This window comes from Panicum virgatum, chromosome 5K (assembly GCF_016808335.1).
Source record: "Panicum virgatum strain AP13 chromosome 5K, P.virgatum_v5, whole genome shotgun sequence".
In the NCBI taxonomy this organism is placed as follows: Eukaryota; Viridiplantae; Streptophyta; class Magnoliopsida; order Poales; family Poaceae; genus Panicum; species Panicum virgatum.
In genome coordinates this window covers 2,235,975-2,366,738 of record NC_053140.1, presented here as the reverse complement: position 1 = coordinate 2,366,738, position 130,764 = coordinate 2,235,975, and the positions used below count along the sequence as shown (strand labels likewise).

General features: G+C 49.3%; 9 protein-coding genes and 1 pseudogene across 9 annotated transcripts; 4 read left to right on the top strand and 6 right to left on the bottom strand.

The window, feature by feature from the left end:
• Positions 1-6,856: 6,856 nt before the first annotated feature.
• On the bottom strand, positions 6,857-9,126 carry LOC120705622 (cationic amino acid transporter 5-like). Its single transcript, XM_039990065.1, has one exon. The coding sequence runs from the start codon at positions 8,946-8,948 to the stop codon at positions 7,098-7,100; it is 1,851 nt and encodes a 616-aa protein (XP_039845999.1). The 5' UTR covers positions 8,949-9,126; the 3' UTR covers positions 6,857-7,097.
• A 23,351-nt stretch (positions 9,127-32,477) lies between these two features.
• Positions 32,478-33,475, top strand: LOC120710416 (zinc finger A20 and AN1 domain-containing stress-associated protein 3-like). Its single transcript, XM_039996106.1, has one exon. The coding sequence runs from the start codon at positions 32,807-32,809 to the stop codon at positions 33,272-33,274; it is 468 nt and encodes a 155-aa protein (XP_039852040.1). The 5' UTR covers positions 32,478-32,806; the 3' UTR covers positions 33,275-33,475.
• A 3,321-nt stretch (positions 33,476-36,796) lies between these two features.
• LOC120705621 lies at positions 36,797-42,865 on the top strand. Its single transcript, XM_039990064.1, has 4 exons — positions 36,797-37,331; positions 37,425-37,541; positions 42,363-42,443; positions 42,525-42,865. The coding sequence occupies exons 1-4, from the start codon at positions 37,167-37,169 to the stop codon at positions 42,681-42,683; spliced, it is 522 nt and encodes a 173-aa protein (XP_039845998.1). The 5' UTR covers positions 36,797-37,166; the 3' UTR covers positions 42,684-42,865.
• A 2-nt stretch (positions 42,866-42,867) lies between these two features.
• LOC120705620 (probable hexosyltransferase MUCI70) lies at positions 42,868-45,553 on the bottom strand. The gene is made up of 4 exons (XM_039990063.1): positions 44,993-45,553; positions 44,433-44,645; positions 43,577-44,164; positions 42,868-43,328 (listed from the first exon to the last, which is right to left on the bottom strand). Exons 1-4 carry the CDS (start codon positions 45,255-45,257, stop codon positions 43,000-43,002), a joined length of 1,395 nt encoding a protein of 464 aa, XP_039845997.1. The 5' UTR covers positions 45,258-45,553; the 3' UTR covers positions 42,868-42,999.
• A 704-nt stretch (positions 45,554-46,257) lies between these two features.
• On the bottom strand, positions 46,258-47,401 carry LOC120705617 (heme-binding protein 2-like). Its single transcript, XM_039990059.1, has 2 exons — positions 47,051-47,401; positions 46,258-46,903 (listed from the first exon to the last, which is right to left on the bottom strand). Exons 1-2 carry the CDS (start codon positions 47,284-47,286, stop codon positions 46,462-46,464), a joined length of 678 nt encoding a protein of 225 aa, XP_039845993.1. The 5' UTR covers positions 47,287-47,401; the 3' UTR covers positions 46,258-46,461.
• Positions 47,402-48,356: 955 nt separating this feature from the next.
• LOC120705618 lies at positions 48,357-49,198 on the bottom strand. The gene has a single exon (XM_039990061.1). It carries the CDS (start codon positions 49,028-49,030, stop codon positions 48,524-48,526), a length of 507 nt encoding a protein of 168 aa, XP_039845995.1. The 5' UTR covers positions 49,031-49,198; the 3' UTR covers positions 48,357-48,523.
• Positions 49,199-51,068: 1,870 nt separating this feature from the next.
• On the bottom strand, positions 51,069-74,065 carry LOC120705619 (potassium channel KAT2-like). The gene is given in 14 exon segments (XM_039990062.1): positions 51,069-51,453; positions 52,245-52,737; positions 52,739-52,903; positions 52,998-53,183; positions 53,265-53,297; positions 70,287-70,385; positions 70,490-70,729; positions 71,285-71,383; positions 71,710-71,949; positions 72,042-72,099; positions 72,170-72,325; positions 72,421-72,488; positions 72,490-72,637; positions 73,922-74,065. Coding segments are annotated over 14 exon segments (2,214 nt in total). The 5' UTR covers positions 74,038-74,065; the 3' UTR covers positions 51,069-51,340.
• Positions 74,066-78,443: 4,378 nt separating this feature from the next.
• On the top strand, positions 78,444-82,388 carry LOC120705616 (annotated as a pseudogene).
• A 142-nt stretch (positions 82,389-82,530) lies between these two features.
• Positions 82,531-96,721, top strand: LOC120709415 (homeobox protein Hox-D9-like). Its single transcript, XM_039995047.1, has 6 exons — positions 82,531-82,542; positions 82,875-83,067; positions 84,041-84,579; positions 86,560-86,684; positions 93,393-93,958; positions 96,501-96,721. The coding sequence occupies exons 1-4, from the start codon at positions 82,531-82,533 to the stop codon at positions 86,638-86,640; spliced, it is 825 nt and encodes a 274-aa protein (XP_039850981.1). The 3' UTR covers positions 86,641-86,684; positions 93,393-93,958; positions 96,501-96,721.
• Positions 96,722-120,600: 23,879 nt separating this feature from the next.
• LOC120705614 (cytochrome P450 710A1-like) lies at positions 120,601-122,912 on the bottom strand. The gene has a single exon (XM_039990057.1). It carries the CDS (start codon positions 122,571-122,573, stop codon positions 121,041-121,043), a length of 1,533 nt encoding a protein of 510 aa, XP_039845991.1. The 5' UTR covers positions 122,574-122,912; the 3' UTR covers positions 120,601-121,040.
• Between the last annotated feature and the right edge of the window lie 7,852 nt (positions 122,913-130,764).

Here is a 130,764-nt window from a genome sequence, read left to right as displayed (position 1 = left end):
GATGGCAGCCGAGGCTCGCTTGCAGGGGCCCCGCCGGACGAGGGCCAACACGAACCGTCGAGGCAGGTGAGGGAGGCGAGCGGCGGCCGGGGGACGGCGGGGGGGGGGGGGGGGGGGACGAGGCAGGGAAGGACGACGGCTCCATCGGCTCCTTCCCACGACGCGAGACCACGTGGAGATCCACGGATCTAGGGTAGACCGTGGTCGGGGGCGTGTTGCCCGCGTCCCCAGTCGTAGCCTCAGCCCAGTCCCCAGCAACTGGGCAGCGCGAAAGAGAAGTGCCAGCCCGGAGCGTCTCGACCGCGTTTGCCAGGCCGCGTGGCAGCTCGAAGTCCGGCTCATCGGAGCTGGAGGAGGCGATCATCCCCAGGGGATTGAAAGCGATGGTGGCAACACAGGAGTGGGCAGGAGTGGGCGGCGGCGGAGCGGTGGGAGGTGGCGGAGCGGCGGAGGTGGGGCGGGGCGAGAAGGGCACGGCATGGACAGGCGCGCGTTTGCCAGGGTTGCGGATGGTTGGCGCAGGATTGCGGCGGCGGGGGAACGGCGTCAGAACCCTGGCGAGCGGCATCTTGCACTCGCGGGCGCGGTGGCCACAACCGCGGCAGTGGCGGCAGCGAACGGGGTCGCGGCAGGCGCTCACCAGATGGTCCGCCGCAAGACAGCAGAAGCAGGTCGCGGTGGAGGTGATGGGGATGGGGCATTTGGTTAGGGTTTTCGGAGTCTTTGATGAGGTGAGGAATGCTGGGATGTGACTATGGCAGCTGGCCACCACCCCAGGGGCGCGTTCCACCATGTCGCCATGGGCCGGGCACGTTTCCCGCCGGGGGGACAAGACCTCACGGCAGGGGGGGTACCAGGAGGATCCATGGAGATCGCCGGGAGTGAATGCAAAGGCATAGGAGTTAGCACAGCAGAGCCTCGAGCCACGGGCCGCAGAAAGGAACCGTTCCTCACAGTGTCATTAACAGCACTCTTGCCCCCTGTTTAGTTGCCTCCCGTAAAGTTTTTGAAAGAGCATCTTTCTACATTTAAAGTACTAAACATAGACTAATCACAAAATTAATTACAGAACTCGTCTGTAAATCGCGAGACGAATCTAATGAGCCTAATTAATCCATCATTAGAGGTTGTTTACTGTACCATTACTGTAGCAAATTAGCGTCTAATTACGGCCTAATTAGGTTCATTAGATTCGTCTCGCGATTTACAGGCAAACTGTGCAATGTGTTTTTTATTTTGTTTAGATTTAAGTCTCCATGCAGGTGCCGGAATTTTTTTTTGGAATTTTGAATTTGAGAACTAAACACGGCGGGTTGTTGAGAATTCAAGTCAAGCCCTTCATCGGGAGCCACCCCGTCGGCTCCAACCCGCTTAGCAGCTTGAGCAGCAGCGGCAATGGAGGCGTGGAGATGAAGAACCGAGGAGCCAAGACACAACGTACCCCGGACAACAAGGACGTTAGCGATGTTTAGGAAAGAGACCGAGAACTGGAACACCCTAGGACGTAAACGAACCACACGCAGGCGACCTGGACTAGCCGTGAGCAAGTAGTTAAGCATGTTCGTGACAAAGGCAAGGTTATAGCCAGCATCCCTCGAGCCCGGAGTGGCCCAGAGAGGGACGAGGGGTGAGGAAAGCGAGGGGGCAATGGCACCTGGGATGACAGTGGCATGGAAGTCGCGGAGTAGGCGATCCTGAAAGATGCTCCCAGGATGGCTCGAAGCTCCAACCTTCAGCGGCGCGCTGTTGCAGTGCCGGCCATCAAGACGAGACCGAGCTCGCGGTGCTGGCTGCGGGTTGGGGGGGGGGGGGGTTGGGTGAGCTGGTGGTGGTGGTGGCGGTGGCGGGGGTTTGGCCGGTGTCGGCGGCGAGCCGGCCGCGGGGTGCGGCCGCGTCGCCCCGGTCGCCAGCAGAGCGCTCGCCAGGAACGAGCGTCATTGCTTTTTCGACACTGGAGTTGTGGTCTATGTCGAATTCTGTGTGTTGAAGTTGTGTCAAATTCATCCTCTGTTTTGAGGCGCAGCGCTCCGGGCGGCTGTCGCCTGGCGCGCCGACTCCGGCCTGCTCGACGGCAAGGCCAACGGGGTACAATCAAACTTGATCGACATTCCCAATCCCGACCTGCTCCTCTTTCTTGGGAATGGAATGGAATGGGATCCATTCCTACTGCCATGTTTGCTGCATGAACGCTGCTAGCTCCGCATCTGTTGGGATTGGAAATCAAATCTTTGCATTGATTCAGAGCGAGCGAGCGAGCAGCATTTACGTTACGCCTTGCATATGCAGGTGGACCTGGTGGGCGGGCACTACGACGCCGGCGACAACGTCAAGTTCGGCCTGCCGATGGCGTTCACGGTGACCATGATGTCGTGGAGTGTGTCGAGTACGGCGAGCAGATGGCGGCGGCCGGCGAGCTGGGCCACGCCCTCGAGGCCCTCAGGTGGGGCACCGACTACTTCGTCAAGGCGCACCCAGAGGGAGGCCGACGTGCTCTACGGAGAGGTGGGTTGAGGACACTCCCAACAGGAGTTTCATAAGGGTTTCATGCATATTAATTAGCATGTCATATAGGATTATATGATGATATAATATAGAATTTAAGAAGAAAGATAAGAAACCAGTTTCATCTAGATGAAACTCTCTCTACACAAATATCAACACTCTATGAGTCTTGAAATTAAATGCAATATAGATTCTAGAAACAACAACATAAAATTATGCATTGAGAGATGTAGTTTCAACTATTGTTTTATAGTCTTTTTCTCATGTGTCTATCTTGGAAACATCAATATGAAACTCTCCACTGAAATTGGGCTGATAGAACATGTTCGTTGTTCAAAGTTTGTTCGCTTACAATAACAATAATCAAGCCACTACATTCACTCCACTTGCACTCTCATGCTTGAAAAACGAGCGCGGCCGCGACCAAATAGAGCTTTCTTGAGCTTCAACAGGAGCCGCCTCAATAGGATCAACTTCCTGTTAACTGGCAGGATTTTTGGGTTGCCATGTGTTTTGCATGGATGACAGTGACACGTGCACTTTGTTTGATTAGGAGTACTCTGATCAGCAGAGGTCGTTTAATAGAAATAATTTCATGTTTTTGTTGCATTTTCATTTTTTCTTGTGTCAGTTTTTACATAGATGCTAAATATAGTCAGAATAGAGAAACAAGTTTGTTGTATTCACGATGACTCTTGGGATTTTAGAGTTTTATTTTCTTCGAATACAGAAAATATTGGAATAAAGGACAAATAGACTAACTCGAATACAGTGTACTATTGCCCCAATGCTCACCGTAGTTTGGAATTTGGTGTGGGAGATCATCGAACTTGCTGCTTAGAAGCTAATAGTATACTTGATAAAATTAGAAACCGTAGCTTTCCTATGTGCAGCATAGCTGAAATGTTCAGAGAGACTTGTGTATTCTGAATATATTTAATATCCTCTTCTTGGGTTTTGGGTTCTTAATTTACTGTGTTGTGTAGTTATGAATATGGTAAAATTGTTTGGTGGGAACTAATCAGAAACAAGCTACATAAAAGCAAGAGGAGAAGGTTCAACACCCAGCGTCTTCTCCAGTACGGCGCCACGACTCTTCAGCTTCTGATACTCTTGTCAGCACCGGCAAGCTTCTCCTCAGAAATCCTTTTGTTCTCATTGGTTTACATTTGCTTTATATTTGCACGACATGGAGGGCACCTGGAAAGACCATGCGCAGAATATGAAAAGTCTTGACCTCGAATAAATTAATGATACATTCTTCAACAATACTACGGTGAGTATGAGATCAGACAGCACAAGAGATCGTACTTGGAAAGACCAACACTAGACAACCGAAGATGCCAAACAATATGTAGATAAGTGGAGTTGACACTTCCAGCGTTGCTTTTAGAAGGGTGAAGTCCTTCCATAGTGTGGCTAGCTATCGGGATTTGGTGCAAGTCCACGCAGGTCAACTTGATACAATACTTATATATGGGACTCAGCTTTATACAACAGTTTTATAGAGAAAAAGACATGGTACAACACAATAACTCTTAGGATAAATATATTGCTACACGTGAGCGGTCTTATAGATCATCTCATGCAAGTCCACATAAAATTTTTTATTAGGTGGCGGAGAAAGAGTGGGGAGAGAGAACAAGGTGGTTGTTTCGCTAGGCAACCGCCTCATAGACTAAAATTCAGGGGTATGAGACTACTTTGTCATCATTGTACGAGTTGTTGTTGCCATCAAATCACAATATTTCTATTTTCTATACATAAATTATGGAATTATATATTTAATTTATAAGACAACCTATTGTATGTATTGTCTTTTACATCGTCTTAAAATGATGTGGCAACGCATGAGACCGCTTATTAGACTAGATTAATATACTTATTCTTACACTTTTTATATAGTTACTCTACCATGACACTACGATTTTTTTTATTTTAACCCATTTTTTGTTAATATTTTAAAAATAACTCCTCCTAAACTTTATTTGCATCATGTAAACCCTTTTGTCGCGCCTGCCCGCGTGTGGCATGACGGTACCACGTTGTCGCGCCGACGCGTTCGGCCCGACAAAGTGCCATGTTAGCGCGGGCAGATGACGTGGAGGCGGGTCCTGTCGCACCGGCGCCCACGGCGCGACGGCGCTGTCGCGCCAAACAGAGCGGCGCCACGGGGGCGACTTCAATTCCCAGGGCAACCTCTTCCTCTCATCCTTTCTTCTCTATTCCCCCTCGTGCTCAAATCTATCCATGGGTGAGGAGGTGCGGTCGTGCGCGGCAACAGCAGTGAGCGGAGGGAGCCGTGCGAGGCCGGGGCGGCGCTGGTCGGCTAGCTACTCGTGCTCTCCCGTGAGGTCTTCGCGCGGAGGCTGAAGCCGTCGGCGCGAGCGCAGCGAGCTCTGCGGTGGAGCAGACCCAGCGGGCAACGCGTTGCATCTCGCCAGCCGCGCGGCGGCATCGTTCCAATCACGCCGCAATCTGCAAGGGAATCGCGTGAATCGATCTCAATCTGCTGAAGCTACCTTGTCGATTGCTTGAGCCGTGATGGATTTGGAGGATTTTGCTTTCTTTCCCAACGTTTAGTACCTGAAAGTTTCTCGGAAGCTTACCAAGCTGATGCTGAGCTCGACCGATGAAGCGGAGGTGCATGCGCAGTCCGCACAGCACGATAGAAACAAGGAGTCGAGGAGGCCGCGCCGGCAACCGGGATCCGTCGCATCGCGGCCTTAGGATGCGTCTGCTGCCCCGCCTGGCGCGGTGGCGCCCACGCCCCGTCGAGGTGCCGCACCGGCGAGGTACCCGCTCCACCCCATTGCCCGGGCACCACCGGCGGAAGGCACCGCGGCTCGTCGTCGACGAGAGCCGCCCCAGCCTCACGCGACATCACTCTGCTTGCTGGCTCGCCGCTGCCACGCCCCGCCGACGCATAGACCTGGAAAAGGAAAGAGAAGAAAGGATGAGAGGAAGAGGGTGCCGAGGACGTCGCCCAGCCGGCGCGACAGGACCCGCCTCCACATCATCTGCCCGTGCCAGCGTGGCACTTTGTCGCGCCCCACGCGTTGGCGCGACAACATGGTCCCGTCGCGCCGAGCCGGCGCGACCAAAAAAGCTACATCATGCAAATAAATTTTCGGAGGAGTTATTTTTAAAATATTAACAAAAAATGGGTTAAAAATAAAAAAAATCTGACACTACTACGCTATATCGCAACTTAATATCTCCTACTCGAGACTTCTCATACCATGGTATGGCAAGAGGAGGGAGGATCACCCCTATCTATAGGTTGCTCATTGGTGTTATGATGTTGCTATATGACAATTTCCACACTTTTCTTTGTAAAATATCTATCTCCAGTATTTTTTCTTCATTCTTATCTAACTATGCAAACTATCTAATTCTACAGAATTATTATCTTATCATAAAGTATGGCAATTTCTCTCTCTTACAATTTCCAAATTATTCTAGAACATTCTCAAATATGCATTGTTATTTTTAACCGTAGATCTTTATCCGATCGATAACAACCTAAACCTATGCATGCAGAGATGGGCAGCACCCAAAGCCAAAGTAAGATCAATAATTCTACTGAGGATATAGACGGTAATATTTTGCACTTATGAATTTTTTAATCAGATACAGCGAGTAAACATGTGAACTTGTTCTGGGTCACATGTATAACCACGGTCACAGTTACAATCTTGCGATAGTGAAATCCATCACCGGTCCCTAAACTTATTGGGTCGTGTCATCCAGGTCTCTAAACTTGCAAATCAACCGTTTAGATCTTCAAACTTGTTCAGCTGTGTCATCCGGTCCTAAACTTAGAAATCATCAGTCTAGATTCTCAAACTTGTTCGGTTGTGTCATCATAGTCCCTAAACTTATTTTTGAGTCTCATCTAAGTCAAAACAGGGCGATCTAAAAAATCTATATTAAAAAATAATTTATAACTTTTTTATATAAATTTGAATGAAGATAAAATTTGTATCAAAATTGTAGCTCTCAACGCGATCTATAACTTTGTAGTTGAAAAGTTTTTGAATTAAAACTATTTGGGGTCCAAAAATATTATTGTAAGTCTATAGATTTTGAAATTTAACACTAAACTACTTTAAATAAAAAAAATTCAACTATAAAGTTGTAGACCGTGTCGAGAGCTATAATTTTGGCATAAGTTTATTTTCATTCAAGTTCATATGAAAAAATTATGAATTATTTTTTAATATAAAATTTTTAGATCACCTTGTTTTGATCTAGATGAGAATCAAAATCAAGTTTATTAACCGGGATGACACAACTGAACAAGTTTGATGATCTAAACGGATAATTTCTATGTTTAGGGACCAGGATGACATAGCCAAACAAGTTTGAGGATCTAAATGGTCGATTTGCAAGTTTAGTTACCGGGACGATACAACCCAACAAATTTAGAGACCGGTGATGAACTTTACTCATCTCACGAAGATCCCTCATATGCGTGGTTGGTGCAAAACACATCTTGTTCAGGTAGCACGTATCCGCTGCCACGATCTTACAACTACACCACACATCACGAAGCTCCCAGCCATGGGCATGGTAATTCTTCATCCGATCGACTACCGGCCACCGTCTGCCGCATCCGCCTTCTCCACGTCGGCCGCGGCCACCACCTTGCCATCATCGGCGGCTGCCAACTCGTCGTCGTCCTCCCCGGGGCACGCGCCATGCGCGACGTCGTAGGTGGCGTGCAGGCCGACGAGCACGTAGTAGACGAGCATGATGGCAGTGCAGACGCCGAATCGGATGAAGGCGTCCTTGCCGAGCGAGCCCATGAGGAAGAGGTTGGTGGCGATGGACAGCGAGGGCAGCCACGGCACGAGCGGCACGCCCCACACCTTGGGCGCCCTCGCCGCGGGCACCAGCACCTGGATGCCCAGCGTGGCGGCCGCCCACGCCGGCACCAGCACGACGTACCCCTGCCACCGCTCCGGCGCGGTGCCCCAGTACGCCGCGATGCCGATCGACGACGCGATCACCAGCAGCAGCAGCGCCACGAACCGCCGCGCGTGCGCCCGGGTCGTCACGCCCCTGACGTAGTAGCGGCGGACGAGGAGCGCGGTGGCCATCATCATGAAGATGAAGAGCGTGCTGACGGAGAGCAGGCTGGAGAGCACGTCGAGGCTGGAGAAGAGCGCGATGCAGGCGCTCGCGACGGCGATGAGCGCGGTGGCGTGCACGGGCGTGCCGGTCCTGGGGTGCACGAGCGCGAACACCGGCGGGATGATGTGGCTCCGCGCGATGTGGGTGGTGTACCGCGCCTGCCCGAGCGCCCCGACCAGGAGCACCGTGGTCATCCCCTTGAGCGCGCCCAGCGCCACGACGTACTGCGCCCAGTGCATGCCCACGCTGGTGAACGCCACCGAGTAGGCGGCGCTCCGGTCGATGGCCGTGTACGGCTGCATCATGCTCAGCACCAGCGCCATGACGCAGTAGATGGCCGTGATGACGGACATGGAGCCCAGCAGCCCCAGCGGGATGTCGCGGGACGGGTTCTTGGTCTCCTCCGCCATGGTCGCGATGCTGTCGAACCCGCCGTAGGCGAAGTAGACGATCGCCGCCGCGCGGAACACGCCCGGCACGCCGTGCGGCATGAAGGGCCTCAGGTTGCTCGGGTTCGCGTGGATGAACCCGGCCACGATGACGAAGCCGATGATGAGCACGTGCACGGCGGACGCGACCCAGTTGACGCGGGAGGTGCCCTTGGCGCTCAGCATGGCCAGCGCCGCGGTGACCGCGATCACGGCCACCGCGATGGGGTCCAGCTCGTTGTACCCGTCGACGAGCGACGGCGCATGGATGCGCAGCGCGCTCGCCGGCCTGTTGATGAGCGAGGCGAGGTACGAGGTCCAGGAGCGCGCCACCGCCGCGGTGCCGATGATGCTCTCGAGGATGAGGTTCGCGGCGGCGATGAAGGCCGCGACGTCGCCGAGCTCGACGCGGAGGTACGCGAAGGACCCGCCGGCGACGGGGATCTCCACGGCGAACTCCGTATAGCAGAAGACGGAGAGCATGGCGGAGAGCCCCGACGCCACGTAGGAGAGCACGATGGCGGGGCCGGCGTGGTCGTGCGCTTCCTGCCCCGTGAGCACGAAGATCCCGGCGCCGATGACGGAGCCGAACCCGAACCACGTCAGGTCCCACCACGTGAGGCACCGGCGCATCTCGTTCTCGCTGCGCCGGCGCAGCGCGCCGAGCTCGGCGGCGTCGGTGGAGCGGCCGGCGATGCGGTCGCGGAGGCGGGCGGGCGTGGCGCCCAGCGCCCGGCGGTAGGCGCCCCAGCTCGCGAACGACGGCTCCGGGAAGAAGTCGTCCTTGTGCCACCGCCAGTAGCTCCGCGTCGCCCCCGCCGCCGCAGCCTTGCCCGAATCCTGGTGCTGCTCCGGCGAGGACGTCTCCACGGACGCCATGCCTGGCCGCGGAGAGCTTCACACCACTCGCGCGGCCGCGCCTTCGTGTGGAGGTGGAGTGGCTAGGGAGTGCGGCGGGCAGCAGCGTCGCCGGCGGCCTCCTGGAGATATGGTAGGGCGGATTGCTTGGTCACTTGATCGGTCAGCGAGGGAGACGTATTACTTGTTTTGAAAGATCGAGACGGCTTGGCATGGAGCTACCTCTTCAAACGCACCGGCGGCCCACCGTTGGTTGTGATTGGACGCATCGCGTTGTCTCCTTACCAATACATGACGTGCCTCTTAGGCTATGGCTATGTTTGTGTTGCCACTAATTTGCGCCAACACATTCGAATGCGCTAGAACGCGCGTTGATCATCGACACGATCTTCACCAACGGGCTTCCTGTGCACAGACCGGTCAGACCGGTTATGGCGACCGGTCAGACCAGTTCTACAGAGAACGCCGCAAAGACCTAAAATCTCGAGCTCGGGAGGAACCCCGTCGGAGCTCGTGGATCTAGAGTTGCTCTGAGGTCGGCAGGCCACTCAGAACGCCATCGAACGCCGTGGAGACGAGTGAAGAACAGCAGATGAGATTGGAAAAGTTAGAGTTTGGAGGAAAAAGTAAAGGATAAATGTGTAAATCGATTGGGATTACCTCAATCAGCCATGACCCTTCGTATATATAGGGTGGGGAGGTCTGTACCCGTTAGAAGTCGGAACCCTATCAAATCCCGTGTCAAAATACAACTCCTAACTCGGATTGTGCGTTTCGGACCGGTCTGACCGGTCTCTAGACTGGTCTGACCGCTCTGGACCGGTCTGACCGGTCAGACCAGGGTGTGGGTTTTTCGGGAGGCATAACTCCCTCATCCGGACTCCAAATTGGACGTTCTATATATGCATTTTGATCGCCTCGACGAGATCTACACAATGGTGTAGTCTATTTGGCAATTTGACAAACTTATATAGACCGGTCTGACCGGTTTAGAAGAGAGGTCTGACCGATCTGTCTAGATTGTCTAGAAAACTTGAATCGTGCCAATTTTGGGTGTCAACATATGCCCCCCTGTTTCTTGGTAAAGCTTGCGTGCCAAAAAATATTTCTCAAAGCCCAAAAATACACTTGAACAATGAGAAGCACCTACGCACCAATCACCTCTTGCTTTCAATGACGATAGTGTGTATGACCATGTCATCTGGTGCAAGTAGGATAAGCCTGAGTATAAATTATCTCAGCTGTGAATCATGTTCTTCAAAAGAACCACTTCGGTCTATTTAGTAGAATAATCTGTAGCAATTAACACGAAGCAATGCTTCTTTAAAGATGGAGGATTAATTTAATCAATGAAATCCAAATCCTCAACCTCAGAACGACCAGGATGTATCAACACAGTGGGCAAACCACTGACATTCTTCACACCCCTTATACTGCTTGAAAGAATCAGACATCATGGCAAACTCGTACAAATCGGCTCTTTTAAACAACTACTTCATCTTTGGAGCCGATTGATGTATACCACAAATATCTTCATGAACGTTCCTCATGGCAATTTTGGCCTGATCTGAGCTCAAACATTTAAGAAATAAATATTCGGCTATTCAACGATAGAGCTTATCGTTGACTAAAATATTTTTAAGTGTTATCCGCCAAATATCTTTTTCTGTACCGCGACCAAGATCTTTAGATAGGAGATTACAGGAACCCTCCAGTCCTGATCTTCGGCTTTAGTGATGAATCACCTTTCGTAGCCGAATTGGTGTCTCCAGCAGCCTGGACAGTCAGACTGGGCTCATGACCGGTCAGACCGGTCTAGGCGGTCAGACCGGTTGCATCGACCGGTCGGACCAGTTTGTCCAGATCCTGCAACCTGGCTTTTGCTTGCATCGGCTTTCGAATATTAAAATATTTCTTCATAATTTATTAGCCAGATGCTTGCTTAGCCAGAGCAATGGCCTGTCCATTCTCTTCCCTTAGTATATATCTTATAACAAATTCATCAAAGGAAGAAATAACATTGAGGCACTTGTCAAGATATGCATTTAAATATCCATTGTATCATTAGCATACCTTGAATACTTGTTGCACCACCAAAAGTGAATCACCAAAGGCTTTAACATGTTTCACGCCCATAAATTGCAGAAATTCCAAGCCAAATAAGATCGCTTCATACTCATGTTTAATTGTGCAATCCTCTTTTGATCTGTTTGAGAACTAAAAAATACCACCACTTGGAGAAATCAAGACAGCACCAATTCTTTGACCATCATCACAAACTGATCTACCGAAATATAATTCCGTGGTGTGCAAGTAACATAGCCGATTTCCAAAGCATGCTTATCATTAATCTGATGCTCAACAATGAAATCCGCTATGATTTGGCCTCTCATAGATTCCAAGGATTCACAAGCCAAATTATATTCAACTAAAGCATAAACCCACTCGCCGATTCTATCATTTAAAATCGGCTTTTGTAACATGCGCTTGAGCACATCGGTTTGACATACTACTATTCAAGTACTGGATAGTAGATAATGCTTCAATTTGGTACAAGCATAATAGAGAGATAAACATAACTTCTCAGTAAGAGTATACCTTATCTCCGCATCAATAAGTCGTCGGCTTATATAAGTGATTACATACTCCTTGTCTTCGGTTTCTTGAGTCAAAACAGCCACAATGATCTTGTCTTCAGCAGCCACATAAAGCCTGAAAGGAACCCCTCTCCTAGGCGCCTTAAGCACAGATGGTGAAGACAAATAAACCTTGATCTTTTCAAAGACCTCTTGCTATTCTGCCACCCAAGTAAATTCGGTTTCATTCTTTAACCGAAGAATAGAAGTAAGAGCATCAATATGTCTTATTACAAATAGTTTGCCAATTTTCTAGCTCGAATTGAAAAACTTCTAATTCAGCTTTTATCCGCTGATGTTGCAATTTTCAACCAGCTCAAGACCTCAAGTACATGATCAAAGTCTTGAGAGCCCCTTGCAAACTGATCTGTTGCATAGAAACTTCATGAGGTAAATTATCATTTGCCAATATTTTGCCCCCCCAGCACTTAAATGTCGGCGAGCTCCATATTGCTGCTCTTTTGGTGTAGCCTCATGAGCCACTAGCTCCTCATTGCCTTGTACCGAGAATGTTAGCGGTGTTTCTCCATCGCAAGGAACCGAAACAGGCATTGCCGATTCGGCTTTCTGTTCTGCTGCAACCTCAACCGATCTGACCGGTTGCTCTGGGCGGTCAGACCGGTCTTCTGAGGTGGTTCGACCGGTCGTGCTAGCTGGTCAACTGCTTTGACCCTCCATACCTTGCCTTGAGGGACCATTGGTCTATAGTGGTTGGATTGTTTGTCCCTCAGCCTCTTGAACAATTTTTCCTTCTTCTCCTGAGCACGTAGACGCTGCAGCTTCCTTCTTTGAGTACGAGTCAACCCTGAAAGGACACCATCTTGGTTGAAAGTACTTTGATGTCGAGTTACTGCTGCTAGCCTCATGATCATTAGCCATGATCGGCCTTTGGATAGAAGGATTGATCGATTTACCAAAAATAATCAGTCTTGTACCCGCATCATTGACAACCACTTTGATATTGCCGATTTGCACAACATCATCGGTTTTAGCTTTCTCTAGATCAATAGTGGGTTGTACCTCTTCTTTCTTCTCCTTGACACGGTAAACCTGTCTTGGAGAATGAGTTTTGTCCGGTCTCTGATGAGACCGGTCTGACCGGTCAGTGGCGACCGGTCTGACCGGTGCAGGCTGCCGCCTCTGACCCGATTGGTGGGGTCCCAATCGGTCGTGCACTAGTCGTGAAACCTTGCTGAACACAAGCCTTCTGTGATCCTCCTCCCTGTGGTGAGATGGTGGGTATAGCATCGAATAACAATACATCCAAATTCCTTCATGCCCCCATGTAGGACAAGAAAAACCCGATGCCGGTGACGCCCATGACGTAGTAGCATACACCTTCTGAGGAGGCAACCCTGTAGTGCTATCACCCCTACGCTTGATGGATTCTCCCCTAGGAGAAGAATACTTGCCTTGATGCGGAGGTGAACTTGGTTGTTTTTCTAGTGGCCGATCTTTTGGAATGGTATTTGTGTACTTGTTCAGTAGCTGAGCAAAGGTGAGCTTCTGCTTTGTAAAACTCCCATGCACCTTTGACTCATTAACCTTCCTAGTACCTTCTTTCGGGTGCTTAGACTTGAAAGTTCTGGGTCGGCTTTTTGTCTGACCGGTCTGACCGGTTGAGGCGACCGGTCTGACCGGTCGTGCCTGGGCAGCAGGCCGACTCGTGTCTTGTGAGGAACTCTCTTGCCCTCCAGGCCTTGAAGCTTTGACAGTGATCTTCAGTGTCTCCTCTTCATCAGGAGTCTTCTCCATCATTACTTCCCTAGCCCGAACCTTGTCATTGGCATTATTCGACCTTGACTCACCAATGATAACATTTTTCCTTTTGCTCCTTCGGCTTGCTCTGGCCGAATGAGTACCTTGGCTTTATCCAAATCAATTGTATGGACAGGGAATGATGCCTTGTCATCTTTTACCTCATGCATTGCCAATCGTCCTTCATTAACGGCCAATTGGATTTTTCGATGAAAGATATTGCAATCATTAGTTGCATGAGAAAAAGTATTATGCCACTTGCAATATGCATGCTGCTTTAGCTCCTCAAGTGGCGGTATGACATGTGACAACTTAATGTTTCCGCTTCTAAGCAATTCATCAAATATACGATCACACTTAGAAACATCAAATGTGAAACGAACTTGCTCTTGCCGATTCTTCGGAATCGGCTTAAGCGATGAACAAGAACATGGCTTAGCTTCTGATGGCCATATGAATTGAGAAAATTCTTTTTTCTCATCGTCCGAATCAGATTTACAATCAATATGTATGGACCGATGAGTATTATGGGCATCTTTTGCGTTCTGGAGTCTAAATTCTAAACCCAAGATTTTCATGTGCAAATAATTAACAGTGTGGTACTCAAAGCCTTCGAGTTCTTTTTTCAAATAAGAACGCAAACCATCAAAAGCCAAATCAGCCAATTCCTTTTCAGAAACTGTTAAATTTAAACATCAATTTTTTATATCTTTAAACCTTCAGAATTAATCCGAAGCAGGCTCATCTTTGCCTTGCCTAACCGATGCCAAATCCGACAGTTTAGCTTCATTGTGCCCATTATAAAAACGATCATGAAACTTACGTTCCAACTGATTCCAAGATTGAATAGAATTCGGGGTCAATGAAGAAAACCAAGAAAAAACAATTCCAGTCAAAGATAATGAAAATAAGCGAATGCGCAAAGTCTCATGAAAACCAGCTTTTCCCAGTTGTAAGATATATTGGTCAATGTGCTCCCAATGTGCTTTATTATCATCACCACTAAATTTCACAAAATCAGAAACACACCAACCAGCAGGAAAAGAAACTAAATCAAATTCAGGAGGATATGACTTTTGGTATAATGTAGAATTACCTATATCCATACCGAATTTAGTTTTCATCGCACTAGCCGGATCCTCTTTTAACCTAGCGGGATCGGCTTTGCATCTACCACTCGTGGATGCTTGTGCTACAGAAGTAAGACGATGTTCTATAGAATTTTCTGGTACCATCGTCTGAACCAAACTTATCGGTGCATGCCCCGCAGAATTTTCATGTACATTAATAAAAATCGGTTCGGCTGCACACAATTTGTCATCTCATTGGTTCGGCTAAGGATTGCCGAGCAAAGAGTAGACATGTTCGGTGTAGATGTTACTGGGCTGACCGCTGATGCACCGGTCTGACCGGTCCAGCCGCATTCGGCTGTACCAGCTGCAATGGTGATGTTTGCCCTGCAAAATAATTCGTCGACATGCCATATAGTGGTTCTTGAACAGATGCTGCGTAGCCGATGAATTAACAGTTTGGAAAGCACAATTATCATCTACGGATTTGCTTTTTCATGATATCTATTTGATCTTTTAAATCATTCATGGGCTTATATATATCAGCAATTTTCTTATCCATAATAGATGATAATTGGCTAAACAAGTCGGAAGATGAAGTGCTTGCATTGCTTATTACCTCGACTTGCTTATTCTTGAGCGTGAAGGAGGGCATCACAAAGTCTTGAACCCTCGTGACCTGGCCTTGCTAATTTTTCTTGAATCCCTTCAAGAATTGTGCTTTGAAGTGCACCCTGGCCACCAAGTACTCTTGGCGCTCCTCCTCGCTGAGTTCCTCGATAGATGTGGAGATGTTTCCTTCGTCGAGGTCGGTGATGACGCCCATCTTCTTTGAGAACTAGATTAGATCGGTTTAAAAACCAGATTAATCTGTCCCCAGCGGAGTCGCCAAAAAGTGTGTTGACACTAATTTGCGCCAACACACTCGAATGCGCTAGAACGCGCCTTGATCGTCGACACGATCTTCACCAATAGGCTCCCTACGCACAGACCGGTCAGACCGGTTATGGCGACCGGTCAGACCGGTTCTACAGAGAACGCCACGAAGACCTAAAACCTCGAGCTCGGGAGGGACCCGTCGGAGCTCGTGGATCTAGGGTTGCTATGAGGTCAGTAGGCCACTCAGAACACCATCGAACGCCGTGGAGACGAGCGAAGAACAGCAGATGAGATTGGAAAAGTTAGGGTTTGGAGGAAAAAGTAAAAGATAAATGTGTGAATCGATTGGAATTGCCCTCAATCGGCCGTGGCCTTCATATATATAGGGTGGGGAGGTCTGTACCCGTTAGAAGTCGGAACCCTATCAAATCCCGTGTCAAAATACAACTCCTAACTCAGATTGAGCGTTTCGGACCGGTCTGACCGGTCAGACCGAGGTGCAGGTCTTCCGGGAGGCATAACTTCCTCATCCGGACTCCAAATTGGACATTCTATATATGCATTTCGATCGTCTCAACGAGATCTACGTAATGGTGTAGTCCATTTGGCAATTTGATAAACTTATCTAGACCGGTATGACCGGTTTCGAAGAGAGGTCTGACCGGTCTGTCCAGATTGTCCAGAAAACCTGAATCGTGCCAATTTTGGGTGTCAACAGTTTGGTTCCTGTAAGCATCTAGGCCCTCAAGGTATATTTCAGTGATTAATGACAACCATTATTGTGACTAATGAGTTTGTGCAGCTTAATGAATCATTACCGCTCATTTGGTCATATGTCAAAAGAGGCCCCTCATTTTCGTTATTCAAAAAGGCGATCTCGGTAATCAACTCAAATATATAACAAGACTAAGGATCTTTCTAGTCCTAAGTGTCGTAAGGTTGAGAAGGATACTTAGGTTAGTATAGGTTTTATAGTTTTATAGTGATCGCACTATTAAGAGGGGTTAAGGTCAAGTAACTTGAGCATGAACATGATCAATCAAAAATGGATGCACACTATGGTCACTCAGGTTCTAAAGAAGTTCAAATAAGTGGTTTTCAACTTATATCTCAAGAATATTTGGATTTCACTCAAGACTCAAATCAGAAAAGGCAAAATCAGAAAAAGTCTATACACCAGTTTAACCGACGCTTCCATTTTTTTATACGTCGGTTAAACGCAGTTATCAGAGTCTGGACGGGTTCTATACACCGGTTAAACCGACGATGTTTGAATTAACATCGGTGCATTAGTCCAGAGTTGGGTTTTCCAGGGTATTTCAAGTTCTATACACCGGTTAAACCGACGATGTTTGAAATAACGTCGGTGCATTAGTCCAGAGTTGGTTTTTCCAGGGATTTCAAAAGTTGTACTCACCGGTTAAACCGACGATGGATTTGAGTTAACGTCGGTGCAGTTGTCCAGAGACTTGGTTTTTCAGTTGATCAGTGGACAACTACACTCACCGGTTAAACCGATGATACGTCGGTTAATCTGCCCAAGTTGTAACGGCTAGTTTTCAGAATGGGCAGTTTACATTCATCGGTTAAACCGACGCTGGCTATTGGAGGTACGTCGGATTAACCGGCGCTAAGCAGTTTTCTGGTAGCTTTTCTCCAACGGCTCTATTCGTGTGAGCTGCCTATATATACCCCTCCAATGGGTCATTTTGCACTCTCTTGACACCAGGAAACATTCATACACTATACTATTGTTGAGAGCCACCTTGAGCTTCATCTTTCACACATTTGTTCATTCAATCATTCAAGAAGCAAGACTAAGGACTTGAGTAGAGAGAAGCTTGTGTGCATCCGTTCTTAGTGATTGGTTCTTACTCAAGTGAAGGCCCTAGTTTGTTACTCTTGGTGATTGGCAGCACCTAGGCGATCTTGGTGATTGAAGGTGTTTCTTCCGGAGCTTGCCAAGGATTGTGGGAGCCCGAAGAAGTTTGTACGTGGCTTAAGCTCCACCACGCCGGGACGGTGAACGGAGACTCTTAGTAAGCGGCCTTGTCTCGGTGACTTGGGAGGTGACAAGACTCTTAGTGAGTGTCACAACGTGGATTAGGGGTGTGTGCCAACACATCGACACCACGGGAAAAAATCCGGTTGTCTCTTGCCCACTCTTTACTTTCAATCACTTATTTTCATGCAATTATTCATGTGCTTGACCTTAGAGATCATAGCTTAGCTCTACCTTGCTTTGTTTCATATCTTGTTGTATCTTTGATAGCTTGTGTAGTTTGCTTAGCTAGCCGGTTGGTGAATTGAGCCTTACTAGTATTGCATAGGTTAAGGTTGCTTTACTTTGTTTTAGAAATTTGAAAAAGGCCCAATTCACCCCCCCTCTTGGTCCATCGATACTTACAATTCGTATCAAAGCCTCATTGCTCATTTGGATCATTAGGCTTCACCGCCTAGAGCTATGGCCAAGATGAGTGGTTCGCCGCCTCACTTCGAGGGCAAGAACTTTGCTTATTGGAAAGTTCGCATGGCCGCATACCTTGATGCGATTGCCCCCGAAGTATGGTTAGCAACAAAGACCGGATTCACCGGAACTCCCACCTCGGAGCAATTAAAATGGAATGCTAAGGCTAAAAATGCAATTTTCGAAGCCATTAGTGATGAAGTCTTTGCTAGAGTAAATGGCATGGACTTAGCAAGTGATATATGGAAAGAGCTAATTGAAATTCATGAAGTCTCTACAAAAGTTCGTGAACAAAAATATCACTTGTTTAGAGCTAAGTATGATTCCTTTAAGATGATAGCTCATGAAAATTGCAATGATATGTATTCTCGCTTGAATGTCATTGTCAAGAACATTAATGCTCTTAAAGTTTCTAAAATTGACAGTGGCTCCATCAACTACAAGATTCTCATGCTCCTTCCAAAGCCCAAATACAACATCATCAATGCTATGCTTTAAAAGGAGAATCTTGATACGATGGAAGTAGGAGAGCTTGTGGGCGAAATTCACGCTCATGAAATGAGTATCCTTGGTATGACCGAAGAGCCAACTACAAGCAAAAAAATTGCTCTCAAAACCAAGACCAACAAGCACCGCAAGCTCAAGATGATCAAGCAAGAATTAAGCTCAAGCAATGAAGAAGAAGATCATCATGAAAGCTCATCCGATGAAGAAGATGATGGAGAGCTTGCTCTCCTGATGAGAAAGTTCACACGCTTAAATGACAAGATCAACAAGAAGGGTTTCAACTTTGACCCTAAAAGAAGAATGTTCCGGCCAAGGGGAGATGTCAAGAACAAAAATTGCTACAATTGTGGAGAAAAAGGTCACATTGCTCCAAATTACCCCAAGCTGGACAAGAGAAAAAAGGACAACAAGAACAACCATCGCCATGATTCAAACGATGATGAAGAAGATGAAAAGAAGAACAAAAATAAGAAACTTGGGAAGAAGAAGAGTCATGACAAGAAGACCAAGCTCTTCCCAAAGAAAAAGGGCAACACCAAGAGAAGCTTCTTGGTAGAAAAAACAAGAGTGGGTGACCGATGTCTCATCAAGCGAAGAGTCAAGTGATGAGGAAGAAGATATCATCACCATCGCCCTCACCAATGAAGAATCATCGCTACCTCCACCTCCCATGTGCCTCATGGCAAAAGGTAAAACAAAGGTATGTGAGGAGGAAAGTGATAGTGATAATGATAGTGATGAAGAGCTTGACCCTTATGAGTTTACTAACCTCATTAATGAGTATACATCCATTATCAAGAGGGAAAAGGGCAAAGTCAAGATTCTTGAGAGCACTCATGCCAAGTTAGAGCTTGCCCACTCCGATTTGCTTGGCAAGTACAATGACTTGCTTAAAAAGCACAATGAGTCAATTGTACTTGCTAAGCAAGTTGAAGAGAGCCACAAAAAGCTTAAACAAGAGCATAGGGAGTTGGCTCACAAATATCAAGAACTTGAATTTGCCTATGAAGCAATTGACCCAAGTCTTAGAACTTTGTCAATGAAACTATTGAAAAGGTCAATGCTTCTACTTTATGTGATGACCTACTCATTAATTCAAATGCCACTAATATTGTGCCCGAGCTTGCTCCCTCTAGGGAAAAGGAATTGATGGATCAAGTGGCAAGCCTCAAGAGTAGTGTGGAGAAGCTCTCAAGAGGAGAATACATCCACAAGGAAATTCTCTTCAACAATGCCCGTGACTATGGCAAGAGAGGTCTTGGTTCATTTCCAGAGCCAAATCAAGGCACCACTCCTTCTCCGAAGATCAAGACTAGCTTCATCAAGGAAGTTGGTTCATATTGCCAATATTGCCAAGTCATCGGGCACCACACTAGGGAGTGCACCTTGACATCACGTCATTTCCCTACTTTACCTAAGAATTACTCATCAATGTTTCAAAATAACCATTTTCTTTTGAGTAAAGTGAATGGCAAGGTGAAAGCCAAATTCATTGGCAAAATCACTAAGGAGTCAAAGAAGAAGCTCCCAAGCAACTTTGGGTCCCAAAAGCTCTTGTCACACATGTGCAAGGCCCAAAGCTTGTTTGGGTTCCAAAAACTCAAAAGTGAATTCTCATGTGTGTAGGTGAACTACAAAGCCGGTGGAAAATATTGGGTACTTGATAGCGGTTGCTCTCAACACATGACCGGCAATGATAGCATGTTCACCTCTCTTGAAGACCCCGGCGATCATGAACATGTCACCTATGGTGATAACTCAAGGGGGAAAGTCTTAGGTTTGGGTAGAATAGCTATTTCTAAAGATTTATCAATTTCTAACGTCTTGTTTGTAGAAGCACTTAGTTTTAATCTTATTTCTATTGCTCAATTATGTGATCTTGGACTAACATGTACCTTTGACAAGAATGGTGTTGTATTAACTCTTGAAGAAGACAAGTCATTGGTATTCACGGGGTTTAGGCATGGCAACATTTACTTGGTGGATTTTTCTTCAAAGTAAACAAGCTCCATGACATACCTCTTCACCAAGTCGTCTCTTGGGTGGCTTTGGCATAGAAGAATTGCTCATATTGGCATGAGCAACCTCAAGAAAGCCCACAAGAGAGGGATGATCACCGGCTTGAAGGACGTCACATTTGACAAGAACAAATTATGTAAAGCATGTCAAGCCGGGAAGCAAGTTGCAACACATCATCCTATCAAGACGATGTTGTCTACCTCCAAGCCGCTCGAGCTACTACACATGGATCTCTTTGGTCCAACTACATACAAGAGCATTGGTGGTAACCTCTATTGCCTAGTAATCATTGATAATTTTTCACGTTATACTTGGGTCATGTTTCTAGGCGATAAGGGTAAAACTCCGGAAGTCTTCAAGACATTTGTAAGAAGAGCTCAAAGGGAGTACAACTCCCCAATTGTGAAGATCCGGAGTGACAACGGCACCGAGTTCAAGAATATGAAGATTGAAGAATGGTGCGATGAAGAGGGCATCAAGCATGAGTTCTCCGCCACCTACACGCCTCAACAAAATGGAGTGGTGGAAAGAAAGAACAAGACACTAATCACTCTAGCAAGAGCAAAGTTGGATGATTATGGCACGTCCAAGAAGTTTTGGGCGGAAGCAATCAATACGGCTTGCCATGCATCCAACCGAGTGTATCCCCACCGACTCCTCAAGAAAACTCCATATGAGCTCATCACCGGGAAGAAACCAAATATATCCTACTTTCGAGTCTTTGGTTGCAAATGCTTCATTTATAAGAAGAAAAGGCTCGGTAAGTTTGAGAGTAGATGTGATGAAGGTTTCTTTCTTGGTTATGCATCAAACTCCAAAGCATATAGAGTATTCAATCAAACCTCCGGGTTAGTTGAAGAAACATGTGATGTGGAGTTTGATGAATCTAATGGCTCCCAAGAGGAGGTTGTTGGATATGACAACGTAGGTGATGAAGAGATTGATGAAGCTTTGAAGAAGATGTCCATTGGGGATATTAAGCCGGAAGAGGTGCATGAAGGCAATGATCAAGGGGGAGGACCTTCCTCATCTACACCAAGCACCTCCACGGCACCCCAAGTGGATGAAGATCAAGAAAAAGATGATCCACAACCTCAAGAAAATGTGCCAACGCCAACACCCCAAGTCCAAGAGCAAGAAGAGCAAAATGTTCCACCACAAGCACAAGTCACCAATGATCCACCCCAACAAACATTCACGCATGAACTGCTAGTGAAGCATGGTCGCATCTCCAAGGATCATCCAATTGATCAAATCATTGGTAGTCCTTCCAAGGGAGTAAAAACTCGCTCTAAGCATGCTTCATTTTATGAACATTACTCGTTTGTTTCTTGTATTGAACCCACTAGCATAGAGGAAGCACTTGAGGACTCGGATTGGGTGATGGCCATGCAAGAAGAATTGAACAACTTTACCCGCAATGAAGTTTGGGTCCTCGAAGCTCATCCGAAAAACAAGAACATCATCGGCACTAAGTGGGTCTTCCGAAACAAGCAAGATGAACATGGGGTGGTGATACGCAATAAAGATAGACTTGTGGCAAAAGGGTTTTCTCAAGTCGAAGGTTTGGATTTTGGTGAAACTTTTGCTCTGGTCGCAAGACTTGAAGCTATCCGCATCCTTCTTGCTTACTCTTCACATCATAATATCAAGTTGTATCAAATGGATGTGAAAAGTGCTTTCTTAAATGGTGTTATTAACGAACTTGTTTATGTTGAGCAATCTCCCGGGTTTGAAGATCCGAGGAATCCTAACCATGTTTATAGGTTGCACAAGGCACTCTATGGGCTCAAACAAGCTCCAAGGGCTTGGTATGAGAGGCTTCGTGACTTCCTAATCATGCAAGGCTTCAAGATCGGGAGGGTGGACACCACATTGTTCACAAAAGACATCAACGGGGATATTTTCATTTGTCAAATTTATGTTGACGATATTATCTTTGGCTCAACTAATGATTCACTAAACCATGAGTTTGCTACCATGATGTCTAGATAATTCGAGATGTCCATGATCGGCGAATTGACCTTCTTCCTTGGTTTTCAAGTCAAACAATTGAAGGAAGGGACATTCATCCATCAAGAAAAATATACTAAAGATATCTTGAAGAAGTTCAAGATGGATGAGTGCAAGCCGATCAAGACTCCCATGGCAACCAATGGGCATCTCGACTTGGATGTGAACAGTGAACCGGTTGATCAATCCCTCTATCGTTCTATGATAGGGTCCTTGCTTTACCTTACCGCATCTAGGCCCGATATAATGTTTAGTGTGTGCTTGTGTGCCCGCTTTCAAGCAAACCCAAAGAAATCACACCTCTCAGTTGTAAATAGGATCCTTCGGTATCTCAAGCACACCCCTAGCATAGGCTTGTGGTACCCCAAAGGCGCTAGCTTAGATCTCTTGGGATACTCGGATTCGGACTTTGCCGGAAGCCGTGTGGATCGCAAGAGTACCTCCGGGGGTTGCCACTTGCTTGGGCGTTCTCTAGTTTCTTGGTCAAGTAAGAAGCAAAATTCCGTGGCTTTGTTCACCGCGGAAGCGGAATATATAGCGGCCGGTGCATGTTGTGCCCAAATCTTATATATGAAGCAAACCCTTTTGGACTTTGGTGTGAAACTAGATAGGATACCACTCCTTTGTGACAATGAAAGTGCCGTAAAAATTGCCAAGAATCCGGTTCAACACTCTCGCACAAAGCACATTGATATTCGCCATCACTTCTTGCGTGATCACGAAGCTAAAGGAGACATATCTCTTCAAGGTGTGAGATCCGAGTAGCAATTGGCGGATATTTTCACAAAACCATTAGATGAGAGTACTTTTAGGCTAAGGAATGAGCTTAATGTATTAGATGCGGCAAACGTCATGTAAGTTGCCATGTCATATAGAAAAATGCATAAATAAAGGACACTTGTCTAACCATGGTAAGATAGTGATGAGCATTGGTTTAGCTAGAGGTGGTGATCCACTTGTTTCCCTCTAGGCTTGTAGAAAGGCTCATCATGAAGAAGCTTCCCGTGGGTTCAAACTTGACAAGTAGAACTTAAATTCTTGTTATGCATTTCTTGTCATATAGATGTGCACTTCATATTTACTCTTCTTTCGCATGTGGTTATAGCTTGCATCATCATTGCATGCGTAAGGGTCACAAAGGAGATCACTTGATGATAATGAGACTTGTTTCATATGCAAGATCTTAATTCATGAAAAGTGAAAAGAGCAAAGTGTTAGGTGCGTTATTGCCTAGTGAGTCATGTCATAATGAGTTTGAAGCTCTCTATCTTCAATATTCCTATGACAAGGCTCAAACATTTTATTTGGCGCTTTGTCTCGCTTTGCGGCTTTCCTTGTGTTTGAAAAGAAAACTATTTAAGCTAGTGTGCTATCCTATTTATCTTGAGGGGTAAAGTCGCATATGCAAGTCCATTAACTTGAGTTTAGCTGAATTTTATAAGTTTATTGGACTTAGCATAGAAGAGTGAGCTGAGTGAAGGTTTTTGGGTTCACCGGTTAAACCGACGCCTAATGGATCTATACCCATTGGTTTAACCAGCGTTACTAAGTTTCTGTCTCAGCTCAGTCAAACCAGGCGTTCAACCGGCGTATATAAAATTCACAGCATCGGATCAACCGGTGAACGTAACTCAGATCTGACCCAGCAATCAACCGGTGTTAGCAGCGTTCAACCGGCGAGTTCAAATTGCATATCGTCGGATCAACCGGCGTTCAGATGAATTTCTGCTATAGTCTCGGGTGAACTGAACCGATGCAATCAACCAACGCTCAAGACCTAGGCATCGGTTTAACCGGCGTTAAGGAAAAACGCGGGGCCCACCCGTCATATATGTTTCTTGCTCGCGTCGTGGCCAATGTTTTCCTTTCTCTTTTCACGCCGCCGCCGTTCCACACCTGACTCGAGCCGCCGCCGCACTCGTCTACACCCGCGCCGTCGCCGTTCCACCACAGCCGCCGCGCCTTGCAAGCTCCACACGCCTTGCGCCATCCACGCCGCCGACCCAAGCCGCCACGCGCAGCCTGCATCTCCGCCGCTCGCGCTCCGTCCGCGCGCGCACACACCGCCCGTGCACCACCGCCACCAGCGCCGTCCACGCAGCCCGTGCGCCGCCGCCACCGAGCGCCTCCGCGCCGCCACCACTGTCACTCCGCATCACCGCCCACGCAGCAGCACCCCACGCCGCAGCCGCAGTCGCAGCACCTTCTCGTCAAGTGTTCGACAGATTGCCTGATCGAGATGGGTTGCGAGAAGAGGAAGGGAAAGGAAGTTGTGGTCGAGAAGCCCGTCCGCAAGCGGACTCGCGCAGAGAGAGAGGCCGAGAGGGCCGAGATGGTGGCCAAGGCCGCCGAGGAGCAGGCGTCAGGCCGTGCTCGCCCGTTCGCGATCAGAGAGTAGCCAGCCAGGGGCAGGGGCAGAGGTCAAGGTATGGGCAAGGTCAGAGGTGCCAGGGCCACCAGAGCCACGACTGAGGCAGCAGCAGAGTCAGATTGCTCAGATACAGCTGCAGATTCAGATGCAGATTCAGAGGCAGAGCAGTCTGAGCAGTCTCAGGGGCAGAGCACACAGGGGTCACCGACTCTACGACGTTCTGGCCGCACTCGGCAGACGTCCCCAGCAGGAGAGTCTTCTCTGGCGACCGAGTGTCGCACTGGACCGAGGATGCAAGGAGGTCACCAGCTACAGGAGCTTTGTAGGTCCGCAGCAGCAGCAGCTCGTAGAGCCGAGGCCCTAGAGGCCGAGCGCGCAGTGTTCCGTATGGACACTGTTGTGCGTCTGGAGCCAGGTGTGCTGCTCCAGAAGTTGACCAAGGCCAATGCGGCAAAGGTCAAGATGCTCAGGTGGAGTGTTGGAGAGGAGGACTGGTTCCCCGTGACCTATGACAGCAGGGTCGACCGTAGATTCTGGACACTTCTTTAGGCCAGCTTCTACGAGACCTACCAGAGGCGAGGGCACAGGATCTTTCCGCACAGGGTGCTCGACTGGGTCTCACTGAGGACAGCTGCAGGGGGAGTAGACGTCAGAGAGCACTTTGCACATTTCAGAGGCCTGCCCAGGTTACTTCAGATAGAGCAGAATAGGTATATCGAGGACTGGGTCAGAGTGTTCTATGCCACAGCCTGGATAGCTCCCGAGCGCAGAGCCGTACACTTCGTGTTTGGAGGCCAGGTCTTTGGTTTGTCCAGGACGACTATTGCAGGGATACTTGGAGTTGATTTAGTTGATGTCTCCCTGCACGAGATGGTATACGGAGACGCAGATCCACCGCGCAGAGCGATGATTGGGCGGGATTGCACCTTCTCACGAGGCGATCTCTCAGTGTTTCCGCCAGCCGTTTCCAGCCTCGTACGCCAGAGTCCCTAGCTTGCTGACCCCAGAGGCGTACGCAGTTAACATGGCCCTCCGGAGGACTCTGTTACCGAGGAATGGCTACCCAGAGGGGTTCACTGGCTTACAGCAACTGCTACTACTTCACATCCTCACTCACGAGCCGTTTGATATAGTTGACTTTATTTTGGCTGAGATCGAGGATGTGATCACTGGCGGGATGGGGGTCATGAGGCAGTTCCCTTATGCACACTGGATCAGCTATATTTGTTCTATGATTGTACCAGCATAGTCACCTGTCAGCAGTGTCTACCGTCAGGATGAGGCTCCCCGGTTCCCAGTTTACCGACCGACTGCTCCACAGGACCGGAGGAGGGGCAGACAGGCCGAGAGGGCTGCTATGGCATAGCTATCACCAGAGACACAGGCCCGAGTAGCTCAGGACGACGAGACACTCCTAGCAGCTGAGGCACAGCTTCCCGGAGGGGATGATGAGATTCACTGGTCTGAGCTTGAGTCAGACTCCTCCGAGGATGCCGAGTACTTTCCTGCAGCACCCGCCAGTCACGACCACGAGGCAGGAGGGTCCAGAGAGCCAGCCTCAGAGTCACCAGCCGCTGCTACAGTCACAGAGTCCCAGGTGACTCAGCCTTCCGAGCTCACCTCTCTTCTTCAGCAGCTTGTTACTCAGCAGCGAGAGGATCGGATAGCACAGGAGGAGGCCAGGAGAGCCCATGAGGCTCAGCTAGTAGCTATTCAGAGAGAGGCTGCCCGAGAGCGTGCTGCAACCAAGGAGCGTTTTGTCGGGCTTATCGACAGAGTCTCTCAGAGGACAGACGCTCAGTTCCAGCAGATGCAGCAGGGCATGATGGCAATGTTCGGGATGATCACACAGCTATACACTCACACCGGACTCACCCCGCAGCAGCCAGGCCTTCAGGGTGTTGGAGCACCTCAGCTTGCAGTCACTCCAGCTCCAGCGCCCACTGCAGCTCCAGCTACTACAGCGACACCGGAGACCACGTTCTCGATGTCCGCACTCCTTGGGTCTGCCGGTCGTCCGCTCTTCTCACCACTGCCAGCGACTACACTCTTCCTGGACTCACCGTCGTCAGTTTAGTCAGTCGCCCTCCCCGTTGTACCACAGACACTACCTTCAGGGGGAGGAGGAGAGGAGTCTATACTTCAGCAGTCGACACAGCCGGCAGCTTCAGCACTCACTACTTCAGATGTTGACACTTCTTCTGCTGAGCCGGTTACCACGTCTACGGACCCTCTCCCAGGCAGTGCTAGTACGAGAGCCTCTACGACAGCTACACCCCCAGTCAGTTCAGACCAGCAGCTCCCGTCCGTCACCGAGGGTTCACCGTCCGACGACGACGACGACGATGACCCGGACCGCTTCCTCGCCGTACCGCGACAGCCGGATCAGTAGCTCGCCTTTTTGGTGCTTTGATGCCAAAGGGGGAGAGAGTCAGGGGGAGTCGGAGTCAGGGGGAGTCAGGAGTCAGGGGGAGTCAGGGGGAGGGTAGAGCTAGAGAGAGCTCGTAGTTACAGGACTTTGATGCTTTTATATCTCATTTGATGTTAGTTCATGGATATGTACATTTGACTCTTGAGTATGCTGTGTGTTGAGATATATCTATGGATTTCGTTTGAGCCGTTGAGCTCTTTGGTTCTTTTTCGAGTTTGCTTGAGTTTATCCTATTTATCTTTCTCGCTATCTCGTTATATTTATGTTTGTGTTGTCATCAATCACCAAAAAGCGGGAGATTGTAAGCATCTAGGCCCTCAAGGTATGTTTCGGTGATTAATGACAACCATTATTGTGACTAATGAGTTTGTGCAGCTTAATGAATCATTACTGCTCATTTGGTCATATGTCAAAAGAGGCCCCTCATTTTCGTTATTCAAAAAGGCGATCTCGGTAATCAACTCAAATATATAACAAGACTAAGGATCTTTCTAGTACTAAGTGTCGTAAGGTTGAGAAGGATACTTAGGTTAGTATATGTTTTATAGTTTTGTAGTGATCGCACTATTAAGAGGGGTTAAAGTCAAGTAACTTGAGCATGGACATGATCAATCAAAAATGGATGCACACTATGGTCACTCAGATTCTAAAGAAGTTCAAATAAGTGGTTTTCAACTTATATCTCAAGAATATTTGGATTTCACTCAAGACTCAAATCAGAAAAGGCAAAATCAGGAAAAGTCTATACACCGGTTTAACCGACGCTTCCATTTTTCTATACGTCGGTTAAACGCAGTTATCAGGGTCTGGACGGGTTCTATACACCGGTTAAACCGACGATATTTGAATTAACGTCGGTGCATTAGTCCAGAGTTGGTTTTTCCAGGGTATTTCAAGTTCTATACACCGGTTAAACCGACGATGTTTGAAATGAAATGTCGGTGCAATTGACCAGTGAGACGGTTTTTCCAGGGATTTCAGAAGTTGTACTCACCGGTTAAACCGACGATGGATTTGAGTTAACGTCGGTGCAGTTGTCCAGAGACTTGGTTTTTCAGTTGATCAGTGGACAACTACACTCACCGGTTAAACCGATGATACGTCGGTTAATCTGCCCAAGTTGTAACGGCTAGTTTTCAGAATGGGCAGTTTACATTCATCGGTTAAACCGACGCTGGCTATTGGAGGTACGTCGGATTAACCGGCGCTAAGCAGTTTTCTGGCAACTTTTCTCCAACGGCTCTATTCGTGTGAGCTGCCTATATATACCCCTCCAATGGGTCATTTTGCACTCTCTTGACACCAGGAAACATTCATACACTATACTATTATTGAGAGCCACCTTGAGCTTCATCTTTCATACATTTGTTCATTCAATCATTCAAGAAGCAAGACTAAGGACTTGAGTAGAGAGAAGCTTGTGTGCATCCATTCTTAGTGATCGGTTCTTGCTCAAGTGAAGGCCCTAACTTGTTACTCTTGGTGATTGGCAGCACCTAGGCGATCTTGGTGATTGAAGGTGTTTCTTCCAGAGCTTGCCAAGGATTGTGGGAGCCCGAATAAGTTTGTACGTGGCTTAAGCTCCACCACGCCGGGACGGTGAATGGAGACTCTTAGTGAGCGGCCTTGTCTCGGTGACTTGGGAGGTGACAAGACTCTTAGTGAGTGTCACAACGTGGATTAGGGGTGTGTGCCAACACATCGACACCACGGGAAAAAAATCCGGTTGTCTCTTGCCCACTCTTTACTTTCAAGCACTTACTTTCATGCAATTATTCATGTGCTTGACCTTAGAGATCATAGCTTAGCTCTACCTTGCTTTGTTTCATATCTTGTTGTATCTTTGATAGCTTGTGTAGTTTGCTTAGCTAGCCGGTTGGTGAATTGAGCCTTACTAGTATTGCATAGGTTAAGATTGTTTTACTTTGTTTTAGAAATTTGAAAAAGGCCCAATTCACCCCCCCTCTTGGTCCATCGATCCTTACGGTTCCAAATAAGTCATCTACTTGTAAGTAAAAAAGTAAAAAAAATGACTTAATTTGTCAAACAACCCTAACTTATAAGTCACCTCAACTTACAAGTTTTAAGCAGCTCCACCCCAACTTAAAACTTATAAATCCCCATTTTTCGTGTGGGGCTCATACCTTTTAATTCACTTAACAAACAAACACCTCTGACTTATAAGTCACTGGTTTTAAGTCATCTGACTTATAAGTAGGTGACTTATTTGGAACCATACAGGACCTTTAAAAAATATATAATATTTTGATGGCTTGCCATGGGAAATGGAGGGATCAGCTGCCAGCTGCAGCGTCAGCTTGGGGTATGTTGCAGAGTTTGGATTGGAAGCACGTTCTTGCCCATATCTGATCCGAACTTGTGGATGTGTCCATGCTTTATTTTCTCCAAGAATGCAGACCTGCTTCTTTTGAATGATTGTATTTTTCTCTCGCAGGAGAGCTGCGTATCGTTCTATTACGAAGAAGAAAAAAAGTATGTTTGCAATCCACGTTCCGTGCAGTTCCTTATACCGATTACTTGCAAAAAAGACTACCTAGCTTACACGCTCGATCCAAAGGTCTACATCATCCACGATCCGCTGCACAATCGCTAGAACACTTGTCGCATGCTGTTGAATGATTGTATTGCAATTTACGATAGGGAGAGACGATCGACGGCTTGTTTGCATAAACTAAAGATGAGTGCTAAAATTTTATCTTTGCTTTTTTATATATAAATCTTGGCTGAAGGTCAGCCCACCCTATTAGTACTCATGTTTGGATAAACTACCGCTAAACTTTAGCACTTTGGTCTATGTGTATTAGCACTTGATCAAGGACCCTCGGACTGCATGCGCGGACTGGACTGACGACCGGTGCGGCGGCGACGGCCGACGGGTAAGGACGATACATACGATCGGCCGGCGGGCGGCGGCAGGCGCGCGAACTAATCGGAGATTCGCTGGACGGCAGCGCACGGATCGCGCAGGCCGGCAGGCCGAGCTCTGTGGCGCTTGGAAGCACATGCCGGAGCTCGGGAGAAGGCTCCAAAACTCGCCCATCCGGCCGTCTGCGGATCACGGGATCACATCGCCATTACATGACGCGCGCCATGCCGGGTTACATTGGCTGACGCGTGCTCCGTATCCGTGGCTTGTTCATTCACACGGATACCGGCAGCACGATCAAATCTCATCCGCTTGCGTCCGGAACACAAGATACCCGAGAAGCGTGGCCGGCCTCTGTGCCACGAACAGCGGCACGGCGTCAAAGGATGCATGCATCCCCGTCCGGCTGGTCGACCTCAACTAGCGTAGACGTGCCCCCATGGTTCCAAGTCGTGGCGTACTCTGGCGCCGAGCAGCAGCAGCAGCTGTGCCCTCGGAGAGTCTTGGTTACAACTTCCTCCCTCTGGAATCTTTGACTTGACGGGAAGCTATCGCCTATCGGTTCGTCGTCGGTTTCATCTGTGATCCGTCTCCGAGAAAATCTGTCCCTAATCGTTCAAAAAAGAAAAGAAAAGAAAAGAAAAACTGCAGGCTAATCACTAGACGAGTGGTGGGTGTCTAGGTGACCAGCTTCATGCTCTGCCACCGAGCTGAACAATTCAACGCCGCACCCGTGTTTCCGCATGGCGACATGGATGCGCAGAAACCAAGCCACGGTTAGCATGGAGGGAGACTCTTCCTCAACCTGAACCGGCCTGGTCCGCGCTGACGGCGCTTGGCGGTGTCTGGTGCCCAGCAGGCACGGGAAAACTGGGCTCTGTCCCTGCACTTGCAACCCGGCCGCGGCGAGCTCTCGATGCCGCCCCCAACACCAACGGCGCGTCCCGGTCCTCGATGGGCGCCGCCGCGGCGCGCGAGACGCGCTCTCGAACTCGCCGCTGATCCGTCACCAGGCGGTGGACGCGCGCCCGGAGTCTCCGCGGAGCGCGGCGGCGCGACCATGAAAGCGAGCTTGGGCGCGCTCTCGGCCTCGCTGTGCCAACGCGTGTACGCCCCAGGAGACCGGTGTTGCCGAGATCGGGGATTCGGGGTGGACGCTGAAATAAAATTTTCCAGTCAAAATGGAGACGAAAAATTCTGAAATCAATTATAGAGACGGGGGGATGTCATGGAGAAACATCAGATGAGATTCCAGGGTCGCCCGTGATCTGTGCAGGGTGGGAAAAATGAGAGAAATATAATCTCGGGGTGGACGGTATTCCCAAATATTTCAAATAACGTCCACCCTGCCCTGACCCTGATCTTGCTACATTTGTTTTCCGCTGCACGGCATGTGATGCCCAGGCTGTAGCGAAAGCCGAAGGTCCACTGACACTGCCCCATGATGCCAAGACGAGCCGCTGGCGTCGGGTGGGATCTCGCGGAAGCACGCGCCGGCCTGGTCCTGGAGGCCGCTGCGTCGTCATCGACGGCGCGTCCCGGCGTGCCGGCGACCATGAGGAGACGAGCATGGACGCGCTCCCGGACTCGCTGCTCCGAACGCGAGGACGCGCCCAGCACCTTGCCCCTAGACATAGTAGCGCGATCAATGATTCGATGTAGAATGAATCGACTCCGTCACATACAACTCCAAAACACCTGACCAACTTCCATCACCTGCACGCAGACGGCAGATCGCATCAGTTGCATGCCATCTGCGTGCAGGTGATGGCGTTCCAAGGTCGATGTTGACGTTTGGCACGACAGAGGCTTCCAGGTCATGGCGGCGTGGTCCATCAAAATGGTGCCGGAGGCCATGGTCCATGGACGCGGTCACCAGTTTACCGCTCGCCACCGGCGGCGAGCGAGGCCGTCCAGGAGGAGGCGCTGGCCGGTATACCGTCCGGTGATTGATACGTGGACCTCTCCGAACTGAGGCGGCGCCGCGGCGGTGGTTCAGCTCACGGCCGGGTATGGGCGCAGCACGGCATCAGCAGGCCGCGGAGGCGTACGTGTGGCGGGAAAGGAAAGAAAAGGTCACGGCAGATCAGTTACCTGACTGGCTTCCAAAGCGCGACGGGAGGATGGCCGCCGGTGAAAGAATCTGGCCTTGCACGCGACGGTGTGCTCTCTGGCTGGCGACGACGGCCGCGAGCTGGGCGCGCGCCATGGCGAGACACACACGGAGAGAGCAGCTGACGACCTGGACGCGGGGGGTAGACGGTATTTCGTCTACCGTCCGGGCTTGACGTCCTAGGTTCGTCCGATCTGCAGCGTACGGCCAAGATGCGACTTGACGGCACTGCGGAGGAGCGGGAGCTCTCTGGGCCGAATCGTAGGCCCATGTTCCCGAGCTCCCTCCCTCCCTCGAGCCGGGCCTTTTAGTTTGCTAAGGCCCACATCCTGACGCCGCTGGGCACCTGCTGGGCTGGAACCAGACTTTTCAACGCAGCGGAGGACGCCGCCGGTCTCCTCCGTCCGGCAACTCGTCGCCGCCGCCGGCCAGTTTTCCTGCTCTGCTCGATGCACATGCTGTCATGCACAGTACACGGACTCGGCGTTCCGATTTCCGACTGGCCCTCAACGACCCAGACTCCAAGTCGGACATCATCTTTGAGTTGGTTACATCATCCGTCGTCACATCGATATAACCCCGCGTCCCCGCCGGGCGCCGGCGCACTCCCCACGGCTTCACGCGAACATCATCCATCCACGCCCGAGTCCACCGCCTGAATCCTACGCCGCCGGCACCCCCCCTGATCACCATCGTGTTCTGTCTTCCTTCTCCCCTCGCAGCGCGCGATGTCGTCGTTCCAGCCTCCGGGGAGCGCCGCCGCCGGCTGCGGCTTCTTCGGCAGCCCGGCTACGCACGGCATGTGCTCCGTCTGCTACAAGAAGCACCACAGCATCTTCGCCGGCGGTTCAGGCGCCTCCGCAGCCGCCACGGCGTCCGAAGCGGCGGCGGTGGCGGCCAGCGTCTGTCTCGCACCCGCTGGTGGCGCCGTCTTATTACCGCCCTCCTCCGCGACGCCCGAGGCGGCGAGCGAGCTGCAGCGGCCGAGCCGGTGCGCGGCGTGCTGCAAGAAGGTGGGGCTGACGGGGTTCGTGTGCCGGTGCGGGAAGACCTTCTGCGGGAGGCACCGCTACGCGGAGGAGCACGGCTGCGCCTTCGACTTCAAGGGCGCCGGCCGCGGCACCATCGCCCGTGCCAACCCCCCTGATCAAGGGAGAGAAGCTGCCCTGCAAAATCTGATCGATCGTCGCGGTTGACGCCCCCGTGCAATGGGTTCTGAACTTCTGATGCACTGCCTTCTCTATGGCCGCAGGCCGGCCCTCGCAACATGCATCGACTCGTCTGTGAGGAGCGTCTGGCTAGATTCATATGATCGGCAGGGCTTAATTCCTTGCGTACTGTTTGTAACTAGCTGATGTTTCAGAAGATGACCAGCATTCATATATATGAGTTTATTTTTGTCCTCCTTTTCCTTCGTATCAAAGATCGTATCTGCTTTCTCGACCTTTTTTCCAACGCGGGGTATGCCCCTGATTTCATTACTGGTAGTAACGAAATTACAGCAGTTCACAAACCAAGGTTCGACACGAAAGAAACGAGAATTTAAAGGCTAAAAGTCTACGGATTAACAGCCTCCAGCAAACCCAGCAACACCACCAGAGCGACAAAGAGTAGCAAAATGATAGCTAGTTAAACTTTATCAAATCTCCAAAGCGGTTGGACATATGTCGAAGCTTCAGTCTTTCAGCTCCCCTTCACTGGAGCAGAACCACACCGGCATCTCCTGGTGGGGCTTCATGTGGGTGTATACTCAGCGCCACTGCTCTGAGGATATCCGCACCCCCCTCTAGCAGCAGCTTGTCCTCTTCCGACTGTAATTCTGCCCAAAAGGAGATAAACGATGAGGCGAGACAAATCACCTCTGTGGGAGATCTTACCTTTTTCTCTTCAAAGCACACAATATTTCTAGTTTCCAAAGTGCCCAGCAAATCCCGGCCAAACCCACCATATGGAACTTTTCAGCACGGGGCATAAAAATTTTAACCCAGTACCAAAATTGGTCAAACGATGAGGGCCTACAATCACCCCCAACAACCATTGCTACCATGCTCCAAACATACTTGGCCATGGAGCATTCAAAAAACAGATGAATAATGGATTCATCCTCCCTGCAAAACATACACTTACTATCCCCATTCCAGCCCCTCTTCAAGAGATTATCTTTGGTCAGGATCGAATTTTGTTGTATCAACCACATGAAAATTTTAATCTTTAGTGGTAATTTAGTTTTCCAAATCTTCTTGTTAGGCTCATTAGCTTCTTCACTGAAGAAGTGCTTGTACATTGATTTAACTGAGAACCTTCCAGTTTTTCCCCAAATCCATCTAGGACAGTCACGCTCCCTTCCTAAGGCAAAAGAGGTAGTTATGTCCTGTAGCCTCCTCAGCTGATTTTGTTTTTCCTCATCCAGCCATCTTCTGAATGTTAGCCTCCATCCTCTCTGTGCCATACTCGCAACAGAGCAGAACTTTTCATTACAGATAATATATAGGTCAGGAAACTTGTCTTTTAAGGCTGCTGCCCCACACCAGGGATCCAGCCAGAAATCTGTTATCTTTCCATTCCCTACTACCATCACTCTTCCTTTTAAATAATATTCTCTTACTTTCAGTAGATCGTTCCAAACTGGTGAGTTGGTAGCTTTGTACTTCAGGTGGGAGCTACAATTTTGTTTAACATATTTTTTCCTCACTATTTCTTGCCATAATCCTTCTCCCTTTTCTACTTTCCACCACCATTTACATAACAGGCTTAAGTTCATCTTTCTCAAATCATGAATTCCCAGGCCACCTTTCTGTTTTGGTTTGGCTATTTTGCACCACTTAACCAAGTGATATTTTTTTTTCATACCCCCTCCCTGCCAAAAAAATCTTTTCCTAGTGCAGTCCATCTTTTTATGAATGGTCTTTGGGATAAGATACATAGACATACAGTAAATGGGAATGCTGCTCAGACAAGTTTTAATAAGAGTGGTTCTCCCTCCAATGGATAGGGCACTTCCCTTCCACCCATCAAGTCTTTTTAGGAGTTTTTCGTCAAGAATCAGCCAGTCCTTGACATGCAGCCTAGATCCAGACACTGGTACACCTAAGTATTTAATGGGCCAAACTCCCATAGCACAGTTGAACATCTCAGAATATCTCAGAATATATCTGCTTTCTCGACCTGGTTTGTCGCAACGTCAAACACCTCACACACTATCATTCCGATGACTGAAACTGACCGGTAACAATTGTTTTTATTCTGCAACATGGAACAAATAGTTTCCTTTCAAGCAGTTGTTTTCACTGGGTCTTGTTTTAAGAGGATCCAGAGAAAAAGATGAAAAATGAGCTAGTATAGCATACCTCTTTCCGCTTTTTGGTTCCGACGAGGATCAAACAGAATTACAGTCTGTAACACCGTTCCAATCAACACGCCGCCCCAAATCCCCTGAAACAACATACCAGATGATCAGTGAGTTGCCCTTCGAGGAAAACCCAGGAAGGCCACCAAAAACTGCCACACTACATCTTTCCAATTCCATGCTTGTCTTACTGTTGCGTTGAGCTTCAGCTTGATGCCAAACACCGCTGCGAGGGGCAGGCAGACGAGGATGGTAGCAGCAGATGTTGACCAACGCGATCAAGACCAAGGACTGCCACCCGGCACCGATCGCCACCTCTGCGACCATCATCAACAGAGCATGAATGAACGAAAAGAAACAACTGAAAAATACCAACGTGCCGGCCAGGTCTTGCAGGCTGCCGCGGTTTGCGCCCTGAACGCTGTCACCGACGGCGTGTTCACGGAGAGGCCACGGACGCGGTCACCAGACACCAGTTCACCACTCGCCACCGGCGTCGAGCGAGGCACTCCGAGAGGAGGCGCTTGGACCTCTCTAAACTGAAGCGGCGGCGGTTCAGTTAGCGGCCGGGTATGCGCGCGACAAGGCCAAAGCCTAGCCCGTTCCCGCCCTGGCGCTTCCCGTCCCGGCGGCGCAGCAGGCCGCTGAGGCGCGCGGCAGGAAAGAAAGGTCACGGCAGATCAGGTACCCGGCTTGCAAAGCGCGACGCGGGGATGGCCGTCGGTGAAAGAATTTGCCCTTGCACGCGACGCTGAGCTCCCCGGCGACGCTGAGCGCGACGGCGGCCACGAGCTGGGCAAGCGCCATGGCGAGACACCGAGCGAGCAGCGGAGAACCTGGACGGGGGGGGGGGGGGGGACGGTATTTCATCTACCGTCCGGTCCTGACGTCCCGGGTTCGTCGGATCTGCAGCCTACGGCCAAGATGCGACTGGACGATAGCGACCCTACGGAGGAGAGCTGTCTGGGCCAAATCGTAGGCCCATTTTCCTTGGATCTTCGTTAGCTCAGGCCCATATCCTGACGCCGATGGGCTGAAGCCGGAGTTTTCAATGGAGCGCAAGCGCAAGGCCTTGCCTGTCGGTTCCCCGGATCCCGGTCTCCTCCGTCGGCGTCCGGCAACTCGCCGGCGGATGGCTCGAACCGGCGATGTCCGATGACATGGTCCAAGTCAGCACTCAGAGCCTAAAGTAGATAGTGCCCGGCCTACACCTGAAGCTTTGGAGCCTAGGTTTTAATCAAGCAGACAAAAGGCGGAGCGCACTGGATGCCTTGCTTGCGATGTGCAAAGATGCAAAGCACGATGCACAGACAATGGTGGCGCGCAGGATGATGCCGTTGCTCGCCACGGATAAAAGCAAAAGAGGAAGCAACAAGCACGACGGCGATCACCAAACGGCTATCTCCACGCTGCAACGGGAGCTGGACATTCCAATCGGCTCATGATGGAAGCATCTCTCGGCACGCTGCACGCGGCTGCTGCCACCGGGGTCAGCGCCGCCGCTCCTCTCGCCCCGCACCGCTGCCGCGGCAGCGCGCGCCAGGGCTCCCGCCGTGCGCGCACAGGCCCAGGGGGCGGCGCGGGAGCCGGATCCCCGTGCGGTGCCGGTGGAGGGAGGAGGGCCGGCGGCGCTGCCCAGGGCCGCGCTGAGAGTGGGCGCCGGCGTGGCGCTGGCGCTGGGCGGCGCCTCGTGGACGGCGGCGCGCGGCTGGAGCGCCGCCGGCCCGGCCCTGTAGCCGGCCATGGTGTGCGCCCTCAACGCCGTCACCGACGGCACGTCGCGCGCCGGCGCCGCGACCATGAAGACGAGCGTGGACGCGCTCTCGGACTCGCTGTTCCGCCGCGAGGACTCGCCCAGGGACCGCGCCACGCTCATGGACCTCGTCTTCGAGCAAGTCACCAAGGAGGTATGCTTCTCCTCACCTCACGCGCAGCATGATACAGATCACAACCACCTGCTGATGCTAATGCTATGGAGCTTGTGTTTGTGGCGTGCGCAGCATATCACTGACAGGGGCAAGCTGACGAGCCTGCTTCAGAAGGAGTTCGCGGCGTCGCGCGACTCCGAGAGGAAGCTTGATCTGGGCTTGCTGCTCACTGACGTTCTGATCAATCAGGTGTGTTGTGGGGTTCTAGGGGTACCCACAGCCGGGTGGCGGAACGCACCCGTCTATTCCCAGTGAGGGAGTACTCGGGGAAGTACTAGGCGATGGGGCTGGATCTACGCTGAGAAAGGGACTCAAGAACACACGATTTAGAGTGATTCGGGCCGCCGGAGCGTAATACCCTACGTCCACTGGGAGATGTATTGTTCTTGGTGGTGTGTATGAACATATCCTCTGCTGGCCTTGGCTCTTGCCCAGCCTGAGGTTTTCTAGCGGCGCCCCCCCTTTTATAGATCAAGGGGGAGCGGATACATAGGACGTTGGTGCCCCGACAGGTGGGCCCAACGTGACTGTGGCTACAGTGGTAGCGAATCTTTCCTCCGATATGCACACTGCTGCTCTTCTGACTCAGGGGGTCTTTTCTTGTCCCGTCAGCTAGGCGCCCGTTGGAGTAGCGTAGCTTGCGGCGTGGCCTGCTGAGGCTATTATGTAGCGTCATAATGAGCGAAGCCGAGCCGTCGTATCCATCTGTCACGGCAGGCTGGCAGATGCTGTATGGGCGGCGCCAGCGGCTTCACTGCCTTGGTAATACGCGATCAATAGTGTCCACTGGTCAATGAAACGCCTCAGCTTCTGTCATATCAATGCAGACGTCCACCAACCGCAATGAATGCAATGGTGGGTGCACGTTAGTAAGGAAACCCAAACGGCCATATCTTGCAGACACGTGGCGTCCCCAGACCACCCCGACGCGGGGTGCCGATTTCTTCCCTTAGTGAGGGGTCCGGTTACTATACAGGGGGTCCGGGACCCCATGAGGGGTCCGGGACCCTGCGGGGGTCCGGTCTCCTTGGGAGGTCCGGAGCCCCGGCTGCTTGCGCACGAGTTCCTGCCTCTTCCGGGACACGTGGTGTCTCCGGACCTTTCCCAACTGTGGAACGGTCCGGGCCGCTGCTGGGAGAACAGGACTCCGGACCGCAGGGGTCCGGCTGTTTGGATGTAGTTAAGGATAACTACAAGATCCTTGCCTGGACACAGCAAGAGGGGGTACCCCAGTCCTGGGGTACCGACAGTGGCCCCCGGGCCCACCTCGGGTGAGGTACGAACCCGCAGGTGGGGCCACCATCGTGATGTGTTCCTACGCAAGTTGATTGCGTTGGTGTGCTCATGGAGAGAGCGTGCATCCCGGACCCCTGAGTCCGGTATGCCTGTTGCCAGGTTCAGGTACTAGAGTGCTCTCCATTGGGCGACGAAGGTGTAGGCTTAGGGTACGGAACCAAGCTAAGCGGCTACACAGACTTCGGATCGCTCAGGGAGTAAGCACCACTTCCCGGACCCGGCTCTTGTCGACCGTGGCGAGCGGTCTCCGCCGGAGCGGGCCACCGGAGTGGACTTGGAGCGACCGTGGCGAGCGGTCTCCGCCGGAGCGGGCCACCGGAGTGGACTTGGAGCGACCGTGGCGAGCGGTCTCCGCCGGAGCGGGCCACCGGAGTGGACTTGGAGCGACCGTGGCGAGCGGTCTCCGCCGGAGCGGGCCACCGGAGTGGACTTGGAGCGACCGTGGCGAGCGGTCTCCGCCGGAGCGGGCCACCGGAGTGGACTTGGAGCGACCGTGGCGAGCGGTCTCCGCCGGAGCGGGCCACCGGAGTGGACTTGGAGCGACCGTGGCTGACAATCCGATGAAGCTTGTTACCGGACCTCATAGTAAGGTGCAAAGAAACCAAGCCTTATACTAGAAGAGAGCCCGGGACCTCTAAAGACAGCAGTCTTGGGTACTAGAGTACTTGTAACAGGGTAGTGAAGTACGTAACTTTAGGGTACATTACCAGGCTAAGCCACGCGGAGCTTCTCTACCCCAGGATACAAATACCACTTCCCCAGAGCAGGTCCCTAGGGGTCCGGACCGCCTTCCAGCTAGAAGGGGTGTCTTCACCTGACCACAAGCCAGCAACTTAACTTGGATTGTTAGCAATAAGGGAAACTTCGGTCAAGAGAAAAGAATAGTTAAACCAAGGCGGATAGATGTAATCAGGGTGGAGCCTAGGTAAAACTGAAAAAGAAAGTCTCCTTTATTATTGTGGTTGTCACGGTATACATCGGAGGTCGGGATTACGAGGTCGGACCTCCACCGCTCCGGACCGCTTTTGCCTGTTTGTGTGATAGGGCCAGAGGTCGGGTTTACAAGGTCGGACCTTGACCGCTCTGGACACACACGTAGGCGCCACGCTATTACAAAGGAGGAATTCTCTTAGTTTTTTCTTAGGAGTAACCTACGGCTGCATGCTATACAGCGTGTTCTTCGGAGGTGAAGGCGCCCTGGACGTGCCTGAACCGCATCATCCAGCATCACTTCGGGAGCTCGGGGGACCCCTTCTTGCCTAAGAGCTGTCACATGCTTACATGGCATGAGACAAATTCTTTGGCTTTGAATGGAAGAGGCCCCCTCCCCCTGCCGTCGCCGTTGCCGATGGAAACCAGAGCGCTTGCGCAGCAGATGGACCGGTGCGACGCGTGGAGAAGTGCGGTCGTTCGCCGGCTTGTCCTTGGTGCTAGCGCCAGGGGCCCCCGCACGAGGAGGCGGGGTCCTGTCTGCAGCAGCGCCGAGCAACGCTGAGGTGGATCTCCGGCGCTGGAGACGGCAGGACGACACTGTCAACTTCCTCCGGGATGGCCGTCGGCTCCAGGCTCCATGTTGAGAGAAAGCCTTGAGCCGACGCCATGCCACCGCAGAGGAGGCGTTGCCGTTGCTTGAGATAAAACCTTGAGTCGACGTAGGGGCGGCGGCGCGCAGCGGCGCCTCCGCTGTGCGCTGCCACGCCGGCTCTGAGGTGTCGCAGTGGCGACGCACAGCAGGCGTCGCTGCCGTGCGCCGCCGCACCGAGGGCATTGGAGCGCCGGTGCCATGGCATGTGAAGTGAGTGTGGCGCTGCCTTCCTTCATCTTCTCGCTCGTCGTTGCAGAGGATGAACACGGCCCAGAAGTCCGAAAATCCAGCCAACGCCTGTCCTCCCCACGGACGGCGCCAAAATGTTGTGGGGATTCTAGGGGTACCCACAGCCGGGTGGCGGAACGCACCCGCCTATTCCCAGTGAGGGAGTACTCGGGGAAGTACTAGGCAATGGGGCTAGATCTACGCTGAGAAAGGGGACTCAAGAACACACGATTTAGAGTGGTTCGGGCCGCCGGAGCGTAATACCCTACGTCCACTGTGGGATGTATTGTTCTTGGTTGTGTATGAACCTATCCTCTGCTGGCCTTGGCTCTTACTCAGCCTGAGGTTTTCTAGCGGCGTCCCCCCCCCTTTTATAGATCAAGGGGGAGCGGATACATAGGGCGTTGATGCCCCGACAGGTGGGCCCAACGTGACTGTGGCTACAGCGGTAGCGAATCTTTACTGCTGCTCTCCTGACTCAGGGGGGTCTTTTCTTGTCCCGTCAGCTAGGAGCTCGTTGGAGTAGCGTAGCTTGCGGCGTGGCCTGCTGAGGCTATTATGTAGCGTCATAATGGGCGAAGCCGAGCCGTCGTATCCATCTGTCACGGTAGGCTGGCAGATGCGGTATGGGCGGCGCCAGCGGCTTTACTGCCTTGGTAATACGCGATCAACAGTGTCCCCTGGTCAATGAAACGCCTCAGCTTCTGTCATATCAATGCAGACGTCCACCAACCGCAATGAATGCAATGGTGGGTGAACGTTGGTATGGAAACCCAAACGGCCATGTCTTGCAGACACGTGGCGGCCCCGGACCACCCCGACGCGGGGCGTCGATCTCTTCCCTTAGCGAGGGGTCCGGTTATTATACAGGGGTCCGGGACCCCATGTGGGGTCCGGGACCCTGCGGGGGTCCGGTCTCCTCGGGGAGGTCCGGAGTCCCGACTGCTTGCGCACGAGTTCCTGCCTTTTCCGGGACACGTGGTGTCTCCGAACCTTTCCCAACTGAGGAACGGCCCAGGCCGCTGCTGGGAGAACAGGATTCCGGACCGCAGGGGTCCGGTTGTTTGGATGTAGTTAAGGATACCCATAAGATCCTTGCCTAGACACAGCAAGAGGGGGTATCCCAGTCCTGGGGTACCGACAAGGGGGGTCTTTTCTTGTCCCGTCAGCTAGGCGCCCGTTGGAGTAGCGTAGTTTGCGGCGTGGCCTGCTGAGGCTATTATGTAGCGTCATAATGAGCGAAGCCGAGCCGTCGTATCCATCTGTCACGGCAGGCTGGCAGATGCGGTATGGGCGGCGCCAGCGGCTTCACTGCCTTGGTAATACGCGATCAATAGTGTCCCCTGGTCAATGAAACGCCTCAGCTTCTGTCATATCAATGCAGACGTCCACCAACCGCAATGAATGCAATGGTGGGTGAACGTTAGTAAGGAAACCCAAACGGCCATATCTTGCAGACACGTGGCGTCCCCAGACCACCCCGACGCGGGGTGCCGATTTCTTCCCTTAGTGAGGTGTCCGGTTACTATACAAGGGGTCCGGGACCCCATGAGGGGTCCGGGACCCTGCGGGGGTCCGGTCTCCTTGGGAGGTCCGGAGCCCCGGCTGCTTGCGCACGAGTTCCTGCCTCTTCCGGGACACGTGGTGTCTCCAGACCTTTCCCAACTGTGGAACGGTCCGGGCCGCTGCTGGGAGAACAGGACTCCGGACCGCAGGGGTCCGGCTGTTTGGATGTAGTTAAGGATAACTACAAGATCCTTGTCTGGACACAGCAAGAGGGGGTACCCCAGTCCTGGGGTACCGACAAGGTGAGTTACCACTTCCACTTGCCACGTGGCATGCTGTCATGCTCCCTCCATTAGTGATCTAGCACTATCTGTGTGTTTTGACATGCACTGCAGAGAGACTGGCAGAGGGCAAAAGAAGTTTGCCAGCAGCTCACCGGCCGCTACCAACGCGACTCAAGGCCTTACCTTCATTTGGTAACGTTTGCAAATCTGTCCGGTTTCTGAACTTTTTTTTTAATTCTGAATGAATATTGTGCTCCATGCTGTTTTCTTCAGGCTGTGTTCAACATGATGATGGCAGTGGAAGGCATGCTGTCCCCAGACACGGCCACCACTGACGAAATCGAGAAGATGACCAAGAACGCCATGGACGCCTGGAAGGAATTCAAGAACAAGAGCGAGCTAGCCAAGGGGTCCGCAGATTCCACCGCCTGATGTAACACCGTGCTTGCAGTTTGCCTGAAGCCGAAGATTTCTGTTGAGTGCTGACTTATCACTTATCCAGGGATGACTGATGAATTTGTGTGTCCTGGGATCCTGTCCAAGTAGTTGCTTGTGATGCTATTTCTGTTCCAATGCTTTTCACTAAATGTTCTAATGAGAAAAAATATTTTTCACATGTATGATTATTTACCAAAAATTCTACTCTATCAAAATTACCTTGCAGTAGTATGCCAGTATATGTACACTCATGCAATCTTCATAACCAAAAAAAAAATGGAAACCACAATGGGGCGCATCTGCCGAAACTTTACTCAGGAGAGTCGCCCCACATCTTCAGAAGATATCCCTCGCAGCTGCTCCCGGTGATGTCTCTTGAGGATGCCATCCTAGTGACCCCCTGCTTCCCTCCTCCCCGGCCGTCAGGCTTCAAGTTGTGCCGGTACTCGACGGCGATGTGCTCGAACACCTCGACCTCGAACATGTTGATTCTCACCTTGGGGCTCATCTGGTCCCTGACGTAGGCGAAGGCGAGCTGGTCCCGCGGGTTGAACGCCTCCAGCTCGTTGAACAGCAGGCAGGAGAAGAGGTCGCTGGCCAGGCCGTGCCTCCTGATGATGATCGCTGTGTCCGGCACGTCTGCAGCATGAGAGAGAACACGTTCAACGATCATGATCCCGTATTCTGATTCTTTTTGTTGCCACACGCTACCATGTAGTAGCCATTGTCATCAATCTTGACCCATTAGCTTTCTCATTCTTGTTCATCCTATTGACGTGGCTGAACTGTCTGTTTCCGTTGCAATGGCGTCCGTTTCTTCGTTTAATCGAACAAAAAGATACCAAAATCATTGCAGGCGTACTTGTGTCCCTGTCTGCATTTCATACCTGATGGATATGGGAGCTTGCTGGGGGACCATGGCTGGAGGCCGTTGGCGCAGTACGTCTCCATCTGGATCCTGATGGCCTCCACGTCCCCCCACTTGCGCCACCTCGCCGTCGCCACCGCGTCCTCCATGGTGTGCACGTTGAACGGGTGCCTGGACACCGCCATGTCCGCGCCCCTGCCGACGAGGAGCGCGTGCACCAGCAGCATCGGGTCCGCCGTGAGCTGCATCTTGGCGTCGACCCACACGCTGAACCTGGCGTTCGGGAACAGCCGGTGCAGCAGGTGCTTCGCGACGACGCCGTTCATCGCGGGGCTCTCGTAGGGGAGCTCGCCGGCGCGCAGCGTAACGACGCGCCACGCGCCGACCGTGACGGCGCCCCCGCCGCGGCGGCGGCGCGCGCCCTCTGCTGCTGTTAGTATGCCGTGGCGCGCGAGGACCCTGCGGGTGGCGTCGTCGATGAACATGAAGAAGCACGCCGTGGCCAGCGTCCCGGCCCCGAGCCCCATAGGCTGCCGGATCTTGTCGTAGTCGTTCAAGATCGCCGACGCGACCACCACGCCCCTGCAGTTGTCCATGGCCAATCTGTCTGAAAATCGTGAACGTTAATAAAGAACAAGTAGTATAGTAAAAGTATTTGGGTAATGTTCTTGGTGATTGCGCTACGACTACAAAAGCACCTACAGTATGACGTGGAAGACAGAAGCACTGATATCTGGCTTGCATCCAAAGGGATTATGATTGGGGATCACAAGAAATGATCACGTCACCATGTGCTACTACTCGAATTTGCACGAACATGGTCACGGCAAAAAAAATCCCCATTTTTTATTATTACTAGGTCACAACAAACTCACCAGCTTCTGGGACGGGGAATTCCTTGAAGAACCCACAGGGAATCTCCACTAGGTTGTCAGTGTGCCTGAAGAACGATCTCCGCTTCTGGGTCGAGAGGTTGCCTGCAAACGTGTCCCTCCTGCCGCCCTGGTACCGGAGGGCAGGTGATCTAGACGCGGACGCCGAGAGGTTGCGGCAGAGGCCATCGATCTCCTCCAAGGCAATCTGGTAGTCTGCCTCAGTAGTGTAAAAGAAACAGAAACACGTTCAAGATAGATGATCGGAACTAGTAGGCAAACAGCAACAAGTAGATGATCGGAAACTAGGCAAACCGCAGAAAGTTGAATGGTAACATTTTGTAAAAAAAATGACCAAAATTTAATTTGCTGTACAAACACCAAACCAAAATAATGAAAGAGAATCGTCCGAAATGAAGAATCACTTTGATCAGACGTGCGAAAAAAAGGTCACAGGGAGGAAACCCCCCCGATCGTTACGATTCGAAGTGACGAGGCACGCGAACGGAAAAAGGAAGGCACGCCGCGGGTGCAGCTAGCTCGTCCAGGACGACGGCGGAGACCTGCGAAGGCGACGGGGCTGGAGCAGAGCGCGCGCGTGACGGGCAGCGCGTGCTTGCGCTCGCCGTACCCGGGCGGGTACTCGAAGAGCTCCGGCTTCGCAGGGGAGGCGAAGGAGGGCAGGAGGAGGCGGGAGCACCGGCGGCCGGGGTCGGAGAAGGAGACGTAGAGCGCGAGCGGGAGCGTGGTGAGGAGGTAGAGCAGCGAGACGCACAGCAGCTTCGACTCCAGCACCGGCGGGCTCCGCACGCGCACCCACCCCACCATCCCCGGCCCGCCGGAGTGATCGCGCAGGGTTGTTGGTTGGGGGCGTTGCCAGTGGGTGACGCAACGCGAGTGGCTGCGCGGCGTGCGGCGCGGCGAGAGCGGACTTTGGAGTGTTCCTTGGATCTAGCAAGAAGAAGCGTGCTTGGTTGACCAGGGACGAGGCTTCCACCTCGTATTTTCGTTAAGCACATGCATCGTACTAGTGGGGTTAAGATTTTTCAAATTTGGAGCTTCGGTTAGTTTAAGTGCGAGTCGATTCCTTTTGTTCCGTCAGATCTTGAACATGCCCCGCGCGGTTTTGACCATGGGACTCGCGTCAGTAGGATCATTTATAGCTGGCCAGATGGGCCTGGCCCGATGGGCCAGCACTGGCACGGGTCGAAAAAGCACGGCCCAAGAACGGTCCGGCCCGGACCTGTTCGTGCCCGTGCCTGGGCCGTGCCAGGCCCATTGTCGTTCCTGGGCCGCGATCGCGGTACGCGGCCCGAGCACGAGCACGGCCCATTCAAGGCAGCGGCACGGCGATGGCCGGTCGGCGGTGCCTCGCCGCCTCCCCAATCCCCATCGCTAACCCTAAATCATTTCCTCTCTCTCCAATTCTCCATCGACCAGGACCAGCAAGCAGCCGCCCGTCGACCCCCTTCACGCGCCGCCGCCGCTCCTATCGCCGGCCCGCCGCCTGCGCGCCTACCTTGCCTCCACGCACAGCTGGTGCGCGCCTGCGTCCGCCGGCCACCGCCGCCTCAGGTCCGCCGGCACGGTGGCACTACGCGGCACGACACGGCGGCGCCGCCGTGCCTCGCCGTGCTCGGGCGGCCTGTTTGGCCAATCATTGCATTCAGTAGTCCATGGGCTGGATTGCTTCAATGCAGAAGTGCACTATTTTGGTCAGAGTATCATTTTGGGTCACGTGCACTTCATATGTCAATTGACATACGAACATTTCAAAACAGTACGGAACTAGTACGGGTACATTTGCTTTTTCATGCAAAAAAAAAACTGCCGGCAAGTAATGGCAAAGCAATGTATTTACTCGAGCATCTTTTAGAGCTCACATTATTCATCTGCTGACAAGATACATTACACTACCAGTTTCTCTCATCAAGAAAAAAAGACAGATTTATTCGATCGAGCAGGAACACTTGTATCTTGTACTAGATACTACTAGTACATAGACAAGCGCCGATTACACTAACTAGAGGCTTTAGTTGGCGTGAGAGCCGACCTTGGCGCCGTCGAAGAGCATCCATATCTCGTTGACCCTGCCGCTGAACTCGAACGGCGAGTTGTACTGCGCCACGACGTAGGAGGCCGCCTGGCCCGCGCCGCGGCCCTCGTTGACGGCGGCGGCCCACCTGGTGCCCTGCAGGCTGGCGTCGAGCCGCGCGGCCTGCTCGCCGACGTCCGCGTCCGCCACGAAGCCCCCGAACCGGCGCACGGCGGCGTACCTGGCCCCGGCCCAGCGCCGCACGCGCAGGCCCTCCGCCGGCGGCGGGTCCGCCTGGTTCTTGGCCGGCACGTAGAAGCTGACCGCGAAGGAGGAGGCGCAGAAAGGCCCGTCGCTGGGCGACACCTCCGTCAGCACCGGCGCCGTCATCTCGATCGTCTCGTTGTACGCGTTCTTGCCCTGGATGTACTTGAACAGCCTGCACGTATTCAGCCCAGCCCATTATATTATTATAAGGCCCCCCTATGATGAGTCCAATATATCGGGCCGGGGCCGGCCCATTCGAAGCCCAAAAGGAAGCGGGTGTGGTGAGCGAGGTGGGAGAGCAGACAGAGTTTTTGCTTACTGGAGGAAGCCGGTGCGCGTGGCGGCGACGAAGGAGATGTCCTCGATGGGGGCGGCGGACACCCACACGGCGTCCGTGTACCGCCTGATCTCGAACCCGTTGGCGCTGTCCATCACCTCGTACGCGGGGCACTCGATGCGCTCGCACGTCGGCGGCACCGCGGCCTCCGCCGCGGCGACGACGGCGAGCAGCGCGGCGGCGGCGAGGAGCAGCCTGCTGCTCCGGCGGCGCGCCATGCTTTTCTTGTTTCTCTCGCTCGCTCGCGCTGCTGCTGGTGCCGCTGATGCGGGGGCGGGGCCGGCGGTTTGGTGTTGGGGCGATCGCGTCCCTGCGGCTGGGGATCGAGCGAGTGCGATAAATACAGGCACTGGCTTTGCCCGGGCTCAGGATGGCTGCGGCGCAGGCGCTGCCACGTCGCCGGTGTTCCAGCGCTTGGCCACCGTTCGAGTTCCAGAGCTTTGCTCGAGACCACAAGCGTGAGGTTAACTGCAGAAGCCCGTAGTAGAAAGTAGATGCTCGTTTTGGTGGTTTCTGAGATTTCTGTTTCTGGTCAGGTTGTCGCATATACACAGGCACGTCTGCAACTGCTGATTCTAGAGGGTCTGAAGCGTCAAGTCATTTCTGATGATGCCTAATATATAGTCATTTCATTTCTGCTGATACGGAGTGGAGTACTAGTTGCCTAGAATATCTTCAGAACTACCTACCTGCTGATCGGAAATAAGTCTGCTTCGCGGAGGATGTCACACCTGATGATTGGCAACCATCAGAAAAATATGATACAAAACAGCGCTTCCGAATTCAAACTCCGCGTTATCAATACGTAACTACATGCATGTTCTCTCCACACGAGTTGGCCCAATGATCAGTTTCACAGCCAAGGCCTACACGCGTAAACAAAGACTAATCTGCTTAATTACCTATATGGAGAAGAAACAATATCGAGAAACATTATTGCCGTTCCTTTCAGCTTGCAGGCATTCGAAGCTTTCCTCTCAGTTTCAGTTTCAAGCCTGGTTGCTGCACTGCACTGGTGGGGCAAAGGAGCTCACACCCTACATGTCTGACGAATTCCTCTCTCAGTTACGTATGCTGTAGAAGTTGGAACATGTGGGATTGTGTAATTGCCGGTTGTCTCTGTCAAGAGTTTGTTGTTAGTTATCCTACAGCACTGACGGCTGTGCATCTAGTACATCGATCTGCAATGTGCGAATTGACTGAATTGAAGGCGAATTGTGGTGTACAGTATTCACTTAAGATTATAATGGAATCATGGGCAATCACTTACTCCCGGTGGCACACACAATTGGAAAGCTCGCACGATTGATTCTCGTTTCATTCATAATAAATAGAACATTAAATTAAGCAAACAGTAGCAGCAGTACAGACTTCATTATTCAGAAGAGTCGTATAAGCAGGTTACAGGTAGTTTAACCATCATAAAAGGCACTCCACGCCGCCACCTGAGCCTTATTACTTACCGCTGACGGCGGCGGCGGGCTCCTTGCCGTTGGCTGCTGGGGCCGCCTCCTTGGGCTTGGCCTTGCCGTCGTCTCCCTCCTTGGCGAAGGCGGCGACGGGGAAGGTCCTGCCGAGCCCGGTGGGCGTCTTGAAGGTGATCTTGGAGGGGTCGTCCTTCTCGACGAACATGTCGGAGAGGGTGACCCAGATGAGGAGCTCCTTGGTCTTGACCCCGGTCATGCGCTTCATCCTGCGGTTCTCGACGAAGGCGGTGACCTCGGCGGCGTACGAGACCTGGCGGCCGATCTGCTTGAAGGTGTGGGTGAGGGCCTTCTTCTGGCGGAGCCAGACGAAGCCGGTGGAGCGGTTGTAGCCGACCTCCTCCATGTCGGCGAGCGGGAGCAGGCCCAGCGGGAGGTGCACCTCCGCCAGCAGCTCCGTCGACTTGTCCGCGCACAGCGCCGCGCCGCTGTACACCTCCGCGCCCGCGCGGTGCGCCTCGATGGCCTGCGACCCCATGGCTTGGTGTTGACGCCTTGACGGAGCGGAACCGGCGGCCGGCCGAGCGAGCGAGATCAGGCGAGTCCCGGCGGGTTGTTGGGGATTCCGGCGAGCTGAGGGGCAATGGCAATGCTGGATCGATGGGGCGGTGGGAATCTGGATTGGGGAGGCGCCGGGGATTTATAGCGGGGGGATCGGGTCGGTGGGGGACGGTTGCCGGTTGGGGTGCGGGGCGGGGGATTTAAAGCGGGGTTTAGTTAATGCGCTGGGCCGACGTGGGGGTTGCCGGCTCGTGTGGGTTGGGATCGGCATCGGGCTCGCCGGCTGGCCGGGCAGGCAGAGGGCCAGAGGCAGGCGGTGGTTGCGCGCGTCGTTTTCGTGCCTTGAACACTATAAGCGACGGGGATCGCCGGACGGGCCGCGCGGCCTCCCCCTTGGCCTCCGCGTCACCAAGCCGTTGAGCGAACCAACCGCGTGCTCCAGGCTCCTCTTGTTTACTACGCTACCCTGTTCCGCTCGTAATGGAACCCGTTGGCCGGCCGGAGACTTGGGCCTCAGCAGGAGATTTGCCATGGGAGGCGCTGCCGGATTCGACCTGCCGTGCCGAGGCCCCGGTGCCGGTGCTGGGCTGGTGGCTGCCGGCCTGCCGATACGCGGCTGCTTTCAGCTACCGACAGTTTCCAACACGCGGATGAGGCGCGGCCTCCGCTCTGAGTATCTCTAGGAGTTCTATCTGGGTCTAGTCGTGTTCCTGGAACAGCGCCCGCCATGCTGTTAGCGAGCGATCGGCTTAGCTCAACTGCGAAGCAGGCAGCCTGTCATGGCGGGTCAGCGCAGCGCGGATGGTTATGGCTGAAAGCCACGGGCATTCATGGCGAGCCCTGTGACCCCAACCACCAACTGCTCGTCGAGGTGAGGCGTATCGTAGTAGCCTGCATGTGCGGCCTGCCTGTGGCCATCGGTTCTCTGAGCTCACAAAGGAAACGAAGGAGGGCAGCAGAGGAGCGGCCACGGTGGTGTCGGCGTGGAAGTTGTATGCGCCGTGGCAAACCCAGATAAACCGGGCGGTAGATTCCTGATCCAACGACCCGGAGAAATTGGCCGAGCGAGTTTTTTTTTCTTTGATAAGTAGTAGGCCGAGCGAGTTACAGCGACGCCGGCCGGTTCGGCCGGGCCGTTGGACTTGCCTGCCGTTGCCGCGGCCGCGGTTACCCCGACGATCCCCTCCCGCTGCCGCCCGCCGCCCGCCCCGGCTCCGTCGTCCTCCACGCCCGACGAGCGATGCCGCGGAGCTCGATCTCCGGGAATCTAGCCTCAAGGCGCGGCGGCATTTCCCAATCATCCCCTAAGGAGGTGTGTTGATCCCCACTGCACTGGTCTCAGATTGGATGATTGGGTCTGCCTGTAGTTGTCAAGCCGTTCAACTTGTTGTGTGCATGTAGTATTCGTTTAGGTTCAGGGTAGAATTGTTGGTCCCCAGCTTCGATTGACAATGTCAGGGGTTGGAACTGGAAGATGTTTTGACCACTCAAAGCAGTTACTTTGATCTTAGTGATTTTAGATCCCAAATTAATATAATGTGTTTTACATGTTTGGGTTCTTCAAATACTTGTTATGATACCCCACTACTGCTACCATTTCAGCCCCAAGTACATATTCCAAATATTAATTGTTTCAAATCTGACCTGACCTTGGCAAAGTAAATCTGGACAAATTTTCTCCTCATCAGTAAAAGCAGCTCACCTCATCACTGCCTTTGTGAATCAAAATATAGAATAACTTTCTTAAAATTCTATCCGGACCACTAGAGTTTGTATTTGTTACACACTGATAGGTTCAGTGACTTTAAGTACATTTCAGTTGATATGGCACTAGGTAGCAGCTTTTACGCTTAGAAGCGCAAATGTTGAGTCGTGGCCCGGTTCTCAAATTAGGTCTATGTGAGGGACTTTTCACTTGCATCCTGGTCTATGCAGTTTTAGTGATATACAATTTCGTTCATGGAAAAGCTGAGTACATCTTATCAGACATTGATAACTTAAACCAGCCTTGAGTCTGCAGAACAGAGCTAGTATAACCTTCGCCAACTCTCTATAGTTCTGTACAGTACTTTTCTGAAAAATGTACCTCCCATTTTCTCCTAAGCAGCAAATGTTCTTCATGATTCCACCAAGTTTCACAATTTCGTAACCTGCGGCCATGGATTACAAATGGGAACAGACCATGCAGAGGAGCCAATCAACAGCCACTCCTCTAGTTATTGGTAGTTTAAAGGGGAATGGAATTCTCGCCCTTTGCGTAGTTGATGTCTTCGATGAGCTTCCATGATCAAGACTCCATAAGAAATAAATGGTCGCCATCTCGAATAACAGTAATATCATCAATTTCTGCAAATTCTTGGTTGAACAGTTTTGTGGGACAATAACCCATAAACTTCTGACCTGCACCATAAAATTGCAGGATAAGATAGTATGGTATTGACTGTTCTGGGAATTTCTCAGTGATGGCTCAATTCAATTTAGCTTGATATTCTCGTGAAACAATAAATAAACTCAAAACTCATAAATCAGTATTTGCTCAATTCAGTCCAGTTATCCAGATAATGCATGTACAGTGTCAACTTCAAACAATCAATGCTGAATATAGTTGTATGGTAGCGGTTGGGACGCAATACAATACGTGACATTGTACCATAAACTCTATTGAAAGAAAAATATCTTTTGGTTAGCACATTACCCACCGGGTTTATTTTGTTGGTTAAAGCAGCATTAAGATTTTCGGTTGTCTTGGTTATTTCTGATTTCACAAAAAAAATGTTATACCTATTGCCTACTGAATTTAGTTCTGTAGTTATTAGTCAATCTTTCACAACTTAAATTTTGAATGTTTCTCTAACACGCAAGTAAAAGTTGTATGCAGCGCTGGTTGCAGCCTGGCAGTGATTTTGTGGATCAATACTTTGTCTTACCTCACCATTTTGTTTTGGTTTCACTTTGTTCAGAAAAGTCATTTTAATTTTGTATAAAGTGAAAATTGAAATACTACAGCAATAAGCAATATGAAACCTAGGTTTTTCTAACATATTGCAGCTGGAATGACTTCTCAAGGAAGCTCACCCCCTTTTGTATTTAGAAGTTAGATGTCATAGCTCCTTTTGGACTTCTATGAGTTCTCCTATAGTCTCATGGATGCCTTTAACGGTAATGATATGCATGGATTGAAGAATACTTACTCGCTACAGTGAATAATTCATCCATAGATCCTGGTAGATTTATAACTTTTGCACATGGGACCTTGAAATTTGTGTTCTTCTGTGAATACCCATGAATCGTCACTCTTTTATTTTCTATAACCACAGAACCACCATCCTTATATGAACATGTGCCACCTTCTGTGTACTTATCAGTTATCTCCTGAAAGTCCCCAGGCGCCGAGAATGCAAGCATCTTGTCAGGGATCCTTGACTGCCTGATTTTCGTGTGTTCCTTTGTGTTTTGGGTAATGACATGAGCCTTCTTAGATCCTGTGTTGCTACTATCAGTCAACTTAGGTTGATGAACATCTGCCTTTCCTTTGTCCGTAGACTCTGTACACATCGTTTTTGTAGGAATATGTTTTTCTATGCCTCCACTTTTAGCATTCAAATAATTGATTATTCTGTTGCAGTCACCGTGATTTGCAGTCTTATGAAGTGGTTCATGTCTATCCGTTTCGTCAAGTTTTTTTACAGAGCTCATCTCCACAACATGATGTAAATCTTCCTCTGCCTTCTGATTCATTTTCTTGACTGACTCGGTTCAAGGTGGAACAACTATTATACTTTCTGAAGTGTTGATTGTGCATTGATTTCGCCATGAACTCAGCAGAGAATATTGGATCTCTGCCTATTTTCTGTCAAATGATGAGTATTAAGATCAATTTCTTTTTCTGGATAAACAAGTGAATTATATAACACCATATCATGATTATATCAAATGATAAACACCTGGAATATATTGCTCAGTACAATTTGTTCGTCTTCCTTGTTATCCCCAATAATAGTTTTTAGCACGGATGTGCTCACCCTCAGAAGTTGTGAAACTTTGGTTGTACAGACTGTAAATGGCTGGCGAACATTACAGAGAGCCCCGATTTCACCAAATATTTCACCAGTGGACAGTACTACCTGAACCTGCATTTTTTTTAGTGATGCATTTTAAAATTTTAAACGTTCCTTTTCCATAAATGTAAATGAACATGTGATAATTCATACCTTTTCACCCTCATCCATCTCAATCCGCTCTTCCTGCCAAAGAAGGTAACAAAATGATAATATACATGGATGTTAGTGTTAAGCGGCATGTCTACTTTAGGCCCATGGCCCATATTCCTCTCTGTACATATACACATCCAGACCTCTTTCTTCAGTGTCTTTTGCCATCTTCATCCACGGTAACATGGAATCAGAGCAGGTAGGGTTAGGGTGAGGAGAGTCACCTCCGCATCCACCCGAGATCCGTTTTTTTTGGCCCGTCGCCCGTCCGCCAGTTGCCTCACGTGCGCGCGCCGCGCTCAGGGCGCCGCGCGCGCCGCCTGTCGCGGCCTCCCCATCCGTCCCGCGTCTGCAGCGGCCGGCGCCGTCCGCCTGTCCGCTTCGTCCGCCCGCCGCCTGTCGCGGCCCTCCAGTCCGCCGCCGTCGCGGCCCCATCTCCGTCGCCCGTCGTCCAGCCTGCTGCTCGTTGCAGCCGCTCGTCACCTCGCTGCAGACGGTTGCTGCGGCCGGTTGCTGCGCCCCTCCGCCGGTTGCTGCGGCCCGTTTCCTCTTCTCGGCGCCCCGTCTGTCTGCTGCGGAAGGGGGGTGTGCGGCTGCTCTGTTCTGGTAGCTGTAACACCCCGGGTGTTTACACAGTAATTAATTAAGTGTCTGCACAGTAATTGAGTAGGTTTGTTATGCATCATGTGCTAGAATTACTTAAAAAGGATCTTTTTGTAATTATGAAAGGGTATATGTGTAATTATGATTTTATGCAAGGTCCTTTATATAGTTATTTCTGAATATAGCTTTTGTGGAGGGTGTTTGTGCAAAATTTCAGTGCATTTATTGCATGGCATCAATTTTTTGCTTGAAGGTCTACATTTGAAATGAAATTGCTTTGAAAAAGACAAATTTCCTGGAATTCAAAATCCCTTCAACAGTTTTAATTTTAGCTCTTGAAGCTTTGGCCAAATAAATTTTTGCACAACATCAAAGTTGTAGATCTTGAAATTTTGAACAACTTTCATGTTGGGCATTTTTCCATTTGAGCTTTGATTTAAAAGTTATTGCTTGTTTACAGAAAGGTCCCTGGAACTTTTGGAAATTGCAAAATCGCCCTTATGACCATCTCCCCCTCTCTGCTCTGCTTCTCGCCGCCGGCCACCGACAGCGCCGCCCGCCGACGATTTCCCGGCCTTCCCGGCCATCAATTCGCCGTGCGCTGGCGCCCACGCGTCGCGGACGAGCTCCTCCCCCGCCTGTTGCCTCGCGCTGGCGCCTCCACCCCTCGCCACGCCGCCCCGCCGCGCCCAGAACCTCCCCGGCGGCCGCCACCGCGACGCCGCCGTGGAGAGCCCAAACCCGAGGCCCAGCTCTCGATCTTTCGCGCGCCTGAGCACTACAAGAAGCCCCGCGCTCTATTCCCCTCCTCTTTTCGCCAGTTCCCTAACCCCACGCCCCAGAACGCCGCCGCCGCTCACCCCGAACGCCGGCGAGCTTCACCCCGCCGCGGAGCCGCCACCCCAGACCCGCTCCACCCCTACAGCCCCCACCTTTAGCACCGCCTCGACCTCGCGCAGCTCCCAGGCCACTTCCCCTCGCCTGAACCTCACCGGAGCACCCTCGCCGTCGCTTGCCTCCGCCGCCGACCCGCCCTGCTCCGCCGAGCCGCCGATTCCGAGCCCCTCCGCGCAACCCTAGGCCACCCAGAGGTGCGCCTTGCACCCGTGAAGCTCACGCACCCCTCCCCTCTCGCCGCCGGTGAGCCCCTCGCCGGGAAACGGCCGGTCAACCGCCGCCTCCCCTCTCTGACCCGGCCCAGGGACCTCGGGTTGAAAGGAAAGAAAACCCAGGGGGTTATTTGCATAGGCCTAGACTCAGATGAATAGTGCCAGTAGGGGCTGCTTTGTAATATTTTCAGTGAACTTTGAAATTCTAGATCAATTCGTAGAAAATTCGTAAATTAGAAAATCTTGATGTTTTGGAATCCTCTTGAAGAGCTCTATGCAGTAGAACCATAATATGTTAGGCTTTAGTTGCAAGTCTTTGCCGTATAAATGGTTTTGTGTCACTAGGTAAATAAATACTAGATGTTTAGTCTTTTTCTTATCTAATGCTTGAAAGCTGGTCTTGCTCTGAAATTTTTGTGGTAGTTTACTCATGTTACACTAGCTTTGCTATAAAAATTTCATGATCAGTTCTCTTGTGTAGCTATTTATTTGATTTAATCCTTGTTTAGTATACTTTATTTATGATAAATAGTTTCTGTTCTTGTTAAATCCTGAAAATATTCCTGAGTGTTCTTCTGGAGTATGTTAGCTTGTCCAGGAAGTTTGAGCCTTAGTTCATGGCTAGATTAGGGGCTAAAAATAAATCTTGCTAATCTGTTGTTTGTTTTAGTTATTTTTTCTCAGAGTTATTTTCTGTGTAGATAAAATCATGAAAAATTCACTGTAGCTAGATCTTACCTTTGTAAATCTCCTGTTAAATTTTGAGCTTCTACTTTGCAATATTTTAGTCTGTATAATTCAAGGTTGTACTAGGTGTTGCCTGCATAAATGATTTATTGTGATTAAATGATTACATGTCTTGATATGATTTTTGAAGGGTAGATTACTTTGTTCATGTTCTGTTTAGTGTAATTTTGGTATAATTTATTACTTTTTGTACTCTGATTTGATGATTTATTTACAAACCATGACTTAGTGGTATGATAAATCACCACCACTCATTTTATGAAGTTAGTTAACTTCTTTTGTGCTGTTAATCATGATGCCTTGTGTAGTTAAATTTGTCATTCAACTACTCTATAAACGATTGCCCATGTTTGTTTATAATGTTGTTCTTGCATTACATATAGATACGACTACTTTGTCAGACGGGACGTACGAGTTGATTCCGGAGTCTGACGGAGGTGATCTCGAAGCTCAAGTGAACACTGCGGAACTAACTGAAGCCCCGAACCAAAGTTCGGAAGAGCCTAGCGCTGAAATAGTTAGCAATTACCGAGAAGGCAAGCCCCGGACATAACCTATACTTCAAAATTAATTTCATTTACTGTATTATTTTACTTGTGCATTTACAGTTCATAGGAGTTGAATTGAAACTCTAGATGCATGATCCTAGGAACCTATGTACTGAACACTAGACTTGAGTTCGAATAATTGCTAAGCTTATAGGACCGGTAAAAGTCGAGTGATTGCCTGTCACTCGCGAGCTTTATAGGAATTGCTTGTTTACTTTCTGTTATCAATATAAGGACGACGGACGGGGTTGTGTTCGATATTATGTCCTATGTGAGACCCCGTCTGTGTTGATGAACTTGCTAAGGTCGCGGTGTGTGGTAGTGCTGGTTAAGTTTTTGAAAGTACTAGTCACATGCCGTAAATATGGTACGCGGCAAGCCTAGTAGCCGATTGGACCGGGGAGTGGATATACCTCCCACTCTCTCAGTAGGGATAGGTTTTATTTTATGTTGCGCAACACTACGACTTCTAGGGACAAGGTTCGGCCTTGGAGCCCTGTAGTCGGGGAGAGTGGCACTATCCACAAGCCGGAAAGAAAGGTTAACGGTTGTTTGGGAATGACCCGACGGTATTCCAGACGTGTGTGCTAGGTTACCCTTGCAAGGTTGAATTTCGATTCAGAATCGTCCGCCTCTCACGATGAAATGAGACTGCTTGATCTCTTTGCCACACAGAGTAATAAGAGCAACAATATTCTTATTAATCTGGATGTTTGCTTAGAAGTTTCACCATGAATGGTTAGTAGATGCTTACATAGAATGGTTAATCAACTAGAATCTTGAAGCTAAAACTTGAAAGTAAGGACCTACTCTTTATTGCTTTTCAGCAAAGGAAAACCAGAGCCTTACAAATGCCTTGCATGGTCTAGCTAAGGTGGGCTACTTATACCCGTTGTCGGTTAAGTCTTGCTGAGTATTAGAATACTCAGCCTTGCTGTTGAAATCCTTTTTCAGGTATGAGTTTTGAGGATCAGATCGCTAGCTTGACCTATCCTTGCGCTTTGCCTCCTGGCTGGTCCGTAGAATGGGATACGTCTTCGGCCGGCAATGACTATGACGAGTGATACCCGGCTTGGGCTAGCTTGGTATACTTTTGGCGACGTGTTGTAGAAATCGTGTTTCATCTTCCGCTGTTTAGACTCTGAACTTATAGTTATGTTTTGTAGAACTGTTTTACTTAAGTTGGTGTTGTAATAATGGTTTGAACTATTTTGTAATCACTACTGAACTTGCCTGTGTTGTAAAATTTGTGGTTGTAATATCTCTGGACTCGCCTTCGTGCGAGGTATGCTTGTTCGATCCGAGAATCGGTGGTTGTATCGGGACGTTACCCGACAGACCAAAAATTGTTCCGTTTGAAGTGCGTTTAAGCTAATGTTGCCTTTATGGTGATGGTTTACGCACTTGAGCCGGGATAATTTAGGCGGTTCTGCCACAGCTGGCATCAGAGCTACAAGCATATACCAGAGGTGTTGGAACCTTAAAAATCGTTTTCCATATAAAATTGGAACCATAAAGAATTTCGGAAAACTACGTTGGATTCGTTAAGAGTTGTGTTTAGAACGTAAAGTCCTAGGGAATTTATGGGAATTACTAGGTGGTTTGTATGGTTTATGTTATCTGACTTCCAGCACTTTACATTTTGTCAAACCATACTCACAAGCAACTCTTAATTCTTGTAACGACGCACCTACGTGAGGTAAGATGGTAAGGATCCTCAGTCAGCTGAGGGAGTCTGACCTTCCCGTCGGTGATGCGAGCCGAACGCTGCCCTCAAGCAGTGGCTTACTTGAGGTGCTTCCAATATACCGACTATTGGTTGACTATATTGGAAGTAAAGTGTGCTCAGTCAGCTGAGGGAGTCTGACCTTCCCGTCGGCGATGCGAACCGAACGCTGCGCTCAAGCAGTGACTTACTTGAGCTGCTGCCAATATACCGATCTCGGTCGACTATATTGGGAGTAAAGGAACTCGTGAATACGCCACTAACTAGCGTATGTTAACGTTGGCCATACGGCGGAAATTGTATGGCTGCCGCTTCTATAGTGAGCGGTAATGTTTGGGAACGCTTTCATGAGTGCTGGCATGAAAGGTTCATTGGAGTTATATATTTATGTTCTGTCAATCTTATGCAGGTACGCTAACCACGATTCGATAAGATAAGAACGGTTAGAATGTATCGACTAGCTATATAGGGAGAGCCGTATTTATGTATGCCACCATGCTAACCACGTAAGCCCAACGATAGTTGGCAATTGTTTATCTTGTGAGGAACGAACAGGACGTGCATGCATATCTAGTTGATGTTTGATTTGTTCCTAGTACTTGAAGTTGCTACAGGAGCTTGTTAAGGAATTTCTAGTATGAATCCTTATAAGATAAGTGTTAGTGTGCTTAAAACATGAGTAAGTGAAACTCTGATGTTAGTAGCATATTAGTAAAATGCTTAGGTTTCCTTAGATGAAAAATATGGTTTCGAGTCATGCCTTCCTCCTAAGCCCCATCTTGTTGTTATAAGGATCTTTTCATTCCTTAGAATCTCAAATGATGAACCAGTACCAATTGTGGTTTATTATTCTTTGAGTTGGAATCATATCATCTTGTGAATTAGAATCACATTTGTTTTACCGCAGTCTTCTTAAAGCTTTATTTGAGAAGTCTTGAGATAATTGCATTACTCACATTTGAATCCTTTTTGATTCAGATGGCGACTTGTTCCCAGATCTTTTGGGATGAGGAGGGAAATGCTCATACCGATTGTCTGTACTGGGAGGGTTTTCCGAGGATTCTTTGGGATTCACTTCGTACCTTCCACTACCCAGATCCACCCCAGTACACGGGACGCCAGTTTTCGGAGGATGGAATTAAGAAGAACAGAGTTAAGATGATCATTCCTCAGCACCCCACCTTGGAGTGGCCACCGATTGAGATTGAGGTGATTGGGTATCGTCTTGTGGATGCGTTTGAGAAAGCAGCTCTCAACGCTATCACCACTTTTTGTGAGCACCACCCCGAGGAGGTAGCAGCATATCCTATTGGTTTGTTTCCAGCAGTCCGTACTGGCGATGCAGAGTGGCTGTTCAGGGTCACACACTTTGGGCACTTGATTGGAGATGTAGCGGATGAGACTATCGAGGCAGTAGTCAGATATATGAATGCCCAGTCTCACTACCAGATACTTCAGCAGCGACACATGGACCAGGTGATAGACTTGGCCCAGAGTTTTCAGCGAGGTCTTCGTCTGAAGGATATTCAGATTGGGGGACTTCAGGATGCCGTTGCTGGGAGGGACACTGCTATTGCACAGTTTGAGCATCAGGCTATGGAGTATGGTGCTGAGATAGAGCAGCGCAACACAGTTATCGGATTTCTTCAGGCACAGGTGAATGAGCTGCAAGCAGATTGGGCTGATGCTTTAGCACATGTTGGTATGCTCCAGGAGCAACTAGATGCCCCAGCTGAGCCGGCAGCAGCAGAGGAGGACCCAGAGGAGATTGAGGGAGTATCTGACTTAGATTCAGAGCACGCACTTGCTGAGCCTAACCCTCAGCCGGACGACTCTTCTTCCGGCAGCGCCTCTTCTGTGGGCAACCTCGACGACTTCTAGGCGACTTAGACTTGTCCTAGCTAGTTGTGTTCTCTTGTTGTAACATATGTATATAGGGAAGATGTTATTGTAAAATAGCCTTAGGGAGTGAAGTTCGTTTGGAATGATAAGTGTGAAGAAGCTTTCCAAACTCTTAAAGCAAGATTGACTACCGCTCCAGTATTGTCTACACCGGACAGTACTAAACCTTTTGATGTCTATTGTGATGCGTCGGGTACGGGACTTGGTTGTGTGCTTATGCAGGACAACCGGGTTATTTCTTATGCATCAAGAGCTCTCCGGGATCATGAGAAGAATTATCCGACCCATGATCTGGAATTAGCAGCGGTTATTCACGCTCTTAAGATGTGGAGACATCATCTTATGGGAACTCACTGTAATATTTACACTGACCATAAGAGTCTCAAATATATCTTCACTCAAGCGGATCTCAACATGAGACAGAGACGCTGGCTGGAGTTGATAAAGGATTATGATCTAGAAGTGCATTATCATCCAGGAAAGGCTAATGTGGTTGCGGATGCACTCAGCCGCAAGTCACAATGCCATTGTCTATCTGTAGAACCATTCAATGAAACTCTATGCCAGGAAATGATGAAGTTAAACCTAGAAATGGTACCTCAAGGAAGTTTGAACCATATATCCCTTGAGCCTACACTTCATGATAGCATCATCATGGGACAATTACATGATGAGGGTATCAAGGTTATCAAGGAAAAGTTATCACAGGGAGAAGCAAAGTATAAATGTTTCAGAGTGGATCATAGGGGAGTTCTATGGTTCGAATCCCGACTGGTGGTACCTAAGGATCATCAGCTTAGAAAGCAAATCCTTGATGAAGCACATCTATCGAAGTTTTCAATTCATCCCGGTGGTACCAAGATGTACCATGATCTCAAACAAAATTTCTGGTGGACTCGAATGAAAAGAGAGATCGCCAGATATGTTTCTGAGTGTGATGTCTGTCAAAGAGTTAAAGCTAGTCATTTGAAAGTAGCTGGTACTCTCCAACCTTTATCTATTCCATCCTGGAAATGGGAGGACATCAGTATGGATTTTATCGTCGGTTTACCCATTACTCCTCATAGGCATGATTCTGTTTGGGTAATCGTTGATAGACTCACCAAGACCGCTCATTTTATTCCAGTACACACCACTTATTCTGCCAAGAAGTACGCAGAGATTTATCTCGATCAGATTGTTCGTTTACATGGCATTCCAAAGACGATTATTTCTGATCGTGGGCCTCAGTTTATAGCACGTTTCTGGGAGCAAATGCAGGAATCCCTTGGAACAAAATTGATTCGTAGTTCGGCTTATCATCCACAAACAGATGGGCAAACCGAACGAATCAATCAAATTCTTGAAGACATGTTGAGGGCATGTGTTATTCAATATGGCAAGAATTGGGTTAAGTGCTTAGCACTGGCAGAGTTTTCATACAATAACAGTTATCAATCTAGCTTGCAAATGGCCCCATTTGAAGCATTATACGGTCGAAGGTGTCGAACTCCTTTGAATTGGTCACAAGCTGGGGAACGCAAAATTTTTGGGCCAGATTTAGTTTCGGAGGCAGAGGAGCAAGTCAGAATTATCCAGGTTAATCTTAAAGCAGCTCAATCAAGACAGAAAAGTTATGCAGACAAAAGGAGAGATCCTTTACAATTCGAGGTAGGAGACTTTGTATATTTGCGAGTATCTCCTACTAAAGGTGTTCAACGCTTTGGCTTAAAAGGAAAATTAGCACCCCGATACATTGGACCATTTGAAATTATCGAAACTTGTGGACCCGTTGCCTACCGACTTCGTCTTTCATCTCAGTTGGCCGCCGTTCATGATGTCTTCCATGTCTCACAACTTCGGAAGTGCACCAGGGTACCTACTGAAATCCTTGAACCACAAGATATCGAAATTGAATCCGATCTATCTTATACGGAGTATCCGATCAAGATTCTTGACACCAAAGAAAGAAGTACTAGAAGGGAGAAAGTTAAAATGTACAAGATCCAGTGGAATCAGCATACTGTAGAAGAAGCTACTTGGGAGACTGAAAATTTTCTCCAAAGAAACTTTCCCGACTTTCTTAGAACCAATCCAGGTACCAATTCTTTGCACCCTTTTCTTCCTGTAATCTCGGGACGAGATTCCTTTTTAGGGGGGAAGGCTGTAACACCCCGGGTGTTTACACAGTAATTAATTAAGTGTCTGCACAGTAATTGAGTAGGTTTGCTATGCATCATGTGCTAGAATTACTTAAAAAGGATCTTTTTGTAATTATGAAAGGGTATATGTGTAATTATGATTTTATGCAAGGTCCTTTATATAGTTATTTCTGAATATAGCTTTTGTGGAGGGTGTTTGTGCAAAATTTCAGTGCATTTATTGCATGGCATCAATTTTTTGCTTGAAGGTCTACATTTGAAATGAAATTGCTTTGAAAAAGACAAATTTCCTGGAATTCAAAATCCCTTCAACAGTTTTAATTTTAGCTCTTGAAGCTTTGGCCAAATAAATTTTTACACAACATCAAAGTTGTAGATCTTGAAATTTTGAACAACTTTCATGTTGGGCATTTTTCCATTTGAGCTTTGATTTAAAAGTTATTGCTTGTTTACAGAAAGGTCCCTGGAACTTTTGGAAATTGCAAAATCGCCCTTATGACCATCTCCCCCTCTCTGCTCTGCTTCTCGCCGCCGGCCACCGACAGCGCCGCCCGCCGACGATTTCCCGGCCTTCCCGGCCATCAATTCGCCGTGCGCTGGCGCCCACGCGTCGCGGACGAGCTCCTCCCCCGCCTGTTGCCTCGCGCTGGCGCCTCCACCCCTCGCCACGCCGCCCCGCCGCGCCCAGAACCTCCCCGGCGGCCGCCACCGCGACGCCGCCGTGGAGAGCCCAAACCCGAGGCCCAGCTCTCGATCTTTCGCGCGCCTGAGCACTACAAGAAGCCCCGCGCTCTATTCCCCTCCTCTTTTCGCCAGTTCCCTAACCCCACGCCCCAGAACGCCGCCGCCGCTCACCCCGAACGCCGGCGAGCTTCACCCCGCCGCGGAGCCGCCACCCCAGACCCGCTCCACCCCTACAGCCCCCACCTTTAGCACCGCCTCGACCTCGCGCAGCTCCCAGGCCACTTCCCCTCGCCTGAACCTCACCGGAGCACCCTCGCCGTCGCTTGCCTCCGCCGCCGACCCGCCCTGCTCCGCCGAGCCGCCGATTCCGAGCCCCTCCGCGCAACCCTAGGCCACCCAGAGGTGCGCCTTGCACCCGTGAAGCTCACGCACCCCTCCCCTCTCGCCGCCGGTGAGCCCCTCGCCGGGAAACGGCCGGTCAACCGCCGCCTCCCCTCTCTGACCCGGCCCAGGGACCTCGGGTTGAAAGGAAAGAAAACCCAGGGGGTTATTTGCATAGGCCTAGACTCAGATGAATAGTGCCAGTAGGGGCTGCTTTGTAATATTTTCAGTGAACTTTGAAATTCTAGATCAATTCGTAGAAAATTCGTAAATTAGAAAATCTTGATGTTTTGGAATCCTCTTGAAGAGCTCTATGCAGTAGAACCATAATATGTTAGGCTTTAGTTGCAAGTCTTTGCCGTATAAATGGTTTTGTGTCACTAGGTAAATAAATACTAGATGTTTAGTCTTTTTCTTATCTAATGCTTGAAAGCTGGTCTTGCTCTGAAATTTTTGTGGTAGTTTACTCATGTTACACTAGCTTTGCTATAAAAATTTCATGATCAGTTCTCTTGTGTAGCTATTTATTTGATTTAATCCTTGTTTAGTATACTTTATTTATGATAAATAGTTTCTGTTCTTGTTAAATCCTGAAAATATTCCTGAGTGTTCTTCTAGAGTATGTTAGCTTGTCCAGGAAGTTTGAGCCTTAGTTCATGGCTAGATTAGGGGCTAAAAATAAATCTTGCTAATCTGTTGTTTGTTTTAGTTATTTTTTCTCAGAGTTATTTTCTGTGTAGATAAAATCATGAAAAATTCACTGTAGCTAGATCTTACCTTTGTAAATCTCCTGTTAAATTTTGAGCTTCTACTTTGCAATATTTTAGTCTGTATAATTCAAGGTTGTACTAGGTGTTGCCTGCATAAATGATTTATTGTGATTAAATGATTACATGTCTTGATATGATTTTTGAAGGGTAGATTACTTTGTTCATGTTCTGTTTAGTGTAATTTTGGTATAATTTATTACTTTTTGTACTCTGATTTGATGATTTATTTACAAACCATGACTTAGTGGTATGATAAATCACCACCACTCATTTTATGAAGTTAGTTAACTTCTTTTGTGCTGTTAATCATGATGCCTTGTGTAGTTAAATTTGTCATTCAACTACTCTATAAACGATTGCCCATGTTTGTTTATAATGTTGTTCTTGCATTACATATAGATACGACTACTTTGTCAGACGGGACGTACGAGTTGATTCCGGAGTCTGACGGAGGTGATCTCGAAGCTCAAGTGAACACTGCGGAACTAACTGAAGCCCCGAACCAAAGTTCGGAAGAGCCTAGCGCTGAAATAGTTAGCAATTACCGAGAAGGCAAGCCCCGGACATAACCTATACTTCAAAATTAATTTCATTTACTGTATTATTTTACTTGTGCATTTACAGTTCATAGGAGTTGAATTGAAACTCTAGATGCATGATCCTAGGAACCTATGTACTGAACACTAGACTTGAGTTCGAATAATTGCTAAGCTTATAGGACCGGTAAAAGTCGAGTGATTGCCTGTCACTCGCGAGCTTTATAGGAATTGCTTGTTTACTTTCTGTTATCAATATAAGGACGACGGACGGGGTTGTGTTCGATATTATGTCCTATGTGAGACCCCGTCTGTGTTGATGAACTTGCTAAGGTCGCGGTGTGTGGTAGTGCTGGTTAAGTTTTTGAAAGTACTAGTCACATGCCGTAAATATGGTACGCGGCAAGCCTAGTAGCCGATTGGACCGGGGAGTGGATATACCTCCCACTCTCTCAGTAGGGATAGGTTTTATTTTATGTTGCGCAACACTACGACTTCTAGGGACAAGGTTCGGCCTTGGAGCCCTGTAGTCGGGGAGAGTGGCACTATCCACAAGCCGGAAAGAAAGGTTAACGGTTGTTTGGGAATGACCCGACGGTATTCCAGACGTGTGTGCTAGGTTACCCTTGCAAGGTTGAATTTTGATTCAGAATCGTCCGCCTCTCACGATGAAATGAGACTGCTTGATCTCTTTGCCACACAGAGTAATAAGAGCAACAATATTCTTATTAATCTGGATGTTTGCTTAGAAGTTTCACCATGAATGGTTAGTAGATGCTTACATAGAATGGTTAATCAACTAGAATCTTGAAGCTAAAACTTGAAAGTAAGGACCTACTCTTTATTGCTTTTCAGCAAAGGAAAACCAGAGCCTTACAAATGCCTTGCATGGTCTAGCTAAGGTGGGCTACTTATACCCGTTGTCGGTTAAGTCTTGCTGAGTATTAGAATACTCAGCCTTGCTGTTGAAATCCTTTTTCAGGTATGAGTTTTGAGGATCAGATCGCTAGCTTGACCTATCCTTGCGCTTTGCCTCCTGGCTGGTCCGTAGAATGGGATACGTCTTCGGCCGGCAATGACTATGACGAGTGATACCCGGCTTGGGCTAGCTTGGTATACTTTTGGCGACGTGTTGTAGAAATCGTGTTTCATCTTCCGCTGTTTAGACTCTGAACTTATAGTTATGTTTTGTAGAACTGTTTTACTTAAGTTGGTGTTGTAATAATGGTTTGAACTATTTTGTAATCACTACTGAACTTGCCTGTGTTGTAAAATTTGTGGTTGTAATATCTCTGGACTCGCCTTCGTGCGAGGTATGCTTGTTCGATCCGAGAATCGGTGGTTGTATCGGGACGTTACCCGACAGACCAAAAATTGTTCCGTTTGAAGTGCGTTTAAGCTAATGTTGCCTTTATGGTGATGGTTTACGCACTTGAGCCGGGATAATTTAGGCGGTTCTGCCACAGTAGCAGTCCGCCTCGGCCTGCTGCTGCTCTGTTCTGGCAGTCCGCCTCTGCCTGCTGCTGCTCCGTTCTGGTAATTGTGGATCTGCTATTTACTGTTGTCCGTTCAATTCAGCTCTTGCCCTTGCAGTTTTCACCATGGCTCAAATCAGTCCTATTGTTATTAATATCACTCTTGATGGTTCCAATTATCCGGAGTGGTCTTTTTGTGTTGAAACTACTCTGAGAGGTCATGGTCTTTACTCCCACCTCACTGATGATCCACCTAAGTCTGATGGCAATAATGCTAGTATTATCACCACATGGCAAATAAATGATGGGAAGGTGATGGCTGCCATGGTTAATAGCATTAAACAGTCTATGATTATGAGTCTCAGAAAGTTTAAAACAGCTAAGCAAATATGGTATGCTCTAAAGCAGCGTTATGTTCAGGACAGTGGTGCTCTTCTCCATAATCTCATGCAGCAAATTCATGTCATTGAGCAAGGTGATATGTCTATTGATGACTATTATTCTGCTTATGACCTTTTGATGGGTTCATTGACTTCCATGGTGAATGAGTGCACAGCAGCTGACTGCCCAGCCCACAAATTCATTGAAAGATTTCTGACATATCGTTTTGTCATGGGAGTGAAGCCAGAATTTGATTCCATTCGTACTCGGTTGCTTCATAATTCATCTACTTTAACCATGGACCAAGCCTTGGCTGAATTACTTGCTGAAGAGACACGCCTGCAGTCTATGTCTTCTTTATCCACTGTGACAATGCCCCATAGTGTGCTGGCAGCCTCTCAGCGGATCACTGTACCTAGAGGTACATCTTCAGAGCCATGTAAGCATTGTGGCAAGACTACTCATCTATCGGCAAATTGTTTTTCTGCATATCCTGAGAAGCTAGCTGAGTATCGTGCCCGTCGAGCTTCTCGTGCTGCTCGTGGCCGTGGTACCTCTTTTACTACTCGAGATGGTCCTGTTAGCCGAGGTACCTCTTCTACTGCTCGAGATGGGTCTGTCTCTGTTGCTGCTGCTTCATCTGTTGATGCCTCTCAGCCGGCTTGGGTTCTTGATTCCGGGGCCTCCTTTCACGTGACATCTGATCAGTCTCAGTTGGTTACTTGCAAGCCAATCACTGACGGTGCCTCTATTCAGACAGCTGATGGTACATCCTGTTATATTACTCATCAAGGTTCTCTTTGTAATACCAAATTTTCTGTCCCTGATGTCTCATTTGTACCTAAGTTGTCCCTGAATCTTCTTTCAGTGGGCCAAATTGCTGATCATAATTATTTTATTGGATTTGATGACTCATCTTGTTTTATTCAGAATCGTCAAAGCGGGATTGTGATTGGGACTGGCCATCGCCGTAGAGGTGTTTCTAGCCTCTACATTTTGGACACCTTGCGTCTTCCTTCTTCCGATGCTCGTGTGTCATCTGTTTCATCATCATCTCCATCATCCTTCACGAAGTGGCATCATCGACTTGGTCACCTCTGCGGGTCTCGCTTGTCCACATTAGTACATCAGGGCTATTTAGGTCATACATCTGTCGAGTCTAACTTTCATTGTAAGGGTTGTAAGCTTGGAAAACAGATTCAACTTCCCTATCCTTCTAGTGTCTCTCACTCTGCTAAACCCTTTGATCTTATTCACTCAGATGTATGGGGCCCAGCTCCTTTTGCTACTAAAGGTGGCCATAAATATTATGTTATCTTTGTTGATGATCACTCTCGATACACTTGGCTCTACTTTATGAAACACCGGTCCCGGTTATATTCTATTTATCAGTCTTTTACTCGCATGGTTCATACTCAATTTTCCACCTCTATTAAAATTTTTCGTTCTGACTCTGGTGGAGAATATTTGTCTGATCTTTTTCGCCAGTTTCTGGTCTCTGAAGGTACTCTTCCTCAGCTCATGCCCTGGAGCCCATCCTCAAAATGGTGTAGCTAAACGCAAACATCGTCATATCATTGAAACTGCTCGGACTCTTCTAATTGCCTCCTTTGTTCCCTCTCACTTTTGGGGGGAAGCGGTCTCAACATATGTTTATCTTATTAACAGACAACCGTCATCCAAACTATCTGGTAAGTGTCCTGGTGAAGTTCTTTTTGGCACTCCTCCTTCCTATGATCATCTTCGGCTGTTTGGATGTACCTGCTATGTTTTGCTTCCATCTCGTGAGCGAACTAAGTTGACAGCTCGGTCGGCTGAATGTGTTTTTTTAGGATATAGTCCTGAACATAAGGGTTATCGTTGTTATGATTCTTCCACTCGTCGCATGCGTATCTCTCGTGATGTGACATTTGTTGAGGATCGTCCTTTCTTTTATAACCACTCTACCCATTCATCATCTTCTTCTACAGAATCTACATCTTTTCTTTACCTTCCTCCTATTTTATCTAGTGATGATCCACCTTCGTCTACACTAGCTCCTCTTGATGACACTCCACCACCTCCTAATGACCCTCCACCAATCCCCTCTCCACCATGTAAACCACCCATAACACGTGTTTACACGCGTCGCTCTACCACTCATCTACAGCCTCCATCTAGTCCATCTTCCTCAGCCAGTCCCGATGCTCCTGTTTTGGTTGATTCTAATGCTCCTGATGAGTCACAGGTTGGGCCTAGCTACAATCTACGTGATCGCGCCAATATTCAGCCACCTGATAAATTGGGATTTCCACGTGCAAGTGCTATTCTTGATGAGCCATCCACTTATCATGAGGCTTCTATCATTCCGGAATGGCAGGCTGCTATGTCTGAGGAGCTCGCTGCACTTGAGCGCACAGGTACTTGGGATATTGTTCCATTACCACCTCATACAGTCCCTATCACATGTAAATGGGTCTTCAAAGTTAAAACCAAATCTGATGGTTCTATTGAGCGATATAAAGCTCGTCTGGTTGCCCGAGGTTTTCAGCAAACTCAAGGCTGTGATTATGATGAGACTTTTGCTCCTGTTGCTCACATGACCACGGTTCGTACTCTGATTGCTGTGGCTGCTTCTAAGTCGTGGGATATCTCTCAGATGGATGTTAAGAATGTCTTTCTTCATGGTGATTTACATGAGGCAGTTTATATGCAGCCACCGCCAGGTGTTAATGCACCTCCAGGATATGTTTGCCGTCTTCGTCGTGCCTTATATGGTCTTAAACAGGCTCCCCGTGCTTGGTTTGAACGCTTTGTATCGGTGATAAGAGCTGCTGGTTTTTCACAAAGTGAACATGATCCTGCCTTATTTGTTCATCTCTCTCCATGTGGTCGCACTTTGCTGCTTCTATATGTTGATGATATGCTAATTACTGGAGATGATATTGATCATATTATTCATGTGAAGCAACAACTTGGTGAGCAATTTCAGATGTCTGACTTGGGCCCTCTCAGTTATTTCCTAGGAATTGAGGTCTTGCATTCTTCCAAGGGCTATTATCTCTCTCAATCCAAGTATATACGAGACCTTATTGCACGCTCTGGCATTACTGACAGTCGAACAGTTGCCACACCCATGGACCTTCACTTGCAGCTTCGTCCTACAGAAGGTGCTCCTCTTGAGGATCCCTCTCAATATAGGCATATTGTGGGCAATCTTGTTTATCTCACTGTCACTAGACCTGACATTGCTCATGCCGTACATATCTTAAGCCAGTTTGTGAGTGCTCCAACTTCAGTTCACTTTGGACATTTGCTTCGTGTGCTAAGATACTTGAGGGGGACATCATCTCAGTGTTTATTCTATGCTCATAATAGCCCGCTTTGTCTTCATGCCTATTCCGATGCCACTTGGGCGAGTGATCCAACTGATCGCCGTTCTGTCACTGGTTATTGTATTTTTCTTGGATCATCTCCTCTAGCATGGAAGTCCAAGAAGCAGTCAGCTGTCTCTCAGTCTAGTACCGAGGCAGAACTTCGGGCCCTTGCTACCACCACTTCTGAGATTATATGGCTTCGATGGCTATTGGCTGATTTTGGCGTTTCTTGTGATGCTCCCACACCTCTTCTATGTGATAATACTGGAGCCATACAGATTGCCAAAGACCCTGTGAAGCATGAACTTACAAAGCATATTGGTGTTGATGCTTCCTTCACTCGGTCTCACTGTCACCAAAACACGATTGCTCTTCAGTATGTGCCTTCCGAACTGCAAGTGGCAGATTTTTTTACTAAAACACAAACTCGAGAGCAACATCGGTTACATATGCTCAAACTCAATGCTTCGGATCCTCCACCTCCGCCTTGATTTTGAGGGGGGGTGTTAAGCGGCATGTCTACTTTAGGCCCATGGCCCATATTCCTCTCTGTACATATACACATCCAGACCTCTTTCTTCAGTGTCTTTTGCCATCTTCATCCACGGTAACAGTTAGATATGACAGAAAAAATGATAATCTTCAAAACTATAATGTACTAACCACCGCTCCTGAAATTAATATGTAAACATCTGTCGGTGCTTCATTTTGTAATATGACAAGTTCTCTGGGTGGAAAGTACTCTGCTTCCATTGCAGTGACCTACAAAGAAAGGACAATTCATGAGCATTCATTTGCTTTCATTTTTATTTTATACATTCTTCATTTCCTCTAGCATAGCAAAGTAGTTTTCTTGTGCATCATACCAGTTGGAGCATGCAAATAAAAGAAACACCACGGAAAAGATAGACTTTTTCGATGATGGGGAAGAATAAATGGTGTGCTATGCTTGATCGCATTCCTTTTGGGAGACTGTCCAAAGTTTCCTTCTGTTTCAGACCCTCTGTCTTATACCTTAGGCAGATATGAGCTAGCATTTCATCCCTTATGTGTTTAGGTAACTGATTTCTTGCAGCAAACTGGGAAGCAGCATGGATTGTGTCTCTCTGCAGCATTGGAGAAAGGAAATATCAAGAAATTTTAGAAAAACCAACAACATTGAAACAAAAGGCATATCACTCATGTATATGTTTGTGCATTATGAGTGGAGTTTTAATCTGTGTTTACTGTACATGCATGATCCTGGAATACTAAACGATTGGAAATTTACGCAAATTCCAATTCTTTTGGATCATTTGGTCGACTTAAAATTTGATAAAATGAACTACAATGGCATTCCATGTAATTAAGTTAGGGGAGAGAAATGAACTAAAATAGCAAGTCAATGCAATTTATTAGCTGACCGAAAAAACACCATTAGGTACCCACTGGCACGCCTTTTTACAAGTGTATACAGAAGGTAATTTTTTTTTCTAAGTTATCCTGGCATTACTACCTGAGATGCATATGCTTTACAATAGAACCAGTTTAGCAATTGAACTCTTCTTTTTATTCATTTTCTACTTCCATCCTTTTGCTTAAGTTATGCAAAACAGTAATTTCAACATCACCAGAATTATAAAAGGATTAGCTGCTGGTGTTTCGAAGGGAACGGAACGTACAAAATTTCTGGTACGGCAACTTCCCTGGACAACCAGGTTTGTCATGTTACCTATGATGTACGCTGTCAGTCCCAGATTAAAGAGCATGTACAAAAAAAACTCGACCTGCGAGGGGCCAGCCGCCCCCCCGAGCATTCTTATAAGAAGGAGGCCTTCTAACGCAGGCCGAGAAACCCCCGAACCCCGGCTCTTTCTGACCTTGTGTCTGGTGCCATTTCCTGGAACCGTTACTCGGGCCGGGACCGTTACCCACTGGGCCGGGAAACCGTGATGCCAGGCCGGGCCAGGCTGACTACACAGCACAAGCTATCAGGAGCACAGCGAGGGGTTTTTTTCCCACAGGCGGGGAAATTCGCCCTGGTGGGGGTTCGAACCCCCCACCTGTGGAGTGCCGCCGGTTGCTTCGCACCACTCGGGCTAACAACCTTAGGCCTGTAGCATGTACTAAATAGCATCTCTCTTGGATTCTCTGCATGCAAGTCCCCATAACCAGTTGTTGTGAGTGTTGTAATGGACCAATAAATTGATGTAACGTATCTAACCCATAGGCTCTCTGATCTGTAGTTTGGTATTGCTGCTCCTATCCAGGTTCTCGCTGGATTAGGGTATCTATCAGCTATTAAGTAATTGAAGCATCCTGCACAATGTACTGCAAAAATAGTAACCTGCAGATTTTACTCAAAAGTACCGAGTAAGTTTCTTCTATGGAGGCATATATGCTGATATGTATCATGTTTAAGGGAACATACACACTTACAGAAATTAGTTTGATGCATCTTATCCAGTAGTAGTTCAATCTGATATCCTTTTCGAGCCTAGAAGAGATTAGTTGCCCTATTAGTTCTCAGCTATCTTATTTTCAAGTCTTGATTCAAAAAATCATACCTGGCAAATAAAGCACTGAGGCGTCGGAGGCGCCATAACCGAAGCATGTCAAGCATCCTATAGGCAAGGCCATTTGCATGTTTTTTAAATAGTAGCCCAAATGGTTGATTTGGAATTGTTGAACAAACGTCAAATATGAACCACGCGGAGATATATCTGCATACAGGCTATCATGAGTTTCATGACAACTGCTATTTTTGTACATGTTTATACTATTAAGTTTAGGTACATGTTAAGATGGAGGTGCTGACCTAGCTGCAATCCTTTTTGGAGTATCCACTAGAAGATACGATTTCTGATCCAGATATGCTATAAAAAAAAGTGAGAATGATATCTATTGCGAAGATACTATCGACAATAGTCTCAATAAGAAAAAGTTCCCATGAGAGATGTCTCAGAAATGCTAGTTCAAATGGGCAGATCCATGCGGAGTAAACAACAAGAACAAGCAAGAACGTCTCCCAGATTCTAATGAGGTATGGTAAGCAAGTAAGATAACTATTTCTGTAGGTGCAAGTTGCTTGGTCGCATGGGACAAGGTGCGCGACACCAAAGACCAGGGGGGCTTGGGAATCAAAGATCTCGGCATTCAGAATACTTGCCTCCTACTCAAGCTCATCCACAAGTTGTTTACAGCTGGCCAGTCGTCGTGGGCCGTATGGGTGAAAGAACGTGTTAACCTTGCTTCGTTTGATGGGGATCTCCTGGGACATCATTGGGGCGTGCTCAAGGAACTATTGCCTATTTATCAGGCAATCACCACGGTGGCAATGGTGACGGACGGACTACCTCCTTCTGGCATGACGTTTGGGCCGGCGATGAGAGCCTTGCTGAGAAGCTCCCGGCGCTCCACAGCCACTGCAAGACAACAAGCCGATCAGTACGCCAAATCAGTGACGAAGGCCTCGAGCTACACTTGATGCCACGACTCACACCTCTTGCCCGAACAGAACTGACTGAAGCACGACAAATCATCGCATGGCTCAGGTTCAGTGACACTGATGACAAGAGACAATCCCCTCTTTTTGGAATTGATGGCCGCCTACAAACCTCCATGCTGTACAAGTTGCTGAAATCGAACCGAAGCCAGCCAGATGCCAAAGTGAAGTTCATCTGGTCCAGCAGCACGCCTCCGCGAGTGCAGTTCTTTGGGTGGCTACTGATTAGCGACAAAATCCAAAGCCGAGTGAATCTGCAGAAGCGGAAGGTCCTTGAGGAGGCGACCTGTGAACTATGCCAGCATCAGCCTGAAACTTCTTTGCACCTACTCTTTTGGTGCCCTGCTGCTGCCAACTTCTGGAGGCGGCTGGGGTTCCTGGTGCCCAGCGATTTTGATGTGGGCGAGCTCCACCACTTGAGCAGGCCGCCGCACATCCCGGCTCTGCACTTTGAGACTTTTGTGCTGTTGTGCTGCTGGCAGTTGTGGAAGCGACGGAATGGTGTTGTCTTCCGAGGAGAAGCGGCAACAGTGATCCAACTACTGCAAAACTGCAAAGCTGAAGCCAGGCTGTGGTCATGCAGGCTTCCCCGTGCCGACGCGGCGCTTGGAGATGTTTGGTGCTCTATTTTTCATCAGGCAATGTAAAACTATACTACACCCTGTAACAAAACCTTTTTCATCAGGCCATCTTGGGCCACATAAGTAATGAAAAATCAGGTGGGGGATCCTCTCCCCTTCCGGTGACCCTTCAAAAAAAAATAACTATTTCTGTACTCATTCACAAGAGTTGGAAGTAAATGCAATGAGTTTACCTGTAACGCAGATCATAAGGAGAAATGATGAATTTCTTCAACTTGATAGATTGGTTTGCTCTTGCTCCTAGAGATGGGAGTAGATCATTGTGGAATATATTGCTAACATCTTCCATCGGAGTATTTAACTCGAACAATGGTATATCAAGCTTGATATCGTTTTACTATTTCTGTTGCAGAGTTATAGTTGTGAATGCGCTGCATAAATAAGAGTTTGGTTTGGCTGCAAGAAAGAATAGGATCAATAAACATGGAAGTATGATATTTAATGTGGACTTCATTAGAAAGTGACATGTTTTTATCTCTTTATTTCTGTACAAATAAGTGGTCTAGGCTATCTGCTCGTGGTTTTTGTTAGCTATGAATGCTGTCTGCCAGTTTTCTGTGATGTATCACCTTTTAGGCGTGATGCACAAATTTCATAGGGTGACTGCTGGATATAATCATCCACAAATAGAATTTGAATGTTGCTTTTGAGAATATAATAAACTTTAATTCGTCTACTATGGTGTTTATAGGGGATTGCTAGTAGCATAAGAAAGTTGTTCTTAATACAAATAGCTGGTCATGATTTTCTACGTAAAGGCATTACCCATTTTTTACAACCTATGAGATACGAAATCTGTGCATGGAATAAACTGGAGAAATGGCATCTGAAAAATGCATGAATTAAATGAAATATTACATCTGAAAGTGTAGATATGCAATATGCAATATGCAAGCTTAGCACTGTTGATTTCTTGTTATGATTCATACCACGGAGGTCCGAAATAGTTAGAAAGGTGGAATTATTGTAATTCTCATGGTGAATAATTTTTTTTCACACAAGTTATCCTATGAGTTTACTCGTAAAAATGTCAAGACATAAGACAATAGGGAATTAAATTGTATAATTTCTTCTTTGCATCTTGCAATGCACTGCCATTATTGGAGTATTATAGTGACAATTCATGCTTATTTCCCTTTGCAGGTGTGCTGGTTAATGAAGCTGTGTGTGATAACTGATAACTATTAAAAAAGGAGGAGGGTGAAGAAATTGTTCAGATTAGATGGCTTTGGTCTGGACGTTTGGCCTTCCTCACAAGTCATAACCCACTAACTGCCTTCCAGATGCTTATCTTTTGTCACAGGCTGCCTGTGGGTGCGCACCTTTGCTAGAAGCCTGGCTCAAGACTTGGCTGACATTTGTTGTACCTTGGACTTCATCACATGTAGCTAACTCGTGATCCTGGGTTCTAGAGAGATGAGCATCTGGAAATGAAAATGTTGATTTGTGAAGAATGAAGATAGCTCACGGGGTTCTCGCCTCTTCTCATTGCTGCTAAATTGCAGCTTCCATGTGATCACCCAGCAATATATCCTACTGGATTAAGTTTCTCTTCTACAATTCGCACTTTAATGGGACTCTTGAAAACAAATGTAACTGGCTATTGATCAAGACCATGGTAGTCATATTCTTTATTGACGAAAAAGATTAAATTAGGGAAAACCATGAACCCTTCTTTTAGAGGGAAAAAAAGGCCAAGGCCCAGCTTTTTATTGAAAGCAGACGTCTCAACTGGGGTTACCAGTTTTATAGATGACACAGGTTCAGAGAAACCACGGCTGAAGTGCGACAGCAGCCCCAGAGAAAAGAGAAAAACATCATCCAAGGCCTTCCATCCTCCTTCGCCAAGATGGCCCACCTCTGCATAAAGGACATAACATGGAACACACCTAAATCATGTGAAGAAACTAGAATATTATTAAGGGAAAAGTCTGTTTTTCAACCCTGAACTATCACGCTAGTCCGATGGCCCTTAAACTACGAAACCGGACATCCTACACCTCCAACTAACGAAACCGTTTGAAAAACAACCCTGGCTCAGCCAAAGGCGGTTTTGCTACAGTAAAATTTCCGAATTTCTGGAATTTCACACCTCTCTCAATTAAATAATAAAGAAAGCATAGTTAATATTGTCTAAAAATCATGATATTTTTTTGGGAGGTAGATCAAAAGACAAGGAATCTATTTTGGCTAGATGTGCTACAATAGACATAAAGGAATTTGAATTATAAAATTTTAAAAATAGGTAGAATTCAAAATTCTTTGAATTTTTAGGTCAGCTAAACCTATGATAAAAATGCATTAAAAATATGATAATTCATAATTTTTTATTTAGTTTAGTTAGGTGATTCGGACGGTTTTGCCAGTTCGAGGACCTATGTTACCCGGTTTTTTAGTTGGAGGTTGAAAAACGGACTTCTTGACTAGTTCGAGGTTGTAAAATAGACTTATCCCTATTATTAAAGGCAAAGTCATTTCTACTGAGCTTTTGGCTCCACGCTACACAACCGAAAAGAAACAAAAGAAAGCTGGAATCCTTCCTCTGCTCCCCCTCTAAAAAATTCTCCTGCCAGTCATAACGCTAGAAGGGCATATTGCCACCCCTGCCAATCTCTACAAACACACCAGACAAAACGTGCAAGTGCACAACCAAAGATAATGTGATCTATAGTCTCCCTCAGCCCACACAGTTTGCACTCGATATCACCACGCCAGTTACGTTTCTTCAGCTGTTCAGCTGACTGAATTTTATCATTGTAGACCTGCCAAAGGAAAAAAAAAATATCTTTAAAGGAAGTTTGGCATTCCAAATCTCCATCCACTTGTTCCTCACCTCAGGAAACATCAACTCCCTGTACAGAGAAGCGGTTGTGAAGTTCCCATCTCTCTCTAGAAGCCAATACACTCTTATCTTCTTGTGCGAGAATAACACCATCCAGTAACTCTACCAATTCTACCCATTCCTCCATTACGGCGAACTCGGTGGCAGCGTTTGTTTGGCGCAATCGTGCGCCACCGCGGGTTCAGTTCTTTGCCTGGCTCTTGGTCCGGGAGAGGATTCAAAGCCGGGAACACCTGGAGAGCCGCCGAGTGCTAGAAGATGCAGCATGTGAGATACCTTCTGGGCAGCTCTGCACATCGACCTGCCTCCGCTTATGACTACTTCAAAGCTCTGTTAGCTGGAGTACCACCACAGCATATCCCTGCCGCCCACTTCGACTCCTTCCTCCTGCTGTGCTGCTGGAAATTGTGGAAGCGCCGAAACAATGCCGTGTTTAGACCACAGCTCGATGATCTTTGGGAGCTGTCTTGCGGGTAGCTCGCGACGACGCGCGCTCCTGGAGGAATCGGCTCCCGTGCAAAGACCTACACATTGGTCTATCCTGGTGCTCTGTCATTGAATCCGCAATTTAAACCCTACAGGAGCACTACAAAACCATTCCTCCATTGCGTTTGTGCGAGAAACCATAAACCCTTTTTTGGCAGATCATGGCATGAACTGAGGGCAAACAAGAAGCCACACCTGGCATGGTTATCTAATTTTGACACGTTTGGGCCTACCACATACATCTAATAAAAGTTGGGAGATTTGTTCATTTTTATTCGCCTGAATGTATTGATTCATTTTCTTGTTTATTACTCTTGTTAGTTTCAGGTTTGCCAAGTTCTGCGAGACTGTGCCCAAGCTTTGGTGGGTTCAGATTTTTTTTTGGTGGGTTCCGATTTTGGTAAAATCGAAGAAGTGACTTGGAGACTGCAGATGCTAAGTTCCAGACAGCTTTTCCTGGTTTTCGGCTCGATGCCATCATATAAAAATGGAAACAGAATATTCTAGCAGTAGAATGCAATGGCAGCTCAATTTATTTCTCTGTCGTACGTCCTTGTTTTTCTCACTTTTAGGAAAAAAAGACAACAAGGCATTGCGCTGTCAAAATATTTATCACCAGAGACGAGAGATGATACTACTGACAATTGAAGACCTGACCATCGGCTGAAACCTCCAACATCAACAGCTTGCTTTTTTTTTCCAGTACAAAAATGTATCCAATGGTAAAGAAAGCATGTTTTCTTCATACATGAATGCACCGTGTTTTGTATCGTCACGCTAACCAAACATTCAGTTCTGATACTTAATTGGTTCAATCTGTACAGTTCCTGCGGCATCTGGGACAAAAAAAATGCTTGGTATCCTAACACCGTGCACCAGCCGATAACATAAAGAGTTTGCTCCAGCAGTCTGGAAGCAATCCCATACTGAGGTTGCTGCGAGCTGGACATCTGTTGGAGTTATGGATTTGCTTGCAGTCCTGAGGAATCCAACGTTTGACAACTCTAAGCACTGCATTTTGAATTTTTGAGGCAGAACAAAAAAACCTTGAATCGATGTTTTAGGACCTGGCAGTTGATTGTGCATGCCCAATTCTGATCAGAATAGCAAAACCAATGCCGTGACTCAAGTGAAGGATGAAAAGAATTATCTGCAGTGTTTCTGAAGGCTCAACGAGCAATGCCACTTGGGTTGGGTGAAGTTGAAGATGAAATCTGGAGGACCAAACGATTCAGCCTAACCAGCACCAATACGTGAATCGCGATCCGACTTTTTGCATAAACCCCTCTAAAATGGACGAATTAGTCATTTCGAAACCACAACCGAAGGCGTGCGCCGCGTGCAGCCGCCGGAACACCGGGGCCGTCTGGGTCACCGGCCTATATGCACCGAGTCCACGAGGCTCCGCCACCTCGAGGCCACCCGATCATCGCCATCGCCGTCGCCGTCGCCGTCTCCGTCTAAAAATACCTCCTGATCTCCGTCGAGCGGACAACCATGGCTTCTCCCGCGCGCCCGCCCCCGCACCGCCCCCGCCTCCGCTTGCGACGGCCTCTCCGCGCGCCGCCGCGGCTGCCTCTTCCCTCTTTCTACTCCGGCCTTCCCTCGGCAATCCAGGTGAAGTTCCAGATCTCTCGCCACCTTTTTCTCCTCTTGCTAGTGAACTTCCTCGTGATTTCCGCCTCCCTGATCTCCACGGAGAGGCGTAGTGCGTCCGTGAGCGCGTAAGTCTGAACGATCTCTCAGATTCTTCGCACGCTTCACGTTTCCGCTAGGTTGTTTGCGTAGTTCGATTTGATGCCGTTTGATTGAGAAATCCGCTCGGAATGGTCAGGTTCTTGCTGTTGCAACAAATGTTCTGTAGACCTTATGGTGAGACCCTTTCAATTTATGTACCTGCATGACAGCATGAACATTACTTGGCTTGGGAGCGCTAGGATTTGGCTTGTACTTCAAACCTCAAGTGATTATTTCTGTTTCTCCCTAAGGGGGGGAGTGTTTGAAACTATGTAACTGATCCTAGTCGCTTCTACAGGTGTCCCAATTCAGAAGCATAACCTCAAGAACTCCACGGAGGCGTAATCCGGTTCAAATTACCACAGCATTCGATGATGTACTGTAATACTTCTACCCTTCAGATGACAATTGTTCACTGTGAAGTAGGTTGTTTAACCATTTGTACTGATTTGGTGTAGGACCCTGGGGACTTCTCATTGGTGCATGATGATGGAGAGGAGGGTTTTGGCATTGCTCCATATTCAAGTGAGAGTGAATGGAGTGATGAGGACATTGTGTTGACCGCATTCGGGGATGTTGAGTTACCGGTGACCGCCAAGAGCCGTGCTGAGGGTGCCTTGACTGTTGTTGCCCATAGGTTCGCCACCATTGACAAAGGGCATAAGAAGAGCAGGTGAGTAAAGTAGAATTATTTGCTTGGAAGCAGAACTCAAGTGCTTGTATGGACAAAGTAGTGTAACATATAGGAATAAGGCTACATATTTTTTTAAAAAAACCTGGGATGTGTGCATAGTATTTATACGTTTTTTTTTCCTGGGATGGGTGCATAGCATTTATTGAACTATTCCTAGGTCCTAGGATGTGGTATGTACTAACTACTATGTACTAGTACTTTATTTATGAATATGGTGCACTAGTACAATAAGGGCATATGCTACTATGAATATGGTGCACTAGTACAATAAGGGCATTTCCTAGTCTCAGGGAAAATTATGTAGTTCCTGTTTGTCCTGGTAAATGGAACAGAAAGAACTTCATACTACAAATATGGATAGATAAGATTTTTTTTACAGCTGCATCAACTAGGTTCTGACTAAAGTTCTTTACATTAATTCCCAGAACTCAACAAGGGCTGATGAATAATGTTGGACTGGTTGCTTTCTTAGCGATGTTACTTTTCTTTGTCGACTGGTGTTCTTGGAAGATTGTTAGACTACCGCTGGACTCTTTTTACTTGACACGCCCTTTTTTAATATCAGCAGTTTTATCAGCAATTGCTGGATTTCTGTTTGCACCAGTCGCTGATAGCTTGAAGATCCAACATATCCGGAGGAGAGGGAAGTCTGTTTCTCCCTCAAGTAGAAAGCCAACCCCAGCAATGGGAGGATTGTTCTTTGTTCCAATTGGTATCTTTGTTGCAAGAAGAGAGGTTGGTTCCAACTCAAATGGAGTTAATGGAGCAGCCATGATTACCCTCATATTTGCAATGCTTGGGTTGCTTGATGATATTTCAAGTCTTGCCACAGATCGCAATCATAAAATACCACAATGGATAAGGTTCTTGGTTCAGGTAAGCAGTTCTTTTCCAAAGCGTGGGTCTGCAAATATGACGCCCTTTCATGTTACGCTGAATTTGACACTCAAACTATCTTTGCGTGTGTTGCAGATTGTAGCTGGGATTTACTTCTCTATCTGGTTGGGTTCTGCAGATATTTTGACACCATATAGCATGTAAGCATACCTGTAACTTGTATATTCCTTGCTCCATCTACAGCTTAACTGGTTCCAATTTATTATGGTGAAGGAAATTTTTGGTTCCTCTGCCTCCACCTCTTGGCCTTGCTTTCATTGGAAAAGTTTATTTGGTTCTGGCTGCTACATGTTCTCTTTCCATGGGAACAGCAGTAACATTGGTTGATGGTCTTGATGGCTTGGCTGGTGGTATTGCTGCTTTAGCACTCATAGGACTGTCTGTTGCCGCTCTCCCGATCTGCTCTGGTAAGATGTTTTATATTCCGTCAGCCTGTGCCTTATCATTCTCATGCCTAATATTACTTTGGAGCAGAAAAAAATGAAAGTGTAATAGTAGTTCTCTTTGAGAAACTGGCATGATATAAAGATTTTCCTTGCACAAAGCGATCTTGTATATGAGAACTATCTTGCGAGTTTGTTTAACTGATCTTAAAATTGTAGTGAAATAATTAAAAATCAGTAGATCAATATTTGATGTCATTTATTAACTCTTTAACATGATTAGCTTTGCATAATTTCTGCAGAGCTCAGTGTTTTTGGAGCATCAATGTCAGGTGCATGCACTGGCTTTCTTTTTCACAACAGATATAGAGCCTCAATAGTTATGAGCCGGGTTGGTTCTTTTGCACTCGGAGGAGCAGTTGCCGCAATTGCAGCATGCAGTGGAATGTTTCTTCCAATGTTAATTGCATGCAGTCTCTTCTTTATTGAGCTACTGTTTGCAATATTGCAGGTGTGTGATTCTGTTCCTTCATTTTCTTCAATAGTTTGAATACTAAAATATGTTCATGCTTCATGTTATGCTGCATCTGGCTATTTGTTGATCGCTTCTCTGGAGCAAATACTTCATTTCATCCTCCAATCTTTGTGAACCCTAGCCCAGAACAGATGTTCGTTGTGTGATAATGGAATTAAAGATGTTGAACAAGGATGTCATAAGAAAGCCTTTTTGATATAGATTGCTACAATCAATGAGCAACATATAACTCAAAACAAGCGTAATGAAACTGACTTTTGTTTTTTGCATATTTGTGTTGCTTCTTTTTGCTACCGAAAGTTAAAGTTACTATTTCTTTCATGTACCCCCTCTTTATATTATGAATTCCTATTAGTTTGCATCACCGGATCTTATATGGAGAATAACATTGTGCAATGTGCAAGTTATGTTTTTGGTCAACTTAGAATCAAGTGTGGTGCTGTCAGAATTCAAATAGCGTACATTCCATTTGTTAGCACTTCTGTGTTGTCATGACTTTCTCAATTTAGAACATAACTGTGAGGTCTGTAATTTTTCTTCTGCCTCAGGTTCCTTTTCGTATGGCTACAAATTCTTTCGGTGGAACAAACATACATCCACTGCAAATTCGCCCCTCGCATTACTACCTCAGACTGTGGGACATAAAGGAACCTTACATTGTGGCGGGTGCATACATGATATCATGCTTCTTAACCCTGTTGGATACCTTGGCCTTGTTTCAGCGTAGATGAAGGCCCAGTTGTCATTCTTTCATTGTTTCCTGTTTCAGGTGTGTGATATAATATATGTTTTACACGGTATTTTTTTTCTTTTATTTTTGCCAAGGCTGCTGTTTAGTGATATTTCTGAATAAACTGACATAGAGGAGAATTTTAGAGTGAAGCTTGAAGGATTCCTTAGAAATGGACCCTGCATTATACTGCTGGTATTCCTGATGTATCGTCTGCCTTAGCTTTTCTATTTTTTGTCTTTTCTGGCAAGGGAACAAAATGTAACCTGTCTGTGACTGTGAGCTTAATTAATGTTATCACAGAAGGTCTTAATGCAGAAAATTCTTTTATCGCACGAGTAATTGAATCATAGTTGTTTCATCAGTGTTATCAAGGCGATTGACAGAATGAAATTGTTGAATTTTAAGCATGGTTGATTTGAAGTTTTGATACATGCTCTGCAAGGAAATTGGCGCATGACAGCCCAATGACACGGGTATGGGCCGCTTGGTAGGCCCAAAGGTTGCTACAGGTTACCTGTCCTGAAGGCACTGTCGCTCCTAATCAGTGCTTATTTTATATTCAAATTAAAAAAAGAGAGGATATGTGCTGTGATGTCTTGTAGTAGTAGTTGCAATTTGAAAATAAAAAATGCGAAATATACAGAATATATCAACGGAAAATTGTTTCTTTAAGGAAGTTTGCTCTTTAGAAATCATTGGCGAGTTGACCTAGATAGGTCGCCGACTCGCCGTCGCCAATTCACACATATATATATATATATAATCTGCACTTTAGGTGTAGAATAGCATCTACACCCATCTAGCATCCAAACCAACAAGCAAACCCACCCTCCTCCGGACCCGACCCGACCACCTGCGAGGCCCATCAGGCCCACGGTCCACCCCTGCGCAGCCACGTTACCCCGACCTGGCTGCCCCAAACCACCACCCCTCCCCAGTTGTACCCCTCCAGTCCACTGTACACCCAACCACCTACCAGGATTCGCTGGCGGCGGCGACGGCGGGATCCCAGGTAAGGCTGGGCATATTACCCGAAACCCGAACTCCGAACCCGAAAAACCCGAACCCGAACCCGAAAAACCCGAGCCCGAAAAACCCGAACACTATTTCGGGTAGCAAACTCCGGTACCCGAAATTATTACTGGTAAATCGGATTTAGAACCCCGGTACCCGAACTCTAAAATAAAACCCGAACTTCCAGACAGGCCAGCAGCCCAAGTATTTTCAAGCCCAGCCCACTAGTGTACTCTAACCCTAGCCCCCTTGCAGCACAAGACCACCAGGCATGCAGCCCTCCAGCCGCAACTCCCTCCCGTGACGGCGCATCTCGACCCCAAAGCCTGCACCCACCGGCCACCGGCAGCGCGAGTGTGCGACGGCCGAAGGCGTCGCTGTTCTTACCCCCGCCCTTCTCGTCGAGCTGCAGCCTGCAGGCCGGCAGCGCCTCATCTTCCCCGTCGCATCACCATCGGCATCCGGTGCCCAGCAGCGCTGCAATCAGGTGCAAGCGTGCGGGGGCAAGGGAGCTTCTCAGGATAGCAGTGTCAAGTTGTATCAGGCTAGCAGCTTGCACCTCATGAAGATCTGCATCAGCCTCTTGCCTTTGCTAATCCGCTACCACACGTCGACGGTGATTGATTTGGGATATTTTTATATGAATGGAATTTAAATCTTTGTCTGGCTAGACGGAAAAGGAACAATGATGATGTCTTGGTGATTGATTTTGTATTCCTTCTTATTGTATTTGGTGATTTTTTTTCCTCCAAAACCTCATTCTAGAAACTGGACGCCGGTGACATTTTCTGTAATCTCGGGTAATTCGGGATTACCCGAACCCGAACCCGAAATTGCGGGTACCCGAATCGTCGGGTTTTGCTTTTTTAGGGTAATTTTCGGGTTTTAATTTTCTAAACCCGAACTTTTAAAAACTCGAAAAATACTACCCGAATTTTTCGGGTAACCCGAACGCCCACCCATAATCCCAGGGGCCGGCGGTGCTCCCTCACGCGCACCCACTCTTGCGCCCTCAAGCGGCAACGGTGGGATCCGCAGGAACCCTCCCAGCGGCCGGGAGCGCGGCGACCCCAGCAGCGAGAGCTCGGCTGGATCGGCTCGGGTGGGTGCTTCCCAAGGGCGTGAGTGCGGCGACCGGGCGGAAGCGAGCTCGGGCGCCCCGAGCAGGAGGAAGCGCGGCGACCTCGAGCAGCGGAAGCACCGGGGATCCATGGGCGCGGAGGCGACGGCGGAGAGCAGCGTGGCGTGGATGTGGCTCATGGAGCGCGGAGGCTGCGGCGGCGGCCAGCAGCAGGTGCAGAAGCCACTAAGGTGGCCCGTCGGCATCCTCGAGCAGCCGAGGGTGGGGCCAGCGATGGAGTGCGGCAGGGCGAGGCCGCGGGGTGCCCGCAGCGACCTCGCCCTGCTCTACATACCCTGCTGCCGTGCTGGGGTTCGCGACATACACCCTGCTGCCCTGCAGTACGGCTGCCTCGTCTCTGTCAACCTCGTCGCAATCCCATACCCGCTGGTATGTACATTCATTTCACTGCTTCATTAATTCTCTTTTTCTGAAATGTCTGACAAGTAATAGCAATCGGCTAGCTAGAGCACGTGTATGATGTGTCCATTTTACTGGTCAAGTGTGAGCTCGTGGTAGAAATCGTTACAAGAATCAAATTGAACAAGGATAGAATAGCAATGGCGACGGATGATAGGGAAGGGGAGGGACAATTTCCATTTGCTCGCTCCATTGATTATTTCCATGGCGGAGCTGAAAGGGCGGGAGGGAAGAGGATTTATTTCATAGGAATAGGAGACCCGCACAAAAATATTTTGTCTCCGTGTGGCTGCGCACCACCAAGCAGCTTTGATTCATGTTACTAATTTTAAGCCAAATTACTGAATGTTGATGATGAGCTGGTAGTTAGTTCAGTGGTTTTTATATAGTAGCAGCTCAATTTTGTTCCCATTTTTAGTTTTAGTAGTTCAGTAATTTTTTAACTGAGCAATTTTATATTCGGTAACTCAACATAGTTTGAATAGGCTAATTACTGAACCATCTAGATCTATGATACTGATCTCCTAGGCTAAGAACAAAACAATTTACTGAATGTTGATGTTCTAAATTGAGTAGTTAGGCCAGTAGTTTTGTTAGAATTTGGTATCAGTAATTTGTTAGGTTTAGTAGTTAGTTCAGTATTTTTTTTATTACTGAGCATGGACGATCTGAGCCGAGTAGATTTGGATTCAGAATTAATCCAAATATTTCATTAATTTGATTATTCACATGTTTAGTAATCACTACGCAAAAATACCGATTTTTATTATGATTCCGAATTTTTTTAGTAGCATCCATTTGCCATTTTGCTGTCAGTATTATGTGCATCCAGATTATTTAGTAATCTAGTTATTCAGTATTATGTGCATCCAGTAATCCATTAATACTTACAAATATCAATAATGTCTCAATACCCCCGCAATACTTGCGTATTTTCAGTAATTCTTTGTAACCCAATAATACTACGTAGCATTTCAGTTATTCTCAGCAAGTAGTAACCCAGTAATTCAATATCCTGCCTGCCTTGCTCTATTTTCTCAATGATCTTTTTCAGAGTTTTATCAGTGGCATGTTCATGCGGGCATGAAACCCCTTTTTGACTCATCACCTCATGCATGTGGTAGTGACAGTACTGAACTTCGCAAGGGAGATGGTTCCAAGTGAAGAGAGAGAAGATGCTTCATGTGTCTCTGTAGACTTTTTGTGTTTTGGAGGATACATGAGATAGTTAATCATAACTAATATGTGTACATATGCATTGTCACCACCCCACTATATGTATATCATTGGATTTAGTAATCCAGGGAATTAGCTATTTACAGTATGATGCACTTTTTTCCTAGTACTTTCTTACATTTTTGGTGAATTAGTTTTCCAGCAACACACAATGTACATGCTTGGATTCAGTAATAGGGAGATCCAATTCTTAAGTTTTTTTCTTTTATATAATAAATATTCGGTATCTGGATTCAGTAACTAAAGATAGTAATAAATATTTAGTAATAAATAGTGGATGAATTCAATAATCCGGAGATCCAATTATTCAGAACTGATCTTATTTAGAGTTTTACCGATGGCAGGTTCACGTGGGCATGGCACCCTTTTCTGACTCATCATCTCACGCATAGGACAGTGATAGTACTGAACTTCACAAGGGAGAGGATTCCAAGCGAACAGAAAGACGATTCAAGTGTTTTTTTCTAACTTTTTGTGTTTTGGAGGGTGCTTGGTAAAAAAATTTTTCCAGTAACACCATGTACATGCTTGGATTCTGGATTCAGTAATAGAGAGATCGTGTTATTCAATATTTTTTATGTATATCCAGTATTTTTTTCCTTATATTTTTGTGGTGACTTGGGACTTTTCACCTACAATTTTTTTCCATTAGACGGATTCAGTAATCCAGAGATCCAGTTATTCAGAAATTATTTGTATATTTGATGGGTTCAGGATTCCATGCAGGCCGACACCCCACGTGGCTGGCCTGAGTGGAAGGGAGCGCAGCCTCCTCGCGCGGCCGAGCAGCCTTGAGCGGCGCTCGTGTGGCCAGGCTGAGCGGACCGGGAGAGGGGAGCGTGGCTGTAACGACCTACCCTGGGATAACGGCTAAGATCTACTCTGCACGTTGAGTAAATCACACCTGCTAAATAACTCTCTTGCGCTTTCGTCCTCGCTTCGCGCAAAAGGTTGCAACCGGAGTTATTTAGCTTCCCGGGGCCTGGTATTTAAGCTGGCCTGGGTTCATTTCTATTCTCAGTACGGGACTAAACTGCCGCCGTGCTACAGTAGCATGTCGCTACAGTAACCCAGCCCAACTGGCATTTGGCCCGTTCTGTTACAATCATCCCCCATTAGGACTCGACGTCCCCGTCGAGTACCAGACCAACCTAAATACCACCAGGATCTCCTCTCTTGGCCACGTCCCATACGTCTAGTGCTAATGGTTCCATGTGCCACGTTCGTGCGTCCAGTGCCAACGGTCCCTGTGCAACGTCCGTGCCTCGCACGCGCCCGTCCACATGCATTGGCATCTGCGACCACGCGCCCGTGCTCATGCCCGCGCACTTCTGCCCGTATGTGGCGTGAAACCGCGAGAGTCGGCTTTGATACCACTGTAACGACCTACCCTGGGATAATGGGCCGAATGCCAGTTGGGCCGGGTTACTGTAGCGACATGCTACTGTAGCACGACGGCAGTTTAGTCCCGTACTGAGAATAGAAATGAACCCAGACCAGCTTAAATACCAGGCCCCGGGAAGCTAAATAACTCTGGTTGCAACCTTTTGCGCGAAGCGAGGACGAAAGCGCAAGAGAGTTATTTAGCAGGTGTGGTTTACTCAACGTGCAGAGTAGATCTTAGCCGTTATCCCGGGCCACTTCCATCATCTTAAAATAGACCCCGGCACTAACCATCATCTTAATACTTAATCAAGTTATTGTGCACTTAAAACGATGTAACCTGACAGGCTGTCGGGTAAAATCCCGATTAAACTACTGTACTCCAGGATCACAATTGCACTTAGACCCGTACGAAGACGAGCACAGGTGATACCAGCACACAGAAGTCTTCAAATTAATTTACAACACAGGTTTTACATAAAAGATTCGAATACAAACGACAGAGTTCAAACGCACAGCGGAAGTTTAAAACTGAGTTCGAAATACAATACGATAACCACGACGACGATACAAGGTGAGCTACACATCCTGCCCACCGATGTGATGCCAACCTGCCCAATCTTCACGGGGAAGACGGGGCCCACTCGACGGTCCAACCCGGAGGAAGCGGCTGTCCAATCCAGGACGCGCAGATCTCCTCGAAGTCAGCGGGGACACAACCTGCTTAAAAGGGTACAACAACAACCCTGAGTATACTAATACTCAGCAATGCTTACCCGACCTTGGGTATACTTAGCCCATTACCTAGACATGCAAGGCTTTTTGGCTCTGGAGTTCTTTTGCTGAATTGCTGCTAGGATTGAATCCTTACTTTCAATATTTTAGCTCCGATTAGTAAATCAAGTATTAACTAAGTTCGCCTAATCATCTAGAGCACGCATGGTGGAACAGATTATCTTTCAGAACTCACAAACCAACCTTTTTCCATTCCGTTTTCAATTCACTTTCTTACTACGATGTGACGCAGTGACCAAGGTTCTCTGAACCGAGAGAGACGGCGAATCGATCCGATTTGACCTTGCTTACCTCAGCGTAGGTGCGTCGTTACCGAAATAAGATTTAACAAAAAGTAAAAGCTGGAAGTGCTGGAATAAAATAGATACTTAGTGGATAACTCTCGCGGTTTCACATACGCTGCAAGGCAAGCCCCGGAGCATAACCATAATTTAACTTATTCAATGTTTAATTAAGTATTGTGCATTTATGTTCTAGGAGTTGAATGGAACCATAGTATGCATGTTTTTCCTAGGTACCACTGTAGCGTCGGGATTTAGTCCATACTGGAAGCAGAAGTGAACCCAGACCAATTTAAATACCAGGCTCAGGGAAGCTAAATAACTCCGGTTGCAACCTTTTGCGCGAAGCGAGGACGAAAGCGCAAGAGAGTTATTTAGAAGTGGCACAGGGACCGTTGGCACTGGACGCACGGACGTGGCACATGGACTGCTGGCACTAGACGTACGGGACGTGGCCAAGAGAGGACGTTCCTGGCTTGGGATTGACCGACGAGGACGTCGGTCTCTTAAGGGGGTGAGCATGTGACACCCCGGCCCAGGGCTTAATAGGATTAATAGGATACTCATACCAACAAGTTGCAACTTCTTTTCCGGAAGCCGATCTCCAAAGAACTCCGAGGTTAAGCGTGCTTGGCCCGGAGAAATTTGGGGATGGGTGATCTAGCGCTCCTCGAAGTCATCTGCCCCGGGATAACGGCTAAGATCTACTCTGCACGTTGAGTAAACCACACCTGCTAAATAACTCTCTTGCGCTTTCGTCCTCGCTTCGCGCAAAAGGTTGCAACCGGAGTTATTTAGCTTCCCTGAGCCTGGTATTTAAATTGGTCTGGGTTCACTTCTGCTTCCAGTATGGACTAAATCCCGACGCTACAGTAGCATGCTACAGTAGCTCGCGATTTTTGACACCCACAGGTCCCAGGATCGAAACCTGGCTCTGATACCATTCTGTAACGTGCCGCCTCCCAGAGGTCGGGCCCGCTTACATCTGGCTGCTTTTCTAGGACATAGACTGTCCTCACAGACCAACACCAGTCTTTTCTGCACACTTTGTCCTCACTCGTGCGCACCCGGGAAGAACTTCCCGGTCGGTCACCCATCCCCAAATTTCTCCGGGCCAAGCACGCTTAACCTCGGAGTCCTTTGGAGACCGGCTTCCGAAAAAGAAGTTGCAACTTGTTGGTATGAGTATCCTATTAATCCTATTAAGCCCTGGGCCGGGGTGTCACATGATCACCCCCTTAAGAGACCGACGTCCTCGTCGGTCAATCCCAAGCCAGGAACGTCCTCTCTTGGCCACGTCCCGTACGTCCAGTGCCAGCAGCCCATGTGCCACGTCCGTGCGTCCAGTGCCAACGGTCCCTGTGCCACGTCCGTGCGTCCAGTGCCAACGGCGCATCCCAGATGCCCGCGCACTGACCCGCCACGCGCCCGTGCTCATGTCTCCGCACTTACGCCCGTATGTGCCCGTGAAACCGCGAGAGTCGGCTCTGATACCATTCTGTAACGTCCCGCCTCCCCGAGATCGGGCCCGCTTACATCTGGCTGCTTTTCTAGGACATAGACTGTCCTCACAGACCAACACCAGTCTTTTCTGCACACTTTGTCCTCACTCGTGCGCACCCGGGAAGAACTTCCCGGTCGGTCACCCATCCCCAAATTTCTCCGGGCCAAGCACGCTTAATCTCGGAGTCCTTTGGAGACCGGCTTCCGGAAAAGAAGTTGCAACTTGTTGGTATGAGTATCCTATTAATCCTATTAAGCCCTGTGCCGGGGTGTCACATGATCACCCCCTTAAGAGACCGACGTCCTCATCAGTCAATCCCAAGCCAGGAATGTCCTCTCTTGGCCACGTCTCGTACGTCCAGTGCCAGCAGCCCATGTGCCACGTCCGTGCGTCCAGTGCCAACGGTCCATGTGCCACGTCCGTGCGTCCAGTGCCAACGGCGCATCCCAGATGCCCGCGCACTGACCCGCCACGCGCCCATGCACATGCCGGTGGCATCTGCGCCCCCACGCGCCCGTGCTCATGTCTCCGCACTTACGCTCGTACGTGCCTGTGAAACCGCGAGAGTCGGCTCTGATACCATTCTGTAACGTCCCGCCTCCCCGAGGTCGGGCCCGCTTACATCTGGCTGCTTTTCTAGGACATAGACTGTCCTCACAGACCAACCGGCCCAGGGCTTAATAGGATTAATAGGATACTCATACCAACAAGTTGCAGCTTCTTTTCCGGAAGCCGATCTCCAAAGAACTCCGAGGTTAAGCGTGCTTGGCCCGGAGAAATTTGGGGATGGGTGACCGACCGGGAAGTTCTTCCCGGGTGTGCACGAGTGAGGACAAAGTGTGCAGAAAAGACTGGTGTTGGTCTGTGAGGACAGTCTATGTCCTAGAAAGCAGCCAGATGTAAGCGGGCCCGGTCTCGGGGAGGCGGGACGTTACAGAATTTCTCCGGGCAAACGGGTCTAAGTGAAATTTGGCGAGAGTCTGTGTTTTTCTGCAGGAAACTAACCACGTAAGCGCGTTATAAAATCCTTGATCGTAGGAACGACTAGTCTATATATAGAAAGAGTACGTAATTGTGCCACCGATTGTTCTCGTATACCATATTTTTGGTACTTGTTTGGGTGAGAAACGCTAGAACGTGGCATGCATCTTGCATCTTGCATTTCTGAGTTGTTGTTTGTCTTGTTACTTCGGTTGCGCTTCACAAAAATTTATTTGGATCACCATGTTTTTACTATGTGTTCTTAAAAATTTATTTGTGTTGCGTTACCAAGTTTAAATCTGTTCTTTTAAAAATTTGTGACTTACGTTAGCGCTATGTGTTCTTACAGATGGCTAGCTTCACGCACGTGATCGTGGACGCTGAGGGTTGGGCGCACTACAATGCCCTCCACACCGGCCACTTTCCTCGTCTGCTGTGGCAGATGCTCAGGGCGTTTGACTACACTGAGCCCCCACAGTACTCCGGACACGAGTCTAGTTTGCTGGGCACCGAGCGCTGTCAGATGATAGTGAAGATTCCTGCTTGCCCCGCCCGGTTGGAAGGGGACTCGTGGCAGCTCACTGTCTATGGTAGGAAGCTGGCAGACTCCTGGGAGATTGCAGCTAGGAGGGCTATTGAGGAGTTCTCAGAGAAGCATAATGCAGAGGTGATAGATACTCCTTACAGTGTGTTTCCTCTGAGGGATGAGACCACTCAGGCCTATGCAGATCGGGTTAACCGCAACCTGAACATCATGATGCCCGACTACAGCGTCAGGACAGCACTCTCGTTCAGCTACTCCTCAGCTTTGAGCAACATGTATGAGCAGCTTCGCGAGGAAAATGCGATATGCAGGAGCAAGGCTCGAGAGGCTCACCTCCATGAGCAGCACATGATTGGTACCCAGGACAAGATCAAGACCCTGAAGGCCAAGTCCAGAGCAAGGAAGATCAGGATTCAGGAGTTGCAGGAGGAGTTGGAGAACAGGACTCAGATGGTGCAGCACCTGGAGGGGCAGCTTCAGCAGGCCCAGGAGTGGATTGAGGACGCTCAGGCTCAGGTGCAGGCAGCAGCAGATATGCAGGCCGAGGCAGCCGAGGAGGAGCCAGAGGAAGAGGAAGAAGAAGAAGAGGACCCTGAGGAGATCGAGGGAGTGTCTGGAGTCGAGTCGGGACCTGGGACTCTGTGAGGACGCAGCGGGATAGTGTTGATTCTCCCCTTGCAGTGTAGCCTAACTGTAGGATAGTTGGGTAGGATGACCAACATAGTGCTTTAGGCTAACCTTGGGTTGAGAATTCTTTTGTGGCTCAGTAGTTCGAGTCATGTAGGATAACCCCTCGCTAGTATGGTGTGTAGCCGGGTCGGGCAAGACCCTTCTTTTAGTAGTGGTGTGTTCTCGGGTCGTTTGTGAACCCTTCTCAAATGTTAGTTGGTTTGCAGCAGGACTTTGGTATTGTAGTGAACCTGGTTCCAGCTTAAGCAGCGTGGCTGCTTAATGTAAATGTTACTCCCGTGGTGATCTTTTCTGTCAGTGTGTGAAATTTCAGCTATGAGTTGCGCTTTGACCGTCTTCAAATCTGAAATTTTTGTTGAGCGATGTTTAGTATTGCATACGTAGAGCTACTCTAGACGAAATTTGTTGGTTGATGCGCTTTCAACCAAAGCAAGTTAGTTTATCTTCCCTTGGTGAACCATATCGCGAGGGGAAGGATTCATGCTGTGTGTTCATATTATATGTGCACATTCTTTAAATTGCATGAATTAGTCCTGATAGCGAAATGGCTAACCATGGGAATGATTGTTTTGCAGATGGGTGATAATCATGACAATGATAATCACGAAGCACTGCCCCAACAAACTCCCTCTTTGGCTCAAGCTGTTGCAGCTCTTATCGCTGACCGCAACGAGCAGACGGAGTTGATAAGGCAACTGGTGCAAGCCCAAGCAAGTGTTGGCAGAGGTCGACACGCTCCCCCGCTAGCACCAGCAGAAACTGACTATGTCGGTTTTCTGGCCACCCAGCCACCTCTGTTCCACAAGGCCGATGATCCTCTGGAGGCAGATGCTTGGATTCGCACAATTGAGGATAAGTTCAGCATCCTCAATTGCGCTGAAATGGACAAAGCCGCCTTTGCAGCACAACAGCTGAGAGGACCTGCAAAAATATGGTGGGTCAATCACAAGGCTCTACTTCCCGTTGGCACTGGACGCACGGACGTGGCACATGGGCTGCTGGCACTGGACGTACGGGACGTGGCCAAGAGAGGACGTTCCTGGCTTGGGATTGACCGACGAGGACGTCGGTCTCTTAAGGGGGTGAGCATGTGACACCCCGGCCCAGGGCTTAATAGGATTAATAGGATACTCATACCAACAAGTTGCAACTTCTTTTCCGAAAGCCGGTCTCCAAAGAACTCCGAGGTTAAGCGTGCTTGACCCGGAGAAATTTGGGGATGGGTGACCGACCGGGAAGTTCTTCCCGGGTGCGCATGAGTGAGGACAAAGTGTGCAGAAAAGACTGGTGTTAGTCTGTGAGGACAGTCTATGTCCTAGAAAGCAGCCAGATGTAAGCGGGCCCTGCCTCGGGGAGGCGGGACGTTACAGTGGCCGCCCGGACTAGTGGCAGGGCGGCTGACCTGCGCTGTGGATCAAATCGGAAGCTACCCTGCTGCGCGGTTCTGGTTTCTCTGGTGAGCATTTTTTTACTCATACATCGTCCTGCCTTTCTCGATTAATCATGGTGGTTAATCATGGTCACAGATGGTAGATTGGTTGAAATTGGATGTCGACGAGAGAAATTGAGGTGAAATTATAGACACCGGCACACTGCGAACACCCCTCATCCTCGATTCCTTAATTTTTTTTGCTCGTGTGATGCTGCTTTTTGTCGCATGCATTGCCTGTTGGTTCTCATTATTATGTGCATCCGGATCATTTAGTAATCTAGTTATTTTGTATTATATGCATCTAGTAATCCAGTAATACTTATAAATATCAGTAATCCCTCGATACCCAGCAATACTTGCGTATTTTTAGTAATTCTCTGTAACCCAGTAATACTACGTAGCATTTCAGTTATTCTCAGCAAGCTATAACCCAGTAATTCAATATGCTACCGGCCTTGCTCTATTTTTCTCAATCATCTTTTTCAGAGTTTTATTGGTGACAGGTGTGACGGAACCGCCAAATTAAAACTCTAATTAAGCGTAATGGCCATCATTTGAACACATCGGGCGCATTAGCTTAACGGCTTAATTTGGCGATCCTTTCTCAATCCACAGTTCGATCGAAACATCACCGGTAGTCTCACATGAAAGCGAGCGCAGATGGTACGAGCACCACACAATACTTAAAAATACAAACACCATATGCTATGAAACATTTAAATTACAAACCGAGTTCGAAATACAAAATAATATACAAGTGTGTCTGTCATTTATACAAAGTTTGATAAACATGGAATCTGTCACTACAATATATAAGAACGGAAATGAATTACACACTCAGCCCACGAGTGTGCAATTCCATACACTCCAAAGCTACGCGCCTGGGTCCTCAACGTTCCACCCATCTGCGTCCAGTCGAAAGAACTTGGCGCAACACGGACAGAAGTCTACGTGTACGGGTCCTGAAATCATTTTTCCAATAAAACCCTGAGTATACTAATACTTAGCAAGACTTACCCGCCTAATGGGTATACTTAGCCCACATATCTAAACATGCAAGGCTCTCTGGCTGGTAGTTTGTTTTGCAGAAAAAGCACCTAAAAGTAGATCCTTGATTTCAAGATTTTAGCTCCAAATTAAAGCAATAGATTTGCTAAATATCTATGGTTTGCATGTATATGACAACCAAGTGAAAACACAATTGATTAAGAAATATCAACATTTATCATATCTTTCAGTTTCACTTCCTTACTACGATGTGACTCGAAGATAAGGTGCTCATGTCCGAGAGCGACTGACAGCGAATCGATCCAATTTAACCTTGCAAGGTGGACCTAACCAACACGGCACGCGTATGCCCCGTCAGACCACACGCACCAACCCTTCTCCTCTCCGCCTCGAACTACAGAACCGCCCCACCTACATATAGTCAGCCGAGCTCAACGAGAGACCACCAAAAGTAAACATATGCATCCCGTTTCTCCGCGACTACTCAACTCGCCCTAAGGGGTGGTGATGAAGTTCTGTAATTTCGAAGCGAGGCAGTACTAGGCTTATCAGTTTCGACTACCTCCTACTCCCAGCATGCGGTTAGTACAGTTCAAACATGATCAGCAGGGCCAACAACGGTACGGTCCTTAACCGACTCAGACGGGACTAAGACACCCAGGAACCCTGTCCTGCTGCCATACCTATACATCATCATCAATTCTCGTCCGAACTCAAATTTCCATGCATTCTAAATCCATTCAACAACTCATGTGTCGAAATATAAATAAATCTCATATCTCGTGAGTAACCGGAAATTACTCGACTTCTAAACATCCTATATCTCGCGAGTGACAAGAAGTCACTCGACTTCTACCGAGAACTCTTAAGCATAGCATTACTATCGTCCTAACATACTAGCATAAACTCAAGGAAACCTAGGGATCAAGCAACTAGGGTTTCAACCAATTTCTATACGTAATGCACAAGTAATAGATATATATATAGGTGTCATATTTTAAATTAATAGGATGTGCACCGGGGCTTGCCTTCGGGCTGTTGCTCGACACTGGGCTCAGCTGGACCTCGGGCTGGGTGCTCACAATTCTCCTGCTGAACTTGCCCCCGCTGCTCCTGTGGCCCGGCGATCACCTCGTACACGGCTCCTTCGGCGGCGGCGTCTACACGTATACATATGACATGAGAATGCATGCAGTATGATTTGTACTTTGAAACAAGCCTAAACCGTATACACGAACCACTACCCGAGATAACCCGACGCCCACACTTCTGCAAAACCCAGAATATCCGGACTGCAATCCGGAATTTCCGGAGTATCCGGATTAATATCCGGAGTATCCGGACTCCCAAGTCTGTAGTTTCTGGGCCTATACCCGGAGCTTTCCCCGGAGTGCTCCAAATCCGGAGTATCCGGGCTTATACCCGGAATCTCCGGGTTTCCTACCATTTTCGCCCCCTAAAATTGAAATCTTGATTTCTAGCAAAACCAACCTACAAAAATCGAAACCCTTCTAGACCCTAGTAGAGTGATTCAAAAGAAGATGATTGACCCAAAAGAAATCGCTTAACACATCCTAAAACGATCAATCCATTTAGCCCTAGCTTGGGTACCTTGAGTAAGCTTCCCTTGCAAGAAAACTCGAAAACGAAACCACCCCAAGGTGGAATACCTGGAGAAGATGACCCCCCATGCCAATTTGAGCTTCTTTGGCTTTGGAAATGGATTTGGAGGGAAGGAATTGGAGTTTAGGGCTAAGGAGAGAGGGAGAGCTCGTGGAGGAGTGAGGAAGAGAGAAAAACTGATGTTTTACCGTCTGGAAACAGTAGAAAGACCCTAACACGTGATATAGGATTTCAAGTCCGGACTATCCGGGTAAATCCGGAATTTTCGGATTCAAACCCGGAGTATCCGGGTTTCTCTGGATCCAGAATTTGAAATCGAGTTTTGAGTCGATTTGTGACTCGACTTGTAACCGAGAGAATTGGATCACTAGTTAGCTAGTAAAACCCAAGTTTAACACTCGGGTGTTACAACAGGTTCATGTGGACATGGCACCCTTTTTTGACTCATCACCTCATGCATGCGGCAGCGATAGTACTGAACTTCACAAGGGAGATGGTTCCAAGCGAACAGAAAGATTATTCCTGTGTTTTTTTTGTAAATTTTTGTGTTTTGCAGGCTGCTTGGTAAACTATTCTTTACAGTAACACACCATGTACGAGCTTGGATTCAGTAATATGGAGATCTAGTTATTCAGAACTTTTTTTTGTATATTGGATGGGTTCAAGATTCCATACATGCCAGTAATTTGGGCTCAATATTTTTCCATCATCCAGTAATTATGCTATGTATTTTCGATCAGTCAGTAATCCAAAGTTACATGAATCGAAATGATAAGGTACCACATTTTGTATTCATGCTCCCTATGTATCTATGCTCAGACATTCTATGTTCATTATTCCTCTGAGGTGCTAACCAGTAATCTGCTAATAATCAATCATTCTATCTTGTCATCAGAGCATGTATCCAATTTTTTGGCTATCCAGTAATCACCTGTGTTCAATATGTTCAGTGTTGCCGATCCATCTCAAGTTCAGCATATCTCTGTAGAATTCAAACGCACCATTCGTTGAATGCATCTCATAGTTTGGAACAAAACTTTTCATTCAGTAATTCAGCAACCATACACCTAGAACCACCAAATACTCATGTATCCAAAGATCTGGCAATGCAGAACACGACACCATTGAACAACCACAACAATTCAGCAAAAATCATAGCCCATCACTACTCCATTAATTTACGTTCAGTAATCAATCAAATGTGTCTTGCATGCTCAAAGAACCGCGCACCCAGTAATTTAGTAAATCAGTGTCTTTCACCCAGTATTTAATAAGCATCGTCCATTACTACTGAGGTCAAATACACAAAAGAAAACAAAAGTACCACCAAAGTTGGTAATCTGAATTTGTTCAGTAATACACATTTTGTATCTTCAGTAATACCAACATGCTGCGGGCTTGCGGGGATTCCGTGCCTCCGAGTCTCCGACCAGCATGCCTCGCAGCCCGCCGCTCCAGCAGCGCCCTCGTGTCATGCCAATGGACCCCGGCGGCATTTGATAGGCTCCTTGTGTGCCCCGGGACGCCTCGTGCTCGCGGCTTGCGCGCCCGCCGCCGGCCCCCACGTGCACACCGCTGCTGACCCGCCTCCTAGTTTCCAGAGACACGCACATAGTGCTAGTGCAGCAACCAGCAGCTGCTTGATCTTCATAGGTATTTTGATCGAACAGATTGCCTGCATGGACATGGCAGCCTGGAAAACAGCACGCACCAAGCCTGCAGGTTATACCAACTCGATCTGCAAGGAAAAATGAAATCCAGCAAATACAAATTTAGTTCCTGTGCTAAAAAATTTGGAATCTGTACACTTAGATTCAGGATTGGGGCACAACGATTGAACTTTTTTTGCTTTGCACCCATGCTTGGAGAAGAGAACATGGGGAAGAAAGTCAAGAAGGTGCTCGGGACCCGCCATCGCTGGAGCCCTCCAGACCCGCCGCGCCGATCCAATCCCTCCGCCCGCCCTGTCCGCGCGCTTCGCCTGGCCCGCCTCCGCGCCGCCGCTGGCCTGCTTCCTCGTGGTCGATGGAGCCCTCAGCGCGCCTCCACACCTTTGGTTCGCCTGCGTGCCGCCGCGATTCGTCGCTGATGGATCCTCGAGACGTCTCGCGCTCACCGCTCGCCGCGCTCCCGCGTGCTTGCGGCTCACGCTCGCCGGGGTTTTTAGGACTTTCTAACCATGTGGGGTTCGAAATCACTGAAAACGAAATAAGCATGGAGTGAAGGAATTTTGTACAAAAACTACTAATAAACACCCGAAGCAAAACAATATGATCACTATGATGAAATGCTAATAAATATTCAAAGCAAAAATAGTGCGTATGATATGATGTATGCATGACCTATACGTCCTCACAAAAAAAATTGCCAATCACACTATGGCAATATACGGATATCCTTCGGTGGCACAATACGTACTCTCCCTATATACTAGCCGTGTACTACTAACTTTTTCCTACGTCAACGGAGTTAGTGTACCTGCAGAAGAATGACATTATATATATTTACATTCAAGAATGATAATTGCCTGAAAGTTAGTTGCTATTATATATATATCTAGCCACCCGACATAACCTACTCTATATAGGGCTTACGGTCAAATCTCTCCTAGTCCCTTAAATGCAAGGAAACGTATTTCCTGAAACTCATTTTTAGTTTTTGAAAACACCAAAATAATAATGCTGTTACCCCCTTGTGCATTTCAGCTCTGATACCAGCAATGATAGACCCGCCGAGTTAAAGCACTTAATTAAGCGTAACCGCCATCATTTGAACACATCAAGCGCATTAGCTTAATTAAGTGTAACTTGACAGGTTGTTTCCAACCCACAGGCCGATCGAAACACACCATAAGTCTCGCACGAAGGCGAGCGCAGAAGGTACCTGCACGATATAAACTTACAAAAATAGTAAACTACGTTAAGACTTTTACAAAACAGCTTTAAATTTAAAATTTAAAAACGAAAAGATAGCAGCGGAAAAAAATCTAACTTACAGAGCATTTTTACTAGAGAATAATAAAACAAACTAAATAAATCGAGAACTACCGAGATGTGAAGACAAGTCGCCACATCGAGCCCACCGATATGACACCTAGTTAGCTCCTAAACTTGAAATAGGGTAAACAACAAACCCTGAGCAACTAATACTCAGTAAGATTTACCCGACCAGTGGGTATAAATTAGCCCACATATCTAGACATGCAAGGCATTTGACTGGTGGTTATTTTGCAGAAAAGCGACTAAAGTAATTCCTTACTTTCATGATTTTAGCCCTAGATTCTATATAAATTAACTCTAATCTAACATTTGCATAGACCAACTCTAACAAACATGGTGGTGCAATGAATATTAATTCAAGGTAATCTTCATATACATATAACTTATCATCCCATCATAGCACTACGATGTGACTCGGTGACCAAGGTGCTCATATCCGAGAGCGATTGACGGCGAATCGATTCGATTTAACCTTGCAAGGTGAACCTAACCAACACGGCACGTGTTTGCCCCATCGGACCACACGCACCAACCATTCCCCTCGCGGCCTCGAACTACAGGAACCAGCCCAATGACATATGGTCAGTCGAGCTCAATGTGAGACCACCAAAAGTAAACATGTATCCACATTTCTCCGCGACTACTCGACTACCCCAGGAGTTGGGTCTGGGTTCCTGTACTTTCGAAGCAAGGCAGTATTCGGCTTACCAGTTTCGACTACCTCCTACTCCCGGTATGCGGTTAGTACAATTTAAACATGATCAGTAGGGCCAACAACGGTACGGTCCTCAATCGACTCGGACGGGGCTAAGACACATAGGAACCCTGTCCTGCTGCCATACCTATACATCTTCATCATTCCCCGCCCGGTCTCATATTTCCATGTCAATTTCAACAACTCAGGTATTGTAGATAAGTATATAACCTATATCTCGCGAGTAACCGGAAATTACTCGACTTCTAAATATCCTATATCTCGCGAGTGCAAGAAGTCACTCAACTTCTATCGAGAACTATTAAGCATAGCATTTCTATCGTCCTATACATGCTAGTATAACTCAGTGAAACCTAGGGATCATGCAACTAGTGTTCCAATCAACTTCTGAAACGTAATGCACAAGTAATAAATACATGTATAGGTGTCATAATTTCAAATAATAGGAGGTGCACCGGGGCTTGCCTGAGGGTAACACTAAGTTAGTGTTAATTCTAGCAATGCCTTGGGCCCTTCCGACCATTGGGCCGGGTCTTCACGAATTACTTCTCGATCTTTCTGCTCCGATCCTGGGCTTCACGATCCATTCGCAAACAACGTCCTCGCTACAAGTTCTACATGTATGCACATAACATAAGGGAAAGCAAATATGATTTTACAATTACAAGTAACCAACAATTGGAAACAAACGCTAAGGATTTACACTAACTTACTCCTACCGATCCCTACTCTGTTCTACTAATACTGGTCAGACCGGTCTACAAAACCGGTCAGACCGGTCGTGACTGGATGAGACTCTAAACCCTAAATCCGGATTATCCGGACGTATTCTTGGAGTATCTGGACCCCAAGCCCGGAGAATCCAAACTTAAACCCGGAGTGTCTAAGCCACTACAAACCCGGAGTATCCGGACAAACGGCCGGACTGTCCGGACCCCTACCGGTCAGACCGGTCCCTCCGACCGGTCAGACCGGTCCTGCCCAGATTAAAACCTAGAATCCTTGGCGCGGCAAAAATCGCCCACAAATTCTAAAACCCTTCTAGGTACTAGTTTAGGGATACATTTGGATGTTTTTGACCTGAGAGAACCACCTAAAAACATCTAGAACTAGAGATCGACCATCACAAGCTAAAATACCTTAGGTGAGTGTTTCCCCAGCGAAGAACTTGGATCCGACGCACCCCTGGTAGGGAATCGTGGAGAAGGAGCCTTCCCACGCCGATTTGATCCTTTACCCAGCCTTCAGATTGAATTTAAGGTGAGGATTTGGAATCCTAGGGTTTGGGAAAAGAGGGGCTCGGGAAGGGAGTGAGGGAGCTGAGTGAGGCGAGTGAACTGATGAGGGAGAGAGAGGGGGGAGAGAGAGAAGATTTAAATACTGTGGGGCCCAAAGTGATTGAAACCGGCTTAACCGGTCAGACCGGTTGCCTCAGCCGGTCAGACCGGTCTGGCCAGGTTGACAAAGAAAATGCTATCTTATGGTTTGATCATTTAAGTTTGAAACTAGTTATGATTAACTTTAATTAGGATGGATTAACACCGGGGTGTTACAGAGCAAAGCATACGAAAATTACTCCTCTATCGCTTATACCAGATTAGTGGAGGCAGGACTGTTAGGTTCGAGCTGCCACCATCATTATCTCCATAAGTAATTAATTGGAGGAGGCCAGCAGAGTCGACTGTCTTCATTCTTTGCATGCGCTAATTCACTTTTGATATCCGAAATAAAAATACTCATATTTTCAATTGAAAAATAGTTGGAGAGGTATTCACTACTAGTTATCTCAAGAAGTAATATTCATGCATGCTAGTGTTAACTCCCTCTTAATTCTCTCTCTCTCTCTCTCTCCACTGCATGCAAGTGTTAACTCCCTCTAAATTCTCTCATACTATAAATAGCATTGGTCAATATTGTGAATTAGGGATTAAATGCATATCGTGCAATAACATTTCAGTTTTGCATCATGGATGTAATCTCTCTCTTTCTCCCAAAAACATGCATGCAAGCCAACATCCAAACGACCTTTGCGGAGGAGGCAAGAAATTACTCCTCTCTCGCGCATAGCAAATTATTGGAGGAGGCAAGACCGTATGCTCTATTGTTCACTCTTATTATCTACGGAAGTAATTAGTTGGAGCAAAGTATACGAAAATTACTCCTCTATCGCTTATACCAGATTAGTGGAGGCAGAGCTGTTAGGTTCCAGCTGTCACCATCATTATATTGCTCTTTCAAGCATTCATTGTAGGCATGCAAGTTTAAATAGACTCCTGAAATCACTGCAATTTTACATTAATTGATATATAATGGAATTTCCATGCGTGTCGCATGTGCTGCATGCTCCAGAGATTCACTACAGATGCACTCCACACGACACTTATACCTTCGAAAAACTACTTTCATTCACTACTTTTTACTACTAGACAATCCAATTTACACTTCAGCGATACGCAGGGCAAGGCAGCCCATAAGACACACACGGCTATAACAATAAATTTTTTGATGCCATGACCCACGCGTAAGTGTGTCCTAGTTTTTTACTTCCACAGATTCCAGTTTATACTCCATCTAAACATTTACATCAAACACGAGAAGATACGAAACGCTCATGGCACCATATTTACTGGTCAACCAATGCTAAAAAAATGCAAGTCATTAAAAATGTATTAAATACTCCATGGCCGCGTCAACCCATGAGAACTTTACCAGATCCACCGCAAACTACGTTACAAGCAAACTAAACACTAAAATTTACTACCGACTCAAGCATTAACCGTAATTTCCATGCCACCGGAGGAGGGGCGGCGCTCCGCCGTGGATGTTGAATAAAAAAACGGACGAACCACTTATTTTTACTTCCACACATGCCACTTTATACACCACCCGCCCATTTCCGTGCATCTCTGAAATTACTGACTTGACCGTAGATGAACGACCCCTGCATGGCGCACTTTTTATTAGTAATTCAATGCTTTATTGATGTGCGAGAAAGTCAGAAGTGCATTAATACAGTCAATAACCGTGACAAATCAGGGTCTTTATGGCCAATTATGCATTGAAAGCACACAGTTGTGACATCCTGAAAATTCACTAAACAAATCATGCGCTAAGTTGCTTTTCGTTGAGCTCGACTTCCCTTAAACCCTGAACCCAAGTCCCAGAAATTCTCCTGAACAACCCGACACCCGGTTCCAATTCGCGTCCCATCCATTTTTCTATCCGACGCGATGTGTCGCGACCGGACGCCGCGAATCCCGCCCCCCTCCTTTTTCCTCTCTCCCCTCCGACCGCGTGCCCCACCTCCCGCGGACGCACGCCCCGCGTGGCCGACCGCGGCCGCAGTCGCCGCTGGCGCGCACCGCCCCCCTCCCTCCTTTCTCCTTTCCCTCTCTCTCCCATTTTCTTTTCCTATTTCTATTCTTTTTCTTCCATTTCTTTTCTCCCTTTTCTCTTTTTCTTCTTTTCTTTTCTTTTTTTCTCTCTTTTCCCCTTCCCTTCTCCCTCCTCTGCCTCGCCCCGCTCCTGGCCGCTGCCCCGCACGCCGCACCGCCCTGCCCCGCTCGGCCTGCCACCGAACGCCCGCGCCGCTCCCAGCCCTGGCCCGCCTGTCCGCACGCGCCGTCCTTCCTCGAGCACGGCCGCACGCCCCCTGGACCTCGCTCCCGGCCGCTGCCCGCGACGCCGCCCCGACACGGCCGCCCGCGCCGTGCACACCGACGCGGCGCACGCGCGCACGCTGCTGCTCCTGCCCCGCCGCGTGCACGCGAGCGCGCGCCTTGCCGTGCCCACGTGCGCGCCGCGCACCGCTCGTCGCTGTGCCGCCCGCTGCCCGCTGCCCCGCTCGGCGCCGCTCGCGCGCACACGCCGCTCTGCCTCGCCCCTGCGCGCCACAACGCGGCCGCCTGACCGGCGCCCCGCCATCACCGCCCCGCCGCACGCCGCGACGCCCGCCGCTGGCGTCTCGCCCCGGCCCCGCTCGCCCTGTGCCCGCGTGCAGCCGCCGCGACGCGCGACGCCTAGCAGCAGTGCCGCCGCAGAACCGCCGCCTCGCCGCTCGCGCCGCCGCTGTGCCGAACAGCGCCTCCCCCACGTGCTCGACGTCGGCCTCGGCGCCCACGCCCTCGCCGCACGCCGCGTCGCGACGAAGGAACGCCATTAATGGCCGCCGCAGAACTCGCGACGCCGGCCACCTACCCCGCCTCTCCACCGGCCTAGTCCGGCTATAAAAGGCCCCCACGGCGTCGCCGTCCCTCCCCAAACCCGGCCGCCACCCCCAGCACCCTTCCCTGCTTCCCTAGCCCCGCCACCAGAGCCGCCTAGCGCCGCCGCCGCCTGCCCTCGTGGAGCCGCCGCCTCACTCCACCGTAGCCCGAGCTAGGTAGGGGAATCGGAGCTCCTACCTCCCCTCTCCCTTTCCCCTCTCTCCCCAGTCGCCGCCGTCGCCCAGGCTGCCCGGATTGGCCGCCGCCGGTGAGCCGGCGCCCCTCCCCTGTTTCCCAGTGCGAGGGGGAGGAGGGAGATGGCAGTTTTGCCATTAGGCCCTTCCCCTTCCCTCTAATCCATAAAGAACCCCCCCACTTATGGCTTTTATCCAAAAAGAACCCTGCCCTTTGTGTTAATTTCTAGTAAACCCTTTCCACCTATAAACATAATTCCAAATATACCCCTATACCTTCCAGGATAACCCAGGTGTTTTCAAAAATTACAACCAAGTCCCTACCTCCTCCGGGTTAATTACAAATAGGCCCCTGACCCCTTAACCGACCCACAAATCTTTATAAAACTTATCATTTCATGAACCAAATAACCCCGAATCAAGCCAAAACTTTACCCTGCCTAATGTAACCCAGTCTTGATCATGTCACTCCGAAACCACTCAAAATTATCACTCTATACTCTATATTTCATGTGTCCCCGTTTTGAGCTCAACAATAGAACTCTGATTTGATTGGATGCTTATTTGTGTGCTGTAGACCACGGAGTGAACGAAGGAGAGCCCGTCAACGAGCAGTACTGTGAGCAGGAGAACGAGGACCAGTTCCGCGACCCTGAGCCCGAAGGACAGGACTTCCCCGAAGGCTACGAAGACGGCAAGTTCAATCCCATCCTTTGATGCATGTTTCTGTCCTAGTTTTTATAAACACAACCCAATGGCCTGTTTTATAAAATTGCATATGTTTTACTTGCATGAAAACACGGTTGGATAGCCACCCCTTGACTTGTGATGACCATTCCTTGACCACCTAGATTAATGTCTGATTTTGCTTGGACGTTAATCGATATTAGAACGCTCAGGACTTTACTCATACTATGATTTATTTGATAAAGAAAATGTGTGCGTGTGGGAAGGGATAAAATGTGGTTTCGAAAGATGAGTATGGGCGAGATGGACGGCATTTCCGTGTGGATTGCCGTTTGGTGTGCTTATGCCTGTGTGGCAGGGCAATGAAGGGAGATATCCATCTTGTCGCATGTAAGGACCGAGTTGGTGTGTCATCTCACCTAACTCCACTATCGTGCAAACCACTCGACCGTTGTATGGGCAACGGCGTAGCATAAATCCCACTAGTTGGTGTGATAGCCATCAGGAGAGCTGAGAGCAACGGGTGACTAAGGATAAGGGATAAGCCCAGAGCGACTTATGCCCGGTTATACCTGAGTGAACGGTCAATGACCCCTTGGTACAACCCGTGATGGCTAGTCAGGCTTAGCTATGGTGGGTAATGGCTATGTTGGGATCTACACCGACACGACGGTGTTCGAGTTGTGGTATCCTGCTTGTGGGTAAAGTTGCACATCTCTGCAGAGTTAAGAATCTATTCGAATAGTCCGTGCCCACGGTATTGGGCGAGTTATGGTGTGGTCACATAACTAGTGTTTCTTTGGGATGGGCTGGTGTGAGTTGTTTTGGAATTGGTTCCGGCAGTTGTGCCGTGTGCTACGACGGACGGGGAGTCCGGTAGCAGTTTTAAAACCTGAACTCTGTGTTACTGCTAAAACTGATTTCTAAAAGGTTTTTCGTAAAATAAACCCCTGCATAAAATGCCGTTCTTCTGCAAATTAAACCGTAACCTTATCCTTGTTTTACCTATGCATATTATTCTGTTATAACCCCCCTCCGTGGGTGTGGTTGGACTTGCTGAGTACGTTTGTACTCACCCCACTCTTACTTTTTACAGAAGAAGATCCCGACTTCGCGCCAGACGACGCCGAGTAGGGTTACCGTTCTACACCCAACCTTGCCTGTGGTACCGGCCCTGTCGAGATGCCTCCGCTGTCGCAGCACTATGAACCTGAGTTAGATCCCGTGTTGGTAGCACTCTGGTGTATTGTCGTAGCTTGGTTAATCCTTGTTATCATCTGTATCGAATGTCCTCCAAGGATTGTACGGTTATGAACCATCTGATGTAATAAATGTGGCATCAGCCTCCTGGGACTGATGTTTTATCACATTTAAGTCCTCTCTTATATGAGGGGACGCTTCAGGTGGTATCAGAGCCGTAGGTTGGCCGTAGGACGTGACCCTAGGAGCGAAACCCGTTTTTTTTTTTTTTGACCCTTTACCTTAGGACTTTTCTACCCTTAATCTTCTCCTCACACAAACACTTACCTTTGGTTCTTGCCATGTTCCAGATGGCTGACAATGGATGGATTGGCGGAATCTGTTTCGCAGAGCCCGGCCTTCCCAAGTTGTTGATACTCAGCCTGGAACGCATCGGAGTTGTGGATCCACCAGAGTTTCTCTATCGGGAGTACGACTCCAAGGGTACTCTTCGGTGTGACCTGATGATCTTCATAGCAAGAAGCACCCGCTATCCTGATGTGGACCCTTGGTTCATATCCACCACTGGATTCCGCTTCCCGGATACCTATCGGAAAGCCGCCCGTAAAGCCTTGCGACGTCTCCGAGTAATCTACAAGCATCACCTTCAGCGGACTCCTATGGGATTTTTCCCGCCGACTGAAGGAAGAGGACGCACATGGATTGCCAGGATGAGAGGACTTGGAAGAGAAGAAGAAGACCTAGAAGACACGGTCTCTCATCTATCCATCTATCTCACCGGCCTGGATGAGCTCTACCGCGAGCAAGCAGCACAACTGAAACAACAGGTCCACAGAGCAGAAAAAGCAACCCAGGAGATGGAGGAACAACGGTCGAGGACTTTCCACGCTGAGTATTCCCTGGCTGCTCTCCAAGTCCAAATGGATGAAAAAGAGGCAGAATTGGAGGAGCAGCGGACAAGGGCCGCACGTGCCGAAAACTCGCTAGCAACTCTCCAAGCTCAGATACGGAGGTACGAAGCTCGCTGGGGAATAGGTGGATGGATAGAGGAAGACGAAGAAGAGGAGGAACCCATGGAAACCCATTGGGACGTTGGCACTCAGACTGAAGAAGAAGAACCCGAAGAAACCCACTGGGATAAAGGAACTCAGACCGAGGATGATGTGATGGATCAGCACCTCCCACTGAAGAAGCGCTCCTTTAGAATTGAGGAAGAATCCCCATGATAGGAGTAGTCTCTAAGCTAGAACCCTTGCTCTAATAATCATGTACCCATGAAGTTGTACCCCATCGTGTTGCCATAAATAAAAACCATCTACCCCTTGGTGTACCACAAATATTCGCGCAAGATATTCACTCTATCTTTATTTTCAGATGGCTGAGGAAGGATGGACCCAGGGCGACTGCCAAGCTGCACCTGGCTTCCCCAGCCTGTTGATCAACGCCCTGGAAAGCCTTGGCGTTACGGAACGCCCAAGGTACTACAGCAGAGAGTACGAGCATCATGGCACTCTCCGCTGCAGGGTGATCATTGTCATCGCCAGAAGTGAGTGCCACCCCAACATCCAGTCGTGGCGAGTGACCGCTACGGGATTCAGGCACCAAGACACCTATCCCTTGGCTGTCCGAAAGGCACTTCGGTACCTATGCCGGATTTTCGAAGAACACCTAGCACCCACGCCAATGAGATTCTTTCCACCGGCCATCAGGACCCCTGTTTGGGAAGCCCGCATGAGAAGCCTGGAACGGCGCCGCCATGAAGTAGACCCTTTGTACCAAGTGGCTAACTATCTGGCCGCTTTGGACCAACTCTTCGATGAGCAGGCCCACCTGCTGAGGGAGCAGACCAATCGTGCCGAGCAAGCTGAACTCGCGGTGAGGCTCCAACAGGTCCGAGCAGCCCAAGCCGAGGCAAGAGCCGCAGCCGCGATCAGCAGTGAAGCAGTGGCACAGGAGAGCCTCAGACAGGCCCGAGACCGGCGCATGCAAGAATGGACCAGGAGCGGGACCCCAGTTCCGGCCATCGGAGAAGACCATGTTCTACTTGGGACACCCGTCATAGGATGGGGGACGCTCTTTGGAAGCCCTCGAGCTCCACCCGAGAACCCCGAAGGGTCTACTGCTGTCAGAGAAAGAGAAGTTGCTGCTCGACCCCAAGAGAACGGGAACCCGGAGGACGACGAGCCGTTTGTTTCCCCGGAAGCTCGTATCACCCCTGAAGAAGACTCGCCCCGCGAGTAGAGTGTCCAACTCTACCCTGTTGTTGTACCCTTCTAGCCCTTTCGGTTTAAGTTGTACCCTTAGTTTGAACCTGTACCCGGACGTGTAGTACGCGTGCTAGTCATGTTCCCGTGTTGTATCCTACCTCGCTTCAGTAAAAGTTGCTTGTTTGCCTTGTTGTGTGCTTGTTGTGTGTGTGTCTTTCGGCAGAAGGTTAATTCTACCTTTTTCAAAATTACGAATTAAATAACTTAAACATCACCTAATCTCAATCTCACAAAAACCCTACCAAATCTGCAGATGGTTTCCCGAAGCGTCACGAGGGCCTCCCGTGTCAGGGACCCTGCAGCTGCTGACGCAGGAGTGCGCCTTAACGGGCAAAACCACCCTCAGGAAGAACAAGAAGTGAGTCAGGGCAGAGGAGAAAATCAGGATGCACAGCTACCACCACCACCACCCTTCGTGGACCTGGCACAAGTGATCCATAACCAGACTCTCATACTGGAGACACTGGCCAATGCTCTAATGAACAGGCAGCCACGAGAGCAGACCTTCAACGACAAGCTAACAGCTTTTCTGAGGGCCAAGCCACCCACTTTTGCCGGATCCAGCAACCCCTTGGACGCAGATGACTGGCTCCGCGTGATCCAGAGGAAGCTCGAGCCATTTGGGTGCCAAGATCGGGATAAAGTCCTTCTGGCAGCACATCAACTCACCGGGACTGCCTTAGCCTGGTGGGAAAATTACTGCGCTGCTGCCAGAGATGCCTCCACCATCACCTGGAATGAATTCGTGAGAGAGTTCCGCCGCTATCACATCCCCTCAGCTACCATGAAGCGCAAGGCAGATGAATTCCGCGCACTTCAGCAGGGGAATATGACGGTAGAGGAGTATACACACCAGTTTATGGAATTGGCCCGCTATGCACCAGAAGAAGTGAACGACGACGAGAAGAAGCAGGATATGTTCAAGAAAGGACTAAATCCAGAACTCAGGACCCTGCTCACCCCTCAAATCTACCCTGACTTCAACACCCTGATGAACAAGGCAATCCTCACTGAGAAGGCCAAGAGTGATGAAAGAAAGGATAACAAGCGCAAGTTCCTGGAGAGTAAGGCCCGCCAGCAGGATCGTTCCCAGAAGGCCCGAAGCTTCAGTTACAATGCACCAAGGACCCAAGCCCCAATGCAGTACAGAACCCAGTCCCAAGCGACAGGACCACGGGCCCCTAACACACAGCTCAGAAGCCAGAACACCATAAGGGCTCCACAGAGTAATGCGAGCCAAGTCACCAACAACAACAGCAATGTCAGGGCCTGTTTCAACTGCCGAGAGACAGGGCATTTCATCGCCGACTGCCCTTATGCCAAGAACAGGCCAGCTACTTCAGCCTTCTCCAACACAGTAAACGGACCCAAGCCAGTGCTGACCGGTGCCAACCGAGTGCCCCTCCGTGGCAACAGCAACAACAACAACAACCAGCAGAGGCAACCCCAGCAGTCTTTTGGACGAGCCCGCGTCAACCACATCGACGCACAGGAAGCTCAAGGAGCCCAGGGCGTTGTACTCGGTGAGTACCTAGTTAGCTCAACTCTTGCAACAGTACTGTTCGATTCTGGGGCATCACACTCATTCATATCCTCAAGTTTTGTGGAGAAACATAAAATACCTACAGTACTACTAAAAACACCCCTATTAACCCGGACGCCCGGAGGAGACATCAGGTGTCAACTGGGTTGTCTACGGGTAAGGATCAATTTAAGTGGGGTAGAGTTTTTAGCAGACTTAGTAGTACTTAAGTCAGAAGGGATAGATGTGATCCTCGGAATGGACTGGCTGAGCAAACACAATGGCCTCATAGGTTGTACGGACAAGGTAGTCCACCTAACAAATCCAGAGGGAGTCCGAGTGACCTGTCACACCCGGGAAAGTGGAGCAAACCCGATGGTGTTTAGCATGGAAGCCAAGTCCTTAGAAGAAGTCCCAGTAGTGAGTGAGTACCCTGATGTCTTTCCTGAAGAACTTCCCGGTATGCCACCAGATAGGGACATAGAATTTGTCATTGATCTTGTTCCTGGAACCGCCCCCATAGCCAAGAGACCCTATAGGATGGCAGCCTCTGAGTTGGCAGAATTAAAGAAACAACTAGAAGAGTTACAACGGATTGGCTTCATCAGGCCAAGTTCGTCACCTTGGGGAGCCCCGGTTCTATTTGTTAAAAAGAAGGACGGAAGTATGAGGTTATGTGTAGACTACCGGGCACTAAACGAAGTCACTATCAAAAACAAGTACCCCCTACCCAGAATCGATGACCTTTTTGACCAGTTAAAAGGAGCCAGGTACTTCTCCAAGATTGACCTGAGGTCCGGTTATTTTCAGCTCAAGATCAGGGAGAGCGACATCCCGAAAACAGCTTTTGTCACCCGGTATGGTCAGTTTGAGTTTACGGTGATGTCTTTTGGACTGACAAATGCACCTGCCTATTTCATGAACCTCATGAACAAAGTGTTTATGGACGAGTTAGATAAGTTTGTCGTAGTCTTCATTGACGACATACTTATTTACTCGAAGAGTATTCAGGAGCACGAGCAACACCTGAGGGTAGTTCTGGAAAAATTGAGAGTGCATAGGCTATACGCCAAATTTAGCAAGTGTGAGTTCTGGCTGGAGAAAGTAGCTTTCCTTGGTCACATTCTGACCGCAGAAGGAGTAGCAGTGGATCCCGAGAAGGTCGAAGCAGTCTCCAAATGGCAGCAACCAACCAATGTCAGTGAGATCAGGAGTTTTCTCGGATTAGCTGGGTATTATCGGAGATTCATCGAGGGGTTTTCTAAGATAGCCCGGCCCATGACAGAGCTGCTCAAGAAAGAAAAGAAGTTCATCTGGACGGAGTCGTGTGAAAGAAGTTTCCAGGAGTTGAAGCAAAGATTGACGACAGCCCCCGTGCTAACCCTGCCGGATATTCATCGGGACTTCGTCATCTATTGTGATGCGTCCCGACAAGGATTGGGTTGTGTACTGATGCAAGATGGGAAAGTCGTTGCATATGCTTCCCGTCAGCTCAGGACTCATGAGCAAAATTACCCAACCCATGATTTGGAACTTGCAGCCGTAGTGCACGCACTTAAGATTTGGAGGCATTATCTGATTGGAAATAAGTGCGAAATTTTTACCGATCATAAAAGTCTGAAGTATATCTTCACCCAACCAGACCTAAATCTGAGGCAGAGAAGATGGCTAGAACTAGTCAAGGATTATAATTTGGAAATTCACTACCACCCGGGAAAGGCAAACGTAGTGGCTGATGCCTTGAGTCGGAAATCCTATGGGCCCAAGAATGACCATTTACAAGAAGAAATGGCACGATTAAATGTGCACATTGTCCCTCGAGGCTCCAGCCAAGTGCTGAACGTCCAATCCACTCTGGAGGAAAGAATCAGGAAAGCCCAAAGAACGGACAAAGGACTGATGGAAATTCGGAGGCAAACCGGAGAAAATAAGGCCCCAGACTTTCGAGTTGATAATAAGGGAACGTTGTGGTATAAAGACAGAATTTGTGTGCCCCAGAAAGGAGATTTCAGGCAGATGATCATGGATGAAGCCCATAACTCGGCCTACTCAATTCACCCGGGATCCACCAAAATGTATATGGACTTAAAACAGAAGTATTGGTGGAATGGGATGAAGGCAGATATTGCACGGTTCGTCGCCCATTGCGATACTTGCCAGAGAATCAAAGCTGAACACCAGAAGCCGGCAGGATTGTTGCAGCCCCTACCCATTCCGGTTTGGAAATGGGATGAAATAGGGATGGATTTTGTGGTAGGACTGCCCAGAACCCAGAAAGGACACGATTCCATATGGGTAATAGTGGACCGACTCACTAAAGCGGCTCACTTCATACCCGTACGTACCAACTACGGCGGAGAAAAGCTAGCCAAGCTTTACGTGGAGAATATAGTGAAGTTGCATGGTGTGCCCAGCCGAATTGTTTCCGACAGAGGGACCCAATTCACCTCGAGATTTTGGAAAAGTTTGCATAAAGCCATGGGCACCAAGCTAGACTTTAGTTCCGCTTATCACCCGCAGACAGATGGTCAGACAGAAAGAGTGAATCAGATTATGGAAGATATGTTGAGAGCATGTGTTCTCACCTATGGCAAAGATTGGGAACAGAGTTTACCCTATGCTGAGTTCTCATACAATAATGGGTATCAAGCAAGCCTGGGCATGTCACCGTTCGAGGCTCTCTACGGAAGGAAATGCAGGACCCCTCTGATGTGGTCAGAAGTTGGAGAACGTGCTTTAGTCGGGCCCGCCCTCATAAAGGAAGCAGAAGAAAGAGTAGCCGAGATCAGAGAGAAGCTGAAAGCAGCCCAGTCCCGACAGAAGAGTTACGCTGACAAGAAAAGGCGGGAAATAAGTTTCAGTCCAGGGGATTTTGTGTATCTCAAGGTATCGCCCATTCGAGGAACCCGAAGATTTCAGGTACAAGGAAAATTAGCCCCTCGGTACATTGGACCGTACCGAGTTCTGAAGAAAGTTGGAGCTGTAGCATACCGCTTGGAACTGCCAGAAGAAATGTCAGATATACATCCGGTGTTCCACGTCTCACAGCTAAGAAGATGTTTGAGAGTACCCGAGGCAGAGCACGTGCCAGTAGAAACGATAGATCTACAGCCAGACCTACGATATCAAGAAGTACCGGTCAAGATTCTCGACACGGTCACCAGAAGGACCAGAAACTCTGAGGTACGGATATGCAGGGTCCAGTGGAGCAGACACGGAGTAGAAGAAGCGACGTGGGAACGAGAAGACGCTCTGAAGAAGGAATTTCCCCACCTGTTTAGGAACCAGCCGAATCTCGAGGACGAGATTCATTTTAAGTGGGGTAGGTTTGTGACATCCTGAAAATTCACTAAACAAATCATGCGCTAAGTTGCTTTTCGTTGAGCTCGACTTCCCTTAAACCCTGAACCCAAGTCCCAGAAATTCTCCTGAACAACCCGACACCCGGTTCCAATTCGCGTCCCATCCATTTTTCTATCCGACGCGATGTGTCGCGACCGGACGCCGCGAATCCCGCCCCCCTCCTTTTTCCTCTCTCCCCTCCGACCGCGTGCCCCACCTCCCGCGGACGCACGCCCCGCGTGGCCGACCGCGGCCGCAGTCGCCGCTGGCGCGCACCGCCCCCCTCCCTCCTTTCTCCTTTCCCTCTCTCTCCCATTTTCTTTTCCTATTTCTATTCTTTTTCTTCCATTTCTTTTCTCCCTTTTCTCTTTTTCTTCTTTTCTTTTCTTTTTTCTCTCTTTTCCCCTTCCCTTCTCCCTCCTCTGCCTCGCCCCGCTCCTGGCCGCTGCCCCGCACGCCGCACCGCCCTGCCCCGCTCGGCCTGCCACCGAACGCCCGCGCCGCTCCCAGCCCTGGCCCGCCTGTCCGCACGCGCCGTCCTTCCTCGAGCACGGCCGCACGCCCCCTGGACCTCGCTCCCGGCCGCTGCCCGCGACGCCGCCCCGACACGGCCGCCCGCGCCGTGCACACCGACGCGGCGCACGCGCGCACGCTGCTGCTCCTGCCCCGCCGCGTGCACGCGAGCGCGCGCCTTGCCGTGCCCACGTGCGCGCCGCGCACCGCTCGTCGCTATGCCGCCCGCTGCCCGCTGCCCCCGCTCGGCGCCGCTCGCGCGCACACGCCGCTCTGCCTCGCCCCTGCGCGCCACAACGCGGCCGCCTGACCGGCGCCCCGCCATCACCGCCCCGCCGCACGCCGCGACGCCCGCCGCTGGCGTCTCGCCCCGGCCCCGCTCGCCCTGTGCCCGCGTGCAGCCGCCGCGACGCGCGACGCCTAGCAGCAGTGCCGCCGCAGAACCGCCGCCTCGCCGCTCGCGCCGCCGCTGTGCCGAACAGCGCCTCCCCCACGTGCTCGACGTCGGCCTCGGCGCCCACGCCCTCGCCGCACGCCGCGTCGCGACGAAGGAACGCCATTAATGGCCGCCGCAGAACTCGCGACGCCGGCCACCTACCCCGCCTCTCCACCGGCCTAGTCCGGCTATAAAAGGCCCCCACGGCGTCGCCGTCCCTCCCCAAACCCGGCCGCCACCCCCAGCACCCTTCCCTGCTTCCCTAGCCCCGCCACCAGAGCCGCCTAGCGCCGCCGCCGCCTGCCCTCGTGGAGCCGCCGCCTCACTCCACCGTAGCCCGAGCTAGGTAGGGGAATCGGAGCTCCTACCTCCCCTCTCCCTTTCCCCTCTCTCCCCAGTCGCCGCCGTCGCCCAGGCTGCCCGGATTGGCCGCCGCCGGTGAGCCGGCGCCCCTCCCCTGTTTCCCAGTGCGAGGGGGAGGAGGGAGATGGCAGTTTTGCCATTAGGCCCTTCCCCTTCCCTCTAATCCATAAAGAACCCCCCCACTTATGGCTTTTATCCAAAAAGAACCCTGCCCTTTGTGTTAATTTCTAGTAAACCCTTTCCACCTATAAACATAATTCCAAATATACCCCTATACCTTCCAGGATAACCCAGGTGTTTTCAAAAATTACAACCAAGTCCCTACCTCCTCCGGGTTAATTACAAATAGGCCCCTGACCCCTTAACCGACCCACAAATCTTTATAAAACTTATCATTTCATGAACCAAATAACCCCGAATCAAGCCAAAACTTTACCCTGCCTAATGTAACCCAGTCTTGATCATGTCACTCCGAAACCACTCAAAATTATCACTCTATACTCTATATTTCATGTGTCCCCGTTTCGAGCTCAACAATAGAACTCTGATTTGATTGGATGCTTATTTGTGTGCTGTAGACCACGGAGTGAACGAAGGAGAGCCCGTCAACGAGCAGTACTGTGAGCAGGAGAACGAGGACCAGTTCCGCGACCCTGAGCCCGAAGGACAGGACTTCCCCGAAGGCTACGAAGACGGCAAGTTCAATCCCATCCTTTGATGCATGTTTCTGTCCTAGTTTTTATAAACACAACCCAATGGCCTGTTTTATAAAATTGCATATGTTTTACTTGCATGAAAACACGGTTGGATAGCCACCCCTTGACTTGTGATGACCATTCCTTGACCACCTAGATTAATGTCTGATTTTGCTTGGACGTTAATCGATATTAGAACGCTCAGGACTTTACTCATACTATGATTTATTTGATAAAGAAAATGTGTGCGTGTGGGAAGGGATAAAATGTGGTTTCGAAAGATGAGTATGGGCGAGATGGACGGCATTTCCGTGTGGATTGCCGTTTGGTGTGCTTATGCCTGTGTGGCAGGGCAATGAAGGGAGATATCCATCTTGTCGCATGTAAGGACCGAGTTGGTGTGTCATCTCACCTAACTCCACTATCGTGCAAACCACTCGACCGTTGTATGGGCAACGGCGTAGCATAAATCCCACTAGTTGGTGTGATAGCCATCAGGAGAGCTGAGAGCAACGGGTGACTAAGGATAAGGGATAAGCCCAGAGCGACTTATGCCCGGTTATACCTGAGTGAACGGTCAATGACCCCTTGGTACAACCCGTGATGGCTAGTCAGGCTTAGCTATGGTGGGTAATGGCTATGTTGGGATCTACACCGACACGACGGTGTTCGAGTTGTGGTATCCTGCTTGTGGGTAAAGTTGCACATCTCTGCAGAGTTAAGAATCTATTCGAATAGTCCGTGCCCACGGTATTGGGCGAGTTATGGTGTGGTCACATAACTAGTGTTTCTTTGGGATGGGCTGGTGTGAGTTGTTTTGGAATTGGTTCCGGCAGTTGTGCCGTGTGCTACGACGGACGGGGAGTCCGGTAGCAGTTTTAAAACCTGAACTCTGTGTTACTGCTAAAACTGATTTCTAAAAGGTTTTTCGTAAAATAAACCCCTGCATAAAATGCCGTTCTTCTGCAAATTAAACCGTAACCTTATCCTTGTTTTACCTATGCATATTATTCTGTTATAACCCCCCTCCGTGGGTGTGGTTGGACTTGCTGAGTACGTTTGTACTCACCCCACTCTTACTTTTTACAGAAGAAGATCCCGACTTCGCGCCAGACGACGCCGAGTAGGGTTACCGTTCTACACCCAACCTTGCCTGTGGTACCGGCCCTGTCGAGATGCCTCCACTGTCGCAGCACTATGAACCTGAGTTAGATCCCGTGTTGGTAGCACTCTGGTGTATTGTCGTAGCTTGGTTAATCCTTGTTATCATCTGTATCGAATGTCCTCCAAGGATTGTACGGTTATGAACCATCTGATGTAATAAATGTGGCATCAGCCTCCTGGGACTGATGTTTTATCACATTTAAGTCCTCTCTTATATGAGGGGACGCTTCAACAGTCTAAGGATTTTACTACCTCACATTGTTGCACCATAATTTTTCTTTGCCGGAGTGCTGGTGGTGCTCCGCCGTGGGTGTTGAATATTTAACACCCGGGATGCTAAATAGACCAGTCCTATATATATTTCTATTGTTTGCAGTGCTGCCTTGCGTCTCGTTAATTTATTCCTTCCAATCAGTTGTTAGTATGTAGGGTCGGCTTCACCCAAAACGGGATTAGCTAAAGTATGGAGCTAAAAAAAACTAGCTTCACCCAGCTTCTTATTCATTTTCGCACATACTTATAAAACGACTTCACGCCAGAGTATATTAGTTTGCGTGAAACAAGAAACAAGTGAAGCTGGAGCCAAAATAAGCCAGATTAGTTCAAATCTATCACATTGGATATTTGGCTTATTTCGCGAATTAATTAGTTTTATCATCATTTGTCTACATTTAATATTTCTAATTTGTATCCAATCATAGGATGTGACGGGACTAAAAACTTTCCGGGAGATCAAACGGCCAAGAATTCATTCTTTTTCAGGCGTCCAGCTCTGGTGTGGCCTCAGAAACCATCTACTCCCGATGATTGCATCGCCGTGAGCAGTTGAACTCAAAGCTTGGAATTGGGAAGTGACGTGTGCATCTGTCCATGGCTGCTAGCTGGGCATGTTGCTTCGTGGAACGCAGATCGTGACAGGCAAATATTCTTCTCTAGTCACGAGGCTGGTTTAAGACTTAATGCTTGGGGTTATAGGCTTACGCAAACGCAATACTGGAGCCGCAGCTATGATCAGTGGTGACGACTCCCAACTGACCCGGGCCAACAAAAAAAGAAAATGTGCTGGCGTTTGGGTCATCTTCAACCCCGAGCGACCTGTCTCTTGTCATCGACGACGACTTTTCGTACCGTATTAGAAGCGTCCGGATCGAATGCAGATCCAAACAAGCAATCTCGTTGCAAGCAAGATTAGGCGAATTGGGGTGGCGTTATCGCTGTCCACGCGCAGGGTAGGCACGCGAGTACGACCTCACTCACGTATACACTATAGTAGTATAATGCACGTTTTTTTTTTGAATCGAGGTCATCCTCATTTCCTCCATTTCTCAAACGGAAATACCAGTAGTCTAGTGTAATGCACGTTGCATTCATTCTTCCATGCCCCCCCCCCCCCCCCCCCCCCCCCCTTTTGATTCGAAGGAGCAATGCGGCACGCGGGGACGTAGCGGGCGGCCCGACTCGACTCGCCGCGCGAGGGTGCCGTGTGCCACCGGATGATTGGATGATAAGGGTCGTCGAGTCGAGGAAGCAGGCCGGTAGTACGGCCGCGCGGTTGATCGCTGACCGCACGGCCGCGCGCCGGCGCCGCGTGGTACTCGTACCTGGTAGTAGTGTACGAAAGGGTTGTTGGGCGGCGCTGCTTGTTGCTTGCTGCTTCTCCGGTGGATGCGATGCGGATCAAATCGGGGGACAAGGAGGGCAGGTCCGTACCCTGCGGACGACAGCATGTGGTGGCAGCGGCTAGAGCTCAAGCTCGCCGCGAGTCGACCGCACGACCGTGCAGCAGCGACGGGTCGGACCAGGCGCGCCGTCGGGGTGCGCGTGCGTGCGTGCAACCGCGACGGCGCTGTACGGGAACGGCCGGTTGCCTAACTTGCTTCGGGTACGTACAGACCAGACTAAAGGTGATCCGTGCACGGTGCACGGGTTCGCTCTGCAAAGTCCACACAAAACCGGTCGATCGCCATGGTACAGCCGGCCCCGGTAGACTTGGCCGTCCGCTCCGTGGAAGCCGTTTCCTGGTTCGCGTAGGCACCTGGTTCCGTGGTTCGCGTCTGGACTCATCAAACGGCGCGCGCTCTGCCTCTGCTCCCTGCTGCTGCTGCTGCTGTGCTTGGGGTCAGCGAGTCTGTTGGAGAAGAGCGATGGGCGCGGCAGGTTTCGCGCCGCGCCGTTGCGTGCGGCCACCGGCGACACGTGAAGGGCGTGAGCGCGGCGGCCGGCCGGGCGAGTTCGTCTTCCTCCCGTGCGCGATCGCCCATCCCATGATGGCCGGAATCATTATATTTGGGGGAAGAAGAGAAGGGAAGGGAAGACGTTGATGATTGCTCAACGTGAATGTTGATCGCAGGCAGAGACAGGCACCTGGACACATGGGCCATCCGCCATCCGGCCGACGACAACATGCTCCCGATCCCCTCCCTCCCTGCCGTTCAGATCTCGCCGGGTCGGTAGCTAGCTACTAGCTAGTGCACAATGTGCTATTTCTTCCGGTTCAGAAAGAGGGCAAATGTTTGTTAGCTTGGAACCTGCCCTGTGGACGCCAGTCTACGAGAGGCAGATACAAACATGAACCTAAAATAATTGGACGAGATTCACTGCAGACATGGGCAGATAGATACCCTCAGAGAACGGGAGGAGGAAGAACCGATCAAGCAACAGCGTGCGTATTGCCACGGCCAGCAGTCTCCGCACCAACTGAAGCTTCAAGCTTCCAGCTTACACACTCGCGACGAAACCCAAGCCGGAACATCAATCAAGCACGAAACCATGAAAGGTACTGTGGGTACCATGCGAACGTACGCCGTCCACATACACACACTGCAGCCAGTGGCGGAGCCAGGCGGGTGCAGGGGTGCTCAAGCCCCCCCCCCCCCCCCCCCCCCCCCCCCCCTACCACCTTGGTTTTCATGGAAGCCCCCCCTACAAATTTTGTGGAGGAAGAAAAAAAGGAGAAAATTTTGAGGAAGAAGAAGAAGGAAAGAGGAGGAAAGGAAATGAGAGCTCCCCTGGTTCTGGATGGGTATTGATAGTTTACGGTCAACCGTACGGGAGGCTCCCGTACGGTCTATTTTCCGACGTTACTTTTTTTCCATTTATAGAAATTTTTTTGTCGTTTTTTGATTAAATAATTTTAAACAAAATTACAAGAAAAATTTTGGAGACCAAAAAACATTTCAAGCAAGATATGAGAGCAGAAAAAAATTTCAAGAAAAAAAATTGGAGACCAGAAAAAAATTTCAAGGAAAAAAATTGGAGAGCACAAAAATTTCAAGAAATTTTTTTTGCGTCTTTAAAAAAAATATTCATCCGAAAAAATCAAAAGGAATTCAAAAAAAAATTGTTGAAAAATTTTTGCAAAAAAAAAAACTGGAGGCGCGAGGCGGCGGCGGATCCGCGCTGCCCCGTCGTCCTCCCCGCCGACGGGGAGCACGCGGCCCAGGGAGGCTTGAGGCCGCCGCACCCGGGGGAGGCAGATCCGGGGGCGGCGGCGGCGCGCTGCTAGTCTTCCCACCACAGCTACCCGTCTTCCCACCGGCACCGCACCACCCCGCGGCGCCGCGCGCGGTCGCTGCCCCCGTAGCCGCTCGAGCTCACCGGCCGAGATCCGCAGAGGAAGAGAAAAGAGAAGGAGGGGGAAGGAGAACCCAGGGAGGCGGATCCGGGCGGCGGCGGGCGAGCGTGCGGTGGCCCAACGAGACGGATCTCGCGGCGACGCCGGCGGGGGAGCGCGCAGCGACCCAGGGGGCCGGATCTGGCGGCGCGCGGCGGCGGGGGAACCCGCGGCGGCCCAGGGAGGCGGTCCATCGACGGCGCGCGGGGGAGGCTCGGTGCATTCAGGGAGGGGGAGGAGCCGGCTCAACGAGCGGAGGGAAGCGCGGCTTGAGGGAGGAAGGGGAGGCGGCGGCCGCCATGGATCTGGTCTAGCGGAAGGAATGGGAAGGGGGCGGGGGGAGGGGATGGGAGAGGCGCGGTCGCCATGGGGAGCAGTGCTTCCACGGCCGGAGCCGAGATCCAGGAGAAAATGGTGAGGGAGAATGGGAAAGGAGGAAGGAGGCGGAAGGCTGCGGGAGAAGGGGAGGGAATGGAAATCGACCGTGAGTTGCTGAGTGTACGGTCACCCGTAGACTCAGCATCCCGGTTCTGGATGCTGGCTCCGCCGCTAACGGCAGCAGCTACCTGTTTTTTTTTTTTTTTTTTTTGCCAAATCCATCCACGAAACGAGCAGAGCAGTTTCCATGATTGAGCGAGACGGAGCAGCTCACCAGCCAAACAGTACAGATGCAGTCACCAACCCACCACTTGTACTACAAGTATTCATTCACACTGATACTGCTACCATCTCCTTCCTCCTCCTCTGGACAGGCTGGGGCCCCGATGAGCAGCTGCAGATCGAGTCCCGAACCCAACCAAAGCCAACCAATTGCCAACAAAATAATTGAATGGAGTGTCCCCGCCATTAGAGCAGAGCGGACACGAGCAAGCCAACACCACAACCTACAAATCATCACCACCACCAAGCACCACGGCGACAGAGGAGGCACGACCTGCCGGCCCCCGCCAAGAAATCGAAAAGAAAAAGTTCAATGGTGGAGCCGAACCCAGAGAGGGGAGGGGAGGGAATTGGAATGAATGGCACATTGGCCTCGTCCTCAGAAAGTCGGGAACTTGGCGCAGCGCTGCGCGAGGTGAACGGCGCAGCCGTCCTTGGGCACGATGGTCGGCATGTACACCGGGTCGTCGCACCCCGGCGTCCTCTCCCGCCGGAAGTCCACCACCGACACGAAGAGCGCCAGGAAGAGCACCAGGTGGTTGAGCGCGTAGCGCTGCCCCAAGCACTGGTGCGGCCCGGCGCCGAACGCCAGGAAATTGCGCTTGAACGCCACGTCCTCCCGCCGCGACTCGGAGAAGAAGCGCTCCGGGTCGAACGCCTCCGCCTCCGGGAACCCCTGGAACGACGACTCGTACACCGACGGGAACACGATGGCGCCCTTGGGCACCGTGTACCACTCCGTCAGCTCGAACGCCTCGCCCGCGATGTGCGGCACCAGCGTCGCCGGCGGCCGGTGCCGGACCACCTCGCGCGCCACCGCCTGGGTGTACCGCATCGCCTGGATCTCCTCCGCGGTGATGGGCTCGCCCGACTCGGGCGACCACACCGCCGACACCTCGGCGCGCACGCGGGCCAGCACCTCCGGGTGGGCGTCCAGCGCCGACACCGCCCAGCACAGGGACGACGTCGACGCGTCCTGCGCCGCGAACAGAAAGTCGAACATGAACCCGCCGATCTCCTCGTCGTCTGTGTGCGCCGGCGGCGGGCGCCCCGCCGCCGCGGCCTCCTCCATCTCCCGCAGCGTGTCCTGCATCCAGTAGTCCACCAGGCACTCGGGCTCGCCGCCGGCGCGCATGCGCGCCTTGCTCTCCCGCGCGCACGCGCCCAGCGTGCGCACCAGCCGCGCCACGCCCTGCCGCGCGCGCCGGAACGCGAACCCGGGCAGGTCCACGGGCAGGGCCATGAGGCCGACGTTGAAGAGGTTGTAATCCCGCTCGAACCGCCGCCGCGCCTCCCCGGTGAGGTACGGCCCCGCGAACACCGTCTGCGAGGTCTCCAGGTTCATGTCGCGGCAGGGCACCCGTATGGGGAAGGCCCGCCCGCCCTCGGCGGCGCTCCGGTCCAGCCACCGCCGGAGGTGCGCCAGGATGACGCGCTGCTGGAGGGCGGCGTAGGTGGAGAGCGCGCGCGGCGTGAAGTTGGGCGCGATCCGGCGGCGCAGGTCCTTGTGCTCCTCGCCGAACATGTAGATGAGGTTGTGCTCCCCGAAGAGCTTCTTGCCGAAGGGGTGGCCGATGAGGTGGAACGCGTCGGGGCGGACGTTGGCGAACACGCGCTGCGACAGCTCCGAGTCGCGGATGAAGACGATGAACCGCCCGACCAGGAAGTCGGCGGCGAGCCCCGCGCCGGACTTCTTGGCGCGCGCCGCCTGCGCGTCCCAGTACCCCGTCGGGTCGCGGATCATGGGGGCGACGCTCCCGAGGAACGGCACGACGAGCGGCGGGCCCGGCAGGGGGCCCTTCTTGCGGTGGTACGACAGCTGCTCCACCAGGAAGTAGAAGGCCACCGCCGCCACCAGGAACGGCGCCGCCGCGCGGATGTCCAAGAAACCGGACAGCGACTCCGCCGCCATTGCTCCTTCCTGAGGGCTGAGGCTCGCCTCCCTCTCCCTTTGACGCTGAAGATGGATGGGTATTCCAAAGAGGTATCTATATTTATGCCACGGGGCTCGCTCGGGTGGAAGGGAAGGGAAGGTTGGAGCGGGAATCTGCGGTCAAAGGCTGGCTGGGAAAGGGAAAGGGCAAGGGGGAGGAGGTGGCCTTTTCGCCTGGCTGGCACGGCCGTGGCGGATTGGCTGATGGCCGCCGGGTGGAAGAAACGAGGACGACGGAGCCGCACGGATTAGGAATTCCTTTCACGGAATTGGGAAGCGGAAGAAGCAGAAGCCAAGGCATCCCCCCCCCCCCCCCCCGGTCCCCGGATAGCGGCGACAGGGGTGGGCGGCTAACCGCCTGGGGCTGAAAATTTGGGGACCCATTCCACACCACCGTTGGCTTGGCAGGCTAATATTCCGGGCCGGCCTTTTTCTGCCTGCCCCACGAGAAAAGGGCAAATTTTCAAACTCCGCTTCGGTTTAATTTTTCAACTATAGAGTGGGAAACCATTTGCTTACGACCAACGACTATTATGTCACCAACTTAACCTCAAGTCAAAACAAAACGTTTACAATTAAGGTGAGGGAAGTGAAGTGAACATATTTGATTGTCGTCTACTGCATAAAGTTCGCTTTAAAACGCTTAGACGTCAAGTCAAACAAAACCGTCAAAATTAGGGCCAAGAAAGTAAAATGGTCGCATTTGGTAATTTAGATTTGTAGATATACCACATGTAAATGTGTTTTAGTGGTTGTACAATGAGCCTAAGTATGGTAAAAGGTGTTGTGTGGAGAAATGTAAGACAAAGTGATGGAGGCAGCGGCAGGACTACTCTTACTTGACCCTCTAGAATATGGGATATAGATTGTCGAAATTACTTCAAAATTAAATGAACAGTTTTACAGCAGTAGCGCTGAATGGTACTAAATTTTATATAACTCTCAGTTTCTAACTGATCAGCTGCATCAGATTTTCGTAGTATAAATTGTTTGGCAGAATTTCAAGAACAAAGGCGAAATAGGAAAATACACCGACGCTGCTATGCAGATGTGCGGAAAGAGCACAAAGGCACAAACACGTTGGGTCAAACAAGGTGGAGCTGGCGGATTTCGGTTGTTATAGCTGATTCCTCCAGATGGCAAATCCGTCCGGCTCCTGGGGCCTCCGATAACGACGCTTCCAACTCTGATCAGCTTGCCTGCAATCTGGACTGACGACCTTGACAAACAGTGCAGAACCTTCTTCTCCAAGTGAAACTAGGGCCCTGTTTAGTTGCATCCAAAATTCTAAAACTTTACAAGATTCTCCGTCACATCGAATTTTTTAACGCATGCATGAAGTATTAAATCTACACGAAATAAAAAAACTAATTGCATAGTTTGCTTGTAAATCACGAGACGAATCTAATGAGCTTAATTAATCTATAACGGGACAATAATTACCAAATACAAACGAAAGTACTACAGTGTTTTACACCGTAAAATTTTTGCAACTAAACACGGCGTAGGCCCCGTTTAGTTCCAAAAATCAAAATTCCAAAAAAAATTTCCGACACCTGCATGGAGACTTAAATCTAGACGAAATAAAAAACGCATTGCGACTGCTGACTGTAAATCGCGAGACGAATCTAATAAACCTAATTAGGTCGTAATCAGATGCTAAATTGCTACAGTAATGCTACAGTAAACAACCTCTAATGACAAATTAATTGGGCTCATTACATTCGTCTCGCGATTTACAGATGAGTTCTATAATTTATTTTGTGATTAATCTATGTTAAGTACTTCAAACATAGAAAGATGTCTTTTCAAAAACTTTACGGACCACAACTAAACATGGCCCTAGTCGAACGTTCTAAAGTGGCGGCCGGCTTTGCATGAAAGGTCAATGATGCAACTGGTCTGGATGAAAGGGGGAGTCAATTCTTGGAATACCGGAGGAGTAGGTTTTTTTTCTTTTTTTTTGGGAAAAGAAGAGGGAGAAAACTGTCGCTTTCACACATCCCTGCAAGGCTGCAAAGCTGTAGCTTGCGCATCCTTTTTATTCTTGTGTTCTAGATAATGCGAAGCCATTTCTTTGGTCTATCTTGCTATTCCCGTACGATTTCTCCTCTTCTTCAATTGGTATTTTTCTTCTATAGAATAGTTTATCTGATCAGTTTCACGCCTGTTTGACCAGTGTATGCGTATCCAACCAATCTTTGTTTACTAGATACTGCAGAGTTATAAATTGTAAGATATATTTTTATTAAGAGCACAAATAATTAACTAGAAAGTTCAATAATGAATTGCCCCAACGAGGAGGAAGCTGCAGCAGTGGAGGCGTGAAAAACGTCAATGAAGGGTAGTACAAAAGAAGCCGTGGTCACTTAAAGAGATGAACAAATAGTTACCGTTCGCGAAAAGGTAAAAACTATAAGTTTGATTTTTCTCTCTATTTACGGAATAAGGAGAGAATGAAGTAGGTATAATACGTTGCCCGACAGTAGACGATGATGCTGGTCATCCGCACATGTTAAACTATATTTCGTACATAAGAAATTAATAATCAAGTGGTAGTGCGACTCGAAATGAAAAATTGATAGAAAAGTATAAGAAAGTATATTTGATACGCAGCAAAGATGGCTAATTAAACTTCGTTCTTAACGTTATGGGTATGAAAAAAGGAGAGTCAATTTTGAACCTTATATGATACAGTACAGGAAAAAAGAGACCTGCATGAGGCTGCAATGCTGACTTGACTCGATGCAGGCGGCTTAGCAAAAAAAAAGACTTAAAACCTTGGGCGCGCTGCCTGCAGGTTGGACTTTGGACTTTTGGAGTTGGAATTGGAGCGCAGACCGCAGAGCAGGAGCTGGGCCACGACTCCCTTGAGGCTTTGACCACGAGGAGCACGCGAAGCACCTGGCGACGCCTCCGCAGACCGCAGCTGCCCGCTACATAGTCCCTGTTTGAATGCAAACTTTAAAATTTCAAAAAAAAAATTCCGGCACCATGGAGATTTAAATCTAGACGAAATAAAAAACGTATTGCAACTGCTGTCTGTAAATGGCGAGACGAATCTAATGAACCTAATTAGACTGTAATTAGATGCTAAATTGCTACAGTAATGCTACAGTAAACAATCTCTAATGATGGGTTAATTAGATTCATTAGATTCGTCTCACGATTTACAGACGAGTTCTGTAATTATTTTTGTGATTAGTCTATGTTTAGTACTTCAAATATAAAAAAATGTCTTTTCAAAAATTTTATAACGCGCAACCAAACGGGGCCTAGGCTGGCTGCTACTGCCACAACGCGAGCGCGAGAGCGACACGCGCGCCAAAGCTCGCCGGCGGCTACGATGCAGCACCAGCGCCGCCCCTGCCGAGCTCTGCTCTGCTCTGCTGCGCTCTGCTCATTGGTTCAAGGCATGCACACGCGCGTCGCAACAAAACCCGACCCGACCCGAGCCAGGACAGGAGTTGACTTCCCGGGTAAAATAATTTACTACTGTACTCCATCTGCTGCTAGCTGTAGGATGTTTAGAGGACCGACGCGTTGACCTGGGCGAGGTCGCGCCTCGAGATCGATCGAGCGGGGGGGGGGGGGGGGGGGGGCAGGCTCTCTGATCTACTCCCTCCGTCTGTGAAAAAAATATGCAATTTTAGGATTTGAAATTTGTCCACAAAAGAATGCAACTCTAGAATACATCAATTAGCGTAGGACCCACTGATAGCCAAGAAAATCACTAAAAAATCACTGAAAAGCTCTGGCTAGCAGCCTTTATAGGCCAAACGGGGGAGGCAAAATGGGCGGGAGTTCAAATTTTGCATGCTGCTGGCTGTGGAGTTTTCCAGTAGCTTCTTGTAGTGATCTGGCGCTCGAGCATATGTTCCATATAAATATTATTGTACACAGTGATATGTTGTATGGATCAACTTGTTGAATTCAGTTTGGAGCAATATTTAAATATTTAATTGTCCACTCTCATATCCTGCCATAGGGGTATAAACATCTTTTTACCTATTTATTGGTCTGCGTGCAAAATGCTAGAATTGCATTTTTTTTCATGGACAGAGGGAGTAGCTAGTACACCCGGGCATGCATGCAGATGCAGAGAGCGAGCCTCAAGACACAAGACCTCCCAAAAAGGGTTACACTTTCAAGTTGAGTTTTTCGTGCCTCCTGGCGTGTCAGTGTGGTCCGCCATGCCCCCCAGCAAAGGATTTCCATTTAGCGCTGTCGTCTTGTAGATGGGGCGGCTGGCGTGGACGGCATCTGAATCGTGCTCGATCTCTACAGGCCGGGTACAAACGCAAGAGGCGGCACTACGTGCATGCATGCAACTGCCCCCTGCCCTCCCCCATCGGATCACGTATTCACGTGGCCGTGATGCAGCGACGGCGTCACGTGCGCCCCGGCCGCCGTGACAGCGAGCGGTTCCGGTTATTCAGAGCTGGTTGCTCTGCTTCCCAAGGATCCACATCCACTGATTCAAAACTGCAGCAGACAGCAGCCAGCGATTCAGACCTGGTCCCTGTCGGGCCGCCTCAGTACTGACTCTGGACACCATAAAAGCAAGCACACAGGTTCATGCTACCCACACGATGCAAGTGTGCGTGCCAAGACAACAACAGTAACGTGCACGAGATCACTGCAGCTAGCGATGCCACAGTTGGAGTGAAATCTCGAGGATTGGTCGTGCTCCGATATTTGTCTTTACCGAAGCACGCAATGCTTTCAATCAGGACAGTCCCAATGATGTATCGATGATGGTTTCTATCCTCATTAAATGACTTGCCACCTAAGCAAAATGTTGACATGGCAACATAATTAATGAAGAAATAGAGAAAAAATTCTAGAAACGGTTTCTTAAGAAAGAAACTAAGTCTTCACTTCACTAAATGCACCAAGAAACCATAAAATCACCATTAGGGAGAAACCACTAGTTTCTAAGGGGTTCATGCTGGCTTGCTATTGGAGGAAGAAGATAGTTAGGAGAGAGAAAGAGAAAATATTTATTACTCGAAGACACCCTCATTGTGGAAGATAGTTTATATAGACGATTTCTTGTGCTATAGAAACCGTGTCAGTTTCTTCCATTGAGACTGCCCTCAGAAACTTTAACTCAATCTAGCACAGATCATCGAACAAGAATCGAACAACTATGGCCCCGTTTGGGACCGCGTCGGCGTGGCTTATACGCAGACTACGCAGAAAAAACCCACCGAACGGCTCGCGACGGACGCGCGTTTGCCGGCCGCCCACCACGCAAAACGCGGCCAAATGAACTGTGCGGAGCATGAAGTGTCCCCCTCATAAGAGAAGACTTAAATGTGATATAAACATCAGTCCCAGGAGGCTGATGACATATTTATTACATCAGATGGTTCATCACCGTACAACTCTACGCGGTAATGGGCAGAGGAGCGCCACTATCGCGAGGATTACAACCCACACCCACACAACGATATTAATTATAAAAAGAGGGTCATCAGAGTCTTGCGCCATGCGGTATCTCCTGCGGGTGACCCTAATCCACAGGCAAGGCTGGGTGCAGGACGGTACCCTACTCAACGTCTTCTGGAACAAAGTCTGGATCTTCCTCTGAAAAATTAAGAAATGGGGTGAGTACAAACATACTCAGCAAGTCCAACCACACCCACGGAGGGGGTATAAACAGAATATAATGCACAGGGTAAATCAAGGATAAGGCTAGGGTTTAATTTGCGGAAAGCAAATTTTTATGCAGGGGTTCATTTGAAAGAAATGATTTTTCAAAGCAAGTTCTCTTTGTACCGAATAACCCATAATGTTGGCCCACACAGAACCCAAATTTTAAGCTGCTACCGGACTCCTCATCCGCCGTAGCACATGGCACAACTGCCGGACTCGATTCCAAAATAACTCACGCCAACCCATCCCAAAGTAAACACTAGTTATGTGATCACACCGTAACTCGCCCAGTACCGTGGGCACGGCTATTCGAATAGATTCTTAACTCTGCAGAGGTGTGCAACTTTACCCACAAGCGGGGTACCGCAACTCGATCACCTTAGTGTCGGTGCAGATCCCAACAAAGCCATTACCCACCTTAGCTAGACCTGACTAGCCATCACGGGATCCACCAAGGGGTCATTGACCTATCACAGAGGTTTTAACCGGGGCATAAGTCACACAGAGCTAATCCCTTCTCCTTGATCACCCGTTGCTCTCAGCTCTCCTGATGGCTATCAGACTAACTAGTGGGGTATATGCTAAGCCGTTGCCCATTCAACGGTCGAGTGGTTTGCACGATAGTAGAGTTATGTGAGATGACACACTAACTCGGTCCTTAGTTGTGACAAGATGGATATTTTCCTTCCTTGCCCTGCCACACAAGCCCGAGCACACCAATCGGCAAATCACACAGAAATGACATACATCCCGTCTAAACTCATCTTTCGAAAATCCACATTTTTCCCTTCCCACACACGCACACATTTACTTTATAAAACAAGTTGTATCGTGTTTAAGGTCCTAAGCGTTCTAGCAGCGATCAACGTCCAAATGCATTCGGACATTAATCTAGGTGGTCACGGAATGGTTATAACAAATCAAGGGGTGGCTATCCAACAATGTTTTCAGCAGGCAAAACATATGCAATTTCATAAAATAGGCCAATAGGTTGTGTTTATAAAACTGGGACAAAACATGCATCAAAGGGCGGGATTGAACTTGCCATCTTCAAAGCCTTCCAGGAGGTCCGGGTCGAAGTACGGTCCTTCGGGCTCGGGGTCGCGGAACTGGTTCTCGTTCGCTTGCTCGCAGTACTGCTCATCTACGGGCTCTCCTTCATTCACACCGTGATCTACGACGCATTCAAACAAGCACATAATCAAGAAAAAGAAATAAAAGCTTTATCGTTGAGCTCGAATCGGAAATAATTAAGATATGGAGATAGGAGTAATATTTTAGGGCGGTTTCCTAATGGCATGGCCAAAACTAGGTTATGAGAGGCGTGGTAAAGTTTTAGGTCGATCCGAGGTTGTTTGGTGCATGAGATGATAGGTTATATAAAGATTTAGGGGTTAAATAAGGAGTCAGGGACTTATTTGTAATTAGTGAAAGGACTTGATTAGAATTTCAGGGAAGGTTTGGGTTACTCTGGAAAAGGGTATGGTTTTATTTATAAATAAGTTTGTATAGTGGGGGTTGTAAATATTATAAAGGACAGGGCTTGATTAGCAAAATGGCCAAAGGGTGGAGGGGTTCTTAAAGGAATAAGGAGAAGGGGAGGGGCTTTTGGGCAAAAAGCCCTTTCTTTCTCCTTCCTCCTTCCCGCATACCAGGGGAGGCGCGCCCGGGGCGTCGGCGGCGGCCCTCGCCGATGACCCAAGGCACGGCGGTGGCTCGGGTCTGGGGAAAAAGGGAGAGGGGCCCTGGGAGACCCAATCCCCCTCCCAATTTGTGCAGAGGTGACCCATGGGGAGGTCCCCACGGCGGCGCGCGGTGGCGGCCAACGGCGGCCCTGGGGGTGGTGCTGCGGCCACGGGAAAGGGGCTAGGGGCGGCGGGTGAGCTCAAGGGAGTGGCAGGGGTCCTACTTGGGCTCTGGGCTCGAGCAAGGAGACGATGGAGCGGGCCAGCCACGGGAGCAGGCGGCAGCAGTCAGCAAAGTGCGCGGCGGCGGCGCAGCGAGCTGGGAGAGAGGGAGCTGGAGGTGGCGGGGTGTTTGTGGGGCGGAGGAGCGATGCGGGTTCCCTTTATAGCCGAGGAGAGGCGGTGGAGGCTTGGCGGGACGCGGTGGAGGCCGGCGAGCGGTGCGGGGCGCGTTAATGGCGTCGCGACGTGGCAGCGCGAGCGGCGATGCGGCACAGCGGCGTTGTGATGGCACGAGCAGGCGTGTGGCACGTGGGGGGCGGGCGCTGTGCGGCACAGGCGCGAGCGGCGAGGGCGGGGCGCCAGCGGCGGGCGGCACGGCGCGCGGCGCGGCCACGCGGTGCACGTGCGCATGGCTGGGCACGTGGCGTCACGGCTCGGGCGTCGGGCACGGCGAGCGCGTGCAGAGGGGCAGCGGCGGTGCGGAGGCGCGCGCGTCACGGCGTGGGCAGGCGCGCACGTGGGCCGAGCAGGGGCGCGGGTGCGGGAGCGCGTGCGCTCGGGCGGCACCGAGCGGAGCGGCGAGCGGGCGTGGCCGGCCTGGG

Excerpts from the sequence above, each read along its gene's own strand:
- LOC120705617 (XM_039990059.1), bottom strand. The coding sequence starts at position 47,286 with ATGGCGCGCCGCCGGAGCAGCAGGCTGCTCCTCGCCGCCGCCGCGCTG. Across the intron at positions 46,904-47,050 it reads ACGCGCACCGGCTTCCTCCA|GCTGTTCAAGTACATCCAGG; the intron begins GTAAGCAAAAAC and ends GAATACGTGCAG.
- LOC120710416 (XM_039996106.1), top strand. The coding sequence starts at position 32,807 with ATGTCGTCGTTCCAGCCTCCGGGGAGCGCCGCCGCCGGCTGCGGCTTC.
- LOC120705618 (XM_039990061.1), bottom strand. The coding sequence starts at position 49,030 with ATGGGGTCGCAGGCCATCGAGGCGCACCGCGCGGGCGCGGAGGTGTAC.
- LOC120705621 (XM_039990064.1), top strand. The coding sequence starts at position 37,167 with ATGGTGTGCGCCCTCAACGCCGTCACCGACGGCACGTCGCGCGCCGGC. Across the intron at positions 37,332-37,424 it reads TCGAGCAAGTCACCAAGGAG|CATATCACTGACAGGGGCAA; the intron begins GTATGCTTCTCC and ends TGGCGTGCGCAG. Across the intron at positions 37,542-42,362 it reads CTGACGTTCTGATCAATCAG|AGAGACTGGCAGAGGGCAAA; the intron begins GTGTGTTGTGGG and ends CATGCACTGCAG.
- LOC120705614 (XM_039990057.1), bottom strand. The coding sequence starts at position 122,573 with ATGGCGGCGGAGTCGCTGTCCGGTTTCTTGGACATCCGCGCGGCGGCG.
- LOC120705620 (XM_039990063.1), bottom strand. The coding sequence starts at position 45,257 with ATGGTGGGGTGGGTGCGCGTGCGGAGCCCGCCGGTGCTGGAGTCGAAG. Across the intron at positions 44,646-44,992 it reads CAGCCCCGTCGCCTTCGCAG|ACTACCAGATTGCCTTGGAG; the intron begins GTCTCCGCCGTC and ends CTACTGAGGCAG. Across the intron at positions 44,165-44,432 it reads ATTCCCCGTCCCAGAAGCTG|ACAGATTGGCCATGGACAAC; the intron begins GTGAGTTTGTTG and ends CACGATTTTCAG.
- LOC120705622 (XM_039990065.1), bottom strand. The coding sequence starts at position 8,948 with ATGGCGTCCGTGGAGACGTCCTCGCCGGAGCAGCACCAGGATTCGGGC.
- LOC120709415 (XM_039995047.1), top strand. Across the intron at positions 83,068-84,040 it reads CGGCGACGGCGGGATCCCAG|GGGCCGGCGGTGCTCCCTCA; the intron begins GTAAGGCTGGGC and ends CCATAATCCCAG. Across the intron at positions 84,580-86,559 it reads TCGCAATCCCATACCCGCTG|GATTCCATGCAGGCCGACAC; the intron begins GTATGTACATTC and ends TGATGGGTTCAG.